The following is a 121,896-nucleotide window of genomic DNA, read 5'->3' as shown; positions in this document are numbered from 1 at the left end:
GTCTCACAATAGGATTTATTTCTAGTTAAGCAGATGCACAAATACTTAGGTCTCTTATTTTTCCCAAACAGGTATCTAAACACCATTTTATAGATAGCTGTCTACTAAAACAATAAAAGCAAAACTTCTGTTTTCCTGATTCAATAAAAGGAACGTTACTGATTCTTATTTATTTATGAGATGGAGTCTCACTCTGCCGCTTAGGCGGGGGTGCAGTGGCACGATCTTGGCTCACTGCAACCTCTGCTTCTGGGTTCAAGCAATTCTCCTGCCTCAGCCTCCCGAGTTGCTGGGACTACAGGCACCTGCCACCATGCCCGGGTAATTTTTGTATTTTTAGTGGAGACGGTTTCACTATGTTGGCCAGGCTGGTCTCAAACTCCTGACCTCAGGCGATCTACCCACCTCTGCCTGCCTCCCAGAGTGCTAGGGTTACAGGCATGAGCAACGGTTCCTGGCCACTGATTCTTATTTTTTAAAATGACTTCACACAGCTTGTATTTTTCCTTCCAGGGAGAAGATAATTAATTATAAACATTAAGGAAGGAGTGTTAATTATTGCTGATAACTCACACAGCATAAGAATGAACTGTAAGGATCTTGTTTGAACAAAGCATTGTATTTTGATCAGTTCTACATCTTGATACAGTTCTTTTTTCAAAGCATCCACTGTAGGGGAAGAAAGTGGTTAAAATACCTATTAATGATTGCAACTGATAACATGGATAGAAGACAGTCTTCCTTCAGGCTTACCAAAGAATCCCCATGCCATTTTGAGTAGTTGAGACGCAGCCTCTTGTCCAGACTGAGAACTAGTTTTTGGTGTGAGAGCTTACCTACCTACACCTGTCCCAAGTTTGCTTAATGAGATTGGAACCACATAAAATATCCAAGGCAAACCTAATAAAGGTGTTCCGCCGCTGACTCTGGGGCTGGACCCTTGTGGGTCTGTATGTACATGACTAGGTAGGCGTTTGCCTTAAGTTATCTGTTCTGTGGGGCTGAAGCACAGGCCTGGCCATCACAAAGCCTAACATCTGTCAGGCCCAGTCTGTGACATCACTGACAAGGGTGAGCATTTTCCTTGGGTCACCTTCAAAGTACCTTCACTCTGTATCTCTCTGGAATGAATAACACTGAAATGAACTGGAACACTGAAATGAATGAACTGTAACTGCCATTCAAAATAACTTTCTAGCTAAAAATCCTCCCCTTCAGCCTACTCAAAATGAAGATGACAAGGATGAAGACCCTTATGATTCCATTTCCACTTCATAATATTCTTTCTCTTTTTCTTAACACTTTTTCTCTAGCTTACTTTATTGTAAAAAAGGACTTAAACTAAAGGTTCAATAGTAAGATATGGTTATGGTAGGAAATCCACTGTTTATTAATCAGATGCCAAAGTATTCATGGAAACCTAAAATTTGATGTGTTAATACATGTCTTTTGCATAATCTTTAAAAATTATTTGGTAAGGCAATAATTGGAATTAACTTTTTTTCTTTACGTTTGCATGGGAAGGCCGTATTTAATGTTTAAAAGCATATACCATCTTTGAGCCCTTTTGTAGAGCCTTTTTAGATATAACAATTAATGAACCAATTAAAATGTTTATTCCTCTAATCAGGTTCTGTTACACTGTAATAGAGTTAGCCTAGTCTGAGATATATGCATTTGGAATTAAAAGAATTGAAATTTTCAACACTCTGAAGCTCTTACCTTTCAAGAATTTTAGCCATCACAATCTCATTCAACACAAACGAGAGTGGTTTCATACACAAATATAAAAACTGGGACGGTTCTGTTTTCACGTATGTACCATTTTCTCCATAAGTGATTAAAGGTTTACATGTGATTTTTTTTTTTTTTTTTTTTTTTTTTTTTTTTTTTTGAGACGGAGTCTCGCTCTGTCGCCCAGGCTGGAGTGCAGTGGCCAGATCTCAGCTCACTGCAAGCTCTGCCTCCTGGGTTTATGCCGTTCTCCTGCCTCAGCCTCCCCAGTAGTTGGGACTACAGGCGCCCGCCACCTCGCCCAGCTAGTTTTTTGTATTTTTTTAGTAGAGACGGGGTTTCACCGTGTTAGCCAGGATGGTCTCGATCTCCTGACCTCGTGATCCACCCGTCTCGGCCTCCCAAAGTGCTGGGATTACAGGCTTGAGCCACCGCGCCCGGCCACATGTGATTTAATATTTAAACTTTGGTAAGATTTTTCATAGAAACAAGGAAAAATTTCCTTTGTCCATGTACATATACAAAATTCGTTTGGTAAGCAAGGTTATCCTAACTGGATACAAACAGCTTCATCTAAATTAGAAATTTAGTCTCCAGTCATACTTATGAATCAACAGGAGCCAATAACATAAAAAAGGATAAAAATGTTTGAATTTTTAATTCAAGATGTTTTGTTCCAGAAATCAGAAAAATCACAGCCTCTGTGTCGGTATTCTGTCTGCTGGGCATCTCATGCAGTGACATTTCTGTACCCTCCAGTAGAAGAACAACAGATTCCCATACAACCTCTGCACGTACTGAAAGGTCTTAGAATACATTCTGAGTCATCAATATAATCCATACGCTGTGTAGATTGAAAAGTGTGTAATAATCCATTCACAGTAGACAGGTTAACTCTACACCTAGAAAAACTCATTTCTTGACCATGCAATTAAGAGAACAAAGCTACAGTGTATTAGCTACACTTAGTAAGATATGACTTTATCTGAAAAGGTGCAGGAAGTTTAAAAAGAAAAAGGATCAAAAAATGATGTGCCAGCGTGACACTGAAGTGGTCTGCAAAGTCCCCATCTGCATATTTGACCTGCACACCCCCAGGGTGGCTGACCCGTCTGAGGGTGTCAGCTAGACACAGAGTGGATGACGCTGGGGGGATTCTAAAGGAAGGTGTCATCTGTCAGGGACGAGGAGCCATGGTTATGCCACAAAGCTGGTAACCAAACGGGGCTTCTGCTTTCCTTAGAAGGGGGTTGAAGAAAGGGTTGGTTAAAAAGTGGGATAAAAAGTAGCAGCGAGCCACACACTTTAACCTCGTGTGTGCCAGAGTGTTCTTTTTCAGATTGATGAGAGAATCAGCACGTGGTGGTCAAACCTCAGCAGATAATGCCAACAGCTGCTTCATCCGGACAAAGTGATCTCTTTAATCACATTTTTAAGAAGAAAGTACAGTGTGCACTTTGACAAAAATATTGCAGATTATGAAACACGACTTTTAACATAAACACAATTTGGGCAGTACAATAAATGCAAAACGTGCTGAGACTTGTACTAACTGTGTTTCTCTACAGTTTTTATATAAATCAATACCCTCACTGCCCAGGTAAAATAATACACCCCACCATAAAGCTGAGCAAAAGCTGAAAGAAATCTCTTCACAGACACTTTGTGAGCATACGCACAAAACACATGCTTTTAAAAGTATCAGACTTTGAAGCCAATTTCTAGTTTGCTCACTGACATAACTGTTCCCAACAGTCTCCCCTTAGCATTACATATAAAGTAATAAACCCCGACTTTTCACTTATAGGTGGTTCAAATCAAATTTTGTTACAACCAACACCGAAGACCTATCAAAAATCTACAGTCACATTGGAACTTTGGTTGGATCAAGTGTTGTTTGGACGAAGGAAGGGCTTTACAAAGGACTAGGGCTCTCTCTAGTACAGAAATTTAGATTGTGACAGTATTTAGATTATGAAAATATTTAGTCAATACTCTCCTTCATAATGACTAGTGACTAGAATTTAAGAGTTACAAAAAGAAGAAAGTATAGAGAAAAAGCCAAAGTCAAATTTATTTTTATTGCCTTTGTCATTCAACAAACAAGAAAAAAACTGATAGTAATTAAGATTTAAGTTTTCCTTTATACATGGTCATCCAAATTCTATATGGATGAATTACTGAAAGCTGAATTTGGTCTACCTGCTTAACAAGAAGTGATGTAAACATTTTCATGTTTTCCCCTTCAGTTCCAGAAAGTTAAACTCTTTAAAATAGTTATAAACATAGGAAACCAGGAAAAATGAGGAAATTTATTCTTTAAGGTCACTTTCAATTTCTGTATTTCTTTTCAGATTTCATACTGTAGCTATTCTGAAAATTGATTTTTGGCATTCTCAAAAATCTACATCACATATCTTGATGAATCATGTTATAAAATTTTATGTCAGTTTTCATTTATGTTAAGCAGAATAAATGTATTTATATATATAAATATTTTCATTTAAAATAGAGATTTTGGCACAAAGTCCTAAGCCTGTAGTTTTCAAATTGCATTCTATGCTACTTTCCCTGGATCAAGGAATTGTGTTCCTATGAACTTGTACCTTGTGTATGTAACCTTTGCTGTGTCTCATGCTTGACAATCCAGCAGTATTCTAAGACTTTAGAACATGAGAAAAAGGTGTAGATTTACTTCTCCTTGTTGGTGGAGGTGGTGAAGGGGTGGAAAACCACTTCTGAGGATTTTTGTCTTAAGATTTTCATGTTTCCCTCCTGATAATACAGTAGGCACTTGCATCCTTTGGGGTATCTTCAGTGGGAAATCAAAGGACTGTGTGAGTGGCTTCATTTACTTTCTACACTCAGAAATGCAGAGCGTGTTCCAGTCAAGTTTTAAAGAATTATTTAGAAGAAAGACAGGCCAATAAAATCTACAGTTAAGAGATAGAGAATCAAATACTAATCTTTAATGCTTATATTCCACTTCTTTTCTTTCTGCTGTACTTTTAAAAAGTACTCCAATGAGTATAATTCAATTTTATATGAAAATTCTGAGTTACTATATTATCGAATGCGGAGAGGTAACAAATTACAGACTAGTGCAAAACAGTAGGACTCCCACATTCTCCAAAGTGCTTCCCGAATAAAATTCAAAACTTGATATCTCACCAACTCAACTTGTTAAACTTTAGAATATTGTATCTATAAACTTTCTTCCTTGTCTGCTTGGAGCCTCTAACCTGGAGGCTCAAAATTCAAGCATCACTCTACAGAAAAATTCTGCTGAAGCAGGTGATCATAGATCGGCATAGATCACCTGCCTCCTCCTCCTACTATTGCACAACATAAAACCCACCAGCAAGTTGTAACCAGGTGCTGCCCTGTGCCCCCACTTGCCACATGGACCCTCATGGGTGGAACTTCATCAAAAGCTGCTCCCAAATCTGTCAACACAATAAGCTGGTGGATACTTGGGCATCCTTTCTCTCTGCCCCATTTAAACAAGAAGAAGAAATGGAATTTTGATGTCACCCCCAAACACACAGTAGACAGAGGAACAAGTTAAAAAACAGACTCTCAGTAGTTCATAGGAGTCCTGGCACCTCCAATCTGCGCTCTGGGAGTCAGGCCATTCCTTCAGGATGACGTTCTGATTGTTTGCCCAGTTTGAGTCATCAGGTGTCTCTGCTTCCAGCTGTGCTCTTCACTTACCAGCTGCTCCATCGGGTCAGGACAGGGAAAAGCTTCCACCCTGAGCTTAGGAGTCACCCCCAAGCGCCATCCTTCTCCCCTGGGAAAGAAAGCTGTTCTCGATACTTTTAGTGCCATTCACTTAACGACTGATTACAGATATACATATTTTTTCATAAATAAAATCTGAAGCACATACGTAATATATTAAAATCTTCACCGACAAGGGTGTGTTAAAAATTTCAAGTTCTGTCATTCAAGTTCAATAAAGGCACACATTACCATTTTTTTTTTTTTCAGGCCTGCAAATAATACAATTGCCACCTGTAAGTCACAAAAGGCATTTTGTGGGGCTATTTTTTATTGGATTTTCCTTTTCTTCGGATTTGCCTCATTTATCCGTGGCATGAATCTATCGCCCCCCGGAAGTATTTAGATGCACAGAGAGTTTTCATGGATTCCACTGTTTTGTCGGGTTTCAGAGTAACAAAGCACAGCTGTGCTGTGTCAGACACTCACATCTGCTTTGGCTGCTTCTATTAAGGCTTCTCACTCCCGAATCTGGCTTTCCGGCTTCCAGGTTCCGATGCCCTCCAGACCAACCGTGGTGGTGGCTTGGGCGGGATGCATTCAGTCAAACTGTCTTCCCTCTCTGGGTCAAACTGGTCTTTAGAGAGAAGGGGCTGCTGTAGTAAGCCTGACGTCTGGGTGCCCTTTTCTCTGCTGTGGGGTGTTGGGGGGGTGCTGGGCTTCTCTCGGCCAGATTCAACATCTACCTCGTTCTTCCATTCCATTTTATAGGCCTGGGAGGATTTCTTGGAGAACTGTTCTGGCAAGAAGCGCCTGGCTCTGGGCTGCAAATTGAGCACGGTGGTCCCGGCATCTGTGTCTGAGTCACTGCTATTGCCATCTATCACGGAGCAAAAGACAAGGTGGGCAAGCATTTTAGAGAGAAGGCATTGCAAGAAACTTCAGTACCTTAGTGGGTCAGGCAACTGATACGTCCTGGGACTCTGGGGAGAGGGGAGGTTAGCGGGCTTGTGCTAATTTTAGGTGAGTGGCCTTGTGCATCTCACATAACCCCTGCGAGCACCCATGCCCACAAGTATATATTCATGCTAACTTTGAAGAGCTTACTGTGTGCCAGGCATTGTCTTAAGTCTTTTCAAATGCGTTAGCCCATTTTGTCTTCACAATCACCTACTTTACAGATGGGGTAACTAGGTTCAAGAGGTATCTGTAGGTGGTGGAGCTGGGATTCCAACCGAGCCCCTTTGGTAGTAGCAGCTGTGCTCATCTGCCCCACAGGGATGATCCCAGGAGGGCTCAGCCTGGCATCTGGCACACAGCAGGCGGTCTGATAATCACATGCTATGGAGAAGATTCTTGCCTTGATCTGGAACCTCAAACACGGCTTTGCTGATTTCCTTTACATGTCCACAAAAGGGCCAAAACCCTTTGCAAACAAAGGGAGGAGACAGCTTTGGAACCAGATTCAGGTGCTGGAGCACTGTGGGTAAGGCAGTGAACAAAATGCTTGTCCAGGAGTTGACATTCTTGGGAACTGAGAGCATGTTTGCTGGTGGGACCAAGGGCCACTGTTCTAAATACTCAGTGCTGCCTTGTCTTCCCCCGATTATTCTCGCCTCACCCTCCTTTACCATCAGCCATCATTTAGACTTCCCTCTTCACAGTTAATTAAGCAAGCCCCCCCACCAAAAAAAGAGGGGTAATGATTGTTCCATCCCACATTTAAAGAAAATTTTATTTTAGATTCTAGGGGTACATGTGCAGATTTGTTACATGGGTATATTGCATGGTGCTGAGGTTTGGGCTTCTAAAAATCCCATCACCCAAGTAGTGAACATAGTACCAACAGGTAATTTTTCAACCCTTGCCCCTTGCCCGGCTCCCTACCTCCCACCTTTTGAAATCCCTAGTGTTTATTGTTCCCACCTTTGTGTCCTGTGTATCTAATGTTTAGCTCCCACTTGTAAGTGAAAATATATGGTATTTGGTTTTCTCTTTCTGCATGAAGTCCCTTAGACATCCCACATTTTAATAACATGAAATCCTAATATAGTTCTTCTGGGGTTCACAGACAATGTCTTCGGTGTCTACGTAAAGATAACTATCACATTAAAAAGATATTAGACATTATAACAAAGCTTTATAGTTATAGCCAGAATAAATATATGGCTGCTTTCATGAAAATATATTGGAATTACTTTAAAATTTTAATTACTTAAACATTTGCAGAATTACAACTTTCTGTTTACCTGCCCTTGAACCCCGTGGTGACAATATTTGCTGGAAAATAACTGATTGGATTCTTTAGAATCTGCACAGAATGCCTTTCCAAAACGTTGCAATGCGGAGTAAAATTCACCCAGTTATTATTTTAGATTTGCAAACTCTGGAACTCACGCTTAATGAAGAAAAATAATAGGAAAATTTGTCTAGTTTATAAACATTGGCAAATAAATTTAAAATTTTTCAGCTCCAACTATATTCATTACCTGCATTAAAAATAGTCTTCCTCTTTTGTAGCTTTTCTGGAAGCTTTGTATTTTTAGGTAAGGATAAATATCGGGAGGTTGAAGTGGAAGCCTGTAAAATATAAAATCGTACTTAAATGATACAAAGTGGCACTTATTGTATATTAAAGATTAAAAATTGTATGGCAAAACTTCATGATAAAAACCAGAATTTTAATTCCTGATTCCAAAATTACTTTGTGGAGGGCTGTAACTGTTATAACTTGAAATAATTAAATCCCTTCCAAAATAGAATGGAGATCCCTACAAAGGGAAATAGAAATAAGTGGGAAATAAATTAGAAACACATATGAAAACCACTGGCTCTTCTCAAAGAAAAGCTACTGAAACATCTATGTATAAAAGTACTGCCAGAAAGACTTAGAACCTACACTTATGGGGAAGAAGATATGTTTACAAATATATATATGTAAGGTTTTTTTTTTACTTTAATAAATCTTTAAAATGATATTAATAGAACAAAAAGTATTACTACAGCCTACTGGCATTTCAAGTACGGCAGTCACTAGTGTTTTAAATTAACTTTTAATTAACACTGCTACATTTTACACATAAAGTAACTCCTTGTTCACATATAACCATTTTGATTTCTGACAACCCAATATAGGATATTATTAAAAATAAGCCTCAATTCTTGCTACGTGAAGCCAATATATCATATTATTATTATTATTAAGACGGAGTCTCGGCCGGGCGCGGTGGCTCAAGCGTGTAATCCCAGCACTTTGGGAGGCCGAGACGGGCGGATCACTAGGTCAGGAGATCGAGACCATCCTGGCTAACACGGTGAAACCCCGTCTCTACTAAAAAATACAAAAAACTAGCCGGGCGAGGTGGCGAGTGCCTGTAGTCCCAGCTACTCGGGAGGCTGAGGCCGGAGAATGGCCCGAACCCGGGAGGCGGAGCTTGCAGTGAGCTGAGATCCGGCCACTGCACTCCAGCCTGGGCGACAGAGCGAGACTCTGTCTCAAAAAAAAAAAAAAAAAAAAGACGGAGTCTCGCTCTGTCATCCAGGCTGGAGTGCAGTGGCGCGATCTCGGCTCACTGCAATCTCCACTTCGGTTCAAGCTATTCTTCTGTCTCAGTCTCCCAAGAAGCTGGGATTACAGGTGCATGCCACCATACCCAGCTAATGTTTTTTTGTATTTTAGTAGAGATGGGGTTTCACCATGTTGCCCAGGCTGGTCTCAAACTCCTGAGCTCAGGCAATCCACCCACCTCGGCTTACCAAAGTGCTGCCATTACAGGCGTGAGCCACCACACCAGGCCCACAATATTGTTTTTAAATGGCTTTCCTCATTTATTGACAGTTCCCTGAACCAACTGCAATGCTGGCCACACTACCTGCGAACACTCACATCCCCCAGCCACCTGGCCTTCCTGCAGCTTCTCAGAGAACTGTCAACAGCCACTTGATTGGCAGAGCTGATGATGACCATCAGCTGATCAATGGAAGGGCTTTGGCTCCACCCCTGGAAGTCTCCCAGAGGCACACACTCAGTTACCCTGTGTTCTCGTTTCAAGCTGCTGTCCTTCCTAATGCTTTCTCGCAAACTGTGCCGCCGGCGAATCAGAATCTCCTTGGCTTGTCTCTCATTTGTGTCGGCAGTCAGACTGTGTCTGTTGTAGGATAAAGTCTGAAATGAAACACACAGAGGACATTAAAAAAAAAAAACCTGATCATTTCCCCAGAAATTCCAAGACTTTAGCACATTTCTTTGGATCTGCACCTCAGCTAAGCACTTACAACTTCTGTGCAGAGCAAAAAATTAAGAGTATAAAAATTAACAAACAGTTTTCAGATCTTCAAAGAATTTATATTTTCTTTTCATTTTGTGTTTTTTTTTTTTTTTCTTTTTCTTTTTCAGAGTTGAGGTCTTACTCTGTCACTCAGGCTGGAATGCAGTGGCGCTCATAGCTCACTGCAGCCTCCAACTCCTGGGCTCAGGCAACTCTCCCACCTCAGCCTTCCAAGTCGGTATTACAGGTATGTGCCACAGAGTTCATCCTTCGATAAAAGTCAGATCATAAGGTTCGTTTTTCATTGAAAAGTGTGATTTTCATAAATGAGAAAAATGATTGATTTCATCAAGTGCCGTGTCTACCTTGATGTCTCTTGTAGATATATATTTAGCCATCATTAACATCTGGAAATAAAATACAAGTCACCATGCTACAGCCTCTTTTGAATAGGAATTACTGACGTTAAAAACAAACCACTTTGAGCCACTTGGTGGTGCCATGCCCTTCTGACTAACTTCAGAACGTTCCCTTTTTTCAACTGGGTTGTCACATGAAGAGAGCTGGTGACACTCCTCACAATGATTACCTTCCAGTGTTTGAAAAATAAAATTCCTAAACCAGGGCTGTACATGGCATCCGCTTTTAGTTTTATAGGATACATAAAAATGTGGTTCCTAAAATAAATCATAAATAATTAAATTCATTTCTGATAGAATAAACATGTACTTCTTGGGAATATCCCCATGTCCAGAAATATATTAGGTTCTATTGAGAGATGCAAACGTAACACAGAACAAAGCTTCATTCCTGCCTTGAGGAGATTACTATCTCATTGAGCATCTAAGGCTAACACAATTATACAAAATCATGGAAATAAGTGCTGCAACTACATGGTACCGTATAAGCTCCAAGTGCTATTCCATTTAACCACAGGATGGGAATAATATGGTGGCTGTTGGGGGAGCCTTAAACACTGGAGGCTTTGGACCAGCTGACAGGAAGGTGTGAGATGCTCCCGGGGGATAGTGAGAAATCCACTTGGGCCAAAGTACAAAAACAGAACCTCTCACTCCCTGGGTGTTTCAGGGAGCAGATGGGTGAGGGAGATGTGGAAATACGGTTGGATAAAGTGGAACTTGGAAATAGAGTCCAAATTTTCAATGAGTAGTTTAGCTTGGGAGCCACAACTATTGTTTTGTTTCATTTTAAATTAAAAGGTACTGTAGGAAAAAGGGTCAGGTAAGAGTCATGTGGATGGAATGGGGACACCCTGTGGGGAGACCAGCTAAGAAGCTGCTGAAACACCCCCACATGAGTGAGGAGGACTCCTGACAAGCCCAAGTGCCACTTCACCTCCCTGTGCCTCAATTTCTTTATCTGTGAAATGGCGACAACAGTAACACCTACCACTCATTGGAGGATTAAATGAGTTAACGCATGCAACACACTGAAATGGGGCTTGGAAAATTGAGGGCACTCTCTATTCCTTAGCTGTGTTGTTAGCACATTATTAGAATAAGGTGCTAACAATGGAAACGAAGTGAAAGAAGTGACTCAGGAGAGAAGAAACTATAGCACTTTATAAACAACAAGGAGGGTGAGCTCCATTTTAAAAGTCTAAGCTATAAAACTATTTCTTTAAAACAAACAGCAATCAATTCATTTCTTTAAAATTAGTCTACATGTGCATTTCTTTATATCTAAGAGCACAGCAGCAGAACTCCCAGGGGACCCCAAGGCTTCAGCCATGGTGTCCAGGAGGATAGTAAGACCCTGAAGCAGGGTGGAGAGAAGCAGAAGGAGAGAAGATGCCCAGCATGGGACCTGCTGAGCCCAGTGTCATGGTGCAGTCTCCAATTACAGCGCAAAACCAGAAGGCGTCCTGTTAGCCAACGGTAAGTAAATATTTTGCTACATAAATTATTCTCACTCGCTGACGGATGTGATAGAGATTTCTTGATAGGAGTTCTCGAATTTCATCAGTTTCAGTAGATGTGGCCCTCCTTATTTTTTCTTCACGACAATCACTGTGAAAGTTTAGAAAAAGAATATTTTACCTTTCAACAAATATTAGAATCATTGATTTTCTTCCTTAGAGCGATAAGTATTTAAGACGAGTCTTCAGTTTTAAAAATAGCCCTTGGGGATTATTCAGTAACTTAAAATAATTCCAAATTCTGTAACTCTTATTTCAGTTTCAAAATCATTCATGGCACGTTTAACAATTCACAAGTTTTCAGAGTCTATTCATGTCATTATATTTTCAAGGAAGAAAAACTACAATGGCTTATAGTGCTACATCACTTTATTATTTCTAACACTCCATAAATAAAGTAAAATAGAATAGTTTTCTCCAACAGAAACCTAATTGACTTCAATTTACCATTAAGTTTTCATATTTTAAAAACCTCATCATAAATATTTGCAAACACACCGTTTATAACATGTACGTATATCCAGTCAATCCTCATTTGTGGGTTCCATAATCATGAACTCACCTACTTGCTAGTATTGATTTATAAACCCAATATCAGAATTTCAGTCTTTTTGCAGTTATTCACAGACATATGCAGAGTGACAAAAAATTTGAGTCATTTTACACACTTTCCCTGAAGATGTTGAACAAGGAGGCGTCTGCTTTCTTGTTTCCACTCTCGTACTATAAATAATGTCCTTCTCACAGTCTATTTAGCGCTATGATTATTTATATTTTTACATTATTTATTGGTGATTCTACTGCTTTAAATGGCCCCCAGGCATTGCCGAAGTGCTGTCTAGAGTTCCCAAGCACAAGAAGCCTGTGATGTGCCTTACAGAGAAAATGTGTTAAGTAAGCTTGGTCATACATGAGTTTATAGTGTTCTTGACCATGAATTCAATGTCAGTGAATTAGTGATGTATATTAAATAAGGTATCTGTAAACATAAACATACATAAAATAGGTTACATATCGATTGGCTGATGAAAATTTTGTGACCAGAGGCTCAAAGGAACCTAATGTTGTATGTCCCCATAGAAAAACGTTTCAGTATTTGCAGCCAGGTGCAGTGGCTCATGCCTGTAATCCCAGCACTTTGGGAGACCGATGAGGGGGGGTGGATCACCTGAGGTTGGGAGTTCGAGACCAACCTGACCAACATGGCGAAACCCAGTCTCTACTAAAAATACAAAAATTAACCGGGCGTGGTGGTGGGCGCCTGTAATCCCAACTATTGAGGAGGCTGAGGCAGGAGAACCTCTTGAACCCGGGAGGCGGAGGTTGCAGTGAGCTGAGATCATACCATTGTACTCTAGCCTGGGTGACAGAGCAAGACTCTGCCTCAAAAAAAGAAAAAAAAAAGCTTTCAGTATTTGCGTATCAGTATTTGAGGCTACTTTATGGAATGTAACCACCGCAAAGAATGACCATTGGGACTGCATTTATATGTTTTTATTCTAACTCCTTCCAAAAAAGGGTTTGAGGCAGGCTACAAAAATATGTAGTACGAGAAAATAAAGAGAAAAGAAAAATCAAGAAAACAAATTAAAGCCAGAAAGGTTAATATGCCTAAATGCAAGTCTTCTAGAAGAGGCACTGAGGACACAGAAATTAAAGAGCATAGTTTTCTTGTATTTTTCAATGCAAATGTAGCATTGCTGTGAACCAATCATGAAAGTAATTACTTGGGTACAAAACCTGGTGCACAGTGGGTAATGGATACACAGAGAGGAGCAAACAGAACTGATGCTTCGGCGGGACAGACTTCTCTAGAGTTGGATGATTCATTTTTGCCTCCTCTCAATTGCTCAGATGGTTTATGAGAAGCATTTTCTCAGGGAAAGGTGGTGTTGTTGAGACAGTTGTCCCACTCTCTAGTCAGGTTTTTTTTTTTTTTGATCATCAAAGTTAATTCACGGATTTTCAGAGTCGGAAGGAATATAAGAGGTCATTAAGTAACGATCTATCTTTTTGATATCTCATTTTCTTATATAATGTGCACACCAAATTCCTACCAAAATATTTTTGCATACATCTAGTGACAAGTGTACGACTACATCCCTGTTTATACTTAAACAATTTTTTTATAAAATGTAATATAAACTACACGAATCTTATATGTTCAGGGAAGTGAACATACTTAGACAACCACTGCTCAAGTCAAGAAACAGAACATTCACTAGAATCCCAGAAACTACTTCATGTTCCTCCTACCAATCACTAATTCTCTCCCTCTTTGCCAACAGTAATAACTATTCTGACTTCTAATGTCATAGATTCATTGTGCCTGAACTTAAACCTTATATACATGAAACAGTATAATACGTAGTCTTTTGCATTTAGCTTCTGTTCCTGAGCATTATGCTGAAGATTCATTTATGTTATTGCATATGGCTATAATGCATTCAGTTTCACTGCTGTATAATATTCCATGGTATAAGTATACCACAGTTCATCTGTTTTGTTGTTGATGTATAGTTGGCTAAATTCCAATTTTTGGATATTGCAAACAATGCTTCTATGAATATTCACATGCATGTTTTTTAGAACACACATGATTATTTGCCATTTGCATATCCTGTTTTATCAAGTGTCTGAACAAGTTCCTTGTCCATTGTTCTATAGGATTGTCTTTTTTCCCGTAGCCCTTTGTCAGTTATGTGAGGCAAGTATCTTCTCCCAGTCTGTGATTTGCCTTTTCACCTCTTTAAGGATGTATTGGGCTAAACAAAATCTCATGATTTTAATACAGTTCAGTATATCAATCTTTTTCTTTATAGCTTGTGCTTTTTGGAGCTTGTTTAAAAAAAGTAATTTCCTATCACAACATTAAGGTATGTTCCTACAGAATCTTCAAAAGCTTTATTGTTTCACTTCTCACATTCAGATCTACAGTATACCTTGACTTGATAGTGTGAGGCAGTGGTTAATTTCATTTTATTTTCATATGAATACCTAATTGATCAGAACCATTTATTCAAGGCATCTTTTCTCCCCCACTGCTTATTCTGTAAACTTTGTCATTAATCAGATTTCCATATATTGGTGGGTCTGTTCTGAACTATTTTGTTCCACTGGCTTGCTTATCTGTCCTGTTCCAATATCATATTGTCTTAATCATGTAACTTTATATGAAGTCCTGTTATCTAATAATGTAAACCTTCCAAGTCTGTACATCTTCAAAATTGTCTTGACTTTTTGTATTTCCATTAAAACTTTAGGACCAACTGATCTAAACATACACACACACACACACACACACACACACACCCCCTGGGATTTTGAATGACATGTCATTGAATCCAAATATCAGCTTGAGGAAAATTTAAAATTGAACAATATTGAGTATTTCTTTTCTTCTAGTAATATTGTCTTTAATTTATCTGTTTTGCACTCAATATGTAGCTTTCTGTATTTTTCTCTTTTTCTTTATTTTGGTTATTTCCTTATTACCTATTTTCTAATTAAGCATTTCTCTCATTAACTCTGTCTAATCTACTGCTACACACATCAAATAAGATCATAAAGTCAGTTACTTTGTTTGTAGCTCAAGAATTTCCATCTAATAATCTCCATGATATTGCCAAAACTTTCAATGTAATTTTCTTTCCTTAAACATACACAGACACAGACACACACACATACACACACACACACATTTTATACTTTAAAAGTCTGTCTGATAATTCAGTTATCTGAATTCCTGTTATGCTTATTACAACTATTTTGTTTCTTTTTCTTAATGTTTTAAATCACATTTTCTTTTTTTGTTTTTGTTTTTTTTTTTGAGACGGAGTCTTGCTCATCACCCAGGCTGGAGTGCAGTGGCACTATCTCGGCTCACTGCAAGCTCCGCCTCCCGGGTTCACACCATTCTCCTGCCTCAGCCTCCTGAGTAGCTGGGACTACAGGCGCCTGCCACCACGCCCAGCTAATTTTTTTATTTTTAGCAGAGACAGGGTTTCACTGTGTTAGCCAGGATGGTCTTGATCTCCTGACCTCATGATCCTCCCGCCTCAGCCTCCCAAAGTGCTGGGATTACAGGCATGAGCCACTGCGCCTGGCCTAAATCACATTTTCTTGTCTACTCATACATTTGGTTATTTTTTATCAGTTGGATATTGTTTAGGAAAATTCATAGAAGCAGTTTAAGGCTCTTTATAATCCTTGTTTTCCTCCCTGGGTAATTTAATCTTGTTTCTCTCAAGGGTCTAAAATAACATAACACAAAACAGGACATAAAACATATAAAATAACATAACATACACATGTCTAAGGTTTCATATTTTAACCAGAATCTCATTCTGTTGTGAGATCTTAAGACATCTTTCTAGGGCACAGGTCAATTTTTTTTTTTTTTTTTTTTTTTTGAGACAGTGTCTCACCCTGTCACTTAGGCTGGAGTGCAGTGCTACGATCTCGGTTCACTGCAAACTCTGCCTTCTGGGTTCAAGTGATTCTCATGCCTTAGCCTCCTGAGTAGCTGGTATTACAGGTGCACACCATCATGCCCAGCTAATTTTTGTATTTTCAGTAGAGACAGGGTTTCACCATGTTGGCCAGGCTGGTCTTGAACTCCTGGCCTCAAGTGATCTGCCTGCCTCGGCCTCCCAAAGTGCTGGGATTACAGGAATGAGCCACTGCACCTGGCCTGGGTCAAATTTTCAAAATTATTATTACTAGTTTCAAAATACTATCAATGCATATTTAGCAATACTAACTTTTGTTTTGCAAGACCATACTTACTTTAGAGATGGATATGTAGGGACAGTACTTATCATCCCAGTCTCTGCCATCTCAATGGCATGTTTTATTTCAAGCTTCTTATATAAAGATACAATGCTTGACTTTGGTTGGTTTTCCCGAATCAAAAGCTTCCGCAGATATTTATCATCAAACTTTTTAAACCTGTAAATAAAGAAACTTTCAATAAATTAATACTGGATTGATTAAGAAAATTGTTGTTGTTTTTACCAATAAAGTCATTTCTACCATTCCCAGGAGAATACTTAGTAGCAGCATTTAGCTAATCTGGTCATTTTATATATTTAGTAGGTGCCTACCTGTATAAATGTGTATGTGTATATATACATATGTACGTGTATGTGTATATATATATATACACACACATACACATATGCATGTGTGTGTGTATTATACATATGTATGCATGTATGTGTATGTACATATACATATAGATATGTATACATACACAGATATGTATATATACACATACACATATATGTATATATGACACATACTGCTACATTTTTATATATGACCCTGATGCACATAAATCTAGTATTCACTAATTACAGATTAAAATACATATGTTTCTCTCTTTACCATTTCTCTACTTCTGCTTTTAGCAAAATGGCTCAGAAAGGTTCTCACTGTTTGTTTTCTCCAATTCCTCTCCTCTGATTCTCTCTTGAACATTCACATTGCTTCAATACTGCATTAAAGCTACTCTTATCAAAGTGGTCAGTGAACCACATGATATAATTGCAGTGGGCAATTATGAATCCTCATCTTTCCTGCCCTCACTTGTTTAAACTATTGTCTTCGTTTGGCTTCCAGGATACCACCCTGGGGTACACCAACCTCTTTCTCACCCTCTCTCTGTTTTGTTTTTTTCTTTTGACCTCCTAATGTGGGAGTGCTCTGGGCCTTAGTTCTTGGTTCTCTTTCATACCGCCACTCACTCCCATCACCATCTTGCCCAGTCTCCTAGCTTTTAATAGCATCTCTATGCCAATGACCCCCACATTTGTATCTCCAGCTCCAACCTCTCGGCCAAACCCCAGATATGAGCTTTTGGCTACTTACTCAACATCTGCAGCTGGATAGCTCTGGGGCATCTCAAATTTAACATATTCCAACTGAACTGACATTCTGCCAGAGTCCTCCCATCTCAGTGAACGATGACTCCACCAGGTCAAAAATCCTGGTGTCATCCTGGATTCTTCACTTTTCTCATGTTGTATGTTATGGGCTGAATTGTGTCCCGCCAAAAATTCATATGCTAAAGTCTAATCCCCAGTAGCTCAGACTGTGACCACATTTGAAGATCTAGTGTTTACAGAAGTGATTAAGTCAAGATGAGGCCATCAAAATGGGCCCAAATCCAAAATGACTGGTGCACTTACAAAAAGAAGAGATTTGGATTCCAACACATACAGAGAGAAGGAAGATGATGTGAAGAGGCAGGGAGGAGACAGCCATCTACAAGCCAAGCAGAGGGGCGTAGAACAGAACCTTCCCTTATGGCCCTCAGAAGATATGAGCCCTGCTGACACCTTGATGTCTGACTTCTAGCCCCCAGGATTATGAGACAATTCATTTCTGTTGAACCACTCAATCTGTGGTACTTTGGTTATGGCAGCCCTAGCAGACCAGTATTCCAAATCTTTGCTCCATCAGCAATTTCTGTTGGTTCCACCATCAAAATATATACAAAATCCAGCCATCTCCCACCCCATCTAATGCTATCGCCCTGGTCCAAAACATCATTCTCTCTCACCGGATTCTGGTAGTGAGCACCTAATTGGCATTTCTACTTCCACCATTGCATTTCTACAGAAGCCCAAGTGCTCCTGTTAAAATATGTCCAACGATGTAACTGTTCTGCATCTTCCTTGGGTACAAGTACAATGCCCTGTGACTTCCTACACAATCTGGGTCTGCCCCTTTTGGTACTGTGCCCCTCTTCCTTAGCTGCAACCTCACTGGTGTCCTTCCTGTATTAAAGACTTACCAGCAGTGCTCCCATTTCTGAGTCTTTATACTTACTATTCCTTCTACTAGGAATCCTTTTCCCCAGATACCGGCAGGGCTCACTTTTTACACTTCTTTTAAGTCTTTCCTTGACAATCATTTTCTCAAAAAGTGCCCTTCCTATCCATCCTGTTAGAATTGCACACAGCCTTCCTCTCCCAGCAGTCCCCATCTCGCTGCCCAGATGTATTTTTCTCCATAGTAGTTACCACTTCCTAGCATGACATACAATGTACTTGTCTTACTTTCTGTCTCCTGGCACAAGAATGTAAGGTCTACATGGGCAGCGTTTTTTTTTGTTTTTTTGTTTTTTTTTTCCATATCACGAGTGCCTGGCACACTATAAGCACATGTGGTAGAATGAATGATTTGGTCCCACGTCCTCCCTGTATCCACATCCTCTGCCATATTACTTGGCAATGGCCTTCCACCATGGCCTAGATGACTTGCTTTGCCCTGTTCCTTGCCAGCATGCTCAATAATGTTCCTTGCTTTGGTCAGTGGGCTATTAGCAGACACAATGAAAGAAGCAGTGGCTTAACCTGGGCTTGCACATGGAGGCTTACATCTTGTGCTTCAACAATCACTATTAGAAAAATATACAGAGTGGCTCCTTAGTCCCAGGACAAAGGTGACTGTCACATGGAGCAGAGTCACCTCACCCCAGTCACACCAGATAGGTCCAGCCAGAATCAGCGGGCAGCCAGCCAACCCACTGGAGCACGTGAACAAGCCCGGCCTCAACTTGGCCAAGCCCAACCCCAGTCAGCCTCTTGACTCATGCACTTTAATAATAATGACGTGTTCTGAGCAGCTGAGTTTTGTTACACAACATTATAATGTCAATACATAAGTGAAGCAGCATGCAATAAATATTTGTTGAGAAAGAATTAAGTGTACTACGTGGTCACCACAAGTCCAAGGAGGTTTATAGACACACCTGTGCCGTGAAAGGAATCAGTGTTAACCCACATTCTTGTTGATAGTCCTTTGTTCTAAATACTAGAGGGCTCTGAATAATTAAAGAAGAGCCATCCTGAATGTGCTTTGTTTTTGGCCACTAAAGATTGGGTCTACTTTTTTCTACTTTTAATTGGAGTTTTATGTTAGGCCCATTGGGCCAGGACTCCTAGCAGCAACACACCTTTTCAAACTTTTATTATTGTTGTTGTTTGAGCTTTTCACTAGAGAGAAGTAAAAGGAAGAACAAGCACCAAGGACAATGGCATCTGCTCTATTTTGTGTAGTGATAGTGTGTTTTCCTTGCTTCAGTTCGACGCCTTTCATTTCTCTGCTAAGCTACACATAGGTGTTCTATTTCACCATCATTAGACTGCTTGTGCCAAGACTGAGAAGGGTCCCTGCCGTATCCCCCTTCATTCTCAAAGGATCAAATACCTCAAGAATTCTCCGGCAGAACCACTGGAAATCCACAGCGTAAGGATTCCAGAGAAAAGGGAAAGACACTCAACATGCCTGAAACAATCGCTTCTTTTTGATGCTGCTGTTTAGTAACATTAACAATCACCAAGGATGTGATCTCAGCAGAACTCATTTTAAAAATGTCCTGTGTCAGCACCACATCCCGCTGCACCCACTTCCCTGCTCTACCTGTGTGCCTTTGACAATCCCGGAAACTTTGAAATTTTCCTGGAAAAACAATTGTGCACGGAAATACATCAATGCTTTCAAAATTATTAAAAGAAGTGTATCCACTGCAGTGGCAAATGCTAGCCACGTAACATTCCCTTTCAGGCATGGGGCAAGGTTGGCTCTCTCATCTTTAGCACTTACAGCCAATTAGTCTGGCAGCCTTTGGATGTGTTCCTAGGGCAGACTCATGGACCCCAGAGATAATGTCTCTGCCTGAAAGACAGACGTAGCCAGACTTTCTCTGACATTTCTTCTCCTGAGTTCCAGACCAAACCCACATGACCACAGCATCTACCTCTTCCTTCTTCTGACAGTGCCCCAGGACCAGGTGGCCTGATGACTGTGCGAGGCCAATCTCTATTCCCCCGTGTGGGAGGCAGAGCAGCAGTAGACATTTTGAACCTAATACTCACTTTGGAAAGGGAGCCAGCTGTTCTGGGTTACGTCTCTCGTATGTCATTTCAGGAAAATACTGAGGGGATGCTAGGGAAAGGGAGGAAAGTGGTTGGGTTGAAAGGAACAAGGTAGGCAGAAAATAGGCATTGCTATGAAAACAGTGGAGAAGAGAGGCAAAAAGGTCTGTTCCACTGACTTGGCACAGACGAGGACTCCTCCATGCTATGAAGGTCCCACGGTCATAGGGCAGATGTATAGGATCGCTGGTCTACCACCTGCCTCCAGAAAAGGACGTACTTCCCATGAGAAATGGCCATTTAAAAATTGTTTTATAATGGAGAATATAATTTGCTTAATTTTATTACCCTGTGTTCCCATGTAGCTAATTGGGCATGCTCTCCATACAAACAAAATCTTTTTCCTTTCATTATATAGTAAGGCTGAGTCCCAGGGCCCTGTCTACATTAGTAAACAGTGTTGTAAAGCTCGTAAAGGCTGTTCTAGCACTGAAAGTCTCTGTCACTCATTATATTACCTAATGGTCTCTCTCACACACACATATATATACACACACACAGGAGTCTGCTTGCTGTGTGATTGCTTTGTTGTGTCTATAATATTACAGAATTTCAGGCCTGAGTCTATGGCTTGTACTTCTTATGTAGCCCAATATTATGCCAGCATATATGAGCAAACAGGAAACACTAAAAAATTCCCTTGTGTTAACTTGCAGACATTGGTAGGTTAGTAAATTTAATATAAATTAGCAGTGGAGGGAAAAAGTTCTGTTAGCAAGTTAGGAAAAATAAACCAAGATTGATCTACCAAATATAGTTTAAAACGCGTTCTTCTGTCTTCAGGGATTAGCTTAAATGCTGCCTTCGAAAGTCTCGCCTAGCCAGTGATGTGCTAATAAATGTTTAACAAATTGCTCTGTGAAAACAAAGGGCCTTGATTTGTAGCACTTGTAAGTTCCATGATGTAAGCCCTGATTCAAGCAACCACTCTGGACAGTGCCAAATGTGCAGTCAGGAAGAGAGGTACGTGATGAGGTCCCACTAGCAGGTGGGGGCTGGCTTCTCTACCCCACTGCTCCTAGCTCTGCTGTCAGAATTGGCCCTAACTTCTCGACCCATGACGCTGTTTCTCAGTTTATATTAAAGCATGCATCTAATTCTGCCTGTCTAGTCTACCTTCTCCACTTCAACTTTAAGATCCTTGAAGACCAGTACTGAATTGTATTTATCCAACACAGAGCCTTTTACAGAGTAGTAAACTCTGTGTGTGTGTTTGTGTGTGTGTGTTTGTGTGTGTGTGCGCCTGTGTGTATATGCATTTATATAAATGTATGTAATTTTTCAGATAATTTTATATATATGTGTGTGTGTGTGTGTGTGTGTGTATATATATATGTATATATATATTTCTGCTCATCTGTTTACATGCTTAGATGGTCTCAATCTCTGCATTTGACAAAGTCCTGCACCACGTGTGGAAAAATGGATAGTAATGGAAGCCCTAGTTTTCAGCCAAATAGATCGCAATCCTCAGTCCTCTTTGCAGAGAGGAATAGCCACATGACTGAGTCCAAGCCAATCATCAGAAGAATCATATGGCAGCTTCTGATGGTTTCAGTTAGAAGGCAGCTATTAATAGCACATATGCTTTGTCTCCTGATCATCTTTCATCCTTCTTGCTGCCTCTAATGGCTAATATTGATGCAGCCATTGTGGTTCAAGAGGCAGTCTTGGAAATGAAGGCTACTCTTAGTGGATCGACTAGACAGAGGGTCCTCAGACCCTGGGGAGTCTTGGAGTAAAACTCATCTATTAAACGTAAATTGCCTATCTCTGGCTATTTACAGAAGAGGGAAATAAGCTTTTACCTTGTTTAAGCTACTATTATTCCACATCTCTATTATAGCTGAACTTTATCTTAGAGGACATACTATGGTACAACACAGGAAAGATTTCCAATTAAAAAATAATACAAATCGGTAAGTCCTGCTTTCAGAGGAATCCTGGGCCACTTCATAACCCAATGGCATAACCCAAAAGACCTTCTTACTTGTCTCTCCAAAAGTTGTGACCCCAATGTCCACAAACATCTTCAATTCCAGTCTTCACATGATCAAACAACTAAAACAGAAAAAGCAGGCCAATTGATTAGTCTTTACCCGAAATCAATAATTTTCACTCTACTTAGATCATTTCTAAACTCCGAAGACCTTCATGGCTTTTGCTTCTTATTTGTTTATGATTTATTACCAAAAGCAATAAAACAGTTCATTTTCACACAAATTGATGAAATGTTTGTCATGTCAGTATTAGATAAGTCTTCGATTATTTTGCTCACCTATAACAGTTTGTTAATAATTTTGAAAAGTATGAAATATGGTAATAATTTCCCAGTAGGAACATTTCCAGACTGAGGGAAGTAAAAAGAGGGATCTTCTTGTCTCTCTACTCATGCAGGAGTTTAGCAAGCTAACCTGGAGAAGTTACCGTGGGGCCATATCTATTCTATACTCCCTCAGCACATTCCCTTTTCAGGGTCTCCTCCCTGTCACCCTGCCATTCCTTTCTTCTTCAGGAAATGGACAACTTGGTACCAAGCTGTCTGACTAATTCAAATATTTTTCCTTTATCATTAAAGGTATTACACTTTCTTAACACCTACCCGACAGTAGATTTCTTCACTGACAGCTTGTTGTTTCGTATTGGACCTCTTGACATCAAGAAACTCCACCAGTGGTCGAATAGTTATTCCCTGAACAGGAAACACAATTTAAGCGTTTAATATATATTTATACAATTTAAAAATTGTTTAATATAAACATTTTAATATAAATTTTTTATAAACTATGTTTTAATATTCAAGGGTAACCTCTCCTAGGCTTTGATAAGCAATGACAACAGATATTCAGCTACCAAGATTTAACACAGTAAATGTAGCTTTTTGTTAATTTTTCCTTCTTTTCAAATAGCTGGCATATTTTCAAAGGACCATGTCCTCACAAAAACAAAGACAAAATGGAAGAAGCAGAGAAAGCAATTACAAAAAATAATAAAGCAGGCCAGGTACAGTGGCTCATGTCTGTAATCCCAGCACTTTGGGAGGCTGAGGTGGACAGATCATTTGGGGCCACGAGTTCAAGATCAGCCTGGGCAGCATGGTGAAACTCTGTCTCTATCAAAATAATAATAATAGTAATAATAATAAAGTATTATCCAGTTCAGAAGAACCACCTACTTGTTATATTATCCATAGAAAAACTTATCAATGACTCCTTCATTTGTTCATTTATAAAAACAATTTTCACTGAGTTTCTACTGCACAAGTATCAGGGTCTTGGGCTTTTGGAACCCAATGATGAATAGTTAAGGACCTGGGTTCTAGGACTTTGTAGTCTCATACAAAGTCAGATACTTCCGAAAACAGTTACAAAATAAGCAGAAGAGGGATGACTGGGCTAGCACAGGAAGCAGGTCAAGGAAAGCCTGGAGCAGAGGAGACACTGGCAGGCAGTGGTGGAGATGCTGGAAGCATATCCCAGTGGAGACCATAGCACAGCAACGTGAGAGGGGGCTTGCGGCCAGTCTGGGCATGTTCATGGGTGAACTCGGGAAACGTGAAGAACTATCAGCTCTTCAGTAAACTAGGAGGAGAAAAATTCCTTAATGTGACAAAGACATATGCCAGCAATCAATAGTGAACATATCACTTAAAAAGGAAACATTACAAGCATTTCTATTAGAGCCAGAAATAACACAAGGATGCTCTGTCTCTGCTCGGCACCGTTCTGCACGTCCCAGTCAACTGAGAAGAGCACACAGATGAAGAGCTAGATGAATAACTACTGAAAATGAAGTGACAAAGTTTTTGTTGCTCCTGGATGATTGACTTTTTGTCCTAAAAAACCTGAAATAATATCTTTTCATTTAAAAATGACAAGAAAATGTGGTACAGTGACTAACACAAATTCAAAATGCCCAATCCATCCCAGATATTAATTTGTAAATGTAACAGAATAAATGCCTACACAATAGCAATGAAAAAACATATAAAAAGAGTGTGTGTGTGTGTGTGTGTATATATATATAATGCTAGTATATACTGGTATCAAGTATATACTAGTATCTAATAATATGTTTTATAAAACACTAGTATTCTATATAGATACTAAGTATGCATATATATACTATCCATTATCTCTCTGTATGACACCCTATCATAAATGTACAAAACCTTTACAAGGAGAACTATACAATTTAACTGAAGAAGATTATGAACATTTTGAGATATCAGAAAAAAAAAAAAAAAACACAGTTCTCTAGACGGGATAACAATATTGTAACGACAGTTTTCTCTCAACTAACATGTATCGACAATACAATTCCAGTGACATATTCCTGAAGATTTTTACCGTAACATAAATCAGAGGCTGATTTTAAATTAACGTGGAAAAGTAGATGTAACCAGAAGATTTTAGAAAAAGGAGACTGAAGGGGAACTTACAGACATCAAAATGAGCTGTCAGTGAATATACTTAAAAGTAATGCAATACTGGCACAAAATAGGGCAGGTGAGGAGGGGTGAGGGTCAAGATTCCAAGTTTCTTGGTTGGTGGGCAGATGGCCACTACTTCCTGGCAGGAAGGATACATGGGTAGGAAGAGTTGTTAGGATTTCAGGGACAGAGGGTAGCTATATAGGGGGATGTTCCCTGCCATGCATTTGACTTTCATCTCATCTCTCCTCATGTCTTTCAGACTCTAAGAATGCTTTTGATAATGCAAACTGACTGAGACACACACACACACACACACATACCCACTACACACACACACACACACACACACACATCCATTTTTTAAAGGAGGTGATTGGTTTTTTTCCATCAGTCTAGCTCTGGGCATTTTTCAGCTTAATTTTCATTTAACTTTCTGAAGTGTGAACTGATTTTGACCAAATTTGGTATAAAACACATCTTGGATTCTATTTGTATTTCAGTCTACCACTTTGAGATAACATAAAAGGTAACAGCAGTTTTCCAATCAACACATGTTCTGTAATCTCTAACTTATGTAAATGAAAACGGGTGTAAACATATGGTTCTCAGAGATGGGAGATTTCACCAAGTTCCAGATTCCATGAAGCCACTAGTTTAATAATAGCTCAAGGAAAAGTTGACAAAATCAATGTAATTTTTAAAACTCTATAATGTGTTCTAAAGACACAAGCTGCTGTTTCACATGCTCTTGTCCTATCAGTGTTCATTTAGTAAATAATAAGTGAGTGACCAGTGTTTGTAAATACAGGAAATAAAATAAAGATAGGACACAGGGCTTACCCCAGTCCATATGTTGATTCCTTCCACCCTACAGATGATCTGGAAGTGAAGGCACTACCATAAATAAATCACAACTGATCAACTCCAGGAAGAAGGTGTGGCCTACCACCCCATCAACTCAAGTTTTTGAAAGCATAATATATTTATGTTTATAATCATAAAGCTTATAACAACATGTGTTTGTATATACAGTCTCTTTTAATAGGCACCCTTTTTCTCTTTGAATTGCCTGCAGTGGTCATGTCATGCTCCATAAGAATTATTTGATGAAGGCTGCCTTACTTCCTCTCCCTCCCTTCTTACTTTCCTTCTTTCTTCAATCCATCTATTTCTCAGGCCGAGTATGTGACATCTGTGTATGCCATAGTAAGCCCCCAACATTGGATGTTATATTCTAAGAGCCTGTGTGTCTGGTTGGGAGGGAGAAAGAAACACAAAAGACCAAGAAAGCACCTTATTTTACCCACATTAGAAAATTTCTAATTTAGATCATCCAGGGAGTAACCTGATAAGGCTTAGAAAAATAAAATAGCTTGCTACCATCCATACAGGATTAAAAAAAATAAATAAAACTCTTAGCTTTTCATCAAACTACCAATAGAAATATTTGCAAATACAAGTTAAATTTTCACCCATTCATTCACTTTGGCATACATACTAAACACCACCTCTGAGGGTCAGGCCTGCCTGGGAGAATCATGTAACAGCAGGAGCAGGGAGAGTAACGGGGAGAATGATTTGTTTTGCATCTTGTTCCATCTCTGATTTCCTCCCACCCAGCATCCCCCAGCTCCCATTTATATCAGAGGGGAAAACAAACAAACAAAAAATAATACAACTGCGATGTGAGTGTCATAAGCATTCTTTTCATCTTTTTTTTTTTTTGAAGAAAATGAGTTTTTGTTTTGTGTTTTGTTTTTTGAATTAATATTTGCAAAATAAAAAGGACGGGGAAGAGAGAAACTGCCTTATATTTCCTTGCTGATTTAGCAGGTAATTTCCAGAAAAACTTGTAGAAACAATTTTCATGTATTAAAAAATATCACTATCGCTGTCATGCTGTCTTATGGAAGATCTTTCTCACATCACACACTTGGTCACAGAGATCATACATTCTGTTGTACAAACAGTGTTTATCTTAGAATGGGATAGGTGGAGTGAGAAGTATTAAAGCGTGGCAGTAGCTGTTCACAGTCCCCATCTGTGTGTCTCTCATTTAGCACTTTCCATGCCGCACATTGATTTTCCCTTCTATATCTGTCTGTCTCTCCCCTAAACTCCAGCTTTCTCTTTGCTGATCAGGATCTCCCTCTCTCCTGTACCATCAGTCTCCAAACGTGCTCCCATCTTTGAAAATCAGAAACAAAAGCCATCCTATGGCAGATACCCACCTCTGGCCACTACCTCCTTTCTCTAAGAAACCTCAAGAGAATTGCCCATATCTCCTGCCCCCCATTTCTCTCTTCCCCTCCCCTCTCGAGTCCAGCCAGTCGGGGTGGTGGTCTCCTGACTGACCCAAAGTGCTCTTGTGCAGAGGCCACTCATCAAAGCATCACTACATCCAAGGCTGTGCTCTCCACTCACACTTGGTCTGACCTTGCAGCTGCATTTGTCACAGTTGCTAGAGGCCTCTCCTCTCCTTCCTGCGTGACCCCTTCTGATGTTTCTCCTCCTTTAGTGGTCACCCTTTCCAGTCTCCTGGGCTGATTCCTCAACTTTTTCTTGATTTCTAAATATTACTGTGTTTCAGGGTTCAGTTATCAGATGCCTTCTTTTCTATATTCTTTCTATGCTTACACCCTCAATAATTTATTCCAGACTTATGTGTGTTAAAAACTATATGTTGAGGAATCCCAAATTTACATCTCCCACTCTGGCTTCTCCCCCAAATTTCAGACTCATATATATAACTACCTATCCAACATATCCACTTAGATGTCTAATAGGCAAATATATATGTCCAAAATGTACACATCCAAAACTAAGCAAGCACGTGATGTCCCTTCCTTCAAACCCAATACTCTCCAGGTAGTCTCCACCAAATTAAATGTCACCTTCATTCACCTGGCCGTGCAGCCACAAACACACGGAACTGTCCTCTACTTCTCTTCCTCTCACATCCTAAACTTTTCACGTACATTGTCCATCTTAAAAAAGCCTGATCATCTTGCTCGTGTTATTGTAGGATTGTTGTACAGTATTCTAAATTCTATGGAACCCCACCTAATAATGGCATATGTTAATGAAATACAAAGATTGTGTCCTTTTTAAACAGTACATATATAAAAATTATGACCATTTATTTAACAAATGAAGGCACATTTAAGGGTCTTCACGAGGTCTATAAAATAGTGAGCAGCATCATTCCAGTTAGAGAGGCTAAATTAGCAAAGGTTCATGTAATTGCTGGGAAGGTTACCCTACCGTGGCCCCTGAGCACCCCCACATGTTCTTGCAGAGGATGCCAAGACTGTCAGGCCTTGATTACTTTTTTACCTAGGCCATTTCTCAGGGTTGCAAGCAATGAGCACTCTTGAGAAATAAAGTAAGATCACCCTTCTGAGAGAGCAATATATCCCCAAACTCCGTGTCCCCCTCCTGCAATACAGACCATGACATGTGCAGACATCCATCACAGGTCCCTTGTGTCACCCCCATGGGACAACGAGGTATGGAAAACTGACACAAACCAACACAAGGCTGTGGCTACAGCTTTTGTCGTGGACAAAAAAGTCCTTTGTCTTTGACTCAGGAGTCTTCTGCAGCATTCATGAAATAGTAACAGGCGAACTTGTTAGCTTACAAGTATAATAAAACCCCAGATGCTTCACAATTCTGCACAGTGACTTAACATAAGTTACATCACTAATGTGCAAAAGAGGCTGCTCTCTATTGAATTTTGGGTAACCTTCCCACTTGACGGACTTCTAGATAACCACTTAATACATTTACGGAATTCTTGAGATCTGCCATAGGGATTAACTACATAATCATTATTGTACTCTAATCATTTTTCCGTCCAAAGAAAAGTATATTGAAAGAGCTCACCTTTTTCTTTCTTCTGTTACAAGTTTTCTTTCACTTTTTTGTGTTTGTTTGTTTGTTTTGAGAAGGAGTCTTGCTCTGCCGCCAGGCTGGAGTGTAGTGGCAAAATCTCAGCTCACTGCAACCTCCGACTCCCTGGTTCAAGCAATTCTCCTGCCTCAGCCTCCCAAGTAGCCGGGATTATAGGCACACACCACTGCACCCAGCTAATTTTTGCATTTTTAGTAGAGACAGGGTTTCACCATGTTGGCCAGAATGGTTTCAATCTCCTGACCTCGTGATCCACCTGCCTTGGCCTCCCAAAGTGCTAGGATTACAGACGTGAGCCACCACACCCGGCCTCGTTACAACTTTTCTTAATGTAGTATATTAAACATGGCAACTCGTGAGGTGAAAACCCTGTGTCAGGTGTCATACTCTATACATATATTTCCCCTGCGCTGCCTGGACCATTGTCTAGATTTTACAGCTAAGTAAACCGAGGCCCACAGAGGCTGCAAAAAACAGGCCTAGAATAGCAACCCACAATGCCGTACTCTAAAACTGCGCTTTATATAACTGTCCTCCACCTTCCCCAATTTTGAATATCATTTAAATACATGAGAAATAGCTTATATTTGATATAAATAAAATTACCAATCATATTGGAAAAAAACGAACTCAAATGTCCAAGGAATCAGAATTGTTTCCTCATTCAGGATTCCACGGCTGGACATGGTGGTGGCTCACACTTAACCCCAGCACTTTGGGAGGCCAAGGCAGGTGCATTACTCGAGGCCAGGAGTTTAAGACCAACCTGGCAAACATGGCAAAACCCCATCTCTACGAAAAATATAAAAATTAGCTGGGTGTGGTGGTGCATTTCTGTAATCCCAGCTCCTCAGGGAGGCTGAGGTGGGAGAATTGCTGGAACCCAGGAGGCAGAGGTTGCAGTGAACCAAGATCATGCAACTGCACTCCAGCCTAGGTGACAGAGTGAGACTCTATCTCAAGAAAAAAAAAACAAAAAAATTCCCCAAACAGAACCGTATTCTACTAACATGATCGTGTGCCTCATAAAGGGACTACATCACTTGCTAATGAGCAACACGATTCAAACAGTGTGAAAATTCTCCTGATAAACTGTGATATCAAATAATGCACCATACATCGTGTAAAATCCTGTTTTTGAAAATAGTTATAACTCAGTAGCACCAGGTTGGAAGAGCTTATCATATAAAGTATTAAAGTAAGGGGAGAAAAACATATTTAAAGTTTAGTAATCGGTCCATCAACATAAAAACTGTCATTTGAAAAAGAATACATAATTCTTACTTGAAAGGCAACATTTTATGCATGGATTTATAATTAGTTATTCCTGCTATATTTGTATCTCATCAAGTATTTCCCTCCAGGCTTCCTTCACTGAATTCCTTAATTATTGATGTATTCTGGAAAAGACACCTTTTCTGAAGGGAGTATGTGTGTATTTATGTGTGTGTGCATGCACGCTTGTGCACATGCGTGTGTTCAGAGTCTCTTAAGAACCAGTGGTAGGTAGGAGAATAGGAGGAAGAGGATGTGTGGGCAGAGTCAAGGAACCAAGCAATATGCATGCAGTCTCCAATCTGTGCACACACAAGGGTAGGCAGAGAACGGGAAAAGGAAGATATCAACACAAGTGGAACCGCAGCAATTTCTCTTCTCTGTGGATATCCAAGTGAACTTGGCCAGACTCTCCTTAAACCTCATCAGAGGAAAGACTGACATCTCTACACCTGCAGGCTCTAGACAATGATCCCCAGATGTCTCCCTTAGTGGAGGATTAGCTTGATGTGTTCACAATACCAAATGTGGCTAATACATCTCAACTGTTCCGTTTGTTGCTTCAGGCTTTCTCTTTTTCTATCACAGCCTTTACCCACCTTCATCTCTCTCCTCCCATCTATCCTCCTCCTGTCCTCTTCACACTCAGGGAAAGCCAGACCCCTACATCACTGAGAACAGGTGATCCATCTCACATGAACTTCCTGACTTCCAGCCTCCCCTGTCCCCACAAGCTCTCTGACATTCCACACAATACAAGAGTTGGCAGTCATCCTTCCGCTGATCCTCTGCCCTGCTTTGGCTTACTTCTCCATAAAGTCTCATTGAAGAGTCTTCCAAAATAAAGAGGACTGCATCTACTTTTTCTCAGCTCTGCCACTACTTCCCAAGGGCAAGTCGTCACCATTTCTGGCCCATATTACTGTGCAAAAGCAGAAAGGTGTTGATAATAAAGACAATAACAGAAGGTGGTCATCTTAACTCAGGAAAGGGTCTTCTCCAGGATTCCAGAGGACTCGCTGTCCCCAGTGTTGGAAGGCATGAATGAATGAAGGATGAACTGTCTTTTGAAGAAATGACTAGAAGGAAGGAGGAAAATCATGATGCATTACAATACTAAGCACTTGCTACACACCAGGCTCTCTCCTGGACACCTTATTCAGGGTCAAAAGCAAATAGGTTTTGACTCTGCTCTACATTTTTATATCTGTGCAAACTTGATAAACTGACTTAACCTCAGTGTCAGTGCCCCACTTTCCTCACCCACAAAATAGGGATAATAAACCATGATTCCTAGAGTTATGTTCCATGGAGTTGTTATGAGGGTTAAATGAATTAACATGTAAGATGCTTAGATTTGCATCAGGCACCCAGAAAGCATTCGGTGACAAACTGTTAAATAAATATGAATACATTTTTAAAACACAGGCACACCTCCTGATCTTCCTCCTTTTTTACCAGTCGCTCGTTCTCAGTTCTTCTTGGCTGCTCCCTTCTTCCCACGATGTCATAAGGTTGGGCTGCCCCAAGGCCTAATCCTTCCTCCTCTATTGTGGTCTCTTCAATATATATTTTCACTCCTTTGACAATCACGTCCAGCTTCATGGCTTCTAATACCAATTCTCTGCTAGTGGCCAGAGAGCCCCTTTCCTGAGCTCCGGATTCGTAATATCTGCCTCATCCTTATCTCCACTGTAGGTCTAATGGACACGCCTAATGCAGCATGCCCATCACTGAACTGACAATCTCCCCACCCCACCTCTGCCATGCACAGACTTCCCCTTCTCAACTGAGGGCAAGTGCATCCTTCTAGCTGCTCAGGCCAAAACCCCTGGAGATCTGAGTGACGCCTCGTTCCCTCACAACATGTCTAACCCATCAGGGAATCCCATGGGTTGCTCCATCAGAAAGTATTCTAGGATCTTACCACTTCTCACCAACTGAACTTCCACCAGCCTGGCCCTGCCTGATGACTGCAGGGCTTCCATGCTGGATTCCCACATCCACCCTTTCCTCACAACAGTCTATTCGCAACACAGTAGCCAGCGTGATCCTTTTACAAAGGAAGTCAGAACATATCAGGGATCTGCATGACACTTTCTAATAGCTCCCATTTCACTTGGAGAAGAGCCAAGCTTCATACACTGGCCTGCACGGACCTGCATGATGTTGGACTCCAGAACCTGCCTCACTTCATTCTCCTACACTCCACACCACACTCTGTGCCACTCCGCCACACTGGCCAAGAGCACACTGCCGTCAGAACACACTTGATCCCTCAGCCCATTTGCCTGGGATGTTCTTGGGCTTAGCTAATTCCTCCACCTTCTGCATGCCTTTGCTCAAATCTCATTTTTCTTGCTGTTCCCTTTCATGACCATTTGATGTTGGAATTGTAGCGTTTCCCCCACCACTTTACCCTCATCATGCTTGACTCCTTACTCTATCCTTCTTATATAACAATTTTCACCTTCTAACATGCTCTATGATTTACTTGTGTTTCTTGTCTAGTGCTACCAACCCCTCTGAAATGTAAGCTCTGCAGCAGGGACAGGGATCTTTATATGTTCTGGCTCCTAGAGCACTGCCTGGCCCTTAGCAGGAGTCCAGTAAATATTTAATAAATGAACATCTGCAAAATATAATCTTCTAAGAGTTGGCATCTTAACTTAAAGAGATTGATTAATTTGGAAAGTAGGGATCTGGACACAGGCCCACCATACTTTCTGCCTCCCAGTATTAAACGTGCATTCATCCTTTCCTCATTTCAGGGGAGTCACCACTAGGCAGTCAACTCATAGGGGTCAAATAGCTGTTGTAAGGTCATATGCACAACTAGCATTGAACAAGTGCATTCGCTAAGTCAGAAAAATAATAAGCATTAGCAAGTGCAGTTCCTAAGTTTCCAGTCATAAGATTAGAGCACTTAGTTTAGTTTCCTTAAATAATAATTTCTCTGTGTAGGCCAAGTGACCAAATTGGACTCTCTAAGGCCCCTCAACAATCTAATGACATGAACCCAGACAGGAAATATCATTTTCCCTAGTAACTAACTACCAAAGTTTCAACACACCTTTGCTACTTTGCATCCTGTAAACAGAATCCAATATTCTGAACAATATTTTTTGCCCTCCTGGTAAAGGGATTACTGTACTCACCAGAATGAAGACAGTAAAGAATATGACAACAATGGCAGCCGTAATAAACAGCTTTTTCCGAGGAAACACAGCAGCAGGAAGGAGAAACACTAGTGCAAAACAGATGGCACCTCGCAGTCCTCCATAGGCAATGATGAACTGATCCTTGAAGGTCAGGGGAATGGTCCGGAACCTATTAATGACCTGAGTCAGGACAAAGACACCTGCAAAGAAAGAAAACCCAAGAGGAAACAGACTGGGTGACGCCAGAATATGAAAACACATAGACTCATTTTCTGTGCTTCTGCGACAGGGACAAAGGATTTAAGAATAGGCCCCAAAGTCTTTCCCCTTTTTCTCTGTCTTGCTAGTAATACCAGGTTCTGGGTCTTTGATGTTGTTCCAGGATCGTGGGTGAAAATGTGAACTCAGAGAAGACAAGACAAACTAATCTGACTTATAACAAAGCATGAAGATACTCAGAGAAGAAAAGAGTATATCAGGAAGGGGCGAGAAGAGCAAGAGAGAGAGAAGATGAAGAGGCCAATGAGGAAGGAAAGGGGAAGAGGAAGAGGAAGGTGAGAAGGAAGAGGAGGAAAAAGAGAAACAGGAGGACAAGGAAGAAGATAATAGAGAAGAGGAGGAAGGAAATGAGAAAGGAGAAGAAAAGGAGGAAGAGGAGAATGTAGAAGAGAAAAAAGTAAAGGAGGAAGAGGAAGAAGAGGAGGAAGAAGTAGGTAAGAAAGAAGAAGAAATTAAGCAGATAAAAAAGAAGCCTCAACAGCAGAAAGGGAGTGACAAAAGGAAAGCTCCATTCAGTGAGTGAGTGTCACATATGTCCATTTAGCAAACAAGAACTCATTACCTAGGGCTCGCCAGATGAGGCAGAAGGCCAGGGTGAAGCAGACGAAGGCCCAGTTCCACTCGTGATTCTTGCCCACGGTGGACACGCCCATGAAGATGAAGATCAAGGTCTCGCTGACGCTGCTCAGCATCTTCATGAAGTACTTGATGGTCGTGTAGGATTTCTGAGATACATTTTCTTCCACGTACTTATTCATAGTCATTGCACAAGCAGTGATTCTGAAAGACAAGATTCAGCTTCTCTTGAAACCTAACAATGATCCTAATCAGAATGCAAGAGATAGCACTTAAGAGCTAAATTATGGCTCTACTCTTCTGCCCAAGACTACAACATCATCAAATGATTTTTAGAGGTGAATGTGATTTGCATGTAAACCTTGGAAATCCTACAATCTCCAGAGGTCTTCTTTAGCAACCCTGGCTGAACTACTCTGCTCCGCCCAGCGTTCTGGTCCCTCAATTCCCTTACCCCAGATTCATGCTTAAAGGTCTATGGACATTGACACTATCAGTTCTCCTTTCTGTATCTCAGATAAAACAAGTCCAAAATAAATTTGAAACTCATTATCTTTCTGTAAACTGATGTATTTTCCCATATATGCCCTGTTCCTCTATTATCTAAAAGGATTCTATTGTATAAAATCCTAAACTTGAAAATGGGCTTGTATTAGACTTCTCTCCCTGTCACACCCCAGTAGCCGCCCGCCATATTATTGGTCCACAACTGTTTTCGATTCTTCATTCTGAATATCTCTTAGACCCGCTCACTTCTTTTTGTCCTTAATTCTGAGTCTCATTTCTATGTATCTGTTGTATCCACTTCTGGGAAATTCAAAAGGTTTTAACAGGCTCTGAGAATTCCTAAACCAAAGAAACTCTTTTGCTTGTTCTCCCCAGTATTTCCAAAACTTTGAGACCACAGAGCCCTTTATTCCCACTCTCATGATATCTACTGGAATATGGCACCTGTAGAAAAGGAAGGGCGCCAGGATCAGGTCCACACTCCTGAAGCTCTTCACACACTTCCCTCAGTGGAGAATTCCAGTTTCACATCTGCCCTCTCTCCACCTGGGCACACACCATGTGCCTCCGCTGTATGGAATTGCCCAACCTCAACTTGTTCTTTACTGTCTTCTTGCCTTACTACACAAGTGGGTCCCTCTCTGTCGAGGACGCTACCCCTGATCAACTCAGATGCCACCCACAGAGGGGAATTTAGGATGAGCTTGGTGACAGCTCATGGTAGGTCCAATCTAAGCAGACACAATTACTATAAAGTACCAAAAGAATTTCATTACACAGGTCCTATAGAATGAAACAGGAGGATGGGATTAGAGGGAGCCACCCTGCCTTCCACTAAGTGGTAGCCATGCCATAAGCTAAATACTGGTCATGATCTGCAAAGTTTCCAGCATTCTCATAACTCCAGCACTACAGTGACCCTAGTTCAGCTCCCGCTACTCCCATCATGTGGTCCTCCTCACTCTGAGAAGACTTCTGCTGTCTTAAAGAAATCTGAAATTCTTATGTGAGCATAAGAATAGGTAGAAGAACGCAAACCTAAGCATCCTCTAAAACCTAAACAGATAACCACAAAGACCTCTCATTGCAAGGAACACATCTGTTGTTCACATAGAAAACAAATGCAGGTATATTTATTTTTGTGCCCCTTATTAAAACAAAGACTCCATCAATCTAAGGACCACGCATTGAGCCACCATGTCACTGTCCCCAGAATAAGTGGGTATCTCTTTTAGATTTCTGTAAGTGAAGAATGCATAATTTATGTGGTTTCCCAAAAGAAGGAATGGCCTTATTAAATGTGGTAATAAAATTCAACAGCTATAAAACAGCTATAAACACATGGCAAAGCCTCGGAATAGTTGAGGACTCATATAAAAACAGTCAATCTTCAGAGAACCTTTACTTTGTGCCAGGTACTATGCAAACATATTGAATGGATTATGTCAGTTAAACCTTATAACAAGTTTATGAGCAAGTTCTGTTATCATTCCTATGCTTGTAAATGGGAGAACAAAGGCAGACAGAGGTTCAATTATATAAGATTCCAGTGCTAATAAATGGTGGTGCCAGGGTATGAATCTGGGCAATCTGATTTAAAGACAGTACCGGGTCCGGCATGGTAGCTCACAACTGTCATCTCAGCACTTTGGGAGGCCGAGGCAAGAGGATCGCTTGGGCCCAGGAGTTTAAGTCCAGCCTACGCAAAATGAGACCTCGTCTCTACAGAAACAAAGCCAGCACTGTGGAGGACTTAATCCTCACCCTTTCCACGTTCTCATTGAGCCCCACAATCTCTGATGGGAAGGAGGTCTTCCCTGCCCACCAAGCTGTGGCTTATCCTTTCTCAAGCACAAGACTGTTTGTATCCATCTCCTATGGCTGCTGTAAGAAATAACCACAAACTGAGTGGCTTCGAGCAATGCACATTTACCATCTTGCACTTCCAGCGGTCAGAAGTCCAAAATCACATGAGTGGGCTAACATCAAGATGGTGACAAAGCTTTTTCCTTCTGGAGGCTCTAGGGGAGAATCTGTCCCCTGACTTCACTAGTTTCTAGAGGCCACCTGCATTCCTTGGCTCTTGCCACATCCCTCTGATCTCTGCTTCCCTAACCACATCTTCTCTGAGTCCGACTCTCCTACTCCCTCTCATAAGGGTTCTTATGATTATATCAAGGCCACCGAGATATTCCAGTGGAATCTCCCCATCTCAGGATTCTCACCTAATCACATCCACAAAGTCGCGTTGGCCATAGAAGGTAACATATTAGCAGGTTCCAGGGATTAGGATGTGGACATCTTTGGGGACATCTTTGAGGCCACTATTCAACCCTTCCAGGTTGCATTCTCCTCCCCTAAACTGTATCCTGAACCAAGTGCATGGCCCAGATGAACATGGCCTCTGCTGCTTGCATGCAATTAATTAGGTGACAGAAACTAATGGGAGCTCTGTCACACTGACTTGACGTGAAATCCTGGAACCTCCTCCAGCAGGCAATAGGAACTGAGAGAACAAGCTGGAAAGTGGCATCTGTCCCAGTAAGCCAGTATCAGGCATCTTGCCAGCGCTCCCCTAGATATAAATCACTGGTTACCCACATTTCTGAAAATCTTCATCTTTCATATTTTGGCTTAATTTTTCTTTAACTAGACTTCAAAAAGTAAGATTTCTCCAATACAAAGTAATGAGGGCAATAGATTAGATTAAGAATCTGAATTATAACATGTTTTTTATATATATATAAAAGACATGTATACAGAAACACACACGAATGAGCCTTTCAAAAATGTTGCTTTTTTAGGTACTTCATGTAGTGGAAAAAATGTTGTCAGGTAGAAAATTTATAGTAAAAGTAATTTATAACAGACATTTTTTTTTAAATTCTCTAATCCTATACAAAAGATACTTCAAAAGGGTTTATTATAAAGCACTTTAACTTATAGACAAATATGGAAATAAATGAACACCAAAGTAGCCACTACCCAGCCTTCTCCAGTCACTTGTATTTTTTAAAACAAAATGTCATCTATAGAGTGGAAACATCAGCGGTAGAGTTGATTCCTCATATTAACCCCATCCCCTTCTCTCCCTCTTGAATTGATTGTTTTGAATCATTCAAAAATGTAACTTTAAAAGGCTGACGAATAGTGTTTTTCTAAACGTTCTAAACATTTCCCTCTAAAATTATGTTCGTATCATTCATTGGGCAAAAAGTAAACCATGCAGGCAAAAAGTAATCTCCAGTTTATTACATGAGCAATTTAACAATTTCTGTTTAGAAACAATTGAAATATAGCTTTGGTGGCCGGGCACGGTGGCTCATGCCTGTAGTCCCAGCACTTTGGGAGGCCCAGGCGGGCAGATCACAAGGTCAGGAGATCGAATCCAACCTGGCTAACATGGTGAAACCCCATCTCTACTAAAAATAAAAAAAATTAGCCGGGTGTGGTGGCAGGCACCTGTAGTCCCAGCTACTTGGGAGGCTGAGGCAGGAGAATGGCGTGAACCCAGGAGGCAGAGCTTGCAGTGAGCTGAGATCACACCACTGCACCTCAGCCTGGGCGACAGAGCAAGACTCTGTCTCAAAAATATATATATATAGCTTTGGTGTAGGAATAAAACATGAATTAATTTAACATGAATGTCCATGGGATCATTTTCCATTGCTTTGTATCCTTAACACGATATCGAGAGTGATGCTCAAGAGTAGCCAGACACCTTACTGTAACTCAATGAAGTTTCCTACCAGCCTCAGTGAGACACTGAACAGGAAGAAAGAACGCCCTGGGTGGGTACCACAGGCCCTAGCATCTGGTAGTGTCCTGTTCAGGAAGTCTGTGCATGTCTGTGGCACTGAGGCACCTGAGGGGCTGGGGAAAATACTCCCAAAGTTCCCATTGTGGTCTGCCATGTACAACTTGAGTCACCTGGCCTCTCAAGCAAAGGTCTGGAGGTGTTTTTATTGCAAAGACATTTTTTTTTTGTTGCAGTGTACTCTGACCTGAAGTAAAACCACCTCACCTTCAAAAACATCAGAAGTAAACAAACTACAAATGAGCTAGTCTGCCTTCCACTAGAGAGGTACAGGCAAAACGGCCTCTTACGGATAGAAAGAATGAAACCATCGCTGCCCACTCCACCAGGTCATCTTTTAGAGCTGACAGTCATCACCATCACAGTATATACGTATGTGTCTCTTTCTCTAAAAAAATCACAAGAAACTTACAGAGGTGGCGAATGATGCAGGTTAGAATCAGACTGCCCTTGGCCTTACTGGGTTTGAAGTATGTGGCCAGGAGAGTCCTTGGGTACCATATCACATCATAGCATTATCACAGTGCCACCACACTATCGAGAGAGGAGATTTCTTCCTTCATCACATGAACGCATGAGGATTTCATGTGTGAAGCCCACAGCCGCATTCTGTGTCATCAGTATGACATTGTCCTCAACAAAATAGTAGCCTAAATAGATTCTTAATATTATAGAAAATTCTGGTTAAGTTTCTTAATTCTAAAGCTTCAAAATAAAACTGTTGGCCTTCAATATTCCTAGTACGCCCTTACTTTTATTAGCTTGTGTCATTGAATCATCTTCCCCCCCCCCCTCCTTTTCATGCATGTCTCTCTCTCTCTCTTTGTTTTAATTTCCATACCTAGTTAATATGATTGAGAAGTGCAATTTAACGTCAACCAACATTTTCTGAGCATCCATTCTGAGCCAAATTCTGTGCTGGGATCTAGGAAGGTGAAAGCAAGTAAGACTCAATTTCTGCCTTCAAGAGTTCACAGTCTAAGGGAAGAAACAGACACGAAGAGATCATCGGAACACAACACTGTACATGCTAGAATGAGGAAAGGGAAGATGCTGTGGAAGTGCAGGAAAGCAAAGGGTGACTTCTGCCACAAAAGAGGACATTTGAGCAACATCTTCATGGACACTCTCACCTATCAGGAAAAAGAGGAAGTGAGTAATTCAGGGAAAAGCAGCAGCCATATGCAAAGGCATAAAAGAAAGAAACAGGGTGTTGCATTCAGGAAACTGCCAAATGATTCTGTTAGCTGGAGGAGGGGAAGATGAAAATGTTAAGAGATGAGGATGCAAGAAGTTAGGTCTCAATGACACTGTTATACTGAATGCTTAGAAGTTTTAACTTTATAGGCTGGAGAGAAAAATGAGAAATTATAATTTCAATCACATAATTAATGTCTATCTCCCCAACCAAACCGGACGCTCCATGAGGAAAAAGAAAAGTGTTGCCAATGCTTAGCATAGTGTCTGGCATGTATTTTGCATCAATGACTGCATGGATGAATCATTAATTGGAATGATGGTGCAATATGAATATATTTGCTCTATATCCATTGCCCATTTCGCATTCCAAAGCATGCCCAGATTTCGATAGGTCTTAGGCTCCATTCTGTAGGACAGTGTGGAGACGAGGCATGCACAGAATTCGCAGATGTACCCTGCTATGTTATTATCCTGTACCACTTTAACATAAATGTGTGGTGATTATCACCAATTGAGAGACAGAGAAGGGAGAGCACTGTAATTAGTGGTTTTCTCCTACACCAGCAATTGAGGTTTTCTTTATCAGTATATCAATCAAAATACAGTGTAGGACAATTCAGGCCAGCTATAGTCACTACCTCAAAAGAGTTTGTTTTTTGGTTTTTGTTTTTTGTTTTTTTTCCTGGAGAGGGTGGGGTGGAAATAGACTTTCCTTTCTACTTAAATGATTTGTCATTTGACTATTTTCTGAGTAGAAAATTCGAACAGATACTTTTTTTTCTGTATTACTCCATGACTCCATTATTAACCTGCTTTCTACAGATACTTATTTCTTTTCTACCAGAATGTGTGCTTTGAGACTATGGACTAATGCTTAGCATGGTCTGTGCCTATAGTGGTACCAAATACAAGTTCAATTAATGCTAGCTAAGTCTAGTTTAATAAAGATCCAGAGTGCTTTATCTACAATCTGAACTGTGTAGAATTAACCAATTAAGCAAAATTCTTTTGCTCCCATTCCATATGATTTTAAAAAGTATGAATTCAATTGCAAGAAAATATCACCCAAATAATATTTGTATATTCTCAATTAAGGCTTTGCCAAATATGAAAGCATATTCCACTAATCAGTGCCAAGCATATGCAACGATGAAGATCAATTAAAAAGTTTTTTCTGTATTGATTAAAGCCAGGTCTTGTGGTGACTCAGGGCACATTGCATGCTCTCAGAATAAAGTACTCACTCAAGTGAGGTAAATTAAATTATTCCAGGGCATGAATGGACTATACAGTGAATTGCTTCTTCCAGAAAACCTGACAACCAAGAGAAACAGAATTTGACATATGAGAAAATGCAAACAACAATTGTTTTTAAAACAGGATCCAAGCATAAAAACTGAACTATCTTTTTTTTAAACATCAAAAATGAAATACATTGAAGCTGTCATAAATCTTGGATGAATCATGAAGCCTTGTCCATTGCATAAATTCTCTGCAACTTTTTTCTCCCGAAAAACTGCTTTCAATTCAATTCCACTAACGTTTAGAGACCACTTATTGGCACCTGAAGCAACTCTGGTTACCTGGAGAGAGAACATCAAAGGATCACAACTCAATGTCAACAGCGTCATGAAGCACAGGTGTCAAGTGTCGCATGGAGTCTACCCAGTCTAGCTGGGGAGTATTAAGAAAAGCCTCAGAGAGGCGGGAAGATTTGACCAACATTTTGATGATGGAATTAAGGTTTTCCAGGTGGAGGACTCCTGGTCAATGTTGGAGGTGGGCTGCAGGTGGGGCCTGGGTATGTGAAACCCGCATGCAACAATCCTGCACCAGATACGTACGCAGAATACTTTGTGGTTCTACATGAGTCCTAGAAACATCAGCATGAGTTGCTGCTTTCTGGAAGTTCTTACAGCTACTAGCAAGTATATTAGAGCAGTATGGTCTGTGGACCACGTGTAAATGTTGGAAAACTACAAATGCCTGTGCCCCATCCAAAGCCTATATCAGAATCTCTGACTGAGGCTTGGGATTCTGTCCATGTAACGACATTTCCAGGTGATTCCTAAACACATTAACATTTAAGGACAGGAAATGGGAGTATAGGCAGAGGGTTCCAAAGAGGAAGGAGAAATGAGAAAAAAAGAGCTGAAATTTGGGTCATTTTATTTAAAGTTGTATTGGAGGGTGAGCATAAGGATTAACGTGGGATTTGAGGAGTAATGTGGATTTAACTACATTTGCCAACCATTCTTCCTTCCTGCCTCTCAGTTTTTAGGACTTGGATCTAGGTGCAGGTCCCTGTGTTCTCTTGCCTAGACTGGTTAGTGTGCAGGCATCTTCACGTATTTTTTTTTCCTGCCTGAGTCTCTACTTAGGTACCTTATCCCTGCTGACAGCAGCATTTCCTGATCCTCCTCTTTAATCAAGGATTCCTCAGCCCTAGGGCAGCCAGTCAGACTGGGGCCATGACCTACAGCTTTCACCCACAGTATCATGAAAACTTTAATAGTTGTAAGTGTCATGGTGTAAAAAAGTTTTGGAAGCACTCTGATCATGTATTTATCATAAAACAGAAATACAGTTATGTCACTTCTCCTTAAAGATTCCAAAGGCTCTCACCTGCCTATAGCACACAACAGGTCAGGCAAGACCAGGGGCCCCTCCTTCTCACCAACCTAGAGTTCAGTTCACCTCGGAGCCTTCAATTACACCTCTGCCTCTAACCCAAAATGTCCCTCTTTTCGTCACTGAGGCTTCAACCCAAGCATCATCAACATTACCATCCCAGTATACTTTACTATAGAGGATGGGGCTTTCCTTGCTAACTTGTAGTCAACACAGATTGGGATGGCAGTCTGACTCAAAGTGAGTTTAAGTTCACTGCCTTCTTCTGGCAACAAACCCTACTTCTCATGTCACAGGGCTGGTCATGTGACACAGTCTGATCCCATGACAGTTCTCCAAACCCCAGGGCCAATCACAGTGCTTGCTCTGAAATGTTTTCTAACAGGACCTGGCAGGGTAGATCTCGCTTTACTCTTCAGTGACAGAGTTGCAGAGATATAAAACTTGATTTGTCTGTGACCCTGGTTTCATGCTTTGGAGATGACTAACCAACTAAAAGGAAGCCTTCTCACGAAGGGACAGAAAGTTAACAGAGAGAAATACTTAGGCAGACATAGGAGTCCCTCATCCTATCACCCTAAGGCCAAATCCCAAAAAATGTACTTATTTGCATGAGCCAGGAAATCCCTCCTTTCTGACTTAAACTGGTTTGAGTTTGGCTCCCTTCATTAACACAGAGCTTCACTCTATTGTTTCAGCCAGGCTCCTGACTACAAAGATGCCTGGTGACTCAAGTTACGTCAAATAACGAGGGATTAACTGTGAGGACACAAGTGGAAAGACAGAATGGGGGCCACTTGGCCAGGTCCCCTGGGAATACTGACAAAGTCAGACCTCATGTTTGATTGAGGTAAGGGAAATGGCAGCAGCAGGAGCGAGTACATAAGAGAAATGCTACAGCATCAAGAGGAGCTGCAGGCAGCCTCTCCTCGCCCCAGAAGCCAACACAGGAGGGCCTGGGGTTCACACCAGGCCAGTGTCCTCCCCTGTCCAGAGAATTGCTGAGAAGTAAACTGAGATTTGTTCAAGCAAGGAGAAAGAATAATAGGTTCTCCTTGGGACACATATTATGTCAAGGAAGAGCCAACCTTAACCTCCATAGCTATATTCCTGGCTCTAACCTCCTCACGCAGGGGCCGAAACACTGATTTAATCCATGTGTCCAAGCGTGTCATATTCAAAAGTACTAGCTGGGTGCTAAGTATACATTTCATTTCAATTTTTCTGAAAAAAAGTTTATTAAAAAAGAAAAAGTATTTATTTCTCAGCAATTATACATTTCTGACTTATTATCTTGTTTTACATTTTGGCCTACACATTACCAGAAAGTAATATCATCTCCTACAATATTCTTGAAATACAGGCCAGAAGGGATATCATCATTTTTAAAAAATAAACATAAAGAACAGTCAAGAAACAGTCCAAAAAGCAAAGTGATGGCAGCATTTTCAGTTACACAAAAATATCCACTCTTCAAATAGATTTGGAAGAATCCGTTCTTAATTCGGGAGCGAATTGTTAAAGTTTTGTGTAATTTAAAGTTGGCAAGGAAATATCAACTTTTTTCTTGTCTAAAGGATACCTCTAAAATCTACCCTGTTATCTGCACTGAAGGAGAAAAGCAATGGTATGATTCATCCTAATAACCAAAAAAGCAATATCAATATCCTATCTTTTTAGCTAAATATTCTAAGAATGCAGTCAATTGATTTTCATAAGCCAGTCAAGTACAGCATCTATTGGATGTATTATGCATTGTACCAATTTTTCCTAGAAAATAAGTTTTTTCTGCTTGTGTTTCACTTAAACTTATATTGCTATTCCTTGAGTACCCGATATATTAATTATTCCTTTAGTACCCTGACCACTTGATAAACACCAGAAGACACTGAGACACAGGTAACAACTTGAGGGAAGACTGATTGGCTTCATAATGTATTCCTGATAATCTTCAAGAATGAAATACATAATCTTACTTAGCATGAGTTTTGTGTGTTTGATTTTTTTTCTCCATCAAAAATCAATATCTTTTGACATTAGCTAGAATAAAGACCTATAATAGACCTTAATAGAGGCTCTATTGATCTTCAGTCAGTCTGCAGAGTAAATACAGATAAAAACAGAGATGAGGCCGGGCGCGGTGGCTCAAGCCTGTAATCCCAGCACTTTGGGAGGCCGAGACGGGCGGATCACGAGGTCAGGAGATCGAGATCATCCCGGCTAACACGGTGAAACCCCGTCTCTACTAAAAAAAATACAAAAAACTAGCCGGGCGAGGTGGCGGGCGCCTGTAGTCCCAGCTACTCGGGAGTCTGAGGCAGGAGAATGGGCGTGAACCCGGGAGGCGGAGCTTGCAGTGAGCTGAGATCGCCACTGCACTCCAGCCTGGGCGACAGAGCGGGACTCCGTCTCAAAAAAAAAAAAAAAAAACAGAGATGAAAACAATGTCTTTAATGTTGTTTTACCTCTAAGAAGATAAGGCAAGAAAATATAATGTTTCGAATACTGACCATTGTCTAAGTTTACAAATTCAATTTGCAAAACACATACATTATCTCAACCCAGGGAACCTGTTTTAAAGTACGTTGCTCATTCCTGCAGGAGCCGCAGCTTTCCCTCCCACTTTAGATTTTGAGGATGTTTATATCCAAACCCCCAAACGTGGACCTAGGGGAACATTTTTCATTTTCACAAGGTAGCTTTAATTTGACATCTTAATTATCATAAGCCACTTCAGAAGGACCTCCAACTTCCCTTCAGTCTCTCCCTCCTTATTTTCTTTCTAAACTTCCCCATTCTCAAAGAAATGTTCTTTATAAAGAGCACAGTTATCATCAGAGCGGGGAGAGCATTTCTCTTTCATTCCTCCCATCTTTTCATGACCTTTTTTTTTTACCTTATCAAAAGGAATAAAACATATGTCACCAAGTCTTCAAATATCCAAGTAGAAAACACTAGTAGTGAGCACCACAGAACAGCAGTGTCTAGTAGGAATCATCGGAGCTGTATATGTAATCTGCAGTTTCCTAGTATTCACAGCGAAAGACATGAAAAGAAACTGAACGTAATTTTCGGAACATATTTATGTAACTCAACACGTCTAATACATTGTCATTTCAACATCAAATCAGTATAGAAATTACTAATGGGACATTCTAGAATCCGTTTTTTCCTACTCAGTCTTAAAAATCTGCTGTGTATTTATTTATTTATTTATTTATTTATTTATTTATTTTCTTTATTGAGATGGAGTCTTGCTCTGTTGCCCAGGCTGTAGAGCAGTGCCGCAATCTTGGCTCACTGCAACCTCCACCTTCCGGATTCAAGCGATTCTCCTACCTCATCCTCACGAGTAGCAGCTGGGATTACAGCCATCCACCACCATGCCCAGCTAATTTTTGTATTTTTAGTAGAGATGGGATTTCGCCATGTTTTCCAGGCTGGTCTCAAACTCCTGACCTTGAGTTATCCACCTGCCCCGGCCTCCCGTAGTGCTGGGATTACAAGCGTGAGCCACCGCACCCAGCCTCTGCTGTGTATTTTAAACTTACAACACAACTCAATTCTACTTTCAAGTGCTCAGAAGCCACACGAGGCTGGTGGCCACCCTATGGCAGGACCGAGGAAAGAAGTGACAGCTTACTATTTTTGTTCCTCCTTCAAAGAACCAGGCAAATGCTGGGGTTCATCTATTGAATCTACTAAATTAAACAGCTTAAACCATAAACATAAATACAAATAATTTCATGAATTGTTTACATGTCTCTAGGTTAAGGTTTATAATTTCCAATTCCTTTCTGTCTTTACTCGTCTTACACTACAGTTCAGGCAAAGTTATACAATAGAAAATAAAAGATAATCATAAGCTTTTTGTTGCTTTCTTTGTTTTTCCTTTTTCCTGAATATGTCCAAGAAATTAAGGGGTATATGCTTTGTTTTTATATCACTTAATTTCTAGCATCATTTTCCTACCTTTCCTCCTCCCACCCCAGCCTTATTTATGTTTGGGGTGGTCATACCAGATTTTGAAGTGGTCAGTCTTGGCCAGTCAGAGCTATCAGTGAAAGTGTACACTATAATTAAAAGTACAACTATTATTTGTCAAGGCGGTGTAAGGTACAATGACCCAGTGAGAAGAAACAGGGAGCCAGAGATTTAAGGCTCTAGTCTTGATTCCCCGCTTCCTTCTTTGTAAACTCTCTTCCTGCTCTTCTTCACACTTGAGGACATTGAGATGAGGGTCAGTTGGCATCATGTGTTTGAAAGCATGTTATAAACACGATACATCATATAATGTTTTATGAATGTCCTACAATGTCATGTGTTTATTATTTTTAATCTTTGTGAACACAAGTAAACATGTTGAACTGGTTATTCTGGTATCTAGGGCTATGGTTTAACCCTCTTGGATCTTGAAGAGATGGTCCCCTACAAAGTGTGGGTAAACCAAGAGGAACTAGGATAGGAAAAAAAAAAAAAAAAGGCATGCTTTCCTATTTTTTCTCAAAATGTTAAACAGATGACAATTATCAGCTCCTACAAAGAAAAAGGATGAAGAGAGCATATGATCTTCACACCTTTACCAGTGACTACTTCAGTCCAGCAAGCTGGAGCTACTCCTGGATTTCATTCCTAAACCTATCATTCTGGAAATTCCCGTTACAAATTTACTTATTTACAAATTTGCATGGGGATGTGCTGGGTTTTTTTTTTTTTTTTTGGTGGGGGGAGGGGATGTTGCACATAAACAGGACTGACCTGGTAACTGGGGACGCAGGGTCAGGTCTAATTCTCCACTGAGTCGTCTGACAGCCATGTTTTGTCCATCTGGGCCTTGATTTATTTATTCATAAGAATGAAACTAATCACCATATTCTACTTTCTTTGCAATAATGCTACTGGAATAATTAGCAATAAATAGAAAATACTTAGGAAGTACTCTTAAGGAAAGAAATACTAAGGAATTATTAATCCATCACAGCAGAACTAAAAAATATTGGGCACGGCCAGGGGCAGTGGCTCACACCTGTAATCCCAGCACTTGGGGAGGCTGAGGTGGGTGGGTCACGAAATCAGGAGATCGAGACCATCCTGGCTAACATGGTGAAATCCCATCTCTATGAAAGTACAAAAAAAAAAAAAAATTAGCCGGGTGTGGTGGCAGGCACCTGTAGTCCCAGCTACTTGGGAGGTTGAGGTGGGAGAATGGCATGAACCCAGGAGGCAGAGGTTGCAGTGAGCTGAGATCGTGCCACTGCACTCCAGCCTGGGTGACAGAGCGAGACTCCATTTCAAAAAATAAAATATAAAAAAATGGGCACTTACTCTCCTATCTGAAGGAGGAGTTAGTCATTTTCAAAATTTGCTGCTATAGGCCAAGTACACCCTTCCCTCTTCAGGTCAGTGTGTTTCCAATGTCCCACTTATTAGAGCCCAGGGAACTGTGTAGGGTAGAAGGGGAGGATCAGAAAGGAGTCTGAAATCCAAAAGGGGATAACAAACTTTGGCTTAAGTTGATTTCTATATAATGGCTCTGAATTTTAGTGATCAATTTATCCAACCGTTAGCGTCCTTAGGTAAAGAAAGTAAAATGAGGTCAAATACACCATTGTCCATAGGAATCGTCAGTGCTTTGACTCTGAGCATTTTTCTGAATATAAAGTTCAAAACACATGAGTCAAGGCAGGAATTTCTAAAATCAATAACTATTAGTCACCTCTCATGCCCTGCTATAGTGCTTTGATACTCAAAAGTGTCCAGCGCTATTGATATGTGAAGCTTCTGGTTCAAAGGATGATGGAAACTTTCCCTTAACTCTATTTCTGGTGCTGTGGAAACTGAAATATACACGTATGCACACACAGGCATATGCGCACACACACACACACATTTCCCTATTGCCACAATTTATTCCAGGATAGAAATGAGTAGAAGAATGTTAGAAAACAGGGAATTGCATTTACCCTATTAGTGTTTGAGTCTAAAACCCTTCTGAATATACAATAAAACATAAGCGTAAATCATTCCTTAACATTAAATTAGGTTTTGGAGTATTAGGAAGGACCACAAAGGGGAAACCAAATTTAAGACAGCTCAGAAGACATCTCTCCAAATATTTTGTAAGACAGAAGAAGATTTCACCTCATTATTTAATTTACTTGTCAGTAAAAAGCCTGTAAAACCACAGTCTTATGATAAAGTTAAATAGCAGGAACAGTAGACAGTAAAAAGCCTATAAAACCACAGTCTTATGATAAAGTTAAATAGCAGGAACAGTAGACTTTCACTGTCTTTCCAAAGAAATGAAGATACTGAAATCCTATCCAGCGCTTTCCTCTAAAAGCTTCCTTGCATTTTTAACCCAAACCAAAATCTTCTGTTACTCAGAAGATTGTTTCTTTTTCATTAGATTCATCTAGTAACTACCTGCTCATTAAGTAAGTGACATCCTTCTAGAACAGGCTGCCCAAGAGTCAACAAAGCTAATGTAGAGGGTTACAGGCTCTGAAAGGCAACATGAAGAGGACAGGAGAAGGAAGGATGGATGGAAGAAGGTGGAGGAGGGAGAGATGGAGGAGAGCAGGCACAACTCAGGAAGCCAAGTTTCACAACTGGGCTACAAATCATTACAGAGGCAGTTTAACCTTTCTGCCCACCCAGCAGCTGCCTGTCCTATCTGCCTAGTTTCCTTTCTCAGGAGCTGCCCATTTCTCTTAAGAAAACAAGGGAAAGTCCTGAGCATTCTCCGTATGTCAGGTGCCTTCACTCCCATTAACCTTAAAAGTGGTTTATAAATGGTAGAAGAGAGAGTGCAATTAGTACAATGTATGATAGGAATTTCTAAACTCGGTACAATTTAAGCCCAGAAAAAATGACTAGTTCTGTAAAAGAGGTGTGTGTAGATATGCATTTTAATTGCATCATTATGCTGTATCCCCTGGACCGAAGTAAATACAGTAATTACACATAAAGTGCACATAATGCACTTTAGAGAGGGGCAGGGCATGCACATCTGTGATCTACAGCATAAGGAAGCAACACACACGGTCAGGTTTTGAATGGCATACTAATTACCCCACACTAGAAAAGAGGGTATCACTTCTGAGAACAAACATACCCCAATGTGAATATGTACCTGCATTTGTCATGACAGCATAATGGGTGCACATGGTAATTTTGATGCAAACATGCTTATATCACCGGTAATATCTTATTTAAGGACCCGTTTATTATTTCGGTATACTTTGAGCAATGACAATATTAGTTTTGTTTTTTTTTTTTTTTTTTGAGACCGAGTCTCAATCTGTTGTCTGGGGTGGAGTGCAGTGGTGTGATCTCGGCTCACTGCAATCTCCACCTCCCAGTTCAGGTGATTCTCCTGCTTTAGCCTCCTGAGTGGCTGGGATTACAGACATGCACCACCATGCTGGGCTAATTTTTGTATTTTTTTAGTAGAGACAGGGTTTCGCCATGCTGGTCAGGCTGGTCTCAAACTCCTGACCTCAAGTGATCCACCCACCTCATCCTCTCAAAGTGCTGGGATTACAGGCGTGAGCCACTGCACCTGGCCAATGACAATATTAGTTTAAATGTAATAAAAACATTTCCTCTACACTAAGTTGTCAAGAAAATCTTCAGTTTGAAGTTGGCAACAAAGGCCCACAAACCACAGCAGAGACCTGTGCTACTTATCAGGAGTATGTGGCCCTATTTGTCTCTTACTTCTGAATTCGTAGCATAAGTAAACCTGTGATCCCATCTTCACAAGAGGCCAGTGACTTGATATAGCATAGGTCTTCCAAACCTTCCATCACCAACATCAGGGATGCACCAGGATTCCCAGCCCATCTAATTCTTCAACTTTCCCCCCATATGCTGGATCTTTAAGAACCCCAATTCCTGCCTGCAAACATCTGGCAAACTGACAAATTTACATAGCTCCTTTGTGAGTTCTAGAACTTTTACATATACTCAGACTTGCAATGCAATTCAAGGTTCTCATACCCTGACTCTTGCTAGAAGAACACTGCTGGAAACTAGATACCAAGTCCCTCCCCTACAGTCTTTTTAGAGACCTTGTAACTAGTTGGTCATACGTTTTCAATGACACTGGCCAAAGAACAGTGAGGAAACTGGAAGTCATACAAATGATATGAATAGCAACCAGGAAGACATGGTACATTACCGGGTCAAACTAGATTAATGCGTTGCTTTATTTAGGTTTCTCTGTGAAACAGAAAACCACCCAACCTGTAACTCAGGGCTTTCATGACCCCAGGTTCCACTCTCTTCGTGTAGGGGGTCTTTAACTTCCTCTACCACCAATCTCATCTGCTTCTGATTCAGACGTGCTGATAAACGGCAAAAGTCAAACTAGTCCCCAGTCAAACGATCATCTTAATCAGACCGGAAGAGAAAATTTCAGGACGATCTAGGCTTATGCTTATAGCTGCAAAATTCTAAATATGTACGGCAGGTCCTAGCATTTAGCCTAGTGCATATGGAGCTGTAAATGCATATTTGTCAAAGTAAAAAAAAAAAAAATGTAAAAGCATTCCATTACTAAGTATTTCTCAATGATCGTATACAGGGTCTTGCCATAATAGAATAGAAGCTTGTTTTTGGAAGCTACAAAAACATCCACAGCCAATGAGCAGCCTCCTTCAAAGTGATGCTCCAAATGCTAAAACAGGATTCAAACTCCATCATTCATCAGCCTACTTGTCTAACTTCTCAAACACTTCCTTCAGAACCAGTTAGTGCATGAGACACTAACCATACCTTTAGTAAATAAACAGTTCCTGGCTTTAAACATTTCCTGCTTGATAATCCTGCATCTTGGTTTCAACAGCTAAACTGAAATTGCGTGGTCACAACTCTTATTTTGCTTTGAATGACTAAGCTGTTATCCCAAATCAAATCTACCATTCAAAATATTTCTATGACTAAGGTTATGCCAGTGAATATCCATAAGCCATTCCAGAGCTCCAAGAGCAGCTTGGGATGTGACTTTGTTGGAATAAGCTTATAGGTTCCCACGTGGACTACGCTGATTGGGCATCAAACTCATACAATTCTTGGTGCCTGACCAAGATCCACCCCAACAATTTACTGTCATATTTCATGAGACCCAGAAGAATGTTTAAGCAGCTTTCTATCTGAGCAACAAATCATGGTAGCATAAGTTTTGCTGATATATATTTCCATTTCTTTGTAACAAAATGTAAGAAAATCTTTTTTTTTTTTTTTTTTTGAGACAGAGTCTCTCTGTGTCATCCAGGCTGGAGTGCAGTGGCGCAATCTCGGCTCACTGCAATCTCCGCCTCCCGGGTTCACGCCATTCTCCTGCCTCAGCCTCCTGAGTAGCTGGGACTACAGGTGCCCACCACCACGCCCGACTAACTTTTTGTATTTTTAGTAGAGACAGGGTTTCGCCGTGTTAGCCAGGATGGTCTCGATCTCCTGACCTTGTGATCCACCCGCCTCGGCATCCCAAAGTGCTGGGATTACAGGCGTGAGCCACCGCAAAATCTATTTTTAATTGTTCTTAAAAGAATAAGAAAACCTAGTGTTTCATATAACTTATTCAACTTTAATATCTTAGCTGAGAATGCATGCATTCAATGAAATGTCATCATCGAGCACTTTTAACAAAGAATTACTTACGCCATGATGCCCGAGAGGTGAAACATTTCGGCTGTGATGTAGGACAAATAACTGTACAGGAAAACGAAGAGTGGCTCGATCACTCGGATATTATGGGTGAATCGAGTAGTAAATGCCGCTATAAAGCCCAGGAAGATGCCAATCAGCACCCCACCGATTCCCACAACAAAGAAGTTCGCGATTCCTGCAAACACATCAATGGTCTCAATGGTTTTCATCTGGCAAAACGACTTGAACAAGTTGTACAGGACCTGCAGGAAAAAGAAAACACCTTGTCAAGACCCTTTCCAGTTTCCCCATTATCACTCTGGGCACAAACGCATCTACCTGGCCTTCTAATAAGGACATTTCTTCTGTGTACCCAAGTAGGAAAGTGACAATCTTTGTGTATTCGTTTGTCTCATATTTTAATACCGTAGCTTTAAACTAACCAAAAAAACCTTTCAATAAAAGTGAGTTGTCAGGGAATTTATTTCTACAAGTAAGGGAGAGGCAATTTCAAAGTCATTGCATAACTTATTCCAAAAACATTATTTTTTCCAGATATCATCTGAAAGATTATTTTAAAATATTTGTTTGCCATCCAGCACACCCAGCTCATGTTACCATTGCTTGGTAGGTAACATGACAGCAAGAAAGCTTATCGGTGCTGCTGTGAACACATTTACCTTATAAGGTCCTATTGTGGAACCACATGACAGAAGGGACTCACGCATCAGGACAGGTACCCAGGATGAGTCAGTCATCCTCCCAGGTCACCAGTTCCTCACTCCACACTCCACCTCCTCTCCCCACCCACACATACATGTCTGGTGTAACTGAGACACACCCAAAGGAATTTTCTTCAAGCAAAGTGGCAGCAAACTCGTGTGTGTGTGTGTGTGTGTGTGTGCATCTGCCTAGGTTTTCTTATTCCTTAAGAATAATTTAAAATAGATTTATCTTACATTTTATTACAAAGAAATGGAAATGCACATCAACAAAACTTCATGCTATAATGAGACTGCTCTGTTGTTCTTTTTTCTTTTTTTTTTTTTCTTTTTTTTTTTGAGTCTCGCTCTGTCACTCAGGCTGGAGTGCAGTGGCGTGATCTTGATCTCAGCTCACTGCAACCTCTGCCTTCTGGGTTCAAGCCATTCTCCTGCCTCAGCCTCCAAAGTAGCTGAGATTACAGGCAGACACCACCACCCCCGGCTAATTTTTGTATTTTTAGTAGAGATGGGGGGTGGTCTCACCATGTTGGCCAGGCTGGTCTCGAACTCCTGACCTCAAGAGATCCACCTGCCTTGGCCTCCCAAAGTGCCAGGATTACAGGCGTGAGCCACCACGCCCAACCTGTTGTTTCGTTCTTTACATAGTCTTGGTTTAGTGAAGCCTTCAAAAGTGCCAGGCACTTCATGTCTGCTGGACCATATGCTTTCAACTTGTGCCTGGGGCCACTGACCAAACTGAAATGGAAAGTCATGGCTGCAGACCCACCACTTTCTTTTCACAAAATAAGCGAGTCAAACACCAGCCAACCAGGTGGCATGCTTCTTTTTCACTGTGATATTTACAACTCTGGGAGCACCTGTAATCTCCAGGAAAACCGACTGATAAGGACGTTAGGGAGAAAGGCCATGCTACACCCTCATTTGGAGTCTGAGAAACTCAAAACTGGTCCCATTTGTTCAAGGTCAAATGACACAAAATGCCAGAGGCAATATTAGCATCCAAGACTCCTGACCTCCTGATTAAGTGGTTCAAGGTTCAATCATGGGAGAATGAAGTCACACTGCCTGGTAAGCAGTGTGCGGCCTGGCCAATGCCATCTCACTGTCTCTGCTTCACTTTATGGTCATAGCCTACCACAATATGGGTTTAATACGTTATTCTTTCCTCCTTTCTACTTGATTATAAGCTCCTTGTGATCGGTCAACACCTTATTACAATTTACATCTTCTATGTTGCCTAGTAGATGACAATAAATGTCTATTGGCTTTGAAAAATAGTGGATTATTTCCTAGGAAACAGTGAACTTTTCCTTTTCCCTAATTGTTGGTGTAACACTCGAGATCATTTGCTATCCTCCCCACCAAGAAATGACTTCAGAGAAGAACAAAAGAGACTCATTCTCCTGAAGACTTAAATATTTCAAAGACATCATCGTTTGTCAGACAGAGAAGGAAATGGCTCCACGTAGCACCCACTTCCACTTTGAACCTGCTGTCAGCATCGGTTTTCATCAGCATCAACACGCCACAGTTACTTCCTGAGACAGGATCACAGATGTGCTATATATACCCCTTGCCTCCAAACAGCCAAAGGCAAAAGGGACGATCACCGGCGTCCCAGAGGAGAGGCGGGTTTCCCAGCCATCTGCTGCTGCAGGGACAGCCTCTCTCCAGGGCCACTCAGGCACCACATTCTGTCTCCAGCCTCCAGCCTGCACCTGGGAGGCTCATCTCTTCTTTGCTCTAATCCCACTGCAGCCACTACAAGACCTACTTCCTTGGGACGGGCGCGGTAGCTCAAGCCTATAATCCCAGCACTTTGGGAGGCCGAGACAGGCGGATCACGAGGTCAGGAGATGGAGACCATCCTGGCTAACACGGTGAAACCCCATCTCTACTAAAAAATACAAAAAAAAAAAAAAACCTAGCTGGGTGTGGTGGTGGCGCCTGTAGTCCCAGCTACTCGGGAGGCTGAGGCAGGAGAATGGCGTGAACCCGGGAGGCGGAGCTTGCAGTGAGCCGAGATTGCGCCACTGCACTCCAGCCTGGGTGACAGAGCGAGACTCCGTCTCAAAAAAAAAAAAAAAAAAAAAAAAAAAAAAGACCTACTTCCTTCAAAGGCTGCCATTCCATTTTCACATCAGGAAGGCCTCAGTCTCAAAACACCTGGTACACTTTTTTTTTAACTGCTTTCTAACGCACGTCAGATTGTAAAGGAGTTCATCACTGTTCCATAAAACACACCGTATTTATTAACTCCTGCTCCTGGTTTTCTTTCTTTGGCCTTTCTCTTGCCAGCAACCCACCCCTAAACCTTTACCTATCTTCCAAGGCACAGCTGAACCTACTGTTGCCCCCAAGAGCCCTCCTGGACCCCTCCAGCCTTTGCAAATACCCAGCCCTCTGACCTCCTGCACCACGGATGATCTCCCAGAACATTCAGCATCTTGTGCTGTCGGTGCTGAGTTTTGAGTGAGTGCCTCATGTCCCCAACAAAACTAGAAATTCCTTTAGCACAGAGCTGAGTCCTCTTCTCCTTTTCCTCCCTCTCATCTCTACACCCCAGTCCATCCAGTGCGCTGAAGAGTTCTCTGAGGGAAGTCCAGGTACTCCTTCCACAGATTAACGGGCATCTGCAACTGGGTCACACATTCCTAATCCTTACAAAACTATTTTGCTGGCAACTTAATGCATCAAATCTATCAAAGCTACAGCCTGTCTTAAATCCCCGCTTAGACTCTGCAAAGAATTAAGATGGGTCACAGGCACTGTACTCTCAGCCCATTGGGCCAAAGCTCCATTTTTGATCCTTCTCCTGCCTGCGATGCCACTGCAGTGTCAGAGCTAATGTCTCAGGTAGAAGCGTTACCTTAACAACCAGAAAGCTTTCCACAACCTCCCACCTGTTTTACACTGAACCTGATACCTCGTTAGCGATCAGCACGAGATAAAATTCTTCTGGTTACAACTGGCCGAAACCACATACTTAGTTCATTCCAGTTAAATCCTTCAATTGTATTACAAGGGAATCTATGCCGAAAAGTGTTTTAGAATTTTAATTTATATAGGTATATGTATTATGTGTATATATTATGCATGTGGGCTGCAAATGTCTCTAGTGAGTCTGTGCAAAGTTGATCTCCCCTTGACACTTGTATTCTTAGATTAAAATGTCAGTGATGCCTGTGTACTAAATTCTGTCATGGGCTAATTTGACAGCTTTGAAACTATACTGCTTATGATTTTTTTTAATTGCAAACATATATATATTAAAATTAGGAGTTATGAACTTTGAACTTTGATTTTAAAAGCATATTAATTCTGTGAAATCACATAAAGCAAGGGTGCAAATTATGCAAATACAGTTGTCTATCAGAATGGCTCTGTTCCAGAAAAAAAGAATGTTCAGGTAATTTCTTCCTGCATGAAACATACAGGATAATGATTTTGCATACGACATTTTAGATCTATTATGCTGTTTGCAAAATCAAAATTAACATCCAAGTGGTCACTGCTTACCCTCCATCTTCCTAAGGTTACTTTCCACTCCACAGCACACAGTGACTGGGCCTCTGGGGCCCATTACTGGCTTCTCTCTACAGAACCAGCTCTCCTTAACTAAGCCTGGTTATGAGCAGGTGGAGGAAACTCTTTAAGTCTTCTTGCAAAATTTATTAGAATATTCAGTGGCTGCATTAACATGTTCTAGAAATAACCTGAAAAATCTTTGCCTAATAAGGGAAATTTTGGGAAGTTTTCATACAACATTTATTCTAAGGGATAGCAGAAAAGTCTTAAAAATCACACCTTTATTTTTTTCAATTGTCATGTCTCTAGTTCTACTACTTCTAATCTACTACAGTCCTGTACAATAGCATGAAGGGTTTGATCTGCAATTTATACTATCCATTTCTCTTGCTTTGAGACATTTTCATGCTAAGTTTTCTTTGCTTCAGCTTTTCTAGCTCGATGTTGAATTTATCATAATTTGGGAAAGGAGTTAATGGCACTAACCTACCATGTTACCCATCCTCGAGGTTATATACTGTGTCAGTGAATTTTCTCTGATTACCCCTGATTCTTCTATCTGCAACTCCCAGTGACTCATCATTTTTGCCGTAGGCATCATGGTCCATATTTTTAATACCTTTCCAAAGTCCATGAGTTCCTTAAACTAACCCCTATTCTTCTATCTGCAACTCCTAGTGACTCATAGTTTTTGCCGTATGCATCATGGTCCGTATTTTTAATAACTTTCCAAAGTCTGTGAGTTCCTTAAACCTCTCCTAGGGATAAGATGGAATGAATGAATCAAAGAATCTTCCACAAAACATCTCCACCTCTATTCTTTGAAGGTACCTGACTAGGAGATAAAATTAAAATTTTTGACACCATTGTTCTAATTATTCTTAACACGTGCTCAATTCAGTACTCAGCCAATTCAGTGAGAGAAACGTCTAGTAGTTTATTATTTGGCAAACCTGTGGGCATGCCCTGATATCTTGTGGGTCTGACTTTGAGGGTCAATGAACTCTCAGCCAGGGCAAGTAAGTTACCAAAGGAAGCTCTTAAATATGAAACCATGACAGTGGTTCTGACTGAAAGGCTCTGGCCATTCCTTGATAAGAGCTTCCACCTCAAAGCACCAGTCAGGACCTCCTTCTGAATGGAGTGACAAGCTCTCACTTTGGCCACCTGCCTTCCCTGGGTCAGCCCTCCCTTTCTTTCCGTAAAACCACAGTTGTGCCTCCGTGCCTCCTGGGAGGAAGCACAGGGGGTGCGTCTGGATGGCCTGCTACCTTTGCATACTCTACACAGTGACTTAGCCAGACCCTATCCTGAGATCTGATTCGGGACAAACTCAAAGAACGGGCCGCCGAGATGTCTGAATAACATTTTGATAGAGGTGGGAAAGCAGTGTGGAGGCCTGGCGTGTCATTCTGAAACTAATTTAACTCTACTGAGCTGCCCTAGAAGGACTGCAACAGGCGCTCTTATTTCTTTGTAAAGTTCCCTTTGCACTAAATAGACTCACTCCAGGAATTCCCATTCAAATGTCCTCAGTCTCCCTCAACAGGGTAAAATTTACATATGGAGCTAAGTCAGAATGGAAAACTTCATGCCTTCTGCCTCTGGAAATTAGAATGAGTTGTAAAATGTCTCTACTATTATGGGAGTTTCCCAGTTAAAATTTAATATCGGTAAGTTAATGACTACTCAGTTAATGAATAATGGAATATATGAAGTGGATTTTGTTACTTAAGTGAGGTAACTCAGCAGTCTTAAAATATCTATACTACACATTGTGATCGATAAATTATCTTCTATATAATAATGTTCACATGAAGTTAATGGATGTCCTTAGAGATTATATTGTATTCATTCTGAGGATTTCCTTTTGCAGTAGAATACAGGCTAACAGAGAATACATTGGTTTCTATGTAGACTTTTATTGTATTATTATTATTATTATTATTATTAAGATGGAGTCTCACTCTGTTACCCAGGCTGGAATGTAGTGGTGTAATCTCGGCTCACTGCAACCTCTGCCTGCCTATTATTATTATTATTGAGATGGAGTCTCACTCTGTTACCCAGGCTGGAATGTAGTGGCGTAATCTCGGCTCACTGCAACCTCTGCCTGCCTGGCCCAAGCGAGCCTCTCACTTCAGCCTCCCAAATAGCTGGGATAACAGGAGCTCACCACCAAGCCCAGCTAATTTTTTTTTTTTTTTTTTGTATTTTTAGTAGAGACAGGGTTTCACCATGTTGGCCAGGCTTGTCTCGAACTCCTGACTTTCAAGTGATCCACCTGCCTCGGCCTCCCAAAGTGCTGGGATTATAGGCATGAGCCTCTGCACCCACCCTACTATGTAGACTTTTAAATGAGTCAGGAATGACATTTTAATGATAAGAGCAGATGGAGAGGGAATTAAAAATTAAGTCCTTTAAACACAATCTTTTTCTGCCTCAATTTTCGTATCTGAATAATGGGAGGAATGCCTGTTTCATAATTTGTCATACAGACCTGAGCACAAAGGGAGCATTCACGAGTTAGTGGCTATCATTACTGTCACCTTTCCTACTACCGAGCTGTGGCTAACAGAAAACAGCATCATCAGTGCTCCCTAACTGAGTCATCAATCGAGCATCACCTGAGTGTCTTTAACTGGTGGACGCTGAGCTCTTTGCAGGTCTGTGGGTAAAAGGAAGGGCTTTCTCATCCCTTCTCTCAACCCTTGCCTGTGTTCAAAAGGCAGGGTAGAAGTAAATTCTGCTAACTTTAAGATCATAAGAGCCCCTGACTCTAATTCTATGTAATCCAAGACAGAATTACAAATAATTTGTGCCTTCTGAATAAATACTCATTTATGAGAAGGTGATGAAGGCCAGAAATGTGCTGGTTGAAGAGTAACAGAAAGTGAGCAGTGAGCGTGTGACAAAAACTTTCCGTAAAATCATGAACATGATAACTAAAGCATCCCCAGATGGAGAATGGCACTTAGTAGGTATTAACATTTCACCTGTATTATATACATTGGATACTGACAGTATTACTTCTCACAAGAACGCTGGGATCTGAAGTCTTTTAAATTATGATCGAAGACCATCATTTTTGAAAATGCCAAATTGATAAATCATCAGAGTTGCAAAGGCCAAAATCATATGTTCCTCTGGCATGAACGGGGCCTTGTCAGCACAGACCAGCTACATATTTTGCAGGGCCCCGTGCAAAATGAAAATGAGGAGACAGTTTTATGATAATAAATAAATTATAAATAATGCGTTTAAAAGTATTAAGAATTATAAGACAGTGACGTCAGAGCATGAAATCAAGTGAAGGGCCCTGGGCAACTGCTCATGAAACCACTCTGTGTGCAGGGTCCCGCCCCTGCCAGTTGAGGGACAGAGAGCCACTGCAGGTGGCTGGGCAGCCCCCACCTGTTGGAGTCATGCAGTGTGAATGTGACTCACCACTGTTACTGCATCATTCAGCAGGGACTCTCCAAAGACCAGAATGTAGAGTTGCTCATTGACGTGAATGTTCTCAAAGACAGCAAGCACAGCCACAGGATCCACAGCTGAGATTAAGCTGCCAAAGAGCAGGTTCTGGAGCAAAGTGATGTCGCTGAGGCCAAATGCTTCGATCTGGCAGATACCAAACAAAGACACACCAATGCCAATGGAATTCCAAAGGGTCCCTACCACAGCATACAAGAAAATGGCGCCAATGTTCTCAAAGAATGGGCGAGTGGGCATGAAATAGCCGGCATCCAGCACGATGGGTGGGAGGAGGTACAAGAAAAACACATCAGTCTTCATTGCAGGGGGCGACTTCTCATCAACACCAAAAATAATCCCGCCTAGTAGAAGTCCAACCATTATAAGAAGGCAGCTCTCAGGCACTATTGTGGGCAACTTGTGATACAGATGGAAGCCTGGTAAGGAAAACATAAAGACACAAAACTTGGGTTATGGAGGAATTTTGGAGATAGGAAATTGGTTCCCTTTGATAGAACCAGTGGGTCCTATTTCACCATCTCCCAAGTCAGTATCACGGTCTTTACACTGGCTTCCCAGATTACAGTGCAAACCAAAGGTTTCCCTTAAAACTATTCATGAAGCACATGTAGACAAAAACTTAATGTTACATTAAAATTGGAGTGCTATAAATACACATTATCTACACTGTACAGTTTTCATTTTTCTAAACCCCTATTAAGTTTTTCTTCAATATTGTGACTGTGGAAATGGAGTAACACATTTTTATTTTTGTTTTTTTTTTTTGAGATGGAGTCTTCCTCTGTCACCCAGGCTGGAGTGCAGTGGCACAATCTCGGCTTACTGCAACCTCTGCCTCCCAGGTTGAAGCAATTCTCCCTGTCTCAGCCTCCCAAGTAGCTGGGATTACAGGCACGCACCAGCATGCCTGGCTAATTTTTGTATTTTTAGTAGAGACAGGGTTTTGCCATGTTGGCCAGGCTGCTCTCAAACTCCTGACCTCAGGTGATCCGCCCGCCTCAGCCTCTCAAAGTTCTGGGATTACAGGCATGAGTAACTGCACCCGGTGCAATTTTATATTTGAAACAATTCAGTGATTTCTAAAACATTTTCAGATGTAACATCTCATTTCATCCTCATAAAAACCCTAATGAGTAGGCAAGGCAGTTATTTTCATGCTTTGTAAAAATTTAAGTGGGAATTGAAGCTGAAAGAGATCCAGGGTCTTACTACCAAGGTAGTCAGGTCACAGCCCATTTTTACATTACTACTCTCATCTGTAGCATTCAGAAACATTGGCATTGTATTTATTTTCAATGTCTGATTCTTGGATTTGGAACACTGAATAGGTTTAATATTTGAGACGTGTGCTCCTTCAGAGACAACCCAATCAATTTGTCAGGATGCCTCAAGTTAACTACTCTATGAGGGATATACACGTGCCATGATCTCTAATCTCAAAGAGTTCCCAATACAGCTCCCAACATATATTTATGACTTACTCTAAAACAAAGCAAAGTGCAGTCAAGCCCCAGCCAAGTGCTATGGGAACAGGGGAAGAGGAAGTCTGCTTAGGAAGACCCAGAGTAGGACAATATCTGGGCAGGGCTGAAAAGACAGGCATTAAACAGAACCATGAAGGGGCTTCTCTAGTACATGGAAAAATGGTGGGAAATATCCACCTCTTAACTCGTGGTAGAGCCCATTGTGGCTTTAAAACAGAGAACGTGTTAGGAGGAGGCCTGTAGGGAAAGAGGAGAGAGATGTGGGTTGGGCCAGCACATGGAGAACACGTGGAAAGTGACTTAACACACGAAGGTCACTGGACGGAGCTTAAGTTTGGAGAGCACTTACTTGCAGGACAATAGCAGTCATCCTGCAGGCATTCAATACAGTTTAGAACGAAAGCAGAATATGAGAATGCTATGCTTTGGCGGTCCCCCCTCTAAAACTCAGGTGTTGCCAACGTGATAGCCTTAAGAGGTGGAGCCTTTAAGGTGTGATTAGGCCATGAGGGCTCCTTCCTCGTTCGTGGGATGAAGGTCCTTACACAGAGGCTTCTCACAGCGTTGCTGGTTGGTTAGCTTGCTCTTCTGCCCCTCATATGCCCTCTGTCTTCTGCCATGTGAGGCTGAAACAGGAAGGCACTCACCAGACACCAAATGCCAGTGCCCTGAGCTTAGACTGCCCAGCCTCTGGAACTGTGAAAACATCAATGTTCTTTATAAATTATCCAACTGTGGTCTTCTGTTTTCTAGCAACAGGAACAGAGTAGGACAGAAATTTATCTGAATTATAGAAAGATAATACAGCCATGTACCACATTCAGTGTTTCAGTGAACAGTGGACCACATATAGGATGGTGGTTCCATAAAATTATCATGGAGCTGAAAAATTCCTGTTGCCTGGTAACACCTTTATGATCCTGACCCTGTGTAGACATACGCTGATGTGTATGTATATGTCTTGTTTTTAACAAAAAAGTTTAAATATCAACACACTATTTTTTAACATACAAAGCTTATAGAATAAGGATATAGGCCAGGCACGGTGACTTATGCCTGTAATCCCAGCACTTTGGGAGGCCGAGGTGGGTGGATCATCTGAGGTCAGGAGTTCAAGACCAGCTTGGCCAACATGATGAAACCCTGTCTCTAGTAAAAATACAAAAATTAGCCAGGTGTGGTGGCGGGTGCCTGTAATACCAGCTACTTGGGAGGCTGAAGCAGAAGAATTGCTTGAATTCAGGAGATAGAAGTTGCACTCAAAAAAAAAAAAAAAAAAAAAAGAAGGGTATAATGAAAGAAAACACTTTTGTGCTACTGTACAATGTGTGTTTCAAGCTAAGAGTTATTACAAAAAATTTTTTAAAAATAAGTTTAGCATAGACTACAGTGTCTATGAAGTCTACAGTAGTGTACAGTAATGTCCTCCGCCTTCACATTCACTCACCACTCACTCACTGACTCACCCAGAGCAACCTCCAGTCCTGCAAACTCCATTTACAGTAAGTGCGTTATACAGGTGGACCACTTTTTATCCTTTATACTACATTTTTTACAATGCCTTTTCTATGTCTAGATATGTTTAAATACGTCAATACTTCTTGTTGTCTTACAAATACCTACAGTATTCAGTACAGAAACATGCTGCACAGGTTTGTAGATGAGGAGCAATAGGCTGGTAGACAACATCATATAGCCTAGGTGTGTGGTAAGCTGTACCACCTAGGTTTGTGTAAGCACACCCTATGATGTTCAAACAATGACAAAACCGCCTAAGGATGCATTTCGCAGAACGTATCCCCTTTGTTAAGTGATAAATGACTATTAAAGTGATAGAATAAGTCTTTAGGTACTTACAGTCACAGAACTTTTAGTAAGTAAATCCTTAAGAGCTTACAAACAGGACTAAAACTATAACATTAAACATTTTTTGAGCCAAATCAATATAGCTGTAAAAACTGGAAAAGGTTTAAAGAACTGAAATAATACAGTGATCATCTGTATGTTGAGCGTTCAAATCTAGCTTTATGTTAATATTTATACTACAGAAGGCTCCAATAATTTGTGAGGACTAAATGTATTCAATGGGTGCAGCAGCTCTTGACCTACGACCTCTGGCAAGCCCACTGACCTCACTGATAAATGAGGAAATAATACATTCCCTGAAAACCGTGCCTCTGTTCCCCCAGCTGACTCCTGCTTCTATGTGCACCTGCTACTGTGTGAGAAGAGTCAGCCAACAGCAGCATCTCCAGTCCCCTAATATCCAAATGAAGTCACCTCCTTTCCTTAATGCAGTACAACCCGGAGGTTTCTGCCACGGGCCTGCAGCATGCCGTCGGAGAACTGCCCCCTGACTTGAAACCCAGCCCTCCCGCTCTCCGCCTGTGATTGTGGAAAGGTTCCTAACATGCGCAGGCCGCACCTACTCATCTTGTGAAACAGACACAAATGCACCTGCTGGGTAAAGAACCATAGCTATAACCAGGCAGTCAACTGCACAGTACTTAACCACTGTGCCTCTAACATCACAAATGCCTCCAAAGTTTAGTTGCCTTCCCCTCCTATATGTAAGAAGGCAAGAGAAAACAGTTTTAAAGAAATGCACAGAAGCCATAGGATCCACGGAGACCAACAGGAAAATGGATGAGGACTGGTTTTGGAGGCTCCCATTTCCTCTTTCACCTTTTTCTTTCCTTTCACTGACCCAACAGCCTCAGAGACCCACGCTTTCACAGGGGGTGCTGCTCTTCTTGCTGTATCAAAAGGATATTCTCATTCCTAAGGTTGGAGAATAGAAAGCCAGGGAAAAGAGGAAGGAACAGGCACTGCTGAAATGCACCACAGAGGCCAGCGCGCCTGCCATGCTCAGGCAGTGAGACTGATCCTGACCAGAAACTCGGGCAAGCGGAAACAACCGAGAAGCAGCCAATAAAACACGGCAAAATAAATGCAGGATGCAGTTAGAATGAAGACCCTCCCGGACAGCGGCCAAAGGCGGCATGAAGGAAGCGAGGCAGAGGAAAATCCAGGGGTAACAAAATCAGAGAGGAACAGCAAGAAACCCAGGGACACTTGTTGAAAAAAAAATCAGACGGTTTCATGTTTTAAAATCTGCGCTCCTTTAATGAATACTTGGGTCATTCAGAACTGACCTGAATGACCCCTTCTTAAAGTAGGACAGCAGTTACTGAGTTTGCCAAATTGTTTCTTTGGCAAGAAGAGATTAAATGAAGGGCGGTCACACAAGATCTTAGTTCAGTGCTTTTTGGTGAACATAAGCAGAGAAACTGTGTTGTGTAACATGCTGTCTGTATGTTGAGCATTCAAATCTAGCTTTGTCTTAATATTTATTCTACAGAAAGCTCCAATAATTTGTGAGGACTAAATGTATTCAATGGGTGCAGCTGCTCTTGACCTGTGACCTCTGGCAAGCCCACTGACCTCACGAGGTGCTTGGGCTGCAGGTGTCTGTGTTTTTATGAACTACCAAAGTAAAAACTCATCAGCTAAGTAATTAGTGACAACACACAAAAGAAGGCTTCTTAGATTTCATTTTTCACGGAATAAATCAAAAATTACAAATGTGCATGCATTTATGGCTTTTCCTCCCCCAAGTGTTTCTTGAAGAGGAAATGAATAGAGAAAATTTGCTTTCTTGGAATCATCAAGGTGCTAGGATGTAGCAATGTGTTAAACAAAACCTCTTCACTGGAGAGCTGCAGGCTAGTGTGGGAAACAGAAAATAAGTCAGTCAGCCAATAAAGACACAGTAGCAGGCAGTGATGAGCAGTGCAGACAAAAGCAGAGAGCCGTGAGAGAATCCTTTGGATTGATGAGAGAATCCTCTAGATGGATATTTTGTATCAGTGTGCCGAGGGAAGCCTCATTGGTGAGTGACACCTGAAGGAAGCCCTGAATGAAGTGAAGGTGTGAAACATAGTGGAAGAACTTTCCAGAGCAGGGAAGAAAAGAACAAGGGGACAAGCCCTGAGTTGGGAGCACCTTGAGCCAAGAGGCCACTCTGGCTGGAGCTTGAAAAATGAAGGAGAACAAGGTAAGAAATGAGGACAGAGGGACAGAAAAATGCTGGAGCCTGCATAGCCTGTGGTCCTGGGACAGACGCTGGATATTTCCTGAGAGGCTTTTGAGCAGAGGAATGTCATGACCACGTCCCCACTGTTGAAAAACAGAAGCAGGCAGGCCAGTGAGGAGTCCTTTTCAGCAAACCAGGAGAGGGCTGAGAGTGGCTTCCAACCATCAAAGTGGTGGTGAGTATGACAGGAGGGGGATGGGGGGTGTATTGTAGCAGGTGCTCCAACAGAGTGTGCTGCTGGCCTGGATGAAGGATGTGAGACAGATGATCAGGGATGAATCCATAGTTTGGGGTTCAAACAAATGTGTAGAATGGGACTATTTACTGAGATGGAAAGCAATAGGAAGGCAGATAATTTTAGGAGAGAAACTCAAGATGGTAAACACCAATCAGAAATCCTTTAAAAATACCATGGAGCTTAACAAATTGATAGCATGATTTAGCCAGAAGAAATGGCAGACAGTTTCTAGGGAGCAGTAGAGAAGAGCCATCACTTCTCAGTACGATGCCACACTCCCCCACACCACTGCTAAACACATCACCATATGTTCTTATTAACCCCATAATGGACGTCGGGGATGAAATAGTAAATCCACACAATGATGTACAGAGGTACACGAATGTCTTATAAAGTAAGAAGCTGTACAACAACAAGGAAAGAAAGCATAATTTAACCAGTGTTATAGGAACAGGCAGATAGAAATAGCAAACGCATACCTACAGGTTTCTTTTTAACTTCCACAACTGTGGAAAATTCCATGAAGGTCAAAGAGTTTAACATTAAACAAAAATAATCTACAAAAACAGAAAATAATTCCTTTTTTACTATGTTTTATTTTACTTTAATTTCCGGGATACATGTGCAGAAGGTACAGATTTGTTACATAGGTATACCTGTGTCATGGTGGTTTGCTGCACCCATCAACCCATCATCTAGGTTTTAAGCTCTACTTAGGTATTTGTCTTAATGCTCTCCTTCCTCCTGCCCCCCATCCCCCAGACAGGCCCTAGTGTGTAATGTTCCCCTCCCTGTGTCCATGTGTTCTCATTGTTCAACTCCCACTTATGAACAAAAACATGCAGTGTTTGGTTTTCTGTTCCTGTGTTAGTTTGCTGAGAATGATGGTTGCCAGCTTCATCCATGTCCCTGCAAAGGACATGAACTTACTCTTTTTTATGGCTGCATGGTATTCCATGGTGTGTATGTGCCACATTTTCTTTATCCAGTCTATCATTGATGGGCATTTGGGTTGGTTAGAAGTCTTTGCTATTGTGAATAGCACTGCAAGAAACACACCTGTGCATGTGTCTTTATAGTACAATGATTTATAATCCTTTGGGTATTTACCCAGTAATGGAATTGCTGGGTCAAATGGTATTTCTGGTTCTAGATCCTTGAGGAATCGCCACATTGTCTTCCACAATGGTAGAACTAATTTACACTCCCACTGACAATGTAAAAGCTTTCCTATTTCTCCACATCCTCTCCAGCATCTGTTGTTTCCTGACTTTTTAATGATTACCATTCTAACTGGTGTGAGATGGTATCTCGTGCTTTTGATTTGCATTTCTCTAATGACCAGTGATGATGAGCTTTTTTTCATGTTTGTTGGCTGCATAAATGTCTTCTTTTGAGAAGCACTTGTTGGATATCCTTTGCCCACTTTTTGATGGGGTTGTTTGTTTTTTTCTTGTAAATTTGTTTAAGTTCCTTATAGATTCTGGAAAATACACCTATGTCAGATGGAGAGATTGCAAAAATTTTCTCCTATTCTGTAGGTTCCCTGTTCACACTGATGATAATTTTTGCTGTACAGAAGCTCTTTAGTTTAATTAGATTCCATTTGTCAATTTTGGCTTTTGTTGCAATTGTTTTTGGTGTTTTAGTCATGAAGTCTTTGCCCATGTCTGTGTCCTGAATGGTATTACCTAGGTTTTCTTCTAGAGTGTTTATGATTTTAGGTTTTACACTTAAGCCTTTAATCCATCTTGAGTTAATTTTTGTATAAGGTGTAAGAAAGGGGTCCTGTTTCAGTTTTCTGCATATGGCTAGCCAGTTTTCCCAGCACCATTTATTAAATAGGGAATCCTTTCCCCATTACTTTTTTTGTCAGGGTTGTAGAAGATCAGATGTTTGTAGACGTGTGATGTTATTTCTGAGGCCTTTGTTCTGTTCCATTGGTTTGGTACCAGTAGTGTTTTGCTGTTTTGGTTACTGTAGCCTTGTAGTATAGTTTGAAGTCAGGTAGCGTAATGCCTGCAGCTTTGTTCTTTTTGCTTACGATTGTCTTGGCTATACAGGCTCCTTTTTTGTTTTCATATGAAATTTAAAGTAGTTTTTTCCAGTTCTCTGAAGAAAGTCAGTGGTAGCTTGATGTGGATAGCATTGAATCTATAAATTACTTTGGGCAGTATAGACATTTTCATGATATTGATGCTTCCTATACATGAGCATGGAATGTTTTTCCATTTATTTATGTCCTCTCTTATTTCCTTGAGCAGCTTTTTGTAGTTCTCTTGAAGAGGTCCTTCATGTCCCTTGTAAGTTTTATTCCTAGGTATTTTATTTTCTTTGTAGCAATTGTGAATGGGAGTTCACTCATGATTTGGTTCTATGTCTATTATTGGTGTATGGGAATGCTTGTGATTTTTGGACATTGATTTTGCATCCTGAGACTTTGCTGAAGTTGCTTATTAGGAGTTTTTGGGCTGAGATGATGGGGATTTCGAAATATACAATCATGTCATCTGCAAACAGAGACAATTTGAGTTACTCTTTTCCTATTTGAATACCCTTTATTTCTTTCTCTTGCCTGACTACCCTGGCCAGAACTTCCAATTCTGAGTTGAATGGGAGTGGTGAGAGAGGGCATCCTTGTCCTGTGCCAGTTTTCAAAGGGAATGCTTCTAGCTTTTGACCATTCAGTATGATATTGGCTATGGGTTTGTCATAAATAGCTTTTATTATTTTGAAATATGTTCCATCAATACCTAGTTTATTGAGTGTTTTTAGCATGAAGAGGTGTTGAATTTTATTGAAGGCCTTTTCTGCATCTATTTAGATAATCATGTGGTTTTTGTCATTGGTTCTGTTTATATGATGGATTATGTTTATTGATTTGCATATGTTGAGACAACCTTGCATCCCAGCGATGAAGCCAACTTGATTGTGGTGGATAAGCTTTTTGATGTGCTGCTGGATTCGGATTGCAAGTAGTTTATTGAGGATTTTTGCATCAATGTTCATCAGGGATATTGACGTGAAATTTTCTTTTTTTGTTGTGTCTCTGTCAGGTTTTGGTATTAGAGTGATGCTGGCCTCATAAAATGAGTTACGGTGGAGTCCCTCTTTTTCTGTTGTTTGGAATAGTTTCAGAAGGAACGGTACCATCTCCTTTTTGTACCTCTGATAGAGTTCGCTGTGAATCCAACTGGTCCTGGGCTTTTTTTGTTGGTAGGCTATTAATTACTGCCTCAATTTCAGAACTTTTTTGTCTGCTGAGGGGTTTGACTTCTTCCTGGTTAAGTCTTGGGAGGGTGTGTGTGAACAGGAATTTATCCATTTCTTCTAGATTTTCTAGTTTATTTGCATAGAGGTGTTTATATTATTCTCTGATGGTATTTTGTATTTCTGTGGGATCAGTGGTGATATTCCTTTATCATTTTTTATTGTGTCTACTTGATTCTTCTCTATTCTTCTTTATTAGTCTGGCTAGAGGCCTATCTATTTCGTTAATCTTTTCAAAAAACCAGCTCCTGGATTCATTGATTGTTTTGAAGAGTTTTTGGTGTCCCTATCTCCTTCAGTTCTGCTCTGATATTAGTTATTTCTTGTCTTCTGCTAGCTTTTGAATTTGTTTGCTCTTGCTTCTCTAGTTCTTTTAATTGTGGTGTTAGGGTGCCAATTTTAGATATTTCTAACTTTCTGATGTGGGCATTTAGTGCTATAAATTTCCCTCTTAACACTGCTTTAACTGTGTCCCAGAGATTCTGGTACCTTGTGTCTTTATTCTCATTGGTTTCAAAGGACTTATTTATTTCTGCCTTAATTTATTTACCCAGTAGTCATTCGGGAGCAAGTTGTTCAGTTTCCATGTAGTTCTATGGTTTTGAGTGAGTTTCTTAATCCTGAGTTATAATTTGATTGCAGTGTGGTCTGAGAGATGGTTTGTTATGATTTCCATTCTTTTGCATTTGCTGAGGAGTGTTTTGCTTCCCATTATGTGATCAATTTTAGAATAAGTGCTATGTGGTGCTGAGAAGAATGTATATTCTATTGATTTGGGGTGGAGAGTTCTATAAATATCTATTAGGTCTCCTTGGTCCAGAGCTGAGTTCACGTCCTAACTATCCTTGTTAACTTTCTGTCTTGTTTATCTGTCTAATATTGACAGTAGGGTATTAAAGTCTCCTACTATTATTTTATGGGAGTCTAAGTCTCTGTGTAGGTCTCTAAGAACTTGCTTTATGAATCTGGGTGTTCCTGTATTGGGTGTGTATATATATATATATATATATATATATATATATATATATATATATATAGGATAGTTAGCTCTTCTTGTTGCATTGATCCCTTTACCATTATGTAATACCCTTCTTTGTCTTTTTTGATCTTTGTGGGTTTAAAGTCCGTTTTATCAGAGACTAGGATTGCAACCTCTGCTTTTTTCTTTCTTTCTTTCCATTTGCTTGGTAAATATTCCTCCATCCCTTTACTTTGAGCCTATGTGTGTCTTTGCACATGAGATGGGTCTCCTGAATACAGCACACTGATGGGTCTTGGCTCTTTATCCAATTTTCCAGTCTATGTCTTTTAATTGGGGCATTTAGCCATTTACATTTAAGTTTAATGTTGTTATATGTGAATTTGATCCTGTCATCATGATGCTAGTTGTTTATTTTGCACATTAGTTGATGCAGTTTCTTTACAGTATCATTGATCTTTTTATTTTGATATGTTTTTGCAGTGACTGGTACTGGTTTTTCCTTTCCATATTTAGTGCTTCCTTCAGGAGTTCTTGTAAGGCAGGCCTGGTGATGACAAAATCTCACAGTATTTGCTTGTCTATAAAGGATTTTATTTCTCCTTCACTTACGAAGCTTAGTTTGGCTGGATATGAAATTCTGGGTTGAAAAATTATTTTCTTGAAGAATGTTAAATATCAATCCCCACTCTCTTCTGGCTTGTAGAGTTTTTGCAGGGAGATCTGCTGTTAGTCTGATGGGCTTCCCTTTGTAGGTACCCTGACCTTTCTCTCTGGATGCCCTTAACGTTTTTTCTTTCATTTCAACCTGGGTGAATCTGATGATTATGTGTCTTGTGGTTGCTCTTCTTGAGGAGTATCTTAGTGGTGTTCTCTGTATTTCCTGAATTTCAATGCTGGCCTGTCTCGCTAGGTTGGGGAAGTTCTCCTGAATAATATCCTGAAGGGTGTTTTCCAACTTGGTTCCGTTCTCCCTGTCACTTTCAGGTACACCAATCAATCATAGATTTGGTCATTTCACATAGTACCATATTTCTTGGAGGCTTTGTTTGCTCTTTTTCATTCTTTTTTCTCTAATCTTGTCTTCAGGCTTTATTTCATTAAGTTGATCTTCAATCTCTGATATCCTTTCTTCTGCTTGATCGATTCGGCTATTGATACTTGTGTATACTTCATGAAGTTCTCATGCTGTGATTTTCAGCTCCATCAGGTCATTTATGTTCTTCTCTAAACTGGTTATTCTAGTTAGCAGTTGCTGTAACCTTTTATCAATGTTCTTAGCTTCCTTGCATTGGGTTAGAACATGCTCCTTTAGCTCAGAGGAGTTTGTTATTACCCACCTTCTGAAGCCTACATCTGTCAATTTGTCAAACTCATCCTCCATCCAGTTTTGTGCCCTTGCTGGAGAGGAGTTGTTATCATTTGGAGGAGAAGAGGCATTCTGGTTTTTGGAATTTTCAGCACTTTTGCACTGGTTTTGCCTCATTTTCATGGATTTATCTACCTTTGATCTTTGATGCTGATGGCCTTTGGATGGGGTTTTTCTGTGGGCATCCTTTTTGTTGATGTTGACGTTATTGTTTTCTGTTAGTTTTCCTTCTAACAGTCAGGTCCCTCTGCTGCAGGTCTGCTAGAGTTTGCTGGAGGTTCACTCCAGACCCTGTTTGCCTGAGTATTACCAGCGGAGGCTGCAGAACAGCAAAGATTAGTGCCTGCTCCTTCCTCTGGAAGCTTTGTGCCAGAGAGGCACCCACCCGATGTCAACCAGAGCTTCCCTGTGTCTGTCAACCCCTGCTGGGAGGTGTCTCCCAGTCAGGAGCCATGGGGGTCAGGGACTCACTTGAGAAGGCAGTCTGTCCCTTCACAGAGCTTGAGAACTGTGCTGGGAGATCTGCTGCTCTCTTCAGTGCTGGCAGGCAGAAAAGTTTAAGTCTGCTGAAGCTGTGCCCACAGCTGCCCCTTCCCCCAGGTGCTCTGTCCCAGGGAGTTGGAAGTTTTATGGATAAGCCCCTGACAGGGGCTGCCCCCTTTCTTTCAGAGATGCCCTGCCCAGTGAGGAGGAATCTAGAGAGGCAGTCTGGCCTCAGGCACTTTGCCACACTGCCATGAGTTCTGCACAGTCAGAGTTAGCACTGTAAGGGGAAAACCACCTACTCAACCCTCAGTAATGGCAGGCACCCCTCCCCGCACCAAGCTCGAGTATCCCAGGTCAACTTCAGACTCCTGTGCTGGCAGCAAGAATTTCAAGCCAGTGGATCTTAGCCTGCTGGTCTCTGTAGGAGTGGGATCCGCTGAGCTAGACCACTTGGCTTCCTAGCTTCATCCCCCTTTCCAGGGGAGTGAACAGTTCTGTCTTGCTGGCATTCCAGGTGCCACTGGGGTAAAAAAAAAAAAAAAAAAAAACCTCCTCCTGCAGCTAGCGCAGTGTCTGCCCAAACAGCCACCCAGTTTTGTGCTTGAAACCCAGGGCCCTGGTGGTGTAGCACCCAAGGGAATCTCCTGGTCTGTGGGTTGCAAAAACCAAGGGAAAAGTGTAGTATCTGGGTCAGAATGCACCGTTCCTCATGGCACAGCCCCCACAGTGTCCCTTGGGTAGGGGAGGGAGTTCCCCGACCCCTTATGCTTCCCGGGTGAGGCGACGCCCCATCCTGCTTCTGCTTGCCTTCCGTGAACCGCACCCACTCTAACCAGTCCCGATGAGATGACCCGGGTACCTCAGTTGGAAATGCAGATATCACCCACCTTCTGCATTGGTCTTGCTGGGAGCTGTTCCTATTCAGCCGTCTTCAACAGAAAGTAATTATTTGCTGTAATCATCTCTCTTACTAAGTTAGAAGTGATATAATCAGTGACAAAAGTAATGGTCATTAAGTTAGGAGACAGGTATACCTGAATTCATCTTTTTAAATGTCTGTTCAAAAAAAAAGTAAGAAAACGAAAATTTGAAAAGATACAACAGGTCAAACTCCCATGCTGATCATTAGTGAGATCACGCCTGTGAATAGTCACCATACTCCAGCCTGGGAAACATAGTAAGACCCCCATCTCTTTAACAAAAATAAAAGTGAAAAATGAAAAATAATTTTTAAAAAAAGAACAGATTGCTGTTTCTGGGAAGATGGAGTAGATGCATTGTTCTCTATGCCACTCTATACACCTAAAGAGCCTAGATATTAAATGTAAAGCAAATATAACTCTGAAAGATAGAGAGCAGAAGAAATGCTGGCCAGAGACCCCCAGACCATGGCATTCAGTTCTCTGGGTCTTCTTTTTGTCTCTCATATCTCAGACTTGGAGTTGAAGAAGCCAGCAACGCAGAAATGCCAATGGACACAGGCAACAAAAACCCAACAATAGCCTGCTTTATCTAGACAAGAGAATAGGGAAGAGTCAACCTCGCAAGGCACAGAAGTTTTAGACAATAACTGCTCCTCTCCAGCCAAACACCACAGAAGAAACTGTGGTCCCAACGGCAGCAACATCTGAATGAGCGGTTTAGACTCCATCCTCACCAGAGTGTAAGGAACACCCTGGCTTCCCTATTGGGGTGGTGTCAGAGAAGGAAAAGGGCAGAAAAGGGTCTTCTCTACTGGGTGGTAATGAGCGCTCCCCTCCCGATGGAGCCAGCAAAGACGACGTAAAGAACGCAGAGAACATGGACGTCACCGTCGTCCAGCCACAAAGCAACCCACTTTTGACCCCTTACTGACAAAAAGACAGAAACCACAGATTATCAGTTTGAGAATGAAACAAAGGTATCACTACAGACCCTGTAGAAATAAAAAAAAATTAATAAGGGAATATTTGAACAACCATACACACACGTGACATCTTAGCTGAAATGGACCAATTCCTCAAAAAACACCAATGGCAACAACTCAACCAATATGAAAAAAATAATTGAATAGCCCTACAACTGGCAAAAACAGTTAAAATTTGAAGTTGTAATTTTAAAACTCTTCCCCCCCCCCAAAATCTCCAGGTCCATATAGTTTCTCTACTGAATTCTACAAAATAAAAGCAATTCTATACAACTTCTTCCAAAAAATAGAAGAGGAGGGAACACTTCTCAATTCATTTTATGAAGCTAATATTGCCCTGACAGGTATCAAACCAGACAACTGCAGTACCAAAAAGAAAACAACAGACCAATATCCTTTAGCAAGGAGTATTGATGCAAAAATATCAGCAAATAATTCAACAATATATAAAAAGAATTGTGCACCATGACCAAGTGAGGTTTATTCCAGGGATGCAAGACTGGTTCAATATTCAAAAATTCACCAGTGTAATCCTTCATATCAATAGGCTAAAGAAGAAAAACCACATGATTATATCAATTGGTGCAGAAAAAGTATGTGACAAAGTTCAACATCTATTCATGATTAAAATTCTCAGCAAATTAGGAATAGAAATGAACTTCCTCAGCTTGTCAAAGATCATCTTCAAAAAGCCTGACTGGTTCTAAATGCCAAATTTTAACTACACAGAAAGGTAGCCAGCTCATCTTTAAAAGTCCAAGGAGGTGCTGGAGACAGCACGTTGAAGAAATGATTGCATAGCCTGTAAATCATTGGACCATGTACATTATGGGAAAATCATTACAGGGATTCTTCCTTCCTAGAAATTGATAAATAACTTACGTGATTTCTTTTCATTCATTAGCTCACAAGTATTTCTTTATTATTATTATACTTTAATAATTATTAATATACTTTAAGTTATATAATAAATATTCATACACTTTAAGTTCTAGGGTATAAACAACGTGCAGGTTTCTTACATAGATATACATGTGCCATGTTGGTTTGCTGCACCTACCAACTCATCATTTACGTTAGGTATTTCTCCGAATGCTATCCCTCCCCTAGGCCCCCCTCTCCAACAGGCCCCGGTGTGTGATGTTCCCCACCCTGTGTTCAAGTATTCTCGTTGTTCGATTCCCATCTATGAGTGAGAATATGCGGTGTTTGGTTTTCTGTCCTAACTCACAAGTATTTCCAAGCACTCACCATCATGAAAATGTGTCAGGCACTAAGGACACAGCAATATCCTAGATAGACACTTCTGTCCTCATGGAGTTTACAGGTTACAGGGAAGAAGGATGTTGAGCAGGTGATCACACACAGCATGCTTGTTATGGAGCAGGAAGTGTAAGTTTCAACACAATTACATGGCAGGGTCTCAGATCTTGTCTTCCCTGTGGGGGAGGGGCTTTTTAAGGAAATCATTTTTCACCTGAGAAGTGAACAGGAGTTAGAATTCTCAAAACCAAGAAGGGTCTGAGGGTCTTCTCAAGCAGAACAGCACATGCAAAACTCACTAGAGTGGGGACAAAGGTGGCCCACAAGAGACGCTGCATGAAATCCAAAAAGAGGGAAAGGGTGAGGTGTTCTGGGAACTGTCATGCACAGTTTGGATTTACCATAAGGCCATGGGAAGTAACACCCAATACGGAAAGGAGGTGAGGAAAGAGCTACGCCTTTCATCTGAGACGTTTACAGAGCATTCGGGCGGGACCGTGCACGAGCTCTGTGTGGCTCTCTCTCCTTCATGACCCTTCTGACGCCCCTGACAAAGTGCCCACCACCCTGAGTTCACAAATCCATTTGAGAGTCTGTCGCACCCACTGGAGCACACGGTCACAGGGCTGGCGCAAGTTTTATTCACTTTGGCGCTCCTACTGTCTCATACAATATGTAGTAAGTTGTGTTAGCAAGAAGTATATATATTTGGTCTCTGCTCCCAGGTCCTGGCACAGAGCTCGCAAAACCCTTGTAATCTCCTGAGCAATAAGGGCAATAGGAGCATCTGTTGTAATATTCAGTCTTAGTGTCTGGTTCTAGAGACGTAAGAGCTTCCAAGACTTTCAGAATCCCTGGAGTGATAAGTGTCTTTTGTATGCTGATGAGATGACTGGTGGCTGGGGTCCCCTAGATAGCTTCAAGATGGGGGCTGGTTGCCAGAAAGACCAAGGCAGGATTAGAGGCTTGGGACTTCCAACTCCACCACCCAAATTCTCGGGAGTGGAGAAGGGCAGGAGGTTGAGTTCCATCACCTATCTAATGAACCCTCCATGAAGACCCTAAGTGATGAGGTTGGGAGCTCCTTTGTTGGTGGGCACGTGGTGGAGCTGGGAGGGTGCTGCATGCTGAGAGGAAATAGAAGCTCGGCACCCTCCCCATGCCTGCCCTGTGCACCTCTTCACCTTGATGTTCATCTGTATCCTTTATAACAACCAGTAAACCAGTGTTGCCCTGAGTTCTGTGAGTTATTATAGCAAATGATCGAATCTGAGCAGGTCATGGGACTCCCCAATTTATAGCCAGCTGGTCAAAAGTATGGGGAGGCCCAGGACTTTCGATGGTCATCTGGATCATGGGCAGTTTTGTGGGACAAGGCCCTTAACTATGGATTCTGTCCTGACTCCGGGTAATTAGAGTCAGAATAGAGTTGAATTTTAGGATACCAGGCTACTGTCTGGAGAGTAGGAGAATTGGTTGTTGGTATCAAGGAAAAACCTACACATTTGATGTGAGAAGTGCTGAGAGACAGCAGAGAAACACACGTTTTTTCCTAGTATGGTACCAAAGAAAAAGGCTCTTAACCTGTCCTCTGAGCTGGCTAGTTTCCTTAGTGATTATATGCCAAGCCTCAGATGCAGTGAAAATGTGCGTGTTGTAACTGTAGACTCCAATGCCAGAAAGTTACAGAGTTTGTATGTCACTTTTTGTCTCACACGCCTCACAATCCTAGTTCCAACCTTTCCATTTTCTCTGATCTTTAATTTTGTTATTTTATCTCCCAAGAAAATGAACAGCCCCCTGGTCTATATCTGATTGCACTGGAGGTTTATGCTTTTATTACTACCGGTCGTTTCTACGTTTGTCTCAATTTCATTAAAGTTGTAAGAGCTATATTGTTCCTCCTTAAAACGTTCACTTTTGCCAAACATAGAAGAACAAACACCGTTATGATTCCACTTACATGAGGTACCTAGAATGGACCAATTCACAGAGACAGAAAGCAGAGTAGAGTTTACCAGGGGCTCAAGGGATGGGGAGTAAGTGTTTAACGGGCACAGATTTTCAGTTTGTGAAGATGAAAATGTCGTGAAGATGGATGGAGGTAATGGCTGCAAAACACTGAGAATGTACTCAATGCCACTGAATTGTACACTTACAAATATTGCTGTGACTGCATAAGCACTGCTAACCCAACTGGGAGAAAAGATAATGCTGCTAAATGGATCTCTACTGGTAGGCACAGTCACCATGCAGTGTTCTGACATTCTGATTGATCCCCTGATACAGAGTCTGAACTAAACCTTCAAAAGGCAACTCTACAAATGTTGATATAAAATATGCAAAGCGTGGGCTGTTCAAAAACAAGAAGCAAAACAACAGAATTTTTTTGGCAGCTCAAAAGGTAAAACAGGTAGTTTTTCACAAAAACACTCATAGCACAATGTCAAAGAATAGGAGAATGGTTGAGAGAATGATAGCCTATTAACATGATATAATAATCTTCCACAGCACGTATGTTTATCATGTCAGTTTTTCTTTAGGTTTCTATTTTTTTAGACAGGGTTTCATTCTGTCACCCAGGCTGGAGTGCAGTAGTGCAATCATAACTCACTGAAGCCTCGAGCTCCTAGGCTCAAGAAATCCTCTCACCTCAGCCTCCTGAGTATCTAGGACTACCGGTGCATACCAGAACACCTGGCTGATTTTTTAATTATTTTATAGACAAGGTCTCGCTATGTTGACCATGCTGGTCTCAAACTCCTGCTCTCAAGGGATCCTCCCACTTCAGCCTCCCAAAGCGCTGGGATTGTGGGCATGAGCCATCACTCCTGGATTTATTTGAAATAATGTTCAGTGAAAAAAGAGCACAGAATAGTTTTAAAAGTTTTTATTTTCTTTTAAGACTATTAAATTCATTGATTTTACTCACAGATACGTTTTCTCAAACTCCTGGCCTCAAGGAGTTCTCCTGCCTTGGCCTCCCAAAGTGTTGGGATTACAGGCAGAAGCCACTGCGTCTAGACTCACAGACACATTTTTAAAGAAAGCGCCTTCCCACACTTGATCAAAAGGCTGAGAAGCAGTGGAAAGTGCCTCTCTTTAGTGAGCATAAGGAACACTTTCATTCAAGAGATCAGTAATTGCCAGGACCACAACTGATGTACCCACAGAGTTTACCTTCCACAGACGATGAACTCATTGTGTGTCTTAACACAGTGCCTCCTGAGTGCAATCCCAGCTCAGCTTCCCTTTGGCTTGTGCTTCCTATTCAAGATGGGAAACATGAACCCTTTTCCCTTAGATATTCCATAGCGCCCTTCCCACATTTGTCAGTGGTCAGAGTATGTCAGCCATTTGTATTTGTCTTTCTGTAACATGATCACTTTCTGAGAATAATACTCATTTTGATCAGTGTTAACTTGACTACAAAACATATTCCAGCTGATCCTGAGTGCCTACGTGTCCCACATAATCAGCTCAGCCCTTTTAAATATACCCAGGTATAAATACAAGAAGCAAAATTTTATGTGACATGAAGAAGTCTGAAGCAGAGTTTGCAAGCTTGCAGGCCATGAGCCACCATGGCCTGCATGCCTGTTTTGTTCGGCCTATCTAGTGGGTTCAACGATTGAGCTCATATTGAGAAACTGAGAGGATCCACATGTAAATTCTTCTGTCCTAGTTATCTTGGAAAATCAGCAAAACTGGGCTTTTGGTCACTCATCTTATGCCAATTTCTGCAAAGTGGCCATCAGCTGAAGTTTGGGCAGGGCAAGAGCTGGCTGTCCAACTTGCTCCCCGTAACCCCTCCCATCTCTCAGGGCATGAAGAGGCACCAACAAAGGCCCACACTGACAGCTACATGTCTATCTTTTTAGACTCCTTCCTTCTAGTCTCAACCACAGCAATGACAACACAACTTAGGCAGAGATTCCAGGAATTAAGTAACACGTTTCCCATCCTTTAAGCAGATGAATGAGGGACCATCTCCTCAGGGACCAGGGGTGCCTCCCTATCCCAGCTGGGGCACTGCAGTTGGCTTTTATCAATGGGGTAAGATCTCTGGTGGGTCCAGGACAACACACAGAGTGGGTGAAGTTCACTTCTGCAGGCAGGTGGCTCTGCTACCCTGGGAGTCTCTTTTTCACTGGAGGCAGCTGAATCCTACTCTGATACCCGAGCCGGGTTGGGCACAGGATTTAACTCATGCCCTGGCCACCTCACCGCCTGCATTATATTCTTTCTTCAACCCACACCACACCCACTGGACAGTTCGGAAATGATCACTGGCTCAGTTGTGCTGGCGCTGCAACTCTGCCCAAGGAAATAATAACGATGACGCTGGCCAGTTTTCAAAGTATTTCAGCATGTATTGTATCTGGGTGTGAAACGTGTGTCTCCCCAAGCTGAGAAAAGGACTCTACAGATGGCAAGGGAATTTCTAATACAGCCAGATGGAAAACAAGATACTCGCTATTAAATACTGAGAGCTGCCCTTGAACATGCAGAGTATTCTTATTTAGAAAACTCTGGGACTCAAGTTTCCTGTGAGGAACGGTGGGTGAAGCAGCCACAGAGCTTGCTCTCAGTCTGTTAGGACTGCAGGTGTAGGTCTTACAGCTATGAAACAGATTCAACGGGTCTTCTGTGATTCCACACATCTTTAACTTTTTCATCTCCTCAAGGCTCTAGGCCCTCCGCTTTTTCTTTTTCTTTTCTTCCTTTCCTCCAACCCTCCCATTTTAGAAACACAATCTGAGGAAGGGGTTTGACCAAGAAAGGATTCAATTTGAAGAGATCATTCTGAAGGTAAAACTTGCCAGTGCCTAGGCAGTGTGTAGGAGGAGTTACAGAGTCCAAGTGGTTGACACGTTCTAGTGACTATTTCTGAACAGATCCTTTGCACAGCTTAGTTAAGCTGGGAGAGGGGCCACTCGGGTGTGCCAGTGGTGATAAAGACTCTGGTATACTATAACCTAGATTCAGAACTTTCCATGCCAGCCAACAGTTGAAAGCAATTTTTATTCTACTGCCCCAGGCTAGATGTTAAATCTTAGGATTTATCATTCTTTCAATTCATGTGTTCGTAAATGATTTATGCCAATTTTGGCTTTGCTGTTTGCACACTGCTATCACTAAGCCATATAAGGTTTCCCAGGGACGCTACCCCACCCACCCAACCACCTTGTGTGGGAACCGTATTTTCTATTTTCTGGTTTCTATTCCTTCAAGAGCTTGCCTTCTAAGCAAATTTACCACTTGCTCAAAATACATAGATCAAAGTATAGTGAAGGAACCCACAATTGCCAGTAATTGCTACCTGATTTCATTTTTCAGTTAAGTGGTTGCTAACACTTAACTGCAGTCACCAGTTATTTACACAGCAGGGAAATATTTGCACACTGTTAGCTCATGCTAAACTAAGAAACCATCCCATTTGGTAAATGACTGTATTTTCCAAGCTTGCTAGAATCCTATCCCTTTCATTCCCTTTCCCTCCTCCCTGACTTCTGTTACCAAGTTAGTGGTCTTTGTACATCCAGGTGTCTTCCCATTTGCTTATGGTTGCAAAAATCAAAGGGGTTTCAGTGAGTTTTGGGATGTGTATTTTAAGGATTCTTGGAGATTCACAGTTCCATAGAGTTCTACAGTCATCATAATTATTACGTTCATTAAAATAATGGTCAAACCTACTAACACATTCAGTGGGCAAACAGAGGACTAGAGTCTTGCCAATTATACTCATTTGTTACAAGATTTAGGAACAGTAACAGCTCCCTGGTTTTAGTGGCTTCAAAACAGAAAATTGAAATAAGACCAAAGAAAAAGACAAAGATAAAAAAAAGAAAGAAAGAAAGAAAGGAAGAAACCCACTGCAGATGGAGCCAACCATTAAGTAAACAGATTAGCTATCTTATCAACCAAATCCCTTTAGCTAACCATCACCTCTCATGTGTGGTGCTTAGAATGTGAGCACATGAATGAATGAATGAATGAATGAATGAATGTCAGTTGTGACACAAAACAAAATAAAATACAGACTCTTGTGAGGTTCAAAGCAGATGACAAATTCCAGTTGTGAAATGATTGAAAATATAAAACAGTGTTACTTGGTTTTAACTGTATACATTGTAAGGGACAACATTTGTAAAAAGACACCCATGCCCTTGGAACCTCTCTTGAGGAGGGATGAACAGCGAGTGAACAGCCAACTCACACATAAATAATCAGATGTCAGAGAGTGATAGACAGCTTAGAAGAAAGCAAACCTGGGCAACAGGATCCAGAGAAACTGGGGCCAGAGCTATTGCACACAAGCATGCATGTATTCTTATTTCCCTTTAAAGCTCCTCGAGCCGGAGTCAGCATCTTCCATACTCATCCAGAAACTTTACCAGCGAACACACAAAGAATGCTGCCATTCTCCTAAGTAAGCAGACCAGGCGTGTTGACACTAACAATGTATCCTTCCCAACCTTGAACACCAAGACTTTCAATCAGATAGAAAAGAGGAAGCTGCAATTTTTCAGTATCGTTTCTCCTCACCATTCCAGCGTTCTGTAAGAGAAAATGTACAGTCAGCCGATGCATGCTTCTGCCTTAGAATACTGGTGATGAAAAGCACGGGTTGACATTTCTAAAATAGCAATAATTACTTTAGGCAGCACTTTGCTTTAACATTCTTTCCAATCTAGATTCTCAAAGAAACACTATTTGTACAAAAAGCACAAAAGGCCTAGGAAAGCAACTGCTGAACAACGTGCTTACCACAAGTGTGTGAGCTGATGCATCTGTGGACCCTAATGACACAGAAGAGACCCAGAAGCTCTGGGCTTTCCAGGAAGTGTCTGGAGGAGGGTCAACAAGAGAGTCTGCTCCTATAGGGAGTCTCAGCTGACTGTGAGCCCTCCATGCCTAGTCTTTCACCTAGCCCTCCACCAATTATGCCTGACTGCTCACCTTTCATTTTCCAAGACAAGAACCTGGGATAAAAAAAAAATAAAAATAAAAATAAAAAAAAAGGTGTGCATTGCCTTTCTTTTCTTTTGCACACTAACTTAGCAAAAGCAGAAAGAAATGATTTTTTAAGCTTATGTCACATATTTCAGAGGCTGACATATGTATGATTTAGAAAGAAACCTTTTCATAACAACAACGGCAGAAGATCAGGACATCTAACAACTTGCTGTGGAGCAAATGGACAAAACAGATTTTCATGGTATAATGCTATTATACATTGGGGAAGAAAGAAGAAATCTGTTCTCCTTCAAGGCTATCCACATTTCCGAGGTCTATAAAGTAGCACGCGTTGTAAATGTGTTAACTCTATCCTCACAACACCCTAATGAAGAAGCTACTACTGTGAGCTCATTTTACTGATGAAATAACAGAGGTTAGAGAAGGTAATTGACTCACCCAGATCCACAGCTAGTAAGTAGCAGGGCTGGGATTTTGGACCGCAGAGCTTAAATTGCCATTAAAAGTATATCCAATAATAGTATATGCACTATGGTAGAGTGATCAAATCAATTACCATCCACGTGAGGATATTTGAGAGTGAAGTGACACAATAATAATGTATGTGACAGGTCATTTGTAACAAATGTAAACCAGAAATATCATGGACAACCAGGGAGTGTGGTAACTTTAATTATATCATTAAAGTGTGGTGAAAAAAAGAGTTTCTCCAAATGTTATTGAATTACTCATTTACTCAGTGATTATTTATTGAGTTTGTACTATGTACCAGGCCTTGTTCCAGACAATGAGTCAAACACAAAGTCCTTTCCCTCATTGAGCATGCATTCTAATGAATGTCATTTATCTGTACATGTGTTTCTATGTGTGCCTGTTCGCATGTGTAATACCTGTGTATGTGTGTGCAACAATGAAACATATTTAACATCTTTTCTCCTATAACTCTGTTGAAGTTGAACTTATTAAAATCTAATATGACAGCTTAAGTTATATGGGTTGAACCTTTTCTTAACCTATGAATACTTAACATGTTAAATATAGATCTCAAAAGCATTAAAATTCTGTATTCTGTGTGTCATGGATGATGGAAAAGACCAGGCCAAGATTCTGAAGTTCTAGACTCATGGTCCGGCTCTGGTACTATTGAGTTCCGCTACCTTACCATTTCCTTAGCTCTTTGTGTCCTGCCCAGTTTAGAGTTGTTGTGAGGTCATACTACTCCTAACTTTTGGGTTGCAATGTACTTTTTCCATGTATTACTTCGATTCGTCCTCACAGAATCACACGAAGGAGGCCGGGTGCTATTATTATTGCGTGATTTTACAATGGCAATCTGAGACCGTCATAACAAGGCCTATGGGTCAAGCATGAGCCTCAAATGCAGGCCTCTGGCTCCAGGTTAAGAATGGGTAAAGTGCGCTGGAGACCACACCTGAAGTGTGGTACTTTAATATTATTTCCCATGAGAAACGGGGGCCGGGTGAGACACACCCAAGTGATGAACAACTAGCTGTGGCCCCACCTCTGCCACTTGATAGCTGACACCTTGGACAAGTTACCTAAGCTCCCTAAACTCTTATCCTCATCTATTTTTTAAAACAAGGAATAATAATGGTGCCTACCTCTCAGAATTACCATGAAGATTAAATAAGACAAAGAATATAAAGCGCTTGGCTCAAATACCTGGCAGAGAATAATATTCTGTCCTTGTTGGCTATTATTATTTTATTAAAGAAACTGTGACAGAGGGATGACCGAGTCTCACCCATCTCCTCCCTTCTGTGCTACAAGAAAATGCGCCACTGGTTGCATTACACTGCTCAGGTTTCCTGGCCAGTGGGTCTCCAGGAAACAGGCCCAGGAATTGGGAGAAGCAACCAGAGGCAGAGTCACAGACGTATGGCTATGGAGTTGTTTCACTGCCCTGTGATTTTCTAAACAACTTTCTATGGATAGCAAAACCTTTATACTTCTTTAGAGTGCTTCCCAGATAGAGCAGGCAGGTGTAATCTGATTCATTTTTAGGTGGAATTTCTAAATGTATTGTGAATTTGATTTTTCTTTTCTGTCTTTCCCCTGTGAGCCTTTGTATACCAACACAAACTAATAACGTGAAACTCACCTGGAAAGTATGCTTGTCACAGTCATAACAGAGATCTTTTGGTGGAATTTCCCTGCCCTACCCACTGGAATTATTAGAGAGAAAGAGGAATACAAGTCGTCTTCAAACAAGGAATGAATTTGACAAATCAAGACGAGAAAACCCATGTACAGTGATAAACAATGCACAGGACGGTTGCAGGAAGCACATCAATTATGACTCACACATTTAAAAGATGTAATTGCGAGAGAATAACCTATAATTGCGCTTGTATCATTTAAAATGACAATACGCCCATGTCTACACATCACTTTAATATAATATTAATATAATAAACGCATGCTTCTCTTGGATTAAGTCTCCTTTGCTATAAAAGTAACAGCTTTGTTATAAATGATGAAATGATGTCCTCCCCTGCAGACAGTCTTAAACAGATAGGGTAAGTGTGTGTATATATATATGTGTGTGTGTGTGTATATATATGTGCGTGTGTGTGTGTATATATATGTATGTATATATCTCCCAATGGAAGAACCAAGTAGATGAATACTTGTCAGGGTCATAAGACCAAGTTAATGGCAGAAGTGGAATTACAACAGGGTATTCCTACTTCTAATCTGGGAATGTCCTTCCCAAAACTTAGGTCAAACACTTCCATCAACTGCTAAGCTATTCCTCTTCTACACAAGCATGAAAATACACAAAATAAAACAGAAGCGGTACAGTCACACCCCCATATCCTTCAGATTGAAAACTAGGAAAGCACACATTATTTTTACCTTACATTAAAGAGAAGCCATTATGATATCATAACCATGAGAATTAAACCTTCTATAGAAGGTGTGTCCTTAAAACGTACTGTGTAAAATGTCACAGAGATATCCAACAATATGGACACAAATGGTGTCTCCTCATACCACTAGAGAAGATATTAATATCTAGCCGAGTTCAAAACAGAGGAAAAGGTCTAGGAGGCAAAAAAGAAGAAGAAAATCAAAATGAGATATGCCAGTAGGATTTGAAGTCACAGTGAACCAGGGGAATTCCTGACATAGAAGCGTGACCTATGTGCTAGGATCTGGCATTTTAACACCTACATGAGGACGAGAAATTTGACTTCAGACCACTAAAGAAAGGGCTCCGGAAGAAATTCCTGAATTTCCAAGAGCTACATTGTCCTAAATAAATAAATACTAGAAAAAGAAAAGATGCTTTTAGCCAAGGAAAAAAGGAAGGAAAAGAAATGCTTGAATTCCTTATGGCTTTGAGCCAGGGGAAATTCACCCATGAAGTATAAAATTCCAGGTCTAAACCACATATAGGTATTAAGTCTATATCTATAGTACTTGAATCACGTAGTAAAGCCAAGCTAAGAAATGAATAGTAAAAGCAAATCATTAAAACCCTAGGTCCCAGCAAGAAGCACACTCCAAACCATTTTGTAAGAACATTTTACAACTTAAAGAAAACAGATGTTTACCAAATAAACATCCCCTGCTGAAGTTAAGCTCATAATTAAAACTACAATCTACATAAGGAAATAAATATTGAAAAGAGAAAGTCAGCAAATGGATAAATATAAGAATTAGCACCCCAAGTATTATAAATAACAGAACAATCCAAAAGAGATTATAAAATGAATGTAGTTTAAAGGAATAAAAGAGGAATAAAACCAATAATTACTATACTTACGTAATGCAACAGCATGAACAAAACACAGATAGACTTGAAAAAGGGCCCACACAACTTAAATGAAAATATAATTAAAACTAAAAATCCAATGAGTAGGTTAACCACAGATTAGAAATGCACTGAGAGTAAAATATGGTAAGCTGGAAAAAAGATAAGATAAAATCTCCAAGAAATACCACAGCAATGAAGAGACGAAAAACATGAAACAGCTGTTAAGAAGCATGGAAGTATAACAAGTTCTGAGCAAGAAAAATAAAGTAAATCTATACTTTGACACGTTAAGAAAATAGCAGAATATCAAAAACAACTAAAAAACTTAAAACCAGAGACATAAGTCAAATTAATATCAAAAGGCAGTGTAACAACATAATTCTACTTACCAACAAAAGAGGACAAAAAGTATTGAAGTAATATATTCTGAGTGATAAATAACACCAAACCCTACACTCAGTTATGTTACCATTTAAGAGTATAATAAAAATAAAGATGTTTCCATGCAAGACTAAAGCCTTCCCTGAAGTATCCACTAAAGAATATACATCAGTAAAAACAAAAACAAACAAAAAAGAACCCGGAAGGCAGAAAGAGATAAAAAGTAACAATGAAGAAAAACTGGAAAACATGTTTACAAATCTATGTAACTATTTCTTATACAAAGCAAAAACTAATTTGGAGGAAGTTAAATACAGTCCAAATATGAATTATGACAAAATATGATGATTCTGAAACACGCAGTTAGGATTTATTTAAGTTCAAGTATTAGGAAGAAGATAATAAAAATAGCAAATACTTTTGTGTTCTAGGAACCTATCTGATACCATTATGTTCCATGAAATTATTTTAACACTTTACGTGTGTTAGCTAATTTACTTTACACAACAGCCTATGACATTGCTATGTTTTTTGTCACCACTTTACCACCAGGACTACTGAGCCCTGAGAGTTTAAGTTATGTAGTGAAAATCACATAACCACAAAATAGGTAGGAAAATGTATCTGAGATGTGAGCCATGGTAGTCTGGTTGTCTCCTGTTAAATCAGATAATCACACAAAACTGTAAAGTAACCTTAAAAAGAACAGAAATAGAATATATAATTATGTATAAAAAACAAGTAAGAAAGAGAAATCAACCAAGCCAAAATATGGCAAGAAAGAAAGATTAGGACACCAAGTAAAAGCATAGTAAACAGAGAGCAAAATAAGTCAAAATATATCATTATTCACAATAAGTGCAATTACATTTCTCTTTTTAAGCTATGGTGTTTTAAAGTGTGAAATTAAAGATGCAAAATCCAGATCTATGTGGTTTAATGATACCTATCCAAATGAAAATGACACAACTCATTTGATAGCATAGGTATAAAAATATAAATCTGGAAAATATAGTTATAGAAAACAGATATGGAAAAAAGTACATGTGCAAAATCAAGTTTTCTTTTAAATGGTAATAGTTTTATATGAAAAAAATACACTTTGAGCCACAAGTACTGGAAATAAGGAAGTTAAAAACTTAATAATTAAAGGAAGAACTCACTCTGAAGATGTAACAATATTGAATGAGTATATAATAACATAGCATCAAAACAAAGCAAAAATTGCAACAATTACAAAAAGTAATTGACATCACAATCTTAGAAGTGACTTTAATGTACCCCAGGAACTGATAAAGTAGCTAAAAAACTGGTAATGCTATTGAAGATTTTAACACTGTAATTAGAAATTTGATCTAGTCTCTGTGTGTCTGTATATGTAAACATCTAAGTATATAAAATCCTGTACACAATAAATAGAGAATACACATTCTTTTTCAAGCGTTAAGTGGAAAATATAGTTTTAAAATGTCCATAAAATAAGCCATAAAGGATATCACAATCAACACTAAAAATCAGCATTATACCTATCTAGCCAAAATAAAATAAAAAACAACTGGGCATGGTGGTGCATGCCTATAGTTACAGCTACTTAGGAGGCTTAAGCAGGAGAATCATTTGAGCTAAGTAGTTTGAGAGCAGCCAAGGCAACACAGTGAGAATCTATCTCTAAAACTGACAACGACAACAAAAAAACCCCAAATCTCCATAAGTTTATTAACTGAGAAGTAAAATTCTGACTAATTATTGAGTTAGCATTAAATATCACAAGGGGGTTTAAAAATACTGAGAGCTGAGTGACAGCGAAAACCGTGCATATCAAAACTATGCAATGCAACTAAAGTAGGAAAAAGGGGAATATTTCTAGACTTAAATAACATATATTGCCATTCTTCCAAAATTTACCCATTTGGATCATGAGAATTCAGCTTTAAGAAGAGTTTCATTGACTAATCCTATTTTAGTTCATGAAGCATTCCTTTGGCTCCATGAAAATCAAACTGATTTTGTAGACTCTGAGCATCCTGAGATGAGATCCATCAAAAGCAGTCACCATTCCAGTTTTATCATTGGTATGCCGTGTTAAGTAATCCTTTCAGAACACCCATGGTTTCCTACTTAACAGCGGTAAAGCGATCATGCAATTTATTCAGAAACTGATAAGTCATTTGCATAATTTCCCTTAAATCTTTTGTCTTTACCATTATCTTTATTGGTATTACTTGTATCAAAGAAGGATTTACATAAACTTTTAGTATGATGAATACGTTTAGTTTGTGACAGAGTGTTAAGTATGCAGTATATCATAGATTCGAATTTAATGAAGACAAGCAAATATCCGTATTTTGGATAAATTGATTAGAGAATTGGCTTATTAGGAGTTTCAATAAGTAAGTAAGCTACTGAAGTAATTTTGTTCATGTTAATAAGACTGATGTCATTTTAGCATAACTGCGTGTCAGTTTTGGAGCTCAGGGATTCATAAAAATACCTACCAGAGAAGCTATTGAAAATAATATTAATTATGTTTTTAAATATTGGTGTTTCTTACTCTTGTAAGGTGTGAATTAACAATATTAATAGAACATAAGTAAACTAAACAATTAATGGGTTAAGCTTTCAATTCAAGGATTAATTAAATAAATAAACCCAAAGGAAGCTGAAGTAAGTAAATCATAAATGTAAGAGTAGAAGCAGATAACTTAGAAGCTAACCAAAAGCTAATCCTTTGATAAAGTATCAAATAGACAAACTCCTGCATACCTGATCGAGGTGAAAAAAAGAAAAACATAACAATATTCGAAACAGAAAGGAGAACATATATGCATATAAAGTGGAGATCTTTTAAATCATAAAACAACTTCCAACAAATTTTTAAAAACTTAAAATAATAATTTTATAAAAAATACAGATGACCAAAATTGATCCCAGAAGACACAGATAAACCAAATAAAACTATAAACATTAAAGCAATGGACTCAACTGATTAAAATCTATCCATATACCAAAACCATCAATTCACTTTGTTTTACAAGTGAGTTTTTATACCATCCAAGGAACAGTTTAGTTTTTTGTTTCTAAGAGAGCGGGTCTCCATCTGTCTGTTGCCCACCCACACTGGAGTGCAGGGGCGTCATCACAGGTCACTGTAATCTTGAACTCCTGAGCTCAAGTGATCCTCCTGCCTATCTCCTGAGTCGCTGGGACTAAAGGCACAGGCCTCCAAACCTGGCTTTCTGTTGTTGTTGTTGTTGTTGTTGTTGTTGTTGTTGTTGTTGTTAACGTTTTGAAGAGATTGGGTCTCACTATGTTGCCCAGGCTGGTCTCAAACTTCTGGCCTCAAGTGATCCTCCTACGTCAGCCCCCCAAAGTGCTGAGATCACAATTGTTAGCTACCATACCCAGCCAGAACAAACAGTTATGCGAATAGTTCATTGTATACTTCTTAGGGCTTCAATCTAGGTGAAATAATTCTGTAACAAATAAAGCTGAGTATTGTTATCATTGTTAAAGTGGGTATAATGTAACACTTTCATTTGATGATAAAAATATCTATTATTTTAAAGGGTACCAAACTACTTCAGAGGTAAGGTATAGTGGCGAAATTCTAGAAGACACTCAAATTGGTTTTCAGAGAGAAGATGAGAAAGCTGTTGAAGTCCTCCTTCAGACAGAGAACAGAAAATGTGTGAGCAGCCCACTGGGAGAAGATGGAGGCTTTGAGAAGGAAAGGAATCAGTGCTCTCCTTTTAACTTTACTAGGAACCAATACCTGCCACCAGAAACTCCTGAATTTAGAAGTGTATTCAAAGTGAGATGTGGTTCAGATAGCAGGTGAAGACCCTGAGCTCCATCCACCGACCATCCAGTTGATGAATATGCCTCAGGAAAACCAGAGGACAAAGAAAAACAGGCTAAGTGCAAGGATAAGTTTTTTTCAGAGATCAAAGTCTCTGTAATTCAGACAGATATGAAACTCTTAGGTTTCAGATATCAATTTTAGCATAGCCTGGATCCCATGGGAGACGTCTTCATGAGCCAAACTGCTATCTTTCCCTTAAAATTATGAGAATATAATTCAGCAGGATGGAGAGAGGTGGAAAATTCTGCATCCTACTCCAACTACGGGGCAGAGAAAATAAAAAAGAGCAGAGTGACCAGTGACACTTGAAAGGAGATGGAAATAGGCCAGCCTCACAAGACCTCAAGATATGGGAAGGTATGTTAGGGGAACCCCAGGACAAAGAAGGAGGCTCTGTTACTTTAGACAGCAAGGTACTCAGTGCTTTGTCCTTAAACCTTGAGAAGAAATACAGTCCATGTCCAAGTTCTCCCAAATTAGCAAAAACCCCACTCGGCCATTTCACAGGCAAAGAAATCAGAGGAGACAATCTTAAAACACACCAGAAAATTGTATCTTAATTCTTTGGCTACCCATTATTCCAGGCTGTAGAACCCCATCCCTCTGTACAAGATTTATCAAGCAAAGTGTGTATTTATAACTGTAAAAATAATCAACAGTTGCTCAAAATATAAATATTCAAAGTGAAAGAATAATGTGAATTCACATGTGCGAGGACCTAAGTAAAAATCGAATGAGGAAACATTTCTTGACAAAACTTTTAAAGCTTTTCCGAGGTATACTAAATTTGCTGTGCTTTAAAAAAATATTTTAACCTACTTCATAAGCATATACTCATCATCATCTTTATCATCATTATCATTGTTTTGGTAAATGTTATAATTACAAAACTACTTTTTCTGGACCAAGTAATTAGGATGTTGATTTTGATAATGAAGTGATGATAATGAAGTGTAACTGATAATGATAATGAAGTGTAACAATTAAGAGTTAAGCTGAATCATTCATTACTTTGCCAAAAATGGATTTTCTCACTTCTGATTGTAATATTTCTAAGATTATATTGGCTTATAATTTATAATATAATATATATTATATTAGAAAACTATTCTGAATTCACCATCAGGCATTATTTAAATACCCTGCAAATGTTATTTGGAGCTTCCAATTTGGACAACCTGTTAATTTAACCATGTTTAGATTCTTCACTAGCAATGCTTCTCCATGTTCTCTGAGGCAGGTAAGGTTAGGTACACTACACAAATGGCATAAAAGTGCCCTAAATAGAAACCATGGCATTTTGCAGGGGTTAGCATTTGCATTATCCCACAGTTTCACAACCACCTGCACACCGCAATTCCTCTTCATTCACTTCATATGAGCAACTTAAGTCATATAAGCCACCCCAAAACGGCTTTTTCAGAGCAAAAGTTGAAAGATAAATGACTAGATGACTGTTTAGTGGGGTACAAAAGTGTCCCACAGCACCAAGACCATCCTGCTTAAAACCAAACAGAAAGTTCAGGACCCTGGGAGCAAGAGGAGGGGTGGGGATTTCTGGGCATTTCCTGGCTCCTCTAGGAACACAGGGGAAGCTGCAGGACAAGGCTGGGCTCTGTGCAGAAGAATCTAGAGTAAATACCCCAGGCACCAGCATTTTGGACTCTAAAACTCCACATTCTGTCCTGAGAAATATACCCTTCACTCTACCCGTGGCAGTCTCCATTTGGCTGTTCAGACCCCTCTCTGGGTGGAAATTATCATCTCTGTGACACTCAGATGCAGAAAGGAAAGATAAAGTAGTAGCCAGAGACGTTCCAAATTTGGGGGAGAACAGGAGGTGCAATATGTGATGATTTCCATAGCAAAGCATGATGCAGGGGAAAGCAGAAACTGGCAAGTAGAACAGAGGGGTCCCAGGGAATATAAACACATCTGGGCTAAGAAGATGCTAGTGGAGAGACAAATGCACCTGTTTCGCAAGCAACCATGAATGCCTTTAACAAAATATCACACAGTGAGAGTGAGCTGGTCCAGTCAAATGAATGGAACAGGACAGCAAGAGAATAAGTGCAGAAAGGCAGCCCACAGAATAAGAACACTTGCAGAAGGCTGAGGCCAAAACAGAAGTAAAGAGAGACAGGAGGCAGCCCAGGACAGTGAATAGTGGAAAAGGTTCTGTAGTGCCAGAAACTGTACAGTTACTACTGCTACTCTGACTACACCACTGTCCTCACTGCTACTAATGATGACAGTATGGATGAAGTGAGGGAGTACTTACAGTGTGCCCAGCTTTATTCTAAAGGTGTTACACATTCATTCTCATTTAATCCTCACAAAGGAACATGCCTTCTGGAAATGCACAAAGATGAGAAATGAGACAGACCTGGCTGGAATTCTGGCTCACCACCCACCACCAAGTTAATCTCCCCATTTTTTCATTTTCTCCTATATGAAACCAGTAAATCAACACCTACCTGGCATAGTGACTGTAAAAATTAGAGATAATGCCCTTAAGTGCCTCCTAGCGGCTGTCATTATTGTCATTAATCTGATTAAAACAATCAGAAGTGATGAACAAAGGGGAGAGTTGGAATAGAAATGGCAACAGAGAAGCTGTAATGGAAACAGGCACAGAAGCAGGCCTCAAGTGATGGAGCCTTGAGGCTCAGAGGGAGTGACAGGGAACAGGTCATTCATTTTGGCTCGCCATTTTGTGTGCTTCTGGGTGCAAACTCACTCAGAGTTTCCACCTCAACTAGTGGGAGTATTAATATTGCCACTCCCTACAGGGCGGGCTTGTGGCATCTGAGTTTATTATTAGAGGCAATGAATTTACACAAATGTGCCTATCTGGTTGATAGATGGGGAAGTCCCCTTCCCTTATACCATTTATCAGTGGAATTAAGACACTCAACTAGTAGAACCACGTCAAAGCCAGTCAATTACAGACTTCAGAGTCATTAAATAATATGTGTCTCTCTTAGTCACCACTAATAGAATCTAATTAATCTTATCTGGCATGAAGATTTGCTTCCGGTTTACCTACCACAACTTCCACCCTCCTGTGAAGCATCCCTTCTACCTGTTTTGCACTCCCCTCCCAATTTATGTCTGTGTTCATTCCTCTCTGGAATGTTGCTCCCTTTTCTCTCTAACTGACCAGATCCTGGTCATCCTGGAAAATCCAGTTTAAAAGTTTTATCTGCACGAGGAAGTGCTCTCTGCTTCCCTGCAATGGCATACTATCTTTTCTGAGTTTGTCACCCTACTTAGCAGTGTCCTGGGCAATAATCACATAGTGTGTACACCTCTCTCTACTCATCAATAAGCTCCCTGAGGATGGCAGACAACGTGTCTTTTCATTCTTTATGGAAATTTGCCTCATCTCACAGGGTAAAGACATAAAACATATGTAATGCCTACATTCTTTGGACCTAATAACTTATTTGATTCATTATAACAGTAGTTAATATATTTCAGGATTTTTATAAAGTCTTTAAAATATAAAGTAAAAATAATATAAAGCACCATGCTCATAACATAAAAGTTTCTGGGGCATGGGTAATGAAGATGAGATAATATATTCTGAGGTTTCTGCTTTCAAAATGAGAGTTAAAGGTAGTGTGAAAGTGGGTAGTTTTTTTGTTTTGCTTTGTTTTTCCTGAGACAAGGTATCTCTCTGCGGCCCAGGCTGGAGTGCAGTGGTGTCATTCATGGCTCACTGCAACCGCAACCTCCTGAGTTTAAGTGATCCTCCTCCCTCAGGCTCCCGCCTCAGCCTCCAAGTAACTGGGAATACACACGTGCACCACAACTCCAGGCTACTTTTTATTTATTTATTTATTTTTGAGACAGAGTCTCGCTTTGTCACCCAGGCTGGAGTGCAGTGGCAATCTCGGCTCACTGCAACCTCCGCCTCCTGGGTTCAAGCAATCCCTCCCTCAGCCTCCCTACTAGCTGGGAATACAGGCGCCCGCCACCACGCCTGGCTAATCTTTTTGTATTTGTACTAGAAACAGAGTTTCACCATGTTGACCAGTCTGGTCTTGAACTTCTGACCTCATGATCCACCCGCCTCAGCCTCCCAAAGTGCTGGGATTACAGGCGTTAGCCACCGCGCCCGGCCGATTTTTTATTTTTGTATTGTGGGGTCTTGCTATGTTGCCCATGTTGATCTTGAACTCCTGGCCTCAAGGGATCCTCACGTTTGGGCCTCCTAATATGCTGGGATTACAGGCTGGGCCATGGTCCTGGGCCCAGAATTAATTATTTTTAAATATGCATCTCACCTCACTGGCCTCAGCCACCCTTGAAGCAAAAGCTTCCTGGAGAGTGACAGCCTCAACCCAATAGAGGGAGGAGACAGGGCGTTTCTATTGCAGCTGCAAGCACTCAGGTGTCCCTGGTCCCCTTCCATGCAACTCATTAGTCAGGCGCACAGCAGGGACTGTGTGACTGCCAAGGCGCCTCTCTCCTGTAGCATCCAGGGTTTTAACCACATTATGAATAGCTCCGGGTTTCATCTGCACCTCTCTCCCTGCAGGTGAGACTGGTACACTTCAATAAACAGGTCTCACTCAACTTAAGCAGAGGGCTGACAAACTTGGCGTTCCGTGCGGCAGAAGTGAGCAGCAATCGCTAAGTTTGTAGAACTCACACTTTGGGGCCATTTCAAAGCCAACGTTCACTTAAGAACCAAAACGGGAAACTGCTCTTCCTAGAGTCCTTTTCAACCAGAAGAAGCTGCTCCATCTGTGGCCCCTGCCCTGACTCAAGATGAGGCGGTCACTATCTTGAGTGACCAGAGGTCAGCTGGCTGACCCAGTCACCCTCCAGGTGTCCCCCCGAGATCGCCCCCTCCCATTCCCCACGAGTCTAGCTCGCTCACCAATCTTGGCCAGGGAGGCCAGCAGGATCCACAGAGTGATCTCGAAGGGGATCTGCACGTGGGGGTAATCCAGGGTAAACACAGGCAGCCGGCTCTCCTCGAACAGCGTCGTTCCGGGAGCCACCACGCTCGCAGGGCTGGGCGGGCTGGAGCTGGTGCCCATGGCTCTCGGCGCGTTCAGCAAGGTCTCCGCCAGGGCGCCCACGGGCCCCGCCACCTGCAGGAGCAGCAGCAACAGCATCGAAGGCGGTGGCGCCCGCAGGCTCCTCCAGTTGCCCAGTGGTTCCATGGGTGCCGCCGGTTGCCGCCGAGAGGCGCGGCGGTTGGCCCTCCGAGCGCTCAACGCATCGCGCCCGGGCTGCGCAGCCCGCTCCGCCCTGCCCCGTGCAGAGCAGGGCAGCGAGAGCCACCCGCCGCTGCTGCGGGACCGGGTCTCTGCAACCAGAGGGCTAGGTCCTCGCTGTGAGCAGGCGCACTGCCTGGCTAGGCACGTGCAGGGCGACAAGAGGCCACTGCGCGGACCCTCAGCAGCCCTCAGCCGCCCTCCGCCGCCGGCCGCCGGCCCATGCCCGTGAGCTGCTCCCCAGCCGCAGCTGCAGGCCCTGCCCAGGGCGGCCCGCGGGCGGGGGCGGGGCGGGCGCAGCGCCCAAGCCGCGGGGCAGGAGGACAAGGGGACCCGGCCGGCACACCGCGCACCTGCTCGAGCCCGCGGGGTACGCAGGGCCCCAGTGACCGCGGGGGCGATGGCTGCCCTCCCTTGGCGCAGGCACCACGCGCCAAGACCCGCCACCCCCAGAGCCGGCGAACTGTGGGTGGAATCGCCCCACCGGGCGCATGGTGGCCGGAGCTGTCTCCGCCCCGGAGGCAGCGTCGGACGTCCATCCAGTGAAGGGACCGGCGCGACCCACGCGTCGCGCCCTTCCCTCCTCCCCCGCCCGCGCAGGCTCCTGCAAGGGGACACCCGGTGCGCTGGGCGCGCGGGGAGCCGCCACAGGCTCGCGGTCCGGAGGAGAAGCCCGGGCCGGTGGAGGAGGGGTGCTGTCACCCCAGTCGGGCGCTGCGGAGGCCAAGACAAGGCATGGGGTTCTCTGAACATACAGAAAGTTTAGGAAAGCCAAATTTTGTTTCCTTTGCGAGAGTTTATCAACTCGCGCACAAGGTGCTCTGCGCAGGGGAGCTCCCTGTGCGGAACTCAGTGTTCCCACGCCCCCACGGAGTCGGAATCCTGTTCTCTCCTCTGCCACACTGTGCTGCTTTCACCCATTTGCTACACTGTCGCTGCCACTTTTCTTCTCCCTCCCCCAGCTCACGTAAAACCAAAACATCTTTCTCCGCTTTTAGGCTTAGAGGTGTACATGTCCAAGAGCATAAGAAATATAATTATTTCATGGAAAACCAGTGATTTGCCTCGCTGAGATTGACTTGCTCCCCTAATTACAGGACAGGCTGTGGTTAGGAAAAGAAAGGAAGCGCGATTCTCCTTCAGGATCTGAAAGGGCTTTCTCATGCAGAGCCAACCTTTCCTGTCCTTCAGAGCGCAGCCTTCTTCACTGGTTGCGATCTCACTGTTCGAGCATCTTTATCGCCAGAAACTGAAATGAGCACAAAGGGGACTAGTTGCCATTCAATTAACTCAAAGTTTTCCCTTTGATAGTTATGAAATAAAAATCCTCCTCTTTTCTTAATCTTTGATGTGTCAAAACACGTGGCTTCTACTATTAAACAAACACCAGGCAGTTCGACCTTCAAAGCAGTTTTTTTTTCTTCTAAGTTTTAACATAGAAAATCAATGAGATGTCAGCAGAGGGTACAAGAAAAAAAAATCCTCCACCTGCATAGAAGAAAATAAGGAACAGTCCTCTTTGGACCTTCAAAGTAATGGGTCCAGGCTAAAAAGAGAGAAGAATTCTGAGAGATGTTACAGAGCACTACTTCATTTGCTGTTTCACAAAGCACCAGTTTTTCAAAAGTGCTACAGAATTGAAACTAAAGATATTATCTTAAAAAGAATCACTGCGCATCCCAAACTCAGCCTCCCCTTCTCCTTTCACTGGAAACTTTTATTAAAGGTATGTGCCTAACATACCCCCGTGAAAAGGCAGCAAATAAGAGCTTTTTAAAATTTTTGAGTACCTATCTCTACATGGGAAGCTCAATACAAGGCACTTTACTTGCATTTTTCTGTTAATCATAAAAATCCAAAGAGGCAGATATTTTTTACCCATTTTATAAGTGAAGAAATATAGTGTAAAAATGTTTTAAAATAAACAAATAGACTTAATCAAGTTCACACATTAAGTAAGTATCTAGAAGGAATTCACGCCCAGGCCTACCCAGGCTAACACTGGTTTCATCTCACCCTTTACCCCATGACTAGTTGCCCATAAACAGCAGGCTATATTCTCAGCTACTGCAAAATAAGCAGTGGAGAATATTTCAGGGATTGTTCCAAAAAGTTATCGCAGGATACAGTTTTAGTAAGTGAATCAGGCAGGTCTACACACTTAGTGACATAGTAATAGGGAGAGGGCACATTTAGACAATAATTTCTAGGAGTTTGTCACACAACACTTTTAAGAATGATTGTGCATCATGAACCAGTAAATGAATGACAGATCTGTTTCTGGGCCCTCACTGCCCATAGACCCTATGTGGTATCAATTTAACTTTACACATCTATGCTACTGAAGTCAAAGGCTATCCACTTTTCTTTTTTACATTTGGAAAAAAAAAAAAGTCCTTTTATTTATTCTTGTAAGTAAATAAATTAGTTTTAAAAAGACACTTTTCATCTTTCCCTTAAAGCAAATCTTAAAAGAGTTAAATTATGTCCCTATGCCGAGAGCGACTTGGCCTGGCTCTTTCTTCAAAATGCCCTCTGACTAGGAGCTCAGCCGTGAAAGTGGTAACACCAACCCATAGAATGACTGAAGCAAGAAGCGAAACGTGGGTACACATTTAAAACCCTTTAGTGGTTTCTTCGTGACCTTTAGACATCTTACCTGGTAGCTGAATTTCTGGACTAATTGGGGGTCCTCTTTTATGCCCTTTGATTTCCCATAACTTTTCAGCACTTAATCATTTTGCTTTTCTCCTACTGAAAATCTCTGTGAAGGTATTGGTCTGTTTGACTCATTCTTTTATCTTTAGCTCCTAGCATAGTGCCTGGAGACAGTGAGTACCTGCTAAATATGTGTTGGACGAATAAATGTATGAAATGACGATGAAATGAACAGCTCCCACACATTAGGGATCTGAACTGCAGGCCTTTCTCACAGTTAGGTCAGTTGCAGGATGGACATGAATTCTCCTAGTTTCACATGAAATGTTTTCCTCCAGTGATCCCTGGTTCACATTGTGGGATCTCTCATGTCTTTTTTCTCCCATCTATCCAAATGATATATGAATTTAATCACATTACAAAATTTCTAAATATTTTTAGAAATTATAGTTACTTGATTTGAGATTGACTTTCACATAGCATGGAAATATTTACTAGGAATGTATGAATCTTCTAAGGCAAACACGTACTTTTTTTTTGTCTGTACTTTGCTCTAGAGTGGTCTGTTAGAATATTACTGTATTTAATGGAGTACTTTAGTAGGAATAACTCCTGAATTATACAGCCATCAAGCAAGACACTAGATCTGGCATCACTAGGAATCACAAAGAATTTTGGAATACTTTCTGGTCCAAGGGAAAGAAATTAGTAAAATAAAACAGAGTTAGCTTAAGAGGACACGCACCTTAAAATATAAAAACACGAGCTATGCAGAGGAGATTAGGATCCTGACCTAACCCAGGACTGATCTTAAATCTCCTGCTCCTGCACTGGAAACTTCAGGAGGAACTGAGGTTTAACTTTGTGTCTCTTGCCGTACAGAGCTTAGAGCTTACTGAAGAGTTGTTGAATGTTGAGACCTCAGGAACTTCTGTATGAAGGAGCAGGCAGAGGTCTCTGCATGCCAGCAAACATATTCTTCACAGCTCCAAAAGGCTTAATGTGCTATCCGTCTTTTTCAGATGTAGAGTGGAGGCTGACAGAGAGGAAGGAAACAGCTCATTAGTGGCAGTAGCTCTTCTGGACCACAGTGCGGCGCCAGAGGTTAGCACCTCCCTTAGAAGCTAGTATGCGGAAGCAATGTATGTTCAATCAAGAGACAGAGACCAGGGAACGGCTCCATCCTCAGATACCAGTGTAACAATCGCAATAGTTACTAATAATAGATACTAATATGTCACGCTATTCTTTGCACATTTTTATAATATTCATATTTTATATTCCCCTTTCTTTAAATTCTACATTGTGCAACCTCTAGCCATTAGTTGGGTAATAGATCAATTGAGAATCTTTGCCTATAAAAAGTTGACACTCATAATATTGTTGATTTGGTTATTTTATTATTATATTTGAAAGTTCTCAATGTTTAAACTACTGTCTTTTTTTAAGAGACTTACTTCTCAGCAAAAATCTAAGGACTTCTTCCCAGAGAGCAGTCATGCAGCGGTGTGAACATTTTACTGATGCCCACAGAATTAATGTTTTTCTCTCTTTCTTTTTGGCCACATATATTTGTTTCAGCAGAGAAATGTTTTGCTTTATGAAAAGGTACTTTCTGCAAATTCAAGCTTATAAATAATAGTGGTACTTTTTTGTTGTTTAGTTTTGTAGAGATGGAGTCTCACTGTGTTGCCCAGGCTGGCCTCAAACTCCTAATAACTCCTGGACTCAAGTGATCCTCCCTTCTCAGCCTCCTAAGTAGTTGGGACTACAGGCACACCACCACACCCAGCTAACAATGGTACTTTTAATATTGAATTCTCCTCAAATATTTAAGCTAAGAGAGTTTCAGATATCCAACCACCAAATTTTTCAGTGCTTTGGTTTTCCTCCATAAAATAAGGGACTTGGGACAAGTAATTTTATGTTTCTTTATAAAAAGTTTTAAAAATTTAAGATATGAATTTAAAACATCTGTGCAGAATGGACACACGCCTACATCCTGGCTCATCCTGCTCCAGATACTGTGATGTTGCATGTGGGAAGAGAGACTCCCTGTCCTTTCAACTTTGTCATGTATCATCTGAACTCTGACATGCAAGGCAGTCAGAAAGCAAAAACTGAACTTACCTTGCAGGGAGAAAAACTAAAGTCTGTCTTGGTTACTGATGCTTATATACCCTGCTTCTTAGGGGGAAGACAGATACGGAAATATGGATGATTTTAGAGGGATAGTAAATGACTTTTACAGTTCCCATAGGAACTTCTAAATAGAATCCTGTTGTTACATATAAGGCCACTCACTCATCAATTCAACAAATATTTGTAGAGTATATATAGTTGCTAGGTACCTGCAACTAAGCCTCTTTGTACCTTTGGGGACCCAATAAATGAGAATGCTTCAAGGGATCATGGCAAAGATGTTTCTAGAAACAGAAGTGGAAAACAAGGAGTACCTTTGCAAATGTACATTTTGTTTACTATTCCAGAACATACGTAACTGCTAAAATACTGGAAATAGAAATCTGACCATTTCCAATCTTGGAAATAGAGAAAGCAGAGTCAAAAATGCCTATCTTCAAAAAATGCCAGTCTTCACTGAAGCACCGTTCTCCACTTTCCACTGCTCTATGATCTTTAGTAATTTCCCAAAGCTTTTCGAGTTTCCATTTATCCAAAGTTCACTCTAAAAAACACGTTTGTTTAGATCTTAACTAACGAGAGTTTACCTCAGAAAATCTCATCAGCTGCTTCCAATCTGAATGAGGTCCAGATTGTTCACAGAGGACTGTTTCTGTGGTTTCTTAGTAATTTCTCTATGGGGAAGAAATCTAGTGAGTATACCTCTGAAGCTCCATGCTCCCTGCAGTCCCTGAGCTCATCTTGTTCTGTTATCAGCCTTAAAGCTTTAAAATATCTAAAAGGGACAACATCAGCCTAAAACTTAGTGGGTATTACGTTATGCCTTACCTATGTTTACTTATGTTTTTTATCCATCTATCCATCCATCCATTCATTTCTTTATTTCTACAACCAAAAATTAAGTATTTTTTGGCTTTTTGAAAATCAACTATGTGCAAAGCATTCATTCATGTAGGGGATACAGAGATGGATCACATAAATCTTGCCCTGAAGAACTATAGAACATGACAGAAGAAATATAGTAATACTGTTGGGGCTAAGGTAAGTTTCTCTTTACCCTCAGCAGTTTTGCAGAAAAACCAACTCATAATAAGGCAGATTAATAAGAGAAGAGGTTTTACAAATTTATTACTGCCATGAGCATGGGGAGAATCAGAGTGGCTGGCCAATATCCCAATGGGGTACCGATGCTATTATACTCTATTTCTTAGGGGAAATGGAGATAGGGAAGTGTGGATGATTTTAGGGGGATAGTAAATTATGTTTACAGGAATTAAATGGGCTTGAAGAGCATGCAATGTTCTGGGGCAACGTCTGTTGAGCCCATAGAGCAGAAAATGGTTTGTAACAAAAGTCTGTCCAGGTATGTTGACAGACTTCAGTCTCTTCCTGCAAGATAAGTTCAGTTAATGAAAACTCAAAGAAGGAACTAGAGGTAATTTTTTTTTCCTTTGGTAAGTCCAGACTTTAGGCAGATAAGGGAACTTCACAGAACAACTTTATCCTGTACTTAGGGGGAGATGGTGGGGAACAGGAACACCAGAGAGAACTTGGGGCCTCTTCTTCGGTTCAGCATGTACAAAGCACTGTATTTTGAGGTATCAGTTTTTGAGCCCCAATATTAGCAGTGGCTAATATTTGCTGAGTATACACAATGAGACAGGCTCTTTTTCAAACACTGTATCCACCATCTCATTAATTATTTATAATACCTTAAAACTGTAGATATCATTAGGGTATCTATTTTACAAATAAGGAAGCTAAAGACAGAAAAATTACATAACTTGCCCAAGGCCACACAGCTAGTCAAGACTTGAATATAGGCAATTTGACCCCAGAAGTTACACTCTTAAACACTATGCTACGGAATAATGATGGTAGATACAATTATGGTAATAAAGATGGTGATGATGGTGATGGAGAGGATGGTGATCATGATGGTGGTGGTGGTGGTGGTGATGATGATGATAGCGATGATAATTATGATGTTACCGTGAATTTAGAGGTTCTCGTATTTTTCTACTTACTAGTAAACAACAATTTTATGTCGTCAATATTATGTACCCTAGTTTAGGAAATAAGAAATATAGGACTAAGAAAAGTAAAGAGTCCGGGCATGGTGGCTCACGCCTATAATTCCAGCACTTTGGGAGGCCGAAGTGGGTGGATGACGAGGTCAGGAGATCGAGACCATCCTGGCTAACACGGTGAAACCCTGTCTCTACTAAAAATGCAAAAAATTAGCCGGGCATGGCGGCGGGCGCCTGTAGTCCCAGCTACTTGGGAGGCTGAGGCAGGAGAATGGTGTGAACCCAGGAGGCGGAGCTTGCAGTGAGCCAAGATTGTGCCACTGCACTCCAGCCTGGGCAACAGAGCCAGACTCCGTCTCAAAAAAAAAAAAAAAAAAGAAAAGTAAAAAAAGCTTATCAAAAGCTATTCAGTCTGAGTGAGAAAACTGATACTAAAACACAAATCTCTTTCCTGTCTTCTACTCCATGCATACATAGCTACAAGAGTGTTTAGAATGTGAGAAGCAACAAGAGAAATAAATATCAAAGGTTTTGGGAATTAGGGAAGGAACAGAGGCCTTAGCATATACGGTCCTGGATGCCCTGGCAAGAACATCATTATTTACACTAAGATGGGAAATCTTTGGAAGGTCTGGGCAGAATCAAGTGAGATTATCTGACTTTTATTTTAACAGGGTTTCTTCAGTTCTTGCATTGAGAATAGATTTTAAGGGAGCAAGGGGAAAAGCAGAGATGAAGGTAGAGGCTTCTAGAATAATCCAGGCAAGAGATGATGCTAGTTCGACTCAATTTGGTGACAGTAGGAGTTATAAGAAGTGGTCAGATTCTAGAGATGTTTGAATTCTGAATATATATTTGAAGGTAGGTCTGAGATTATTACTAAAAGATCAGCTTTGGAGGGTGAGAGAAAGAGAGGAACCTTTTAAGTTAACCGTAGGCCGTTTTGCTCTGAGGACTGGAAGAATGGAGTTGCTTTTAACAGAGACAGGGAAGGTTGTAGAAGAGGTAGGTGAAGGAGATATTTGTCAGGAATTCTGGAGATGGTAAATTTAAGGTATCTGTCAGACCTCTAAGTGGAAATGTCAAAGGCAGTTGAATATTCAGGTTTGGAGTTTAGGGGATCAGAATGGATATATCATCAACCAATCAATTGGTGTATTATTAACAGTTATGAAAATACTGTGCTATTACAGAGAAACTTAGCCCCTAAATGATGGAGCTGAAATTCAAGTCCCAAGCCCTAGTGACTGAAATGAATAGAAATCTCTCACTCAGTTAAAGTCCAATTCACAATAGCGAAAAGGAGTTGGTTTGTAGGAGGGGTTCTGCTCCACAAAGTCATTCAGGAATCTAGGCTAACAGAGGCTTGCCAATTGGCATCTTCACTCTGCTGGTATGGAGGACAAAGAAATGATGCACATAAGAAAGTTTGGGGAGTACAGATCATTTCTGTTCATACACCATTGACAAGAAGTAGACTAGTGGTCACAGTTAGATGTGAGAAGAACTTGGAAATATAGTCTCTGACTGAGCAGTTTTTTTTTTTTTTCCCAAGCAACCATTCTACACGAAGGAAGGGAAGTACTGGTCTTTAGCAGCTACGTGGCCATCTGTTCCATAGCTAGCACTGAGATCACCTATGAAGTGAGTGTAGGAAGAGAAAACAAGAGCCCAATGATTGAACCATATGGCATACCCACATTTGGAGGCCAAGGAGCTGATTAAGAACTTGTGAAGAGATTGAGACATTAAGAAAATAAGAAGAAATTCGTATGAGTGCTATGTCCAGGAAGCCAAACAAAAAGAGTATTCTATAGATGAGAGTAAAAAACAGTATGAAATGCCACTGATGGGTTAAGTAAGATGAGGGCTAACACATGGCCTTTGATTTAAAATCACTGAAGTTTGGGGACCTTGAGAAGAACAACTTTTGTGGAGTGGTAGATGTAATATCCTGACAGGAGTGGATTCAAGAAAGCTATGCAGGAGAGAAGTTGGAAATAGTGAGGATCAACATCTAGTTCAAGGAATTGTACTGCATGGGGAAGGAAACAAATAGAATTTTAGCTGGAGAGAAACACACATCTAAAGAATGAAAATTTTTTTCATTCTTTGAAAAAAATTTCGTGGTGGCTCACAGCTGTAATCTCAGCACTTTGGGAGGCCCAGGCAGGTAGATCACCTGAGGTCAGGAATTTGAGACCAGCATGGCCAACATGACAAAACCTCATTTCTACTAAAAATACAAAAATTAGCCGGGCATGGTGGCACGTTGGCACGTGCCTGTGATCCCAGCTACTCAGGAGGCTGAGGCAGGAGGATTGCTTAAACCTGGGAGGCGAAGGTTGCAGCGAGTCGAGATTGCACCACTGCACTCCAGTCTGGGTGATAAAGCAAGACCTTGCCTCAAAGGAAAAAAAGAAAATGTTTAAAAGTTAGAGAAATAACAGCATATTTGCATAATGGTGAAAATGAACCAATGAGAATACAAACGTGGATGACTTAGAAGAGAAAAAAGGAAATCTCTGAAGCATTGTTCTATTAAGATGACAGGGGTGGTATCTAGATGCTCGTTGAGGGATTAGGCTTGGTTGAGAGTGAGTTAGCCACAGCAACAGGCAAAGGGAGGGTACATGTACAAGGTGGTGAGCAGATGCGATAAGGAGAGCTTGGTAAATTTCTGGTGTCATTGCTGTAATATTCCATTAACAGTGAGGATGAAGAAAGAGACATTGGAATTTTGAGGAGAAAGATGAAAATATAAAATGTGTATTAAAGAAAATAGAAGAGGAAATGTAGGAAAATAAATTCTGGACTCCTAACAGAATTAAGGACCCACTTGAGGTTAATAACCATGAATTTAAAATGGGACCAGTTAGCTCAATTGTGTGTTTTCTGCATCCTGTATTCACTTGCACAGGTGTAAACATGGAATGAGCAGAGATCAGACTTAACCTACATTATGGTTTATCAGGCATATAGGAAGGGGCGAGTGCTTCTGCAAAGGAGTGGTATATGGTGGAACGTGGAATTTATGCCAGGTATGAAGGAAGAGCAGACCCGGTTGAGATAGGAGTTAGAGATCCCCTGCTAGGATCGATGGCTTTCAGCTGGCTCGGTGGAGGCAAGTAATGATGTAGTCGGAGTATTAGGAGGAATGAACTGGAAGAAAAGGAGGGTTCAAGAATAGAATGTTTTAACTTGGAACTTTGAATATATTTTAAACGGAAATATATATATCTGTTTTAATATATATATATATAATTTGTTTCTTTTAATGTATACTTTGGGTTTTGAGAAAAAGGCTGCAAAAAGTTAGCCATTGATTTATTTATTCAACAAATCTTTCAACTGATTTTTTTAGACTTGTAATAGACACTCATAATTAACTACTGAAGTTAATTTTCTAATAGATTGCCATAAAACTTACATGGAAGCTCAAGTCTCAAGTCAAACTCTGAAGAAAGTTCTGACTCTAGCAGCAAATCTACAGCCTGTAAGATACTAACTTTGTAAGCTCAAGTCTATCCACTGAAGATGTAGCTCACAAGTGGTTTTTGCACAGGGCCACAGTCTGGGATTCCTTCCAATTTCCATGCCTAAGTAAAATATGCTATTTGTATTAAAAAGTAACACCCCTAATCTAAGCATATACATTTAAAGAACTATAAAAATTTAGCGCAAGATTTAAATATCATAAAGTGCTGAATTCAGTAAAGTATTTCCAAATAATTTCCAGTGCTTAATCTGAGCTAGAATTCACTTGGTAAAAAAGATACACCACCCTGATATGGTTTGGATCTGTGTCCCCACTCAAATCTCATGTCGAATTCTAGTCCCCAGTGTGAGAGGTGGGTCCTGGTGGGAGGTGATTGGATCATGGGGGCGACAGTAATTTTCATGAATGGTTTAGCACCATCCCCCTTTAGTACTGCAGAGCGAGTGAGTCGTCATGAGATCTGGTTGTTTAAAAGTATGTAGCAACTCGCCTCTCATCCACCTGCTTCTGCCATGTAAGATGCCTGCTCCCACGTTGCCTTCTGCGATGAGTAAAAGATCCCCGAGGCCTCCCCAGAAGCAGATGCTTCACCGTGCTTCTTGTACTGGATATGAATTACCCAGTCTCTGTATTTACAGCAGTGCAAGAACAGACTAATACACACCTTGATCTTGCGCTAAAAACCGATATCCTTCTGGGTCACAGATATTGCTTAGAGAGAGTTTTGTCAATTCTGGAATTCTGAGGAATACCCTAGGCAGAAAATTCCTTGCCGAGATGGCTTCATGTGGCCCTCCATTTGTTTCTTACAAGATAATCCCTGAGTCTCATCCCTGTGTTCCTTCATGACACGTGCCAGTAACTGTCCCCATCTGTTTATATGTGTGCCTCCCCACTATACTCAAACTCCTATAGAGAAGATCCACGGCTGAGTCAAGGGGTTCGGTAGAAGAGTAGCACCTGGCAAATGCTCAGTCAGTGTTTGAATGAGTGAAAAACATCAGTGAATGGCATCCATTGGCTTTCTGGTCATTTCCTACTTCATTCTCAAAGTGTTATTTTTCATTCTCTTTGCCATTCTGTCAAATGTGTGTTCTCGGCACTTTTTCCTAAACTCTCCTTTCATCTTTTATACATGCTTTCCTCATTCGTGAAAAGTATTCAGATACAGAAGAGGAACTTGAACCACCGGATATGTATGAGCTAGCTTAGAGCTGTCTTTTTCTACCCAGGAGTGCTGGGAGCTTCCTCACAAATTGTAACTTTGTCTCATTCATGGCTTCCTCTTTAGATGGAAGTGACTGTGTTGTACACCAAAGACAGTTAATCCCAGGGGTTTCTTTCTGAAGTTAGGGAACCAGGCTTCTTCAAGCAATTGATGATTTTTCCAGAATATCTCCATTTTCTTTTTGCATATAAAAAGCAGAATAATATAATTTTTCTGCATCACATACAGTGGATTTTCCAAAGCAGTACTTCTTGGTGTGTTATGAAATTTGCCCAGGATCCAAATATACAGTTAGGCAAATGAGCGAAGCCACTTGAGCAAGGCTGAATTTGAGCATCGATGCAGGCAGGGTCACCACAGTCTTAATCTTCTGAATACGCCACTGTGGGTCCCAGAGCCATTGGCTCAACAGAGCGCCACTCCACTTACACCCCAGTGGGAAGGTTCCCCTCTCTCTCTTCCCATCCCTAGGAAGGGTGATGTGGAAGCTGAAATATAAAAAATCGGTTGGCTGAATTAAAAGGAAAGAGTCCATGTTTGTGAAAACCTCAATGAAGAGTATGAAGGCAAGTACACACAACTGTTCAGGTGAGGACCAACGCCTTCACTCTTGCTTATGTTACCATTTACCACAGAGTAATTGCAAAGCTTCCTTCACAAAATGAGACATTTTTCATTCAAAATGTAACCTCCCCCATCTTTCTAGAATGAAACTTCAATTGCAATCAACTCCATGTCGGCTGCCTGATTTCCAGGGCTGCGCATTGTCATTCTCAGTGACCAGGACTGTCCCTCTGGCATGGCAGGTCCTCATTAAATGTTTCCAGATGAGTTATACCCTTTAATTTTACATCATGAATATATTAAAATTAGATCTCAAATATATTCTGGCAATGGGATATACAAAATGGATGAACCTGATAAATACGAAATCAGGATCACAGGAAACCAGGACAAAGACATTTTCTACACTCTCACCTGTTCTATATGTTATCTTTTGAAAGAAAAAGTGGAAATTAATGCAGAACAATTCTATACATTACTTCTAATTCAGCAAATCTACTATTTACATTTTCAATTTTTTGATGTTTAGAAAATAGTACATACATCCTATTTATACCACAGTCCCAGGTAGAGAACATTTTGCTTATTCTGGGCTTAGAGATTTGAGGTAATTCAGATATGCTCTTTGCAAAGATACCTGACTTGGCTTCCATACAAATTATGTTTCAAATATCAGGAAAGTTTTACTCCTTAAGACTAATTGTAAATGCATATTTTCTGATACACATTTAATATATTCCATGCTCTTCTGGAATATACATTTAACTTTATGAAAAGTATTTTAGTAGTTTTGAAGAGAAAACCATTAGCTCAGGCCAACGAACCAATATGGGATATATTTTCCTATATTAAAAATAATGATAATAATTATAATGCTCTCCTATTGTAAAAGTATGTGTTCAGTAAAATGGATAGACTATAAACATCCAAAAACAGATTCATTTATGAAGACAGTATGGCATCATCAAGACAAATGACCAAACATGCAAAATCAATGGCCCTGGAAATGAAATTTCATATTACAGTGAGACTCACTGAGAATTCCATTGAAGAGTAAAATTGTCCTTCTATAAATATCCTCTTTTCTGGCATAATTGACCAAATATTAGACTTGATTATTTATCAGTGCATATTATATTTACCATTCTTTGACAATTAAATATAAATTTAAACTTATCACATTGTTATCTTGAATTAGTCTTTGATTTTATATTTGAATATCTTCTTTTTCCTCCTGGAATTAGTAGAGGAAAAAAATGAATGAATGTTACAAATGAATGAATGGTAAACAAAATATAGTAGTTATCATGAATAACTTATAATATGGTCATTTTCTATAGCTTCTCAGGCTTTAATTTCTTTATTTTTTCATTTATGAAATCAGAGTAATAAGGCCTACTTTAGACAGCCCTGTCAGGATTGACTGTGGAAATGTATGTATAAGCACCTAGCACAGGTTTGCAGAGAGTAGACACTGAATGAATATTAACTGTCCACCCTATATGGTACCAGGTGGTCCCTGCCAGACCCGAGAGTTTCTGTATCACATAATACAATGTATAATGGCCAACAATATCGGTCAATAACACTTGCATCCTATATAAATCTCAGGGAATCATAAAAATATATATTTGGACTAGGCCTCAGTTTTCTTACACAAAGCGTGGACGGATACTAATGTAACTTCTTCACAAGTGTAATTAGGAATGGATCGAAGGGACTTACATTGTTGTATTGTCTGTTTTCACACTGCTGTAAAGATACTACCCACGACTGGGTACTTTATAAACAAAATAGGTTTAACTGAGTCATAGTTCCATAGACTTAACAGGAAGCATGGCTAGGAGGCCTCAGGAAACTTACAATCATGGCAGAAGGTGAAGGGGATGCAAGCGGGTCTTACATAGTGGAGAGAGAGAGAAAGAAAGAGAGAGAGAGAGAGAGGGAGAAAGCAGGGGAAACTGCCAGACATTTATCAATCACATCTTGTGAGAACTCACTCATTACCATGAAAACAGCATGGGGAAAACCACCCCCGTGATCCAATCACATCCCACCTCGTCCCTCCCCCAATATGTGGGGACTACAATTCAAGATGAAATTTGGGTGGGGACACAGAGCCAAACCATATCAGTTGTTGGTGATTCAAAAGTAACTTGTGATCTTATTTTTATTTTTATAACTTCTTGTAGGTACTTATGAAAACAACCAAAAGGATATTTAAAAATGGATGAGGAAAGGTAATTTTCCAGAATACTGGTCTACACTGTGCACTCAATTCACTATTTCCCTTTGCTTTTTTTTTTTTGAAATGGAGTCTCTCTCTATGGCCCAGGCTGGAATGCAGTGGCGCGATCTCAGCTCACTGCAAACTTTGCCTCCCGGGTTCAAGCGATTATCTTACCTCAGCCTTCTGAGTAGTTGGAATTAACAGGTGTGTACCACCACCCCCAGCTAATTTTTGTATTTTTACTAGAGACGGGGTTTCACCATGTTGGTCAGGCTGGTTTCGAACTCCTGACCTCGTGATCCACCTGCCTCGGCATCCCAAAGTGATGGGATTATAGGTGTGAGCCACCGCACTCGGTCTCCTTTGCTTTTTTTAAAAAAATGTTTTCTTCAGTTTCAACATTCAGAGGAACCACTATATTCCTCTGGATCTTTAAGTATGATGAACATCAAGAATGGCTAAATCATATCAGATATGAAAGTAAGAAACTAATTTCAATTCCACTGGACTTAATTTCACATCTACTCGGGTTTAAATTCAGGCCTCTCTAGGTTTTAAGTTTTAGATTAAATTCACTCAGATTCATTTCCAACTACTGAAAAACTCTGGCAAAGTTGCCAAGCTCAGAAGTTAGTAGGTCAAATTCGCCAAGAATTCCCTGCAGTCCTTGAAGTTAAAAGTTAGCAGAAAAGAGTTGCAACAGCACTTTATTAGGAACACACACACTAGAACCATCAAAGAGGCTGCCTGTGAGAAGTTTCACTGGGCCTGAGGCACTGTTTTCCCAGATGTTCATGTTTAGTAGTTACATCACAAGTGTAAACCAGGTGATCCGAGCTCGTGAACTGGAGCCAAATGAATCACTGAATGGAAAGCATTCAGAAGCATTTTTAGTAGTACTTACAGGGGAGGTGACAGGCTCCACAGTGCCAGCAAGAAAAGACAACATCCACATCCCAGTCCTAACTAATGGTATCTTCAACTCCTATCCTTTCCTATGCTAAACTCCGGATATCTGACTGGAAGAAGAAAGAGCTGGGTCTTCCGGATTATACAAGCACACAAAAAAAGTGCACAGACACATACACATACACTCCCAATCTTTTCCATTGCAATATCTGCGTTTGCATCTGTAGAGAATGAGGTCCTTAAGAATGCACTGACTTGCCTGTCACAGTGGCTCACGCCTGTAATTCCAGCCCTTTGGGAGGTCGAGGCAGGTGGATCACCTGAGGTCAGGAGTTCAAGACCAGCCTGGCCAACATGGTGAAACCCCGTCTCTACTAAAAATACAAAAATTAGCTGGGCATGGTGGCGCATGCCTCTAATCCCAACTGCTTGGGAGGCTGAGGCAAGGGAATCATTGGAACTTGGGAGGTGGAGGTTACAGTGAGCCGAGATTGCCACTGCACTCTAGCCTGGGCAACAGAGAGAGACGCTGTCGGGAAAAAAAAAAAAAAAAAAGCACCGATTTGCTCAAAGGTCAGTGCCAACCCCAAGTAAAGAATCTTGCCGTCTGACTCTCAGCTTGGTCTCTTCCATTTGGCTAAATGACAACAGGCACTTTGATCATTCAAACAGGTTAGTGTGCCTTAAATATTTCTTTTCAGGTATCTACCCGAGATTGATTGGGAAGTTTTTCACATGAATGTATGGCCTCAATAAAAGATGCTATGTGAAGGGCCGGCGCAGTGGTTCACGCCTGTAATCCCAGTACTTTGGGAGGCCACGGTGGGCGGATCACCTGAGCTGAGGAGTTCGAGACCAGCCTGGCTAACATAGTGAAACCTCATCTCCACTAAAAATACAAAAAAAAAAAAAAAATAGCTGGTGATGGTGGCGGGCACCTGTAATCCCAGCTACTCGGAAGGCTGAGGGAGAAGAATCTCTTGAACCTGGGAGGCGGAGGTGGAGGTTGCAGTGAGCCAAGATTGCGCCATTGCACTCCAGCCTGGGCAACAACAGTGAAACTCCATCTCAAAAAAAAAAAAATACTATGTGAATAAAACAGAATTTCAGATGTTCAGAATTTCAGACATGAAGAGATTACACACTATTGGACTGTCATCAAAAAATATTACATTTACATCAGTGTAAATGAAATTTAGGAGGAAAGAGTCAGATAAGGACAGAAGAGAAATGAAAATTATTTTTCTGGTCCCAAAGAATGCAGGAACAGCCTCCTGACCTATGGAAAAGAAAGAATTGTCCATTTTCCATGGAAAATACAAGCTCACTCAGAAGGTAAAATGAAATCTAGCTAAGCCCAAGAAACTTTGTTTTGCAACACACACACACACACACACACACACACAGTCACACACTCACACACACACCCTAGCTCAGGCATGGCCTGGATTCTCAGCAAGGGAGCCAGGCAGGGCCTTTACTGACACTGGCACCTGCTGCCTTGCATGCCCTATTTTCTAAAGATGCCACAACCCTGCCTGCCCCTTGTAGAGAAAACAGCTGCAGACAGGAGGCTACAGTGACTAAGCACAAAAGCAGATGAAACAGAGTCCCATGCAGTAAGACCTGCAACAAAGGTCGTTGGCTGTGATAAGAGTCTCCATAGTTGTTGATAAAGAAGAAACAAAATCAGAAAAGAAATCTCAGCACAGTTTTCTCCCCTGTTCTATATTTACTCACACAATGATGTTCTTACTATTTTTCCAACTTCGGTTACTTGTGTACTGACAAGTGAAAAAAGGATTCCACCTGATGTTAACATACACCCAGCTCTACCCATCTTTTTATCTCAGATATTGATATAAACATGTGCACTCCCATAATTTTCCCCATCTAAACAAGGATGCATGCTTCCTTTTCTTTATAATCCAATCCAAATCTAATTCCAGGGTTTTACTGTATTTTTATCTTTTCTGAAAATTCTCTCTGATTATTCTCTTCTTCATATCATTACACCATTAGCTTTAGTTCCAAAGAGAAGATATTACAAGATTTATGCTTACAATGATGACAAGGAAAACTTGGAGTTAGACTACAAGGGAAAAATGAAAATGTCCCTTTACCTGAAAATAGTAGCTAGGTTGTGTTCACAAGAACAAATTATCTGACTATATTTACATCATTTTTAACAACTGATAGGGCTCACTGCCTGACAGAGTCATGGTTAGATTGTGAAGACAATCAAAATGTATAAAATATTCTGGCTGTCTTGCCATGTGTACATCCAACGGAAAGTACTTGTTTTTGACTTTTGACAAACCTGACTTTGGTGCAATCCAGTCCTTACTATTTAAGAACCAGTTCTTAAAACCTGTTGCATAATTCACTAACATCAAACAAAGCCGTGGAACCCGTTCCTCTATTGGACTGTAACAAGAAGACAAGAGCCCACTTCTTTCAATCTTTTTATTAGATTATGTAATTGTCTCAGTAAGTAGGCCTACATTCATCTACTTATATCTGGGTTCCACCTGGTATACTAAATCCCATTTAAACAACTCATGATTTACTATTCACAAGATGGTTTGTCATAATGTATAAATCTAATAGCATACTCATGTCTTTCACCCACATCTCCATGTTTTTCTGTCTTGAGATGTATTTACATTCTGGGAATGTACATGCCTGGGAAACTGCTTCCTCAGGCATAGTTGTACCTTCATCCAAAAGGCTATGCCAGGCAGGTTGCCCATTTAGAGATGTGTTTCCCTCTTAGATGTAGTAACATCTAAAATCTTAATCGATGCAAAATTTTCAAACATTGTGGAAATATGGTGAATTAGCACATCATTACATAAATATGTCCTAGCGATTTGGATATAGGGAATAAGAAAAACCAATATATGCACTACTTCCATTGAAGTCACATCAAAACAAACATAAGAATGTCAACAAGACATTCAGCAATTAAACGTGAAATCCTAAGGGAAAACTCATTTTTCTTTCATTAACATTGACCAAGGAATTAATTGATTTGGAAACGCCTAAAAAATAACTAAATTCTGAATTTTTCAATCAGTTCTGAGAAAATGTTACGATTGCAGAATAAGGAGCTCGTTTTGAGCAAAAACTAGAATCCAGTATCCTCAGATCTCTTCTTTCATTGTTCTTCTCGCTCCACACTTGGGGAAACACTTACCTGAATCAGGCCAAATGTCTGGTTTCTCTGCGCATACACCCAAACACTGCTGGCAAATAGCACAGCCATTCAGATTTGGAACAGGATAAATTCATGATATCCCACCATTCCTGGGTGCTCAATGCTGCAAATAAACAAAAGCAAAAACAAAAGCAAAAACAAAAACAAAACAACACACACACAACACAAAAAAAAAAGCAGGTTTTCTTAGTTTCTTCTCTCAGTTTTGGGGGGGATTTTCTAATTTTATCTAGTTTCCTTAAACATAATACTTCACCTCTTCCTTGACACTACTGTACCCTCTATTTTCCAAAAAAGAGAAACTGTAAACAAGAATTTTCTCCCATATACCAGTTTAACTATTTATTTTGTTTCATACTGATATTTTTCTCTTTCCCTTTAGCTACAATAGAAGGGGTACCTCATTTCCTGTCCAAACAGTACAGGAATTTTGTTCTTCCACCTGAGCTCCAAATCTGCCTCTCTTGGATAATGTTAAGAACCACACTACACTAATTAGTCCCTTACTCTTTGCTATTCAATTTCTTCCTGCATACAGACATCCATACTTCCTCCAAAGCATTCCTAGTATGGCTTTGACTGTATCTTCTTAGGCTCCATGGCAGGGTCCCTTCATCTGTCCCACCTTTAATTGTTGAGCTATTGGTTGATGTTCCTCACCATTCTGACCTCTTCTTGTATTCTCCATGAATGTTTCTGCTTTCTCCCCTGACATTCAGATCCGGTCATGCTTGGGATGTACAGATCTACTACTAGCTTTAAACTCTCCACTGAATTTCAGATTCATGTTTATGGCTAACTTCAAGACACTGCCTCCTGGATATGTGACATGTAACTCAGTATGTTTAGAATATAAAGTTGAATTTGTGTCTTACACCATACACACAAATCAACTGAAAAAGGATTAAAGACCTGAGGAATAAGGCCTGAAACTATAAAACTCCTAGAAGAAATCACAGGAAAAATAAAGGTTTACAACATTGGTCCTGGAAATAATATCATGGATATGATGCCAAAAGCATACGCAACCAAAGTAAAAATAGACAAGTGGAACTACATCTTATGAAAAAGCTTCTACACAGTAAAGGAAGCAATCAATAGAGTAAAAAGGCATCCTACAGAATGGGAGAAAATATTTGCAAACCTTGTATCAGATAAGGGGTTAATTTTCAAAATATTCTGTATAAAGAAACTCATGCAACTCAATAGCAAAAGAAATAATAACTTGATTTAAAAAATAAACTCAACACTTAACTAGACATTTCTCCAGTGAAGACATACAAATTGTCAACAAGTTTATGAAAAGATGCTTAAGGTCACTAATGACCAGAGAAATGCAAATCAAAACCACAATGAGATCTCACCTTGCAGCTATTAGCCTGTTATTTTAAAAAAAAAAAAAAAGAAAGTATTGGTGAGGGTGTGGAGAAATTGAAATACTTGTAGGCTGTTGGTGAGAATGCAAAATAGTGCAGCCACTGTGGAAAAAAAGTATGAAGAATCCTCAAAAAGTTAAAAATTCAACTACCATATGATCCAGCAATATCTCTTCCGGGTATTTATCCAAAAGAATTGAAATCAGGACCCTGAAGCGATATTAGCACTCTCATGTTCATCACAGCACTGTTCGCAATCGTCAAGATGTGGAAACAACCTAAATGTTCATTGACGGATGAACAGATAAAGCAAATGTGGGGTATACCTGTGATATGCTTTGGCTGTGTTCCCACCCAAGTCTCATCTCGAATTTTAATCCCCACATGTCAAGGGAGGGACCTGAGGGAGGTGATTGGATCATGGGGGTGGTTTCCCTCATGCTGTTCTTGTGATCTCATGAGTTCTCATGAGATCTGGTTGTTTGATAAGTCTCTGGCACTCCTCTCTCTCTCTCCCTCTCTCTCTCTCTCTCTCTCTTTCTCTCACCTATCACCATGTAAGACATGCCTTGCTTCCCCTTTGTCTTCTGCTATGATTGTAAGTTTCCTGAGGTCTCCCCAGCCACGAGGAACTGTGAGTCAATTAAACTTCTTTTCCTTATAAATTGCTCAGTCCCAGGTAGTGTCTTTATAGCAGTATGAAAACAGACTAATACAACCTACAGTAGAATATTATTTACCCTTAAAAATGAAATTCTGCAATATGCAGCAACATGAATAAATCCTAAGGACGTTATGCTAAGTAAAATAAGCCTGTCACAGAAGAACGAGTATTGCATGTTTTTACTTACATGAGGCATCTAAAATAGTCAAACAGAATCCAAGAATAGAATGGTACTTGCTAGGGGGTTGGGGTAGGGGGAAATGGGGAACTGCTCATCAAAGGGGCATAAAGTCTCAGTTGTGCAAGGTGAATCCTTCTAGAGGTCTACTGTACCACATCATTTCTATAGTTAACAATACTGTATTGTACACTTAGAAAGTGGTTAAGAGGGTAACTTCATCTTAAGTGTTCTTGCTAGAATGAAATAATTTATTTTCAAAAAAGAAACAAATGCATTATGTGTCCTTTCCTAAATCCAATGTGACCCTTGCCTCAAATCCTCATTTTATTAAATGCAAGACCGTCTATTTGGCTGCTTAAGAAACTTTGGCATTATACTTGGTTTATCTCTCTTCTTCATATGCCACATCAAGTCAAACTCCAAGTCTTCTTACTATGACTTCCAAATATCACTGGAATCCATTCACATCTCTTCATCCCATTTGCTCCTCCAGCACCTGGAGCCTAGGATACCTCAATAGCCTCTCTGCCTCCTGTTTCTCTAATTCTGTGATCCATTGTGTGGCGACAATAATCTTTCCACTCAAACTCTGTGCTACATCTAACTACTTTAACTTCTAAGCCATCATGCCCTCCATAACTCTTACTCATACTAACACACCTCTTCTCTACCTCTGCCTTTTCAATTCATATTTATTTGCTTTTTTAACTCACAGCTTAGATGTCATTTTCTTTGTAAAACCTTGCTTTGTACCATGACTCTAGGCAATGGGCTCCTGTAGCATTTTTCTTTGTAAAACCTTGCTTTGCACCATGAGTGTGCCTTTCTAATTGGCTCCTGTAACATCCCACTGAAATGAAAGTTTCTACTTAGTTGTCTGGATCCACTTCTGACTTACAGAAACTCTGGTTGTCTTGACCACTGCTGTTGTGATAGAACCTAGTATGGCACCTGGAATATAAGAAATATTCTAAATAATTGTTGAATGAATTAATTCTTAAATTAGTAAATTGTTTTAGGACTAGTTGAAGACTAAACAGAAGTAATAAATTAGATTGAGAGAGTTAAGGTGCAAATTATCTAAATTATTCATAATGTCTATTTTGTGTCATACATTCCTGAAAAATGCACTTGTAAACATGACTTTTATATGTCTGTGATATATTTCATTAATTACTGTCCATTCTTCATTTCTTTCTGATGCTATGACATTTTTCAAGTAAGTTAGCAAAGCTCTCTCACCGGGGGCAGGGTATATTTCTCTACGTCTTAGCCCTGGTTTCAACCATGAGGGATGCTTGAGGCAGTAGATTAATGTGAAAGTAACACTGTGTCATTCTGAGTCTAGGACTCAAGGGGCCTTGCATGTTTCTGCTAGCTGTCTTGTGCCTCAGCCATGCCATGAGAAGACTATGCCTGTGCTAACCTGCTTACCCCAGGAGGAGAGTGAGACCATGTTCCACAGCTATACTAGCCAAGATGCTGTGGCTGAGCCCAACCAAGCCATGCTCTTGGTGGCTAAATAAACGCTTATTGTTTTAAGCCACTGAAGATGGGGGTAGTTTGTTATACAGAAAGCTTGTGTCAATCAATGCCCGATATATAGGTCTGTCACTTTAATTATTTGGGCCCTACCCTAGAAAATAGTTATGACATTTACTTGCCATTTTTCTTTAGGAGATAATGACATTTTGAAAAAAAAATTTTGCAATACACATATCTGGCTAAATATTTGAATCCAAAATATATAACTCAGAGAAAACAATAATCAAAACACAAAAACCCAGTTAAGAATGGCCACCCTATTAGACTTGGATAAATATTTCCCAAAAGAAGATATGCACATGAAAAGATGCTTAATATCATTAACCATCAGGAAATGCCAATTAAAATCTCAATGAGATACTGTTTTACGTACAGTAGGGTGACTCTTATAGAAAAATCTGACAAAGCTAAATGTTAGTAAGTGAAGCAACTGGGACTCTCATCTATTGCTGGTAGGAGGATAACAATGTCCAACCACATTGGAGAAGCCTTTTGCAATTTCCTATAAAGTTAAACTTACTCCATGACCCAGAGATTTAACTCCTAGGTATTACTCAAGAGAAGGAAAGACTCTATGTCCACAAAAAGACTTAGAGAAAAACGTCATGGTAGCGTCATTCATAATTGTCTCAAACTGGAGACAACTCAAATGCCCATCAACAGGAGAGTGGATCAATGAATTGTGGTGTGTTCATTCATACACACTGAGTCAAAGTAAAATACTCCTCAGTGAAAAGAAACAATCTGCTGACACACACACCAATTTGGATAAACTTCAGAAACATAACAGAAAAGTCACGTGATTCAATTCACATGAAGGTCAGTATAGCCAGAACACAACTATGTGACAGAAATTAAAATGGTGTTTTTCTCTTGGGGGAAGGTTGCAGAGTTGACTAGAAAGGAGCATGAGAGGATTTTCTGGGGTTTGGGAAATGCTCACTATTTCCTTATGGGTGGTGATTAAATGAGTGTCTACAATTGATAAAACTAATCAGGCTAAATATTCAAAATCTTAACATCTATGCATTAAGGTAAATTATATATCAATAAAAGATTGCTTTGGCCAAAGGGAGGGATGTATGTATAGAGACAGATAGATGAGAAAGAGAGAGAGAGAGAGAAAGACAGAGAGAAAGAGAGAGAGAGAGAAAGAGAGACATAGAGAAGGGAAGAAATAATCAAAATTCAAAACTACACTTCAACATAATACAGCAACTGCTGTATTATGTATGCAACCATGTGATAAGGGAACAAACAGAAATAGTGCCTTATATAGCATACATAAGGGATTTGTGCAATGAATGCTACAAATGTTCCTGAGGTAGACACAGTGAGATCTTCCAAAGACCTGGGACTACTTTATGAAGAATACTGAAGTGCACGTAGAACACAAGAGGCTACAACTGCGACCTAACAAGATGCTGCTCTACGTGGTCCGCTGTAGTTGGGAGCCTCTAGAGGCTGACAGGGTGCTCCCCTGGCTAATGGCACAAGAGCAGCACTCATGGGACTCCAGGTTTGCTTGAACTGGATGACTCCTGCCTGGGCTCTACACCTGGCAGAACAGCAGACCATGGGGAGCGCCATCTACTTACATGGCATAGGTATTGGTATTTGGTACAGTCCAAATACAAATGAAGCAAATACTTTGCTTTTTGCTAGCTGATTACTAAATTGAAATGAAAGTATTTTTTATTTTTTATTTTCTGGTTTTTTTTTTTTTTTTTTTGAGACAGAGTCTCACTCTGTCACCCAGGCTAGAGTACAGTGGTGTGATCTCAACTCGCTGCAACCTCTGCCCCCTGGATTCAAGCAATTCTCCTGCCTCAGCCTCCCAAGTAGCTGGGATTATAGGCGCCTGCCACCATGCCCAGCTAACTTTTGTGTTTTTAGTAGAGACGGGGTTTCACCATCTTAGCCAGACTGGTCTTCAACTCCTGACCTCGTGATTCACCCACCTCGGCCTCCCAAAGCGCTGGGATTACAGGCATGAGCCACTGCACCCGGCCATCTTTATTTTTTCTAATCTTGGAAGCCAGAGATCAACAAATGTTAGTTCTCATGACCCTGTCCTGTATTTGAAATCTTGAACACCATTTGTGTATTGTGTGTGTCCCTCCCAATTTATGTCATGGTGTAACATTTTTTGTTAAAAAATGCCCAGTCCCACTGAGAGCTGATATGACTGTTCTCTAGTTGTGTTCACTCTAACAGTTCTTTTAAAATTTAGATTCACTTTGCTTATTACCATAGATGAATTCCTGGGAATTTGATAAGCCAATTAGCAAATCATCTTCATGCACTGGAAGGATTCACTATTTAAAGGTTTTGCAATTTAAAGGAATATTATGATGAACCTCTATATAATCGTGGCAGCATTTGTGGTTGCAAGGAGAAGGAATGCATTGATTATCTTAAAGAGGAACTGAATGCATTGGAAAAGTATCCGGGACTCAGAGCATAGACCAGTTCCAGACTAGACCAGTGCCACAGATCTCTGGAGCACTGTGCTGCAAGGATCACAGACAACATCACACTGTAGCCTCCACACACTCACACAGCAGCCGCCACTGCAGCAGCTGTGGCTCCAACCTGCACCATCGCCCTTGGGTCCCTCTCTAAAGAATCAGTGTCCACAAGACAGTCATATTGTCCAAGGGTAAGCCACATTGTATCCACTGTCTTGCTGGACTCTACCACCTACCACTGACACACAATGGAGCCATCCTCAAAAGATGATCCCATTGCAGTGGGAAGTGTGAGAGGGAGCTGAGCATGGGGGATGAATGCCAGGAGCTGAAAATTGACAGGTATCAACTACAACTGCATTTATAACTGATGCATTCCAAATTGATATAAGATGAAGAAGGCCGGGCACAGTGGCTCGCACCTGTAATCCCAGCACTTTGGGAGGCCGAGGCAGAGAGATCACTTGAGGTTCAGAGTTCGAGACCAGCCTGGCCAACATGGCGAAACCCCGACTCTGCCACAAATGTAAAAAATTAGCTGGGAGTGGTGGAGTGCGCCTGTCATCCCAGCTACTTGGGAGGCTGAGGCAGGAGACTCACTTGAACTGGGATGCGGAGGTTGCAGTGAGCCAAGATTGTGCCATTGCACTCCAGCCTGGGTGACAAAGAGAAAGTGTATTTCAAAAAAAAAAAAAAAAGATGGAGTTATTGTTTCTTTTACCTATAAAACTGGAAAAAGTTAAAACCTGCAGTTACTAACCATGTTGTTACCAAGGATGCTGGACAACATTCTCTTATTCTGTGGCTAGACAGAAAATTGATCTAATTTATTTAGGGGCAATTTGGCAATTTCTATTAAATGTAAAACTGGGGAATCTATTTGAGCCCACGACTGACCTTCTAGGACTCCATGTACAGCTATACTAATACACATGTGCAAAATAGATTTGCAGGGATATTCTGGGCTGCGTTGTTTATAAAACAAAAGATGAGAAATAAAATAAGTGTGTTCATCAACAGGGACATTGTCAAGTAAATTATGGCCAGGATTTATGTTCTGTGAGGAATGTTCAAATATTTTGTTTTCTTTAGTAAATTCCATAAAATTCTTGAATGTCAGATCAGGGAATAATTTTGAATTCGAATGTATAGGGAATCAATTTTATTACAGATGCAACATTTTGGGATTCAGATTTTTAATACTGTCTTTAGAATATGTATTGAGTTGGATGTGAGGAAAGAGAAAATTAAATCCTACATCTTGATTTGTGTTTAAGGAACTACATTGAGAAAATGCAAAGTTTAACTGCTTCATACTAAAATTAACAGAATAAGTTATTAGATGATCTAAGTAGCTATATTTTTCTTCCTAATATTAACAATTAACCATGATAGGAGCAATTCATCTACAAAGAGGAAGGAAATTAATTGACTTGATAATACATTTTGTAAGTATCTACATGTAGTTTTAAAATGTTTTACTAAATACTTTAGTCATCTAATATTAATGTCTCATATTATATAATTAGATCATTAATATTAGTAAATATAAATAATATTAACTAATTATTAAGTAGTTAAATCATTTAGAAATATTCATGAGCTTTGAGATATTGATTATTATATAGCCAGATCAAAAACATTCAAAGTAAAAACACAAAATTTTTGCAATGTCATTTTTGTCCATTTTTTAATCAATAATTAATGCTTTAAAATGCATTTGTAATGTTTTGCTAGGTTCTCATAATCCATTATATTGGTTACAAGCTCTATTTTAAGATATTAACTATATATATAATTTAAGATATTAAACTATGTCAGTGCCCCATCATTTATATGGTACCAAAAAACCAAAAGTAAACAAGCTAAAACACTAGTGTTCCACGAATTGTTTGTAGGTAAGCAGTAATGACCTGACAAAATAGTCAATTTCCATGTACTTTTAAATAGAACTTTCACCAGTCCTCGACTCCCCCAAAAGTTCTTTCATCAAATGTTTTAATTTTTGAATGTGGTTGAATTTTTTTTTTACCCCGAGT

The 121,896-nt window shown here is 40.6% G+C and overlaps 1 protein-coding gene across 1 annotated transcript; it reads right to left on the bottom strand.

Annotated features, from left to right (window-relative positions):
- Positions 1-3,135: 3,135 nt before the first annotated feature.
- Positions 3,136-95,401, bottom strand: SLC9A2 (solute carrier family 9 member A2). The gene is made up of 12 exons (XM_005575174.4): positions 94,798-95,401; positions 59,760-60,223; positions 52,072-52,322; positions 34,237-34,454; positions 33,393-33,595; positions 23,212-23,301; positions 22,600-22,670; positions 16,453-16,614; positions 11,659-11,755; positions 9,491-9,622; positions 7,947-8,037; positions 3,136-6,337 (listed from the first exon to the last, which is right to left on the bottom strand). Exons 1-12 carry the CDS (start codon positions 95,084-95,086, stop codon positions 5,967-5,969), a joined length of 2,439 nt encoding a protein of 812 aa, XP_005575231.3. The 5' UTR covers positions 95,087-95,401; the 3' UTR covers positions 3,136-5,966.
- Positions 95,402-121,896: the final 26,495 nt, after the last annotated feature.

Source organism: Macaca fascicularis, chromosome 13 (assembly GCF_037993035.2).
Source record: "Macaca fascicularis isolate 582-1 chromosome 13, T2T-MFA8v1.1".
Taxonomy (NCBI): domain Eukaryota; kingdom Metazoa; phylum Chordata; class Mammalia; order Primates; family Cercopithecidae; genus Macaca; species Macaca fascicularis.
Note: the sequence above shows the minus strand (reverse complement) of the source record. Positions and strands in the feature narration are given on the sequence as shown.

What these genes read in the sequence shown, in the direction of transcription:
- SLC9A2 (XM_005575174.4), bottom strand. Translation starts at nt 95,086, where the DNA reads ATGGAACCACTGGGCAACTGGAGGAGCCTGCGGGCGCCACCGCCTTCG. An exon ending in CCTCATCTGGCGAGCCCTAG is followed by an intron (nt 33,596 to 34,236) that starts GTAATGAGTTCT and finishes CTTTCTTTGCAG; the next exon opens with GTGTCTTTGTCCTGACTCAG. An exon ending in CACAACTTTTGGAGAGACAA is followed by an intron (nt 16,615 to 22,599) that starts GTAAGAAGGTCT and finishes CTTTATTTACAG; the next exon opens with GTTTAAAAAGTTTGATGATA.